Source organism: Muntiacus reevesi, chromosome X (genome assembly GCF_963930625.1).
Source record: "Muntiacus reevesi chromosome X, mMunRee1.1, whole genome shotgun sequence".
Taxonomy (NCBI): domain Eukaryota; kingdom Metazoa; phylum Chordata; class Mammalia; order Artiodactyla; family Cervidae; genus Muntiacus; species Muntiacus reevesi.
Window position 1 is genome coordinate 104,239,581 of NC_089271.1, and position 136,464 is coordinate 104,376,044.

Here is a 136,464-nt window from a genome sequence, read left to right on the forward strand (position 1 = left end):
AACCTTGCACAAAAATAGTACTATAGAGAGGATTCTGGAAGGTTGCACACAAACATACACACACACACACACACACACACACACACACAGAAACCACCCAAAGTATCCTCCACAAAAAGAGTACTATAGAGAGGCTTCTGGAAGTTGTTGGGAGGAAGGAACTGTCCTGAAGTCAGCCTCAGAGGCTTCAGGAGGACACAGGAAGAGAGGAGAGAGGGATCTGCTGTGAGCAGCAGTGTGGAGGGCTGGACACCAAGAGAGTCAGGCTGCGGGAGTGGAGGCGTGGTTGTGACCATCGAGGAAGCAGGGACAAGTGCTGCTGAGAGGAAGGGAGGAAGGCCCGTGGTGGGGGTCAGAGCCCCAAGAAGCATGGAGAACGACAGCTGAGCCTGGGCCCAGAACTGTTTTCATTGACCTCCTTTTGGCAGACGGGCAAGATAAGGCCAGAGAGCTGCAGGCACTTGAACACCAAGTTGTGGGAGTCAGGGGTTGCCTCAGGTAAAGCTGTGTTTTAGGATTTGTGCTTAAGCAACCAGGATGACCTGGGTGGCAGAGGCCAGAGAGCGATTAGTAATTTGCCTGTGTCATGTAAGCAAAGGCCCTGGGTTTAAGAGAGCTCAGGAAGCACTGGATGAGCAGGATATTCCTCCAGACACTTCTTAAGGATTCTATCTGAGACTCCTCTACTCCTAACTGCTGATTTTATGCCAGGGGGATAGAGTGGGAGAGGGGTGGCTGGGAAAAGAGACTCTCATGCTTCGTCGAAGGTGTGCAAAGAAGGCTCAGGCACAGGCCATCCACATGTACCTGTGGTGACCCAAACGCTCTGGGGAGGTGACGGGAAGGCAATGCACTCTGGATCGGTATCCCAGACACACTGAGCTCCATGGCCTCTGCGCCAACATCCCTATCATCCCTCCTCAGAGATTTCAGATTCTAGGAGCTGCGCCTTTCTTAAGGCCCCTTGTGCTGTCCGCCTGTCTGGGTCTTGTCAACAAGTTCCCCATCTTCTCCACCTTTGTAGTCCAAATGCTGGGCACCAAAGAGGTGCTCACACACCAGAGAGAGAGGGGATCACAAAAGGAAGAAAGGTGACTGGTGGCCATTGACAGAGCTTTGATGGTCCAGTCGCCAGATTGTCAGTGTCTGGAGGAAGGGGAGGTTGGGCACACTCCATCTGTGCTTCCCATGTGCCTGATACTAAAGAAGCCCATTGACAAGTCCTTGGAACAGACATCTACCAGACTGTTCTCCTCACCAAAGGAACACCTCTGTGTTTGGATCCAGCCTCCCTCATGTTCAGTCTCACCTCACTTCCTCAGATGGTGCACTTGCCACCTTCATCCCCATGGGAAAGTGGTCATCCTTCTTAATGAAGGGCTCGGGCAATGCCACAGAGCACACTGGTCTCCTGCCGTATTCCACAAAGGATACATGCCATTTCAACACACTGGCTACTCTAGCAACTGAACTTTTGTCTCCTTGCTAAAGTGGGTTCCCCACCTTAGCCATGTTGCTACTGAATTGATACCGACAAAGACTGACAAGCAAAGCCCTATGGTCTGTCAAAGCCGCTGGTCTTCTGCACGCACACCAGAGGAGTCCCAATAGAGTGCAGAAGACAGAACACTCTACAACACTGAACCTGGAGCACTCAACTCAGCAATGGACAGAAAGAGTGGAGGCCACTTACATGAAGGTTATCTTTCTAGATGCCATGTTATTAAGATTGTCAAAAAAGCACATGGATGCCAGACACACGAACAGCTGTCCACAATTCTGAACCATCACTTAGGCCTAGAGTGTGGAGACAGGCCTCAGCCAGAGTCTGAAAGCAGGTCACTTGTTTCCATCAGAAATTCCCTTAGAAATTGTCCATTAGCTTACCTTGAGGCTCAGATGGTAAAAACCTGCCTGCAATGCAGAAGACCCAGGTTCTATCCCTGGGTTGGGAAGATTCCCCTGGAGAAAGGAATGGCTACCCACTCCAGTATTCTTGCCTGGGAAATTCCATGGACAGAGAAGCCTGGCAGATTACACTCAATGGGGTAGCATAGAATTGGACACGACTCATTGACTAACACTTTCTATATGATCCAGACTACAACCAAACCAAAGTGCAACTCTTCTTAAAAAAGTGCAACAGCTTCTTAACAAAAATTGTATTCTTCAGAAAATATTTTACAGATGTTTCAGACACTCACAGTTGAGAAACAAATACTTTCTGTTTCCTTCATATCCCCGGTCAGTTTCCAGATCTGTATAGTTGAGGATGTTGCCCTTAATAGAAACATTCATTCAACAATTTTATGACACAATCAGAGTAACAGTAAGAAGTCTGAACCAAAGGATGTGAAACATCAAAGGCAGTCTGTGATCAGACCTTTGCTTTTCAAAATGCTATCCATGGACCAGATACTTAGGCATCAACTGGGATCTGTTCAGAAGCACAGAACCTCACATCCACCTCAGAACATCTGAATCAGAAACCACATTTGACAAGATCCCTGAGGGATCTGAATGCACACTGAAATCTGAGATCTATGTCACTGGTTTTCAAACTGTGTTCTGTGGCACAGTTTGGGGGACCTCTATGAGGAGTGGGCCAGGGACAGATTAGGAAGAAGCGGGATGGGGAGCAGACCTCACTTCAGCTGAGCAGCCTGCCTGTGGTTTGTTTGGGAGGCTGAACCCCACCCTACCTGCCAGCCAGATATCCCATGGGCACAAAGGTTGGAGAATCACTGTTCTGGACCAATTATCTCATTTTCTACATGCACAACTAAGAACTTCCAAATAGCATGAAGGAATTTTACAGAGATCACATTATAGTCCCTTGAACACTGTTAGAGAATTCTGAAATTTACAAAGCCTGGGAATCAAGAAAAATCTTCATGGGCAGTGTTGGTGGAATAACCTCCCAACTACAGAAGTAGAAGCAAAGACAGACCCTGAGCCCCAGTGGGAGACAACATGACGTCCAAGGCTGTGCCCTGGAAAAGCCCTGTGACATGAGTGCCATCTTGTGCTACCTGGTTTTCAACAGAGAAGAGAGACACCCAAAGATAGTAAGTGCCAAGGCTACATAGCAAGAGAAGAGCTGACATCCAAACCCAGATCCCTGAATCCCAAAGCCCAGGCTCTGGATCATGTCATTTGCATCACGAGCACAAATAGGCAGCCCCTCTGTGTGCCCCGTGCATTGGCCCAGCTTATGAGCTACATGGGCACACATCCACTCAATAAAGGAGCCATCTACTAACAAACACATGAAAAGATGCTCAACATCACTCATTAGCAGAGAAATGCAAATCAAAACCACAATGAGGTACCATTACACGCCAGTCAGGATGACTGCTATCCAAAAGTCTACAAGCAATAAATGCTGGAGAGGGTGTGGAGAAAAGGGAACCCTCTTACACTGTTGGTGGGAATGCAAACTAGTACAGCCACTATGGAAAACAGTGTGGAGATTTCTTAAAAAACTGGAAATAGAACTGCCATATGACCCAGCAATACCACTTCTGGGCATACACACTGAGGAAACCAGATCTGAAAGAGACACGTGCACCCCAATGTTCATCGCAGCACTGTTTATAATAGCCAGGACATGGAAGCAACCTAGATGCCCATCAGCAGATGAATGGATAAGGAAGCTGTGGTACATATACACCATGGAATATTACTCAGCCGTTAAAAAGAATTCATTTGAATCAGTTCTAATGAGATGGATGAAACTGGAGCCCATTATACAGAGTGAAGTAAGCCAGAAAGATAAAGAACATTACAGCATACTAACACATATATATGGAATTTAGAAAGATGGTAACGATAACCCTATATGCAAAACAGAAAAAGAGACACAGAAGTACAGACTTTTGAACTCTGTGGGAGAAGGTGAGGGTGGGATGTTTCAAAAGAACAGCATGTATATTATCTATGGTGAAACAGATCACCAGCCCAGGTGGGATGCATGAGACAAGTGCTCGGGCCTGGTGCACTTAGAAGACCCAGAGGAATCGGGTGGAGAGGGAGGTGGGAGGGGGGATCGGGATGGGGATTACATGTAACTCTATGGCTGATTCATGTCAATGTATGACAAAATCCACTGAAATGTTGTGAAGTAATTGGCCTCCAACTAATAAAAAAAATTAAAAAAAAAAAACCTACAAAGACTAAATGCTAGAGAGGGTGCATAGAAAAGAGAACCTTTGTACACTGTTGGTGGAAAAGTAAATTGGTACACTCAATATGAAGAACAGTATGGAGATTCCTTAAACAACTACAAACAGAACTGCCATATGATCCAGCAATCCCACTCCTGAATATACACCTGGAAAGGACAAAAACTCTAGTTTGAAAAGATACATGCATCCCAATGTTCATTGCAGCACTATTTACAATAGCCAGGACATGGAAGCAACCTAGATGCCCATCAACAGACGACTGGATAAGGAAGCTGTGGTACATATGCACAATGGAATATTACTCAGCCATTAAAAAGAATTCATTTGAATCAGTTCTAATGAGATGGATGAAACCGGAGCCCATTATACAGAATGAAGTAAGCCAGGAAGATAAAGACCAATACAGTATACTAATGCACATGTATGGAATTTAGAAAGATGGTAATGATAACCCTATATGCAAAACAGAAAAAGAGACACAGATGTACAGAACAGAATTTTGGACTCACTGGGAGAAGGTGAGGGTGGGATGTTTCGAGAGAACAGCATCAAAACATGTATATTATCTAGGGTGAAACAGATCACCAGCCCAGGCTGGATGCATGAGACCAGTGCTCGGGCCTGGTGCACTTAGAAGACCCAGAGGAATCGGGTGGAAAGGGAGGTGGGAGGGGGGATCGGGATGGGGAATATATGTAAATCCATGGCTGATTCATGTCAATGTATGACAAAAACCACTACAATATTGTAAAGTAATTAGCCTCCAACTAATAAAAATAAATGAAAAAAATAAATAAAATAAAAACAAATTTAAAGTATTAAAAAAAAACCTACAAAGACTAAATGCTAAAGAGGGTGCATAGAAAAGAGAACCATTGTACACTGTTGGTGGAAAAGTAAATTGGTACACTCAATATGAAGAACAGTATGGAGGTTCCTTAAACAACTACAAACGGAACTGCCATATGATCCAGCAATCCCACTCCTGAATATATACCTGGAAAGGACAAAAACTCTAGTTTGAAAAGATACATGCATCCCAATATTCATTGCAGCACTATTTACAATAGCCAAGATATGGAAGCAATGTAAATGTCCATCAACAGATAAATGGATAAAGAAGATGTGGTATACACACACACACACACACACACACACACACACACACACACACACACACAGAGAGAGGATTAGTACTCAGTCATGAAAAATAATGGAGTAATACCTTTTGCAGAAACATGGGTGGACCTAGAGATTATCATACTAAGTGGAGTGTGTCAGAAAGAGAAAGACAAATATTCTATGATATCTCTTATATGTGGAATCTAAAAAGATGATACAAATTAAATTATTTGAAAAGCAGAAACAAACTCAGAGAATTAACTTTTGGCTACCAAAGCAGAAAAACAGGAGAAGGGATTAATTAGGAGTTTGGAATTAACAGATACACACTACTATGTATAAGATAGTAGTACTGTGGTGCTGGAGAAGAGTCTTGAGAGTCCCTTGGACAGCAAGGAGACCAAGTCAGTCAATTCTAAAGAAATCAACCCTGAATATCCACTGGAAGGACTGATGCTAAAGCTGAAGCTCGAATATTTTGGCCACCGGATGTGAAGAGCCAACTTACTGGAAAAGACCCTGATGCTGGCAAAGACTGAAGACAGAAGGAGAAGAGGGTGCTAGAGGGTGAGATGATTGGATGGCATCACCGACTCAGTGGACATGAGTTTGAGCAAACTCTGGGAGAGAGTGAAAGACAAGGAAGCCTGGTGTGCTGCAGTCCATGCGGTCACAAAGTCGGACACAACTGAGAGACAGAACAACAAAGTATAAAATACATAAATAAGGTCCTACTCTATAGAACAGGGAACTATACTCAATATCTGTAATAACCTATAATGGAAAAGAATCTGGAAGTGTTTTATATATATATATATTTATATATATATAATAAATAATATATAATATATTATTTATATATTATTATATATAAATATATTATATATTATATTATAATATATATAATAATATATATATATATATAAATTACCTTGTTGTACACCAGAAACGGACACAACATTGTTAATCAACTATGTGAAAGTGAGTGAAAGTCACTCAGTCGTGTCCAACTCTTTGCGATCCCATGAACTATACAGCATACAGTTCAAGAAATTCTCCAGGCCAGAATACTGGAGTGGGTAGCCTTTCCCTTCTTCAGGGGATCTTTCCAACCCAGGAATCAAACTGGGGTCTCCTGTGTTGCAGGTGGAATCTTTACCAACTGAGCTATAAGGGAAGCCCTATGTATACTTCAATTAAAAAAAAAAAAAAAGGTGAAGTTGGAAGAGCCGGCCAGCAGATGGCACAACAAGCAAGCAGCGCATTACTGTCAAACTCTAGTTTCATTTCAGACACAAAGCTGGCCCCTTTCCTAAAGCCTCCTCCAAGTGTCATTTGGGAACACTAGGTGGGCAATACCACAGGCCAAGGCCACCCTCCCCATATCATCTTGTCTTCACTGCCTGCACTACTCCTTCAAAGGCAGTAAGTGAGGGACCCATAATGGTAAACTCTTACTGGCACTTGAAGTTGCCACAGCTCAGGCCACTGGGGAGTTGGTCTGGGCAATCCTGCACCACGTCTTCCTTCTCTGCACAGTGCATTAGCAGCAGTCACTCTGCTCAGCCTAGGGGACACTGGGCGCCATAGGGGCAAATCAACCTTCCGCTGGGGGCCAGGAGAATCTGGGCCCAATGCCCTCACCTCTGTGTGTGTTCAGTTGCTAAGTCGTGTCTGACTTTTTGTGGCCCCATGGACTGCAGCATGCCAGGATTTCCTGTCCTTCACCATCTCCCAGAGTTTGCTCAAATTCACGTCCATTGAGTTCGTGATGCTATCTAACCATCTCATCCAGTATACAGGCAATAACTCTCAGGACATAAAGACCTAGTATCTCTCTAAACCTCTTTCTGAAGTCAGGAACAAGGATTGGAAACCTCCACACAAGCCAGGAGAAGTCAGTCTGCAGAAGACAGTGCCCATGTCCAGTTCAGCAAGGACAGGCACCAGCTGCCAGAGCTGCTCATCCTGAAAAGAGCTATGCTGGTCGCCTGACTCACCTGTGCACCCCTCTTGTCTATCTGCTGCCTGACCCTGTGTACGGGAGCACACAAAGCTTTGTCAAATCACTGTCTAACCAAATGACTGAATCAATGAATTCTTCTTGGGCAGAGAGGCAATGGCTTGCCTTTAAAACTGCAAGTGAGGGCATCAATCAACTGTACGCAGGACACAGGTCAGATGCCTTAGAGTTGCCCCTGAGTTGGACCCAGGCTAGTATCCCAGTCCCTTTCCCATGACCTTGCTCCAGCTACACACCTGGACTCAGTTCCCTTCTTGGATCTGACCCTTATGGGGGCCCTTCTCCCATTTCCCATCCAAGGAGACCCTCTTCACTACAAGTCCCAGTCCAGACGACACCCCCATCTAAAAAACCCTCCACGGTCCCTTGATGTGAGTCAGGGGTTGGTTCCCCACTCTTCATGCTCCCCAACTTCTGCCTCGTTTCAGGCTCTGTGCTTTACAGGTCTGCCTGGAAGATGTGGTCCAGGCTCCCAACATCCCAGCCCTGAGTGATACAGGGGTGAGTGGAGACCTGACGCCCTGCACAGTGGAGGAGCCTCTTGCAGGACAGGTATCCTTGGACTTTAATGTACTTTGCCTTGTGAGGTCTAGCACCCAGACCTGCCCTCTCCCATCAGGCTGTGCTTACACAGCTGGTGTCTAGCTGGGTCTAGCTGATGGCCAGGTGGCCAGCACAGTGGAAGCAGTTCTCCTGCCCAACCCAGCAGTTGTCTGATGGAAAAGACGCCAAGAGCCCCTCCCACCAGGCTGAGTGCAGGGCAGAGCAAGGTGCCACCCAGGCAAAGGCACTTGGCGTCCTGTGTGTACATACAGCCACCACTCAGGCACCAGTTCCAGGTGTCAGTTCTCCTTCTTGGTCAACAGCAATCATGAGGCCTCAGGCCCTGTGAGGGCCCGACCTCTGGGGCCCACTGTGGACACCTCCAATGCCTGTCTGTGCTCTGCACCTCCTGACAGGCTGGCAGGAACTGTCAGGTCAACATTGCAGGTGCAGGTATGCCCTGCCTAACCCTGCCTGCTCCCTGTCCCCTTGGTGGTGAGTCCCCAGCCAGCCTCCGGCACCAACTCCCCCCCACCCCACCCCCAGGAATAGCTTCATGAAGGACCCATCCCGAGAAGGCTGGCCCTGGAGTGGTCCGAGGAGAGGTGGCGAGATGGGGCCTTGGTACGGGGTTGACATCCCCTGCCCCACTGGTTATGAGGAGCCATCCTCAGGGTAGTTGTTGTGCACTCAGTCCTGGGCTCAAGGTCACAACCCAGCTGCTAGAACTTTTGCTGGGCTGGCAGGGGGAGAGGAATTCCCTGGCAGGGAATTCCTCCAGGTGAGAAGATCCAGGCATGTGGATCATGGGAGGAATAGAGGGAAGTGACTTCTTTCCTTTGCTGTCTGTTGGGGGATGACCAGCCTAGGATTAGGGTAGTGAATACCAAGGCAGGGGTGAGGGGGATGCCAGGGTCTTACCAGTAGCTGACAAAGCTTCAGGACAAACATCAGCCCAGGATTCAACAGGAGTGGCTGAACCTAAGAGACATTGAACGTTCCACCAAGGCAGGCCTGACCCACTGGCATTTGAGGACCTCTTCGGAAAACCTGCATCCCTGACACAAGGGCCAGGGAGACCAGGAGGCAAGCCCCTGAAGACCAGGATTCCCCAGATGTCTCTGAACTTCTGAGCCTGCAGCAACAGCCCACGCCCTCCACATCCCATAAAGAGCTGGTGCCCCCCCCACCTCCAAGGGAGCAAACGGGACTGGATTCCTTCATCACAGGTGCCCTCCATCCCAGAAAGCAGGGGAGCTGGCCACTCCTGATCTGCTGCAAAACCCAAATCACTACCAGCACGACCCTCTAGAAACCACAGGAAGAGGTGGTCACCTACTGCCCTGCCGCCAAGGAGAGCGAAGTCATTGTGCAACACAGGCCGGGCTCACCAGGGTTGGTGATGGAGGAGACAGATGACACCCTCCTCCCCCTGTCCCCACTGCTCAGAGACTGCAGCAGAGGTCGTGGTGTTGCACTGAGTGGCCAGGAGCCAGGGGCCAAGACGAGGGCTGCCGCCACCCAGGAGGCTGAACCTACAGAGCAGGGCATGTGGTCAATACAACATGGCCTCCTGGGGGCTCAATGGATGGGCAACCAACCAAGGTACAATCCAAAATGACACTGAAGCCAAGGGCAGCTGCCCCATTAAAAGGTCAAGGTCCCTCATCCGGGTTTGGCCCCAAAGCCAGTTCTCAAATCCGAAACCAAGGAACGGGGATGGGCGGATCTGCGGGGGAAGGACCACAGCAAACAGACACTGGAACGACCCCAGCCCCTCCCAAAGGGACCTTGGGGTCTGCGATGGTGAACCCACGCAGGGAGGTGGGACCACCAGAGGGGTACAGGTTGCCAGATCTAGGGTCAACTTGACACCTACATGAGAGACCCAGTTTACTCTGTAGCGACTTCAGGAGGACCCCATGGGCTGGGGTTTCTGGGCACAGTGGGTCAAGGGGCAAGAGACATGGTGCCAGTCCTGAGGATTCATCAGTCGGTCTTGAGCTGGGAGAGCCTAGAATGCATGAGAGTCCACTCACTGAAGTCTTTCACCATGGGTATGGGATGGCAATGCGCACTCCACACTGCCTTCCCTGCTCCTCAGTCTCACAGACTAAATAGCTGGACCCGTTTAGTGGGCCACAGCTTGGTGTCTGGACATCCCCTCCAGCAGTGGGCTGCTGCAATACGCTCCAACCTGGGCCTGACCATACAGGCTCAGTTACTTGTCCGCAGTTCCCCTCCTGGTGGGGCCCAACCACGAGTCCATGGAGGGCAGCCCACTCACTGTGGCGGCCCCTGGATCCTTCCAGAGTGGCAGTGAGGGGAGGAGTCATTTTCTTTTGTTCTTTGCAGAGTTTCCTGGGCTGTAAATCACCATCATTCCTGGGGGATGGGTTTCTATGCTGCAGGCTGAGGCATTGTGGGTTCCCTGTCCCAGCCATGTGAGGATAGGCCAGCTGCTGTGATGAGCAGAACCCACCCTGAGGGAACCTGTACATGTTTTTCTTATCAGTTGGGCCCTCCTAGGTCCCCATGGTCTGAGGCCCCTGCCAAGGAGAAAACCATGGTGGCTTGGTGTCCAACACTGCTGTCTTGTCACAGGTGATTTTCTCCCTGTTCATCTGGTCCTCGTGCAGGTGAAGATACCCAGACAAGCAGGTGGAAGATGGTTTTCTTTTCTGACCACCAAGCAGGCACCCTCTGCTTCAAAAGGTAGGAGCTCTTGCAGCCCCTTCTTGCTCAGGGATTCCACCCACGCAGGTGAGATTTGGAGGCACCCAGGAGGAAGGGGTTGGGTTGGTTGAGACACTGAATGGTGGAAACTGGGCAAGCCTGGGATCCAGTCACATACCCCAGTAGAAGACATAGCAATGGCCATGCCCCAGGGGTCAACCAGGCTCTATGGTAATTAACCCAGACCCAATGAAGAGAGTGACCCTTTGTCACCCAGCAGGTAGGCAAAGGTTCAGCTGAATGATGATGCTCGGGGCCAGCCAGTGCGTGAGGACATGGCACCCTTTCCTGTGGTTGGGGGAGCGGACCCAGGGGAGCCTTTGCAGAAGGCCATTTGCTGCATGTGTCAGGACCTTGGGTGTGTGCCCTGTGTTCCGGGCCTCCTCCTGTATGGCTCTTCAGGCAGTGAGTGTGTGGTCATGTCGAGTGGCTGTATTGGCAGAATGAGTTTTCCCTTCCCTTCTATTAGGAGGGAAAAGTCAGTAACTTGTGGAACCCCCATCACTGGGACGTGTAAACAGAACCGTGTAATGGTGAGAACAGAGACATGAAGATGTGCAGATGTGGAGGAGTGTGCCTGATGTGCTGGTATTGGAGAAGTCATGACCCCACTCCCCCCTTTGCCCCTGAGGAGAGATGTCCGTACAGAGCTGACCCTCTATCTTCATTTGCCGGCAGTCATGTTAGGATCGAGCCAAGTGGCTCAAACTATGAACTATGTTGGTTCAGGAGGCTGGCAGCCGAGGTCGAGGTGTCGGCTAACGTTGGCTCTCTTGAGGGCTGTGGAGAGAGTCTGTCCCATCTCTCCCCCCTCACTTCTGGGGCGTTGTTGGCCATGGTGGGCGTGTCTGGGCTTGGAGAGCTCCGCCTTTCTCTTCACCCCAGTCCTCCTGTGTGCCTGTCTGTCTTTAAATCTGTCCTTTGTATGGGGACAGCTGTCCTGTTAGAGGAGGGTCCATCCTAATCAGCTCACTTGACCTCCATCAGCTCTGTGAAGGCCTTTCTGTAATGTCTGTAAGGTCACACTGAGGTACTTGAGATTGAGACTCCAGCACCTGGATTTAAGGGAACACGATGTGACTCTTCACACCCTACAAAGGCTCTGAGGTAGGAACACACTGGAATGTTCCAGGGTTGGAAGGACGGCCTTAATGGCTACTGGGGGTGAATCCAGGGGCAAGGAGAGCAGGCTGCCAGGGCAGGAACTAGATCACATGGGGCCTCATGGGCCTGTGAGAAGTGTGGCTCTTCTGTGTTTGGGGAAGAAAAGGCCCAGGAGGCCCTGGGGTGGGCTTGTCTGGGACCTTGTCCCCAACCTCAGATCGACATAGAAACAGAGCTCCTTTGCAGGTGCTAAGACCCTACTGAGGTTCAGACCCGGGACTCTGCTCTTCTGCTTTCACCCCGTTCAGTGAACAGGGACCCCCCCCCCTCCAGGTACAAGGAAAGAGGTGAAAATGGAGGTATGTGTGGTCAGCTCCCCTACTTCATGAGTTATCTCTCTATCTCTTAGCACCTCCTCAGTTGCAGAATGAGGTGACAGTAACCTAGCAGGTTATTTGAGGTTTGAATTCTGTGATCCCTGTGTGGTGCTGTCCCAGGCCCTGCTGAGGACACAGAGAGGGCCCGTCCCAGTAGTTCCTGCTCTCCTTTGTTCTTTCTCTAGGTTCTGGGCAGGGGCCGGGACATCTGCTGACAATGGAGGCTGTGCTGCAGGAAGGGCTGGGAGGAAGGTGGCTCCCAAAGGCATGGGGAAGACTCCTGGCAGGGCCGTCTGAGGTCCAGGGTGGCCCCAGGGCCGAGGCCAGACAGGTTAGCATGGGTCTGCCCTCAGCAGCCTTGGGCTAAGATGTGGGATCTTCAGAGCATGGGCAGGGATGGGGCTTGGGAGCTGAGGAGTGTTTGTCAGCTGTGGCTCGGGACATCGAGGGTACCTGGGCTGGGAGATGGTGGCCGAGGGCCAATCCATCCTGGGCTCACCTTAACGCTTGGCTTATGTGCCAGACCCTTGGCCGAGCGTGTGAAGTGCTGCTGCTTCAGGTGAAAAGTGACCCCAGGGGCTGGACTGAAGCCTGCCTGGGCTTCCAGCCTCATCTGTCTCACCCAGTGCAGTGTGTGAATAGCATGGGCAGACAGAAAGAACACAGACTTGCAGTTCTTGTTCGATTCTTTATTTAGTCCAGTGGACTTTTGCTTTACTTTATTAGAGCCAGAAATCAATCTTTAATTACAAGATAGTGCTCTTGAGTCTCCCTAGGAATCTGGGATATCAGGGATGGGGCTTGTCCTTGACCTGCTCACAGAGAACACACATAATCTGAGGACTCTCCCTGCTCCTTCTCCGCCTCAGGGGCCTTGTTTGGTGCCATGATGGAAAGGGCCACTGTCAGGATGGAGTAACAGGTGTTGTACAAAGCCATCACTGATTCATAATCTGGGTACTCTGGGGGGCTCTCAGGCAGTTCCCCTGGGCCGTCCCTTCCAGCAGTAGCTGGGTGTACAGACATGGCATTGCTGGATGTACCCTCTCCACTGGGGCTGCCCGATGGTTTCCCCTGGCCCACCCAGCTACACTGCCAATAGACCAAAGGCGAGAGAGCACAAATGAGTGCTGGCTGGGGTTCTATGAGCAGTTGGGGTTCCCTTCTTGACTTTCTTGCCCACCTCTTGGATGCACTGGTTGTGGTGGAGTCAAGGAGAGTGTCCGTTGCCACCGCTCACTTCTTTCTCTTTGGGGTCGCTGTTATACCAGTGGTGGGCTGAGCAGTTGTTCTGAGGTTATCTTTCCTTTGGATGTTCTGCAGGAGGAGAGGCTTGTCTCTCTGAAAATTGGAGTTGCGATAGATCTGAAAGGAAATGAATCACTTTTGCCATGGTGGGGGATAGGAGCCCTTCCTCCCCGCTCTCCTCCCCACCACTGTCCTGGCCTTGCCTAAGTATGGAGATAAGGTCTCTTCATTCCTGGCATGTTATGAGGCCCTAGCATGTCGCTCCTCGCTTGATGTGTTACTGGCCCTCCCTGACATCAAGTGGCCCCTCAGGGTCTGAAGTCACCCCTGCAGGTTCTGTCTAAGGGAGTTCATGGAACACAACAGGCCCTGCTTTCTCCTCTTTCATTAGCCACCCTCTCACAAGAAAAACGTTCTCCTGGTAAATGAAACCGGTCCGCACTTGGCTCGTCTAGCCTAGTCTCCCTGGAATGGCTTTCTACGTTGCCATCATCCTCTTCTTCCCTGCAGAGTGACCTGGAGGGTGTATTTTACTGAACCCATAGAGGTTCAGTTCACGGATGAAACTCTTCATGCTGTTTGTCTCGAAGATCCTGTCTTTGCCTCTGTGCTGGAGGACCTCCATCTAGAAGAGATCTGCCCTGATGACCACTGTGTCTCCCTCGTTGTTCCAGTACATAGAGGTAAATGCCACGTCCTCCACAATCCTCCAGAGCTTCCTGGGGAAGGACAGCCCTAGGACGGCATCATTTTCTTCCTCGTTGGCCATTTCTGGGTTTGGGCCCTGTGGGGGCAAATTGTCATGGAGGCCTGGATCGGGACTCTTGGGTTGGTCACCCTGCTTCTCCAGAGCCTCCCTTGAATCTACATTTGAATCTAGGGAAGAATCACAGGGATCCCCTGCTGTGGGATCCCCATCAGTTGATGGGGTCAGCAGGGCTGCACGTGCCTCATGGAAAATCTGACTAGCCATGGAACCAGTCAAACTCAGGAGCATTCTCTATCCAAGCAGTGAATGCTCAGGGCAGAAGGGCCTCAGACCACTGTTGGGGTGCCCCGTAAATAATCTCTGGAGATTCTAGAATCTGTGTCACAGGCCAGGCAGTCCATTAAGTGGTCAGGCCCCTTAATTGTTTCATGATGTCCCAGAGGTGATGTGGAGAGGCAACTCTGGCCCAGTGTGGGAGAGGGGGGATGGAGACAGAGATGGGGTCCCCAGCTTGTCTCTTGCCTGAAAGTACAGAAAAGTATCATTCAGGTTTCCTGCAAAGGCTCCCATCTGTGGCCAGGCCCCTTGTTTCAGGGAGCCAGGCCCTGGATGGGTTGACAAACGTGCCCCTGGCTCCACTCCCTCCCTACCAATGGGCAGGCCTGTGGCTGGCTTCTGCTGAAGGGCCAGGTCCTGGCAAGTCCTGACTCGGCTACCAACAAGAGAGACCCCAGGAGTCAGATGGGCCCCTGGCAAGTGTCCCTCCCAGAAGATGGGGTCCGTAACGGGCTGTTTTGGCCTAGACTGAGTTGGTGGCCCCACCCCTCCCCAGTCCCCAGCCTTGCCCCTCTTCTGGCTTTGTTGTCTTCTGGCTGGTGCTGCCGGTTGCTAGGTCCTGCTCAGATGGCCCCAAAGTCAGAGTCCTGTTGTCCTGCCACCACTGCCACCCAGGCTGAGCTCTCCCCAGAGTAGGGCTGCACTCGAGCACAGTGGAGGAACCTCATGTTCCACTTGACTGTTCCCCAAGCACCTGAGACACAGACTCCCCAGGATGCCCTGAGGAGGGCCCAACCAGGTGCTCTGCTGAGCTTGCAGCCTGCCGAGCTCTGCCCACCCCCAGATGCCATCCCACTGCAGATCACAGGCTGCTGTCTTCAGTTTCCATTTCTTCCCATGAAGACTGCTCTCGTGACCCTAGAGTCCTCACTTTGGCAACACCTGTGTGTGTGCTTTTCTTATCCCCCACCCAGAGCCTCGAATTCAGTCTCCCTGGAGGCTGCCTCAAAATTACTGTTTACTTTTGTCAATGGGTTGCCTGGGCTTCTGCTACCCCTGTTCCAGGCCTGCCACATCCAACTTGGGTCTCTGTGGGCACCTGCCCTTTTAAAGACTTGATTGGGGGCTCAAGGTACAGCCTGTCCTATTGAAAACAAGCATTTCACTGTTCCTCTCCAAGGCCAGCTCTGATCTCCACCACTGCCCCTGTCTCCACCACCTCTGTGGACCTGTTCTCCCTTACCCAGATGGCAGGTACATCGAATGATTTTGTTGGCACTGGTTAGGTGCCGTTCAAGGGGCGTCCTTTACAGACACTCACTCCCAGAGACATGTCTGAATTGTTGAGCTAGATGTGACCAGAGGACGCCCCCGTCTACCTGTATTTGAAAATGGATGAGAGCCCGGGTGTGGGAGTGGACAAAACTCCAGTGAGAGACACCTGTTTTCATTGCACATGGGCGACAGGGCAGTGGGTTTGGAGATGCGTGTCCTCTGACCTTGGTGGGCCATTTGTCTTCAAAATCACAGAACAGACTGGCACCTTGGAGAGGCCCGTGTGTGAGGACCCTATGGTACTGTCCCCCTAGAGACAGTGTTCTCCCAGTTCTGCTACTCAGCAGGGTCATTTGCCCAGTGTGAGAGCCATAGCCTGGTGTCTGAAAGGGGAGAGTGTATATAAGAAGAGGGTGTATAAGAAGCTCACCCAGGGGCCTTTCAGCCTGAGGACTGGAGACCAGAATGGAGCTTGCAGGCCTCGACCTGTGCTTGCTCCCTTGCCTTTACACTGCTAAACAGGTTGACAAAGCATTCCTTCAGGTCAGTTCATCTGACTGGGACACTACCCTAGAGGCTGTGATCATCAGTGGGGGACCCTGGTGGCCCCTCTGAAGAGGACCGAAGACTGTGGTATCTGTTGCAGCCAGGCTAGATGGCCTTTCTTGCCCCTGCTCACCCCCTGGGTCCAGAGGAAGCTGTCTTTTCTGGTACCCCTACTCCAGGCACCATTTGGGCCCTGGCAGTGGGTTTGTGTGGCACCAAGTAGTTTTGTCAGCTGTGGCTCAGGACACATGCATTGTGCACACACAAGCCCTCATGACGTCAAAGGCCTGCCCTTCTCAGCCTCGCTCTACTGCCCCTGCCCTTGGCGTCCCCACTCGGATGTCCCCAACCTAGAGGCCCTCCAGCTGCTCCCCACCCTCAGTGCAGCTGGTGTGAGGAGCCCCACGTGTTGGGCTGCAGGGTACGCCTGAGGGACGCGGTGCAGCTGGCAGGACCTGGCCTTTGTTGGCACTGTGATGGTGGGGCATGAATCTCTCACACTGTTACCTGCAGACACTTCTCCACTCTCCACTGTGGGAAGTGGTTGATTGCTTTGTGGTCTAGGCCATGTCAGAGAAAATGCACTTCAATAGGATGTGGAATAGCTTATCAGCAAAACATGATGATTCATAAATAAAACTAGTTAACTTTTCCAGGTGGACCATAGTGTTATTAGCTCAGTTGTGTTCAATTCTTTGAGACTCCATGGACTGTGTAGACCACCAGTGTCCTCTGTCCTTGCAATTCTCCAGGCTAGAATACTGGAGTGGGTTGCCATGCCCTTCTCCAGGTGATCTTCCTGACCCAGGGCTCGAACCCAGGTCTCCCGCATTGCAAGCAGGTTTTTATCCTTTTAGCTACCCCAGCAGCCCCTTTTCCAGTTAGAGGGCCTGTTACATTTGGTTGTTGAGGAGTGTTCCAGCAGGAAAAAGCTACTCCAGGAAAAGCAAGAACCACTCTTTGCCTCTGTCCCAGCCTGTCTTCCATCCAAACCATTAAATTCCTTCATTGCAGCCCCAACAAAGATTAAGTTGTTGATTAATGGCCAATTACAAAAAGAGATCATTTAAAGCTCAATAACACCTTAGGTTCTGGATCCTCGGTACCAGGAAAGAGAGGGCAGTTCCATGAATTTTTAGGGGCATCGCTTCAAGGGAGTGTGACCAAAGTTCTGCAGGATTCCTAGCAGATATGGGGTGGAAAACACTTCCTTTGCCCCTGTGGTCAACAGCAATGTGACAAGAGCCAGGGCTCCTCCCTTTCTGCCCCAGAAAGAGATCTCTCTGGGCTTTATCCAAGATGCAAAAGGACACCTCACAGCAATGATCCATTTCAGATGTTCCCATCACCTCCAAGACACAATGCAGTCCTGAGGGGTGCCACCACCCAACCTCATCACAATCACATCCCACAGAAGGAACCCAGCTTCCCAAAGCCCCAGACCACCCTGGCTCAAGCACAAACCCCAGGGTGTGCCTCCTGTAGCCCCACCGTCCTGCCCTGTGTTGCCTTGCTCTGTGGGACCTGGGGATGTCTCTCCAGCTTCCCCGTGTGACTCTGGCTCCTAGACCATTGCTGTAGGAGTGGGGGGTGTCCTGCTTCTCCTAGTCTTCCCACTGCTAACATGGCCTGTCAGGGAGCAGAGGCTCAGCAAAAGTCTTCGGAATAAATGAGCCAGTGGGCACGGGGCTCAGACTAATTGTCTGCTATGCCCTTAAATAACCCAGACAAATCCAAACAAACAGGGATAACTTAGTTTTTGAGACTGATACCCAAAAAGGACAGCAACGTAAATTCACTACGATCACCTTTATTATTATCTAAATCTCTCCCCATCAATATTGCTGCTAAGTAAGCTCATATTTCCAAAACAGTTCTAATTCCAATTCCAATGTATCCCTTTCAGGGTCACAAATCAAAATGGAAGAGTGCCCAATCTCTTTTACAAAAGAGCAAAACTCTTGTACTTGAACTGGGTAACCACAAACACATTTTGATCCTCATCATTCACAAACTAGGACATTAAAGGTTATTTAGCCTTCTGTTAAACTATCAAAGTTTGGAAATTTTCTAAAGAAAACAGAGATGAATCTCCATGTCATCGTAGAGAACAGGAACCCAAAGATGCTACACAGCGGTTCTGCCAACTGGCCCAGGCCCTCACTTCTGAGGAGGCTATCCATTCAGTTCAATCACAGAGGGAAGGATCGCCTGGCTGCTGCTCTGACTCAGGCCCCCTTTTCCTCCTCCCTTTCCACCACTGCAGACAGGGGTGTGAAGGCCCCCAAAGCACTTTGTTTGACTCTGAGCAGAAACACCATGACTTGCCACTTGCTGGTCTCTGCCTAAGCTTGTGAACCCCGCAGGAACTCACAGCAGGCAGAGTGGCTGCCCTCCCCAGGGGCAGAGGAGGCTGAGGGGGATGCAGCCTCCGCTGCCTCAGACCCCAAGAGCTACACCTCCACAGGGCCCTGTGCCTCACCTGGGTCCTGAATGTCTTCCTTGGCCTTGCTTGGCTTACTCGGGTCACTCATCTCGACCACAAGCATGATGCCTGGGATCAAACCACAGACAGGAGTGACACAGGGGAACAGATCGGGGCCATGGGCCTTGGCTGAGAAAGGTCAGACCCAGGATGGTCTGACACAGGCAACTTAAAAGTCTCCTCTTGAGGGGTCCCCTAAGTTCTCCCTCCGGGTTCTCACCTAAACTGCTTCAGAACCTAAGAATCTCCTCTCCAGTCTCTGAGGCCCTGCCCCTTACATCAAGTCTCCATTGTCCCTGAAACATTGTGCTCATGCAGCCACCAGAGTTGCCCTGGGATGACAGCAGGTTCTGTGACCCTGGGATGCCCTGTGTCCTCTCTCAAGGTCCTCATCTTGAGCCCTGGCACTTCCAGGGATGCCTGGAATGGCAGGGATGGGCACGAGCATGGGAGCTGAAGGATGGGGGGGGGCTGGGGGGGGGGCTGGGGGGGGGGGAAACCAAGCCCAGGACAGTGCCCATCTATACTGGGAGAGAACCAGAGCCCGGTCACTGCACTGTGAAGCCAGGGAACCCACTCTCCCTCCTCAGTGCTTCCAAGGTTTTGGTGCCCTGTGACTTGGAACTCACTACGTGCCTCTCTCCCGCTGTCCTGCCCTCCTCCTTGCTGACCTCCCCACAGATTGCGTGTGATGGATGGGTCCTCTGGGTCACCACCCCCTATCAGTAGACTGTGTGGAGACAGATGGAAAGAGCCAGACCTCTCTGACCCCCCCACATTCTGTGTCAGCAGGCTTGGAGGATGCTTGGCCATGTGGGGCTGAGGTCCGGCACAGGCTGTGAGCTTGGAGGCTGCTGTGTCAGTCTCCTGACCTTTGTGGTTCTGTGTATCCGCAGCCTCATGAGGCCCTGGGAGCCCTGGGAGGTGAAGTTCAGCTGTCTGTCCTTCTGACAGCCTTCTGCCGGTTTCATCTTAAACGGTGTCAAGCCCCTGGAGAGGCAGTGGCGCCCTGTGCTATGCGACCACTGGCACTGTACCCTGGCCGTCCACACTCACACTGGGACTGGGTGGATGTGGCCTGAAAGGAGCTGCTGGAGCAGAGGATGGGGATTAGCCCTGCCCAGATCCAGGCATTGCTGCAGGACAGGGACAAGTTCAGCCTTAGAGTGATCGCGGGCAAGTGAGGCCCTGCCCCACGCTGCCTGCATGACCCCCAGTGCTGCCCTGGATCTCACCTTGCTTTCCCAAATGATCGTTTGTTTGTGTTTGTTTGTTTTCTGTTGAACCAGTTGGTGGGGGAGGGGCTGAGATTTCTTCAGAGGGACAGTGAGTGTCCCTTGGCTGGGAGACAATGGCATGAGGTGCCTGACCACCTCCCTGGCCTCAGTCCCCATTTATGCTCTGAGCAGAGGCGGATCCAGGTCTGCACATGGCACTTTGTGTGTGTGTGTGTGTGTGTGTGTGTGTCCCCACGTGTGTCTGTGTGCCCGGCAGAGACCATGAGAGTCAATAAAGCACCCAGCCTGGGTTTAATACCAGGCAGCCAGGCCTGAGCAAGCCCCCTGACTCCCCAGGGGTAAGGCCCCAAAGCAGCACTTCTCTGCTGGTAAATCCCTTGGGGACCTGATATCTGCTGGTTCCCACCAGAGCCCTCCTTCTCTGTCCCTGTGGCCTGCAGTGGTCAGACTGAGAGCTACCCGTGGCCTGGTGGGTTTGTGGAGCACCAGGCCTCTCCCTTTCATTTCGCTCCCTCACTGGCTTGGCTTCGCACCGAATTCCCTTCACCAAGGTGAGCCCATGTGAAAATGCTCATCCAGAAGACCCAGTTCACCTCGGGTTTCCTCCGTGATATGGTCTTAGTCTCCAGCAGGCATGACTATGAATCACCTTGTTCTCCTTCTGTGTCCTGTCTTTGCACATAAGTCTTGTGGAAACTGGGGACACTTTGCTGTGCCCAGAAAACCTAGATCCCGATGCGGTAGAGGAGCTGGAGGAGCTGGATGATCAAGCCCTGCTATCCGACCTTCTCCAGAAGTACCTGACTGTGCTTGCCAAGCCCCACCGGCCGCTGCAGCCCGTCCCTGGGACGGGCGGGAAGGACATCTTCCAGGTGGACATCGCCGAGCACTTGATCCCCTTTGGGCAGAAGACCTGTTCAGGTTGGGCTCTTGAGAGGAAGGTGACCAAGAGACCTGCACATGGTGACACTGTCCAGTCACCGCTGTGCCCTGGACGTGCCCGTCTAGTTCCGTCTGAATTGGCCCCACCCTTGGGTGTGCTGTCAGCTTGGTGCAGGTTGGGGGTCTGGGACACTCCTCGTGCGGTGCTGCTCGGAACTCAGCGTGAGTCTCCAGGACTTTGACCTTCACGATAAGAGGGCATAGCCACTTGTTTTGGCCCTGCTGTGTCTAGCTGGTTGAGAGAAATGTGTTGTTAGGAAACCGCTTAGTGTTTTTCCCTTTCTTTTCTGGTCCAAACTCCCCGATGTTGGAACAGTGACCAGAGGGTGATGGGGAAGGCTGGGGGCTTGGCTGAGTGTCGGCAGGCAGAGATGCCCGCAGGCCCAGAAACAGGCTATGGTTTGTCCTTGCAGGTGACTCTTGCCCTTTTCTAGTGTGTCCCGTGGCTCACAAAGCATGTGTGTTGGATGCGGTGCCTGGCTGCCTCATGTCCAAAGACAGGCTCCTAAATATACCTGTGAGGGCAGAGGGACAAGGGCTGGTGTTCACCTTGTGGAAAGCTTGTACTTGTCTTTGGGTTTGGGGTCATGTGTTTGCAAGGCCCTTGGCGGGTGGGGTGACCCTGATTTCTGGTCAGCTTCTTGGGGGGAGGCCCCTGGATCAACAGCTGGAGATGCTCAGCTGCTGAGCAGAAACTTGTGGCATCTTTGGGGACCCAGGAAGAGTCCCTTCTGCTTCAGGGTGCATGACTCATGGAAGGTGACACCCCCAAGGTCAGGAGCCCAGCTGAGCCATCTGCTGAGCAGCAGGCAAGGCCCAGTGACGAGCCCATCCTGGACTGGCCTCAGCACTAGGCTAGTGAGCCAAACCCTTGGCCGAGCATGTGAAATGCTGCTGCTTCTGTTGAAAAGGGACCACGTGGACCAGACTGAAACCTGCCTGGGGCGTGGGCTTCCAGCCTCATCTGGCTCACCCTGTGCCATTTGAATAGCGTGAACAGACAGAAAGAACACAGGCTGGTCATTCTCATTCGATTCTTTATTTACTCATTTGTAGTTTTGCACCTCTTTATTAGAGCCAAAAACCGATTTCTGATTACAAGAGAGTACTTTGGAGTGTCCCCAGGAACCTGAGAGGTCAGGGATGGGGCTTGTCCTTGACCTGCTCACAGGGGAACTCTGAGAGCTCTCCCTGCTCCTACTCTGCCTCAGAGGCCTCGTTTGGGGCTCTGTCGGAAAGGGCTGCCGTCAGCATGGAGTAACAAGTGTTGTACAGAGCCATCACTGAATCATAATCTGGGTACTCTGGGGGGCTCTCAGGCATTTGCCCAGTACTCTCCCTCCCAGAAGTAGCTGGGGGTACAGACATGGCACTGTTGGACGTGCCCTTTCCACTGGGGCCACCCTGATTGCTGCAGAGATGCTTTACCCCAGCCTGCCCGGCTACACTGCACATAGAGCAAATGCGAGAGCGCCCAGATGATCGTCGCCTGGGGGTTCTGCGAGCAGGTGGGGTTCCCTTCTGGACTGTCTTGCCCACCTCTTGGGTGCACTGGTTGTGATGGAGTTGAGGAGAGTGTCTGGTCGCCATCACTCGCTTCTTTCTCTTTGGGATGTCCTGCAGGAGGAGAGGTTTGTCCCTCTGAAAATTGGAGTTGCGATAGATCTGAAAGAAAATGAATCACTTTAGACAGCAAGGGGGAGAAGAAGCCTTCCTCGCCGCCCTCTTCCCCATGACCATCCTGGCTATGCCTATGTATAGAGACAAAGTCTCTTCATTCTGGCAGGTTATGAGGACTTAGCATGTTTCTACCTAGAGCTGCCCCAGGGCCATCCTCACTTGAGGTGTTCCTGGCGGTCCCTGACATTCAGTGGCCCCTCAGGGTCTGGAGTCACCCCTGTGGATCCTGTCTAAGGAGGGTGCTGGAACAAGACAGACCTAGTGTTCTCCTCTTTCCTTAACCACCCTCTCATGAGAACAGCATTCACCTGGGAAATGAAACCCGTCCAGCACTCAGCTTTTCTAGGCTAGCCTCCCCAGAAGGACTCTCTACATTACCATCGTCTTCTTCCCTGCAGAGTGACACGAAGGGCGGATTTTACTGAAACCGTACAGGTTCAGTTCACGGATGAAGCCCTTGATGCTTTCTGTCTCGAAGATCTGGTCCGCACCTCTGCGCTGGAGGACCTCTGTCTGGAAGAGATCTGCCTCAATGACCACCATGTCTCCCTCATCATTCCAGTGCACAGAGGTGAAGGCCGCATCCTCCACGATCCTCCAGAGCTTCCTGGGGAAGGACAGCCCGAGGACGGCGTTGTTCTCTTCCTTGTTGGCCATTTCTGGCTTTGGGCCCTGTGGGGGCAGATTGTCATGGAGGCCTGGATCGAGGCTCTCAGGTTGGTCACCCTGTTTCTCCAAAGCCTCCCCTGAATCAACATTTGGATCTGAGGCGGAATCACAGGGGTCCCCTGTTGTGGGCTCCCCATGAGTTAATGGGGCCAACAGGGCTATGTGTGACTCGTGGGAACTCTGACTAGCCATGGAGCTCATCTAGCTCAGGAGCATTCTCTACCCCAGCAGTGAATGCGCAGGGCAGAAGGGGCTCAGGCCAGGGTTCGGGTGCCCCATAAATACTCTCTGGACATTCTAGAATCTGGGTCGTGGGCCAGGCAGCCAATTAAGTGGCCAGCTTCCTTAACTGTTTCATGATGTCACAGAGGTGATGTGGAGAGGCAGCCCTGGCCCCGTGTGTGGGGGGGGGGGTCTGGGGACAGAGATGGGATCCCCAGCTGCTCTCTTGTCTGAAAGTACAGAAAAGTTTGTTTCAGGGTGCTTGCAAAGGTTCCCATCTGCTGCCAGGCACTTTGTTTCAGGGGGCGGCTGGACCCTGGATGGGTTGATAAATGTGCCCCTGGCCCCACCCCCCTCCCTACCAATGGGCAGGCCTGTGGCTGGCTTCTGCTGAAGGGCCAGGCCTTGGCAAGTCCTGGCTTGGCTACCACTGAGAGAGATCCCAGGGGTCAGATGGGCCCCTGGCAACTGTCCCTCCCAGAAGATGGGATCCACAGCAGGCTGGTTAGCCTAGACTGTGTTGGTGGTCCCACTTCCCCACCCCACCACCCGTGGCCTTGCCCCTCTTCTGGCTTTGTTGTCTTCTGGCTGGTGCTGCCGGTTGCTAGGTCCTGCTCAGATGGCCCCAAAGCCAGAGTCCTGTTGTCCTGCCACCACTGCCACCCAGGCTGAGCTCTCCCCAGAGTAGGGCTGCGCTCGAGCACAGTGGAGGGACCTCGTGTTCCACTTGGCTGTTCCCTAAGCACCTGAGACACAGACTCCCCAGGATGCCCTGTAGGAGGGCCCAGCCAGGTGCTCTGCTGAGCTTGCAGCCTGCCGAGCTCTGCCCACCCCCAGATGCCATCCCACTGCAGATCACAGGCTGCTGTCTTCAGTTTCCATTTCTTCCCATGAAGACTGCTCTCGTGACCCTAGAGTCCTCACTTTGGCAACACCTGTGTGTGTGCTTTTCTTATCCCCCACCCAGAGCCTCGAATTCAGTCTCCCTGGAGGCTGCCTCAAAATTACTGTTTACTTTTGTCAATGGGTTGCCTGGGCTTCTGCTACCCCTGTTCCAGGCCTGCCACATCCAACTTGGGTCTCTGTGGGCACCTGCCCTTTTAAAGACTTGATTGGGGGTTCAAGGTACAGCCTGTTCTGTTGAAAATAAGCACTTCACTGGTCTTCTGTGAGGCAAGCTCTGATCTTCTTTGCCCCTGCCCCTGTCCCCACCACCACTGTGGACCTGATCTCCCTTCCCCAGATGGCAGGTACATAGAACGTTTTGTCGGCTCACAGGTTAGGCGCTTTTCAAGGGGCCTCCTTTACACACACTGCCAGGGACATGTCTAAATTGTTGAGCTAGATGTGACCAAAGGAAGTCCCCATCTGCCTGTATTTGCAAATGGATGAGAGTCTGGGTGTGGGACTGGACGAAACCCCAGTGAAAGTCACCTGTCTTCACCACACATGGGTAATAGGGCAGTGGGTTTGGAGATGCATGTTCTCTGACCTTTGTGGGCCACTGTTTTTCAAAATCACCATGTAGGGGACAGACCGGCACCTTGGAAGGGCCCGTGTGTAAGGACCCTAGAGCAGTGTACCTAGGGACAGAGTCCCCCTAATTCTGCCACTCAGCAGGGTCTTTGCCCTGTGTGAGGGCCACAGCCTAGTGTCTGAAAGGGGAGAGCTAAGAGGGTGTGGAAGAAGCTCGCCCAGGGGCCTTTCAGTCTGAGGTCTGGCAGCTAGAATGGAGCTCGCAGGCCTTGACCTCTGCTTGCTCCCTTGCCTTTGAGCTCCTAAACAGGTTGACAAAGCATTCCTTCAGGTTGGTTCATCTGACTGGGACATGACCCTGGAGGCTATGATTGTTGGTGGGGGCCCCTGGTGGCTCCTCTAAAGGGGACCAAAGACTGTGATACCTGTGGCAGCCTGACTAGGTGGCCTTTCCTGCCCCCACCCCCACCCTACTCGGGGCCCCTCCTCATCCCTGGGTCCTGAGGGAGCTGCCTTTTCTGGTCCCCCTCCTCCAGGCACCACATGGGCCCTGGCAGTGGGTTTGCATGGCACTGAGGAGTTTTCTCAGCTCTGGCTCAGGACACCCGTGTTGTGCACACACAAGCCCTCATGACATCCAAGGCCTGCCTTTCTAAGCCTCATCTCCTGCCCCTGTGCTTGGCGTCCCTGCCCCGGTGTCCCCAGCCCAGAGGCCCTCCAGCTGCTCCCCACCCTCGCTGGGGCTGGGGAGACCTGGAGCTTCGGGTGTTGTGTTATCTTCCCTCCTGTATCAGAGGAGGCTCCTGTAGGGGCCTTATCCCAGTGGGCATTGGGGCCATAAGGTCAGACCCTCCCTCCCTTCTCCTCAGTGAGGAGCTGGTCAGCCTGGCAGGTGCAGTTGGGCAGGGGGCCTCTTGGCAGCAGCAGGGACAGGGCTCCGCCCTTAGGCAGGAGGCTCTGGGATTGGACAGAGACGCCGGCCCCCGGCAGAGTCAGTTCTCAGCAAACCCCAGAGCAGCCCCACAGTGCTTCTGATTCTCCTCATCCCCTTCCTTCCACGGGCCTGCTTTTTGTCACCTCAGAGGCATTGTGTAGCACTGAGAAGAGGAAGGTGTGAGAAGTCAGAAGGTCAGCCTGTGGCCTAGGGTGGGCAGGAAGGGCGGGGGCTCCAGAGGAATTGAGACCGGGCTCTGAGCCCACCTCATCCCTCACTAGCACGTGGGCCTGGGAAGATCCCAAATCCCGTGGCCTCAGTTCTCCTGTGAAGCCAGCCGGTTTGAGGAGCCCATGTGTTGGGCTGCAGAATGCGCCCGAGAGACGGGATGCAGCTGCCAGTGCCTGGTAGCTGTTTGCACTGTGATGGCAAGGCAGGAATCTCTCACACTGTTGCCCCCAGACACTCCTCCACTCTCCACTGTGGGATGGGGTTGGCTGCTTTGTGGTCCAGGCATGTCAGAGAATATGACCCTCAATAGGATGTGGAATAGCTAATCAGCCAAACAGGATGTTTCATAAATAAAACTAAGAAACTTTTCTACTTAGATCATAGTGTTTGTTGCTCAGTTGTGTCCGACTCTTTGCAACTCCATGGACTGTAGCCTGCCAATCTCCTCTGTCCATGGAATTCTCCAGGCAAGAATACTGGAGTGGGTTGTCATGCCCTTCTCCAGGCAATCTTCCTGACCCAGGAATCGAACCCAGGTCTCCCACAATGTAAGCAGATTCTTCACCATTTGAGCTACCCGGTAAGCCCCATTTCCAGTAAGAGAACCTGTTAAATTTGGGTGTGGAGGACTGTTCCAGCAGGATCCAAGCTGCTCTAGGAAATAGAAGCAAGAACCACTCTTTGCCTCTGCCTCAGCTGGTCTTCCATCCAAACCATTATTTTCCTTCATTGCAACCCCAACGAAGGTTGAGTCCTTGATTATGATGGCCAGTTACAATCAAGATAATTTAAAGCTAATTAACACCTTGGGTTCCACATCCCATGGACCAGGAAAAAGAGGGTACTTCCATGTATTTCTTTGGCACCACTTCAGGGAGTGCGAAGGAGTTCTACAGGATTCCTAGCAGATATGGGGTATGAAATCACCTCCTTCTCCCCTGTGATCAACAGCAATGTGACAAGAGCCAGGACCCCTTCCTTCCTGCCCAGAAAGAGATCTTTCTGGGCTTTATCCAAGATGCAAAAGGATACCTCACAGCAGTGATCCATTTCAGAATTTCCCATCACCCCAAAGACACACTGTCTGCAAGTCTGAGGGCTGCCACCACCCAGCCTCATCACAATCACGTCCCAGAGAAGGAATCCAGTTTCTCAAAGCCCCAAACTGCCCTGGCTCAGCCACTGACACTCCAGTGCTCCTCCTGAAGCCCCATCGCCCTGCCCTGTGTTGCCTTGTTTAGTGCGACTAGGGGACATCTTTCCACCTTCCTCGTGTGACTGTGGCTCCTAGACCATCGCTCTATGTATGAGGGTGTCCTGCTTCTCTAGTGTCCCCACTGCAAACATGGCCTTTCACAAAGCAGAGGTTCTGTAAAGGTCTTCGGAATACATGAGCCAGTGAGCAGGGGGCTCAATTAATTATCTGCTACTTCCTTAAAAAACCCAAGCAAACCCAAATAAACAGAGACAATTTAGTTTTTGAAAATGATGCACAAGAAGGAGAGAAGCATGAATTCACTATGATTACTTTTATCATCTAATTCTTCCCCATCAATATTACTGCTAAGTAAGCTCATGTTTCCAAAACAGTTCTAATTCCAATTCTATTGCATCCTGTTCAGGACCACAAAACACAATGGAAGAGTTTCCAATCTCTTTTACAAAACAACAAAACTCTTGTTCTTGAACTGGATAAGTACAAACACACTGTGATCAACATCACTCACAAAGCTAAGACACTGAAGTTTATTTAGCCTTCTGTGAAAACAATGAAAGCTTTAAAATTTTCTAAAGGAAACAGATGAATCTCCATGTCATCGTTGAGAACAGGAGCCCAAAGATGCTACACACCAGTTTCCCCAACTGGCCCGGGCTCTCATTTCTGAGAAGGCTGACCACTCCCTCTTTAATGACAGAGGGAAGGATCAGACTGGCTGCTGTTCTGGCTCAGGCTGCCGAGTCCTCCTCCCTCACAGCCTCTGCAGACAACTATGGGTAGGCCCTCAAAACTCTTTGTTTGACTCTGAGCAGAAACGCCATGACTTGCCACTTGCTGGTCTCCACATAAGCCCGGGGACCCCACAGAAATTCACAGTGGGCAGGGTGACTTTCAGGCACCTGCAGGTACTCCAGGTACCCCTCCCGCACCCACACTTGGGTCAGCAGCTCCCTGGGCTCCCCAAAGACACAATGCTCATTCCCAAAACACAGCCCTATCTTGCTGAGTGCTCCCCAGACTGCCTCCTCAGGGGCCCAGTCTCCATTCCACATGATTAGGATGAGGAACCCAGCCTTGGGCAGGCCCTGCCCACCTCTCTACATTGCATTGCAGGTGAGGCCCAGGGTGGGGACCGTGATGTAGATGTGCTCCATGGGGTCTACCTCCTTCACCTCCACACCAAAGACCTGCTGCAGGCACTCTGAGGCTTGGCTGAAAACCACCGGGAAGTGCTCCTGGTTATCCTTGATGACCTTCTTCAGCATTTCTGCCTGGGAGGTCAAATCCTTGGCTCAATACTTGAGGAACAGGAGCTTTACCAGGTTCCTGCCCCCATCGCATTAAGAGCTTTCTGGGGCAAGGCCTCCACAAGGGTGAAGCAGGAGACTGTGGGGACAAGGCTGAGGGGGATAAAGCCTCTCCTACCTCAGCCCCCAAGAGCTGTGCCTCTACCAGGCCCTGGGCCTCACCTGGGTCCTGAAGGTCTTCCCTGGGCTTGCTCAGCTCACTCATCTCGACCACGAGTGCGATGCCTGGGATGAAACCACAGTCAGAAGTAAGACAGGGGAACAGATGGGGACCACAGGCCTGGCTGAGGGAGAGAGGGGCTGTGAATGGCCTTGATTGAGAACTGCACCCTGGGTGGTCTGACACAGGCCACTTACAGGTCTCCTTTTAAGGGGTACTCTCAGACCTCACAGGGGTGTGCCTCCAGGGCGGTCAGTCCCCTGGCTACCTGAAGGAAGAAGTGAGGTGGCTCCTTGGGGTGCAGTAAGCACAGCCTGAGGTTTCCGGGGCTGACTAGGTGGGGGTATTAGGCCCTCGTGGCGTCCCCTCTGTTCTGGGATGGGGAGCCCCTGGTGTACACTTAGGGCACACTCCTCACCTTGACTCCTGATACTGCCTGAACCTCCTCTGCTCTCTGACTTTAGGACGTGGGCCTCAGACCTCTGCCTTCGCCTCCTGGTTCCTGGAGCTCCTGTGAGAGAAATGGAGGGGGCACTTTAGGGGTATTTCATGAATTTCTCAGCCGAGGTTGCTCATAGCCCCTCTCACCCTAAGGCCGGTGGTCCCCATCTGTACCCCTGCCTCGCTTCTGTGTCTTGTTCAACCCCAGGAATCATGCTTGTTGTCAAGAAGAGTAAGTTGAGCAAGCCCGAGGAAGACCTTCAGGACCCAGGCGAGGCTCAGGACTGGGTGGAGGCACAGCTCTTGGGGGCTGAGCAGGGGTAGACCCCATCTGACTTGGCCTCCTACCCCCCAGCATCCTCCTCCTCCCCTGGGGAGGAGCTTGCCCTAGATAGCTCTGAATGAGATGATTGCTAACCTGATGAAGTTCCTGCTCCTCAAGTATTGAGCCAAGAAGCTGACCTCCCAGGCAGAAATGCTGAAGAAGGTCATCAGGGATAACAAGGAGCACTTCCCAGTGGTCTTCAGCCAAGTCTCAGAGTGCTTGCAGCTGGTCTTTGACGTGGAGGTGAAGGAGGTAGACCCCAGGGAGCACATTTACTTCATGGTCTCCACCCTGGGCCTCAGCTGCGATGCGATGCTGAGTGGTGGGTAGGGCCTGCCCAAGGCCGGCCTCCTGGTGCTGGTCCTCAGCCTGAATATGCAGAATGGAGACTGGGCCCCTGAGGAAGCATTCTGGGGAGCATTCAGCAGGATAGGGCTGTGTGTTGGGATTGAGCACTGCGTCTTTGGGGAGCCCAGGGAGCTGCTGACCCAAGTGTGGGTGCAGGAGGGGTACCTGGAGCACCAGCAGGTGCCTGACAGCCACCCTTCCCACTATGAGTTCCTGTGGGGTCCCTGGGCCCTATGCAGAGGCCAGCAAGTGGCAAGTCATGGCGTTTCTGCTCAGGGTCAACCAAAGGGCTTTTAGGTCCTTCCAACTCCCTTCTACAGAGGCTGCAAGGGAGGAGGACTCGGCAGCCTAAGCCAGAGCAGCAGCCAGTCTGATCCTTCCCTCTGTGATTGAAGAGGTATCACTCAGCTTCTCCGAAATGAGGGCCTGGCCAGTTTGGGGAACAGGTAGGTGTGTAGCAGTTTTGGGTTTCTGTTCTCTACAATGACATGGAGATTCATCTCTGTTTACTTTAGAAAATTTTCAAACTTTAATTTCATAGACGGGTAAATACACTTCAGTGTCTTAGCTTTGTGAAAGATGTTGATCCCAGTGTGTTTATGGTTACCCAGTTCACGAACAAGAGTTTTGCTGTTTTTTAAAAGTGATTGGGAACACTTCCATTGTGTTTTGCGGTTCTGAACAGGATGCAATGGAGTAGAAATTAGAATTGTTTTGAAAATGCGAATTTATTTAGAAATAATATTGAATGGAGAAGAATTATATAATAAAAGTAATCATAGTGAATTCATGCTTCTGTCCTTCTTGTCTGTCATTTGCAGTAACTAAATTATCTCTGTTTATTGAATTTTACTGGGTTATTAAAGAAAATATCAGACAATCTGAGTCCCCTGCTCACTAGCTCATTTATTCCAAAGACCTTTATGGAGCCTCTGCTCCATGAAAGGCTGTGTTAGCAGTGGGGACACTAGGAGAAACAGGACACCCCCCATACTTAGAGTGATGATCTAGAAGCCGCAGTCACAAGAGGTTTGTCTTGGGGGTGAGGAGAATCTCTGAAACGGATAATTGCTGTGAGGTGTCCTTTTGCTTCTTGGATAAAACCCAGGGAGTTCTCTTTCTGCGGCAGGCATGCAGGGGTCCTGGCTCTTGTTGCATAGCTGTTGACCATAGGGATGAAATAGGTGTTTTCTACCCACCATCTGCTAGGAATCCTAGAGAAATGTGAATCCTGCTCTTTTATATATGGCCCAGTATTCCCTGTGCTAGCCCTCCTCTCTCTGCCCTGGGAAGCTGATTACTAAGTACATTGAAATGACAGTTTATTTGGTCATATAGACTTTATTATTTTCACTTGTGAGCATGGTCTAGATTTCATTTGGATGAAATTAGTTGAAGAGAAGCTGCAAAAGTGGAAAGGACCTGCTGTGTGACCAGAATCCTGGAATCTTTGAGTGAACTGTGCCCAGCTGGGAAAGACACTGCTTCCCACCCCCAAACCCTCACAAACACCCAAATTGAATAATATATCCCCCGGGAGGGAAACACACAGAACAGCAATTTTGAGTGGTTTTCTATTGTTTCCAATTGAGCTGCCAATTCTCTGAGGTGTCTTAAAAAGAAAACAATTTCCAGAGGAGAGAGGGACAGAGTCTGAGATGCAAATAACACAAGAAATAAGTAGTAGCCAGTAAAGATGCAACATCCACCAGTATCCCTGGGTTCAGGCAGGTTCAGAAGTGTGGAAGCAGCAGAGACACAGGTTAAGGCTGTGCCTGGCATTAAAAGGCAGGAGCGACTTCCAGGCCTAAGGAGGTGGTGAGGTCACAGAAGTTGGGGTGTGGATGGGTGCAGGGGGCTGAAGGGGCAGCTCTCCATGCTGAGTGCCAGAGAACAACGGGAATAGGAGATGTGATTCTGGCCACATATATGGTAGCAGTCACATAGTCAGTGGACACTTGGAAAAGATGGAGAATTTCAAGACCCATGTGAACTGCTCAGACTCTCCTCCCCAAAACAAAGGAGAGTTTTAACTGCTTCTCTTTGTGGAGCATCTGCTAGGCAGTGTGGAATTAGAGAGGTGTCAGGTGTTCAGTAACCTCTTGTCTTCCTCTCTCCCTGCACACATGGGGACACAACCCTGCCAGGCATTTTCACTTAGGAAGGGTCATATGATGACCCAGGGTCTGAATTTTGAGCAGAAGCATTTTTGTCAACGACCATTTGTTCTGAAGGGACACGGGCACCTGGGGGTTAATCCTCAAGTCAGGACAACACACAGACACAGACCACTCCGAGTGTGGTTTCTCTTCCAGAGACTAAAATCCCTCACCTCTGACCCTTGAGAGAGGCTGCCCCACAGGGAACTGGCTGCAGGAAATCCACCCACCCCCACCAAAGACCCACAGCCCGCCCCTGCCCCCCACAAGCTGCACTGTCGGCCCCCTCTGGGATGTGTTCAGTCTCCATCAGGAGGGCAGCAGCCAGCTGCCAAGGGCCCCTGTTGGGGTTGGGGGCATCCTCCTTGTGGGGCCCAGCCCTGAGGCCCCCCACCCCTGCTGCCCACAGCGCCCCCTCTCCCCCAGAACCTGGCCTTGGGTTTTGTCCTGCCTGCCTTCTGATTGAGAGTGGCTTAGGCTCTGGTCCTGATGACCTCATGTGTGTATCTTTATCTGGAAGTCCCAGAGCAGCATCCCCTTCCACGGTGCCTCAGGTGGAGCTGGCAGGACTTGATGCAGCCTGTGGGTGAGTCTCCTGGTGGTGGGTCAGTAGTAATCATTCCCATGGAAGTGTGGGGCACATCTCTATGATCCCAAGGTGTATCAAACCATTTCCTGTGGAATCCCACATGTTGGAGTAAACTCAGGGTCTTGTGAATGTGACTGTGAGGTCCTGGCTTTTGAGCCTGAGTGTAAGAGGCAGAGGGATGTCTGGTCAGCCACCTGCACAGCCAGCTAGGACTTCGGTGTCCCCATTCTGGCTGTTTGAGCAGAGGACAGGCTCTAGCAGTTGGCAGGGTTGGTCCCCAGGACACTCTCACAGGTACCAGAGGCCCCAGACTCCAATGAGGGTTAGGAAAGGAGCCAGGCAGGAGAGGACTCTGGGATCCCAGGGGTGCAGGCTGCAAAGAGGGTCGGCCGCCCCAGAGACATGGAAGCAGCAAGCCCCTGGAGATGCCATCAGACTTGCCCGGGGCTGGCCGGGAGAGGGAGGGGGGAGCAGATGCCACTGCAGGTGAACTGCCGCCCCGGCCTCCATGAGGATGTCTGTGCTCTGGGGCCAAGGCCGGGAACACAGCCCCGGGGGCCACTCCAGGAAGGATACATGACAGCTCTCATAACAGGTACTCCTCATGCCCCTCAATGGATATGACTGTTAGGTGTGGTTGGGTTCTTGCTCTGGGTACATAAGAACCTCAGGCCTTTGGCTGCTAGGAGGTCCAAACTGCCCCCCGTCCCCACTGACTTATCTGGAGGTCATTTCCAGGATCCAGCATCTTCTGCAACAGCCTCTGTGTGGACACACACCACCCTGTTCCCAAGCTGATCTCGCCCAGGGCATCACCAATTGGACAGGCGACTCCCCTGGCTTAAGGATTCTTGGTGAATGTTCTGCTCCTCTGAGAAGTCCCTGAGTTTCCTCATGGCTTCTTTGGAGGCTCAGTGTTAAAGAATCCGCCTGCAATGTGGGAGATGTAAGTTCGATCCTTGGGTGGGGAGATACCCTGGAGGAAGAAATGGCAGCTCACTCCAGTATTCTTGCCTGGGAAATCCTGTGGACAGAGGAGCCCTGGGGGGCTACATTCACGGGGTCGCAAAGAGATGGACATGACTGAGAGACTGAACACTCACACGTACACACAGCTAAAGGTTTGCTCTGGACCCTTGTATCCTTCACAACAATCTGAGTCCTGCCTGGATCTTGACAGACTTCTTCTGTGGCAAATAACACTGGCAGATGTCTTAAAGCAGTTTTTGAGCAAGTACAGGGTTCCAGGTCTATACCTGGCCTTGATTGGGGGCTCTTGCTGTAGACCACAGCCCCAGGGGGCTCTCCCAGGAAAAGCAGGTATTCTTTGTGTCTATTCATGAAATGAACTGACTGATAGGTGACATTACTAGCCCAGGGGAAGTCCAGTAAGCATGACAATAGCAGCCACGACATATCAAGAGCAACCCAGGGCATTCTGGGGTGGGGCATTTCCCAGGGGCACCATCCTCCCCAGTAGACTCTGCATAAGCACAAACCACCCAGGCACCCAGGTCATCCTCACCAAGGCGGGGCCAAGCACAAGGAGCTCCCTGCCCATCAGAGGGGTGCTCTCGCATTCTCTAAGTGCCCTGAGCCTGCCCCTTTAAGTGCTGGTGGGAGCTGTCTTAGCCGCAGTTCTTTTCCAGAGAAGCCTCCATCCCCCAGCCACAGCTGATGCCTGCTCTGACCTCTAGCCTCCATGGCAAAGGACTGACCTCCTTTCTGGCTCTCACCTACCCTCCTCTGTGGCAAATATCACTGGCTGCTGCTTTAGGGACCTTCGTGAGCAAGGAAGGAATCCCAGGTCTTTGCTTGTCCTGGGTCCCTGAGCTAGGCCTGGGTACAGGGATAGGGCTGGGATGGTGATGGGATGCAGGATGTGAAGCCAAGGGATACTCATAGGATCACAGCTGGGTGGAAAGCCACGTGTGCTCAAGCATCCAGAAGGAGGGGCATCCAAAAGACCCACATTCTCAGACACTCACTCTGCTTTGGATGAGAGTCCACCAGCCCTGCAATCACTGTCCTTTAAAGGACAGGCTTCCCTTTGCCTGACATTCAGTCTGCCCAGGGCAGTGAGCCTGTAGGAGAATGTGGAACCCTGCAGCAGCTGGGAGAGAAGGGAGGAGAGTGGGCATGGAATGAGAGAACAGGACTGTAGCCTGAACATAAGAGCAACCTTCAGTGGGCTGTGCCTCTAACCCTCCTTGTCCAGGGGCCTTCTCCATCCTCACACTCTCTGTGCTAGATCCCACCCCTCATCCAGTGTCTCATCTTCATTCCAGGGGAGATGGTGTCTTGAGGGATTTAGGAGAGTCGCTGTGGGCAGGGTCCAATATCAGGCTCTCTATAGAATGGAGACTGTAACAGTACAACTTCTGAGCCTTGATATGAGATTATATTAGGTTCCTAGAGCTGCCCAATAAGGTACCACAAATTGGTGGGTGGGGGCGGGGGAGTGTTGTGACTTCTCTCTCTTTCCTCAAGGTTCAGGTGATTTTCTGAAAATCACAGTGCTGGTAGGGCCATGCTCCCTCTGATGGCTCTGGAGGAGGATTTTTCTTGTTTCTTCCATCTTGTGATGTCTCCAAGTGTTCCCTGATTTATGGCTGGATTACTCCAGGCTCTGCTTTCATCCTCTCATGGCTGTCTCCCCTTTGGACATGCCTACGTTCAATTTGCCCTCTTCCTATAAAGATAACAATCCTATGGGATAGAGTTCAGTTCAGTTCAGTTCAGTCGCTCAGTCATGTCTGACTCTTTGTGACCCCATGGATTGCAGCACGCCAGGCCTCCCTGTCCATCACCAACTTCCAGAGTTTACTCAACTCATGTCCATTGAGTCGGTGATGCCATCCAGCCATCTCATCCTCTATTGTCCCCTTCTCCTCCCGCCTTCAATCTTTCCCAGAACCAGGGTCTTTTCAAATGAGTTAGTTCTCTGCATCAGGTGACCAAAATATTGGAGTTTCAGCTTCAACATCAGTCCTTCCAATAAATATTTGGAACTGATTTCCTTTAGGATTGACTGGTTGGATCTCCTTGTGGTCCAAGTCTTCTCCAACACCACAGTTCAAAAGCATCAGTTCTTCAGTGCTCAGCTTTCTTTATAGTCCAACTCTCACATCCATACATGACTGCTGGAAAAACCATAGTCTTGACTAGATGGACCTTTGTTGGCAAAGTAATGTCTCTGCTTTTTAATACGCTGTCTTAGTTGCTCATAACTTTTATTTCCAAGGAGTAAGTGTCTTTTAATTTCATGGCTGCAGTCACCATTTGCAGTGATATTGGAGCCCCCCAAAATAAAGTCTGCCACTGTTTCCATTGTTTCCCCATCTATTTGCCATGAAGTGATGGGACCAGATGACATGATCTTAGTTTTCTGAATGTTGAGCTTTAAGCCAACTTTTTCACTTTCATCAAGAGGCTCTTTTCTTCTTCACTTTCTGCCATAAGGGTGGTGTCATCTGCATATCTGAGGTTATTGATATTTCTCCTGGCAATCTTGATTCCAGCTTGTGCTTCATCCAGCCCAGCATTTCTCATGATGTACTCTGCATAGAAGTTAAATAAGCAGGGTGACAATATACAGCCTTGACATACTCCTTTCCCTATTTGGAACCAGTCTGTTGTTCCATGTCCATTTCTAACTGTTGCTTCCTGAGTTGCATACAGATTTCTTAAGAGACATTTCAGGTGGTCTAGTATTCCTATCTCTTTCAGAATTTTCCACAGTTTGTTGTGATCCATATAGTCAAAGGCTTTGGTATAGTCAATAAAGCAGAAATAGATGTTTCTTTGGAACTTTCTTGCTTTTTTTGATGATCCAGCAGATGTTGGCAATTTGATCTCTGGTTCCTCTGCCTTTTCCAAATCCAGCTTGAACATCTGGAAGTTCACAGTTCACATACTGTTTTAGCCTGGCTTGGAGAATTTTGAGCGTTACCTTACTAGTGTGTGAGATGAGTGCAATTGTGCAGTAGTTTCAGCATTCTTTGGCATTGCCTTTCTTTGGGATTGGAATGAAAACTATGGGATTATACCCAGTCTAACGACCTCATCTTAATGTGACTATATCTGCAGGCCCTATTTTCCCCTTCAGTTCCCCTGTCAGCTATGGGGATGAAGATTTCAGTATACCTTTTGGGGATATAATTCAAACCCTAACAAATATGATACAAGTTGTTACCTGCATATGAAGTGGCTGACCCAGAGTAGCTGCTCAGTGACAAGGGGCTATTGTTACTGAGTATCTGAGATATACCTTCCCCCCATTTAATATTCCCACATCCATGTATGTCTTAGGATCCACTTGTACATTGCTTGATGCATATTTTTCTCTTTCCAGTTAAAATGTTATCAAACGGATGGCCTATCTCATGTCTGTGCAAACATGGTGTAACTTGTTCTATAACAAGACTCAAAAAGCCTCAGCATGTCCATGCCCTGGGAGAATGAGAGGGCAGCTGCCCACAGATAATGCCTGTAACTACTGGAAACTTAGGAAGCAGAGATCATGGTTCTGACAGAGGTGGGGGACCCAGGGTGAGATCTAGGGTGCGGGGGAACTGCTTGCTAGTATGGCTCTTGTGTAGGTTGGACTCCCAAATTCATTTCCTGAGCACCTATGATCTAAGGGGCTGCAGGGAGGCTGAGCTGTCAGGACACAGAGTTTGGGGATAGCACCACCCCCTTATAATGCAGAGAGGTCAGGGCAGGGTGGAGTGCTGTGCCTGGGGCTGGAGAAAACATTTTAGGAGGTAGCAAGATCCCACTGTAGATGGGAGACTGTGACAGAGCAATCTATCCAACTGACAAATGTCTACAGCTGCTTGACTGTTCTGAGTGGTGCTTCTCAGAGGCCCAGAAGCCTCCTTCCCTACCTGGGACGTTTTCCTGCAGCCTCTGGTGGCAAGAGAGGTCCACAGCAGAAGCCACAGGGACATCCTGGTGGCTCTAGAGGCCCAGACACAGCCTCCCTACTTGACCTTCCAACAGGAAAGGCCCCTGCTTGCTTTAGTGGGTAGCTTGCTCCAGGAGAGGTGTTCATCCACTGGCTCCCAGGGACAAGTGACAAGACAGCCAGAGGGGCCTGGACACACCCCTCCCTCTTGTCCCAGCAGTGGTCGTATGCTAATCCTAAGGGTCTCCTCCCAGCAAGGGGTGGCCCTTCTGAGCTCTGAAGGAAGATGTAGTGGGGGGGGCAAAGTTCAAGCAGAATGGAAGCCCCTCCCTGAGCTCCTCAAGCCCCCAAACCCAGCCTCTACCAAGGAGCTCTCAGCGCACAAAAGACTAGGCACTTAGGGAGTCTAGCTAAAGGAGCCAGAAGCAAAGGGCCCTCTCCAGAAGTGGGCGTGGGCGTGGGGGGGGGTGCATCATATAAGTGAAATCTTGGGGACTCCAGGGATTGTCTCATTGGTGGCATTCAGGATGTGCCCTTTCAGGAACTCAAGAGTGCAGAATTTCAGGACGAGAGGGCCAGCACAGTGGTGCAATTCACGCCCCAACCACTCAAGCCAAAGAAGCTGAAGTCAACAGTTCTATGAAGACTTACAAGACCTTCCAGAACTAACACCAAAAAAAGATGTCCTTTTCATCATAGGGAATTGGAATGCAAAAGTAGGAAGTCAAGAGATGCCTGGAGTAACAGGCAAGTTTGGCCTTGGAGTACAAAATTAAGCAGGACAAAGGTGAACAGAGCTTTGTCAGGAGAAAGCACTTGTTATAGCGGACACCCTCTTTCAACAACACAAGAGATGATTCTACACCTGAACATAACCAGATGATCAATATCTAAATCAGATTGATTATATTATTTGCAGCTGAAGATGGAGCAGCTCTATATAGTCAGCAAAAGCAAAACATGGAGCCGACTGTGACTTAGATCATGAACTCCTTATTGCAAACTTCAGACTTAAATTGAAGAAAGTAGGCAAAACCAATAGGCCATTCAGGTATGACCTAAATCAAATCCCTTATGATCATACAGTTAAGGTGACAAATAGATTAAAGTGACTAGGTCTGGTAGACAGAATGCCTGAAGAACTATTGACAAAGGTTTGCATCATTGTACAGGAGGTGATGACTAAAATAATCCCAAAGAAAGAGAAAGGTAAGAAGGCAGAATGGTTATTTGAGGAGGCTTTACAAATAGCTGAGAAAAGAAGACAAGTGAAAGGCAGAGGAGAAAGGGAAAGATGTACCCAACTGAATGCAGAGTTCTCAAGAGTAGCAAGAAGAGATAAGAAAGCCTTCTAAGTGAACAGTGCAAAGAAATAGAGGGAAAGAGTAGAATGGGAAAGACTAAAGTTCTCTTCAAGAAAATTGGAGCTATCAAGGGACAGTTTCATGCAAAGATGGGCACAACACAGGACAGAAACAGTATGGACCTAACAGAAACAAAAGAGATTAAGAAGAAGTGGCAAGAATACACAGAAGACCTGCACAAAAAATGTCTTAATGACCTGGATAACCATGATGGTGTGACCCGCTCAGCTGGAGAAAGACATCTGGGATGTGAAGTCAAGTGGACCTTAGGAAGCATTACCATGGACAAAGCTAGTAAGGGTGATGGAATTCCAGTTGTTGTTCAGTTGATCAGTCATATCCGACTCTTTGCCACCCCATGGACTGCAGCATGACAGGCTTCCCTGTCCTTCACTATCACCTGGAGCTTGCTCAGACTCATGTCCATTGAGTCAGTGATGCCAACCAATCATCTCCTCTGTCATCCCCTTCTCTTCCTGCCTTCAATCTTGCCAAGCATCAGGGTCTTTTCCAATGAGTCAGCTCTTCGCATCAGGTGGCCAAAGTATTGGAGCTTCAGACTCAATATCAGTCTTTACAATGAAAATTCAGGACTGATTTCCTTTAGGATTGACTGGTTTGATCTCCTTACAGTCCCAGGGACTTTCAAGAGTCTTATCCAACCCACAGTTCAAAAGCATCATTTTTTTGCCATTCAGCCTTCTTTATGGTTCAACTCTCACATCCATACATGACTACTGGAAAAATCATAGATTTGACTATACGGATCTTCGTTGGCAAAGCAATGTCTCTGCTTTTTTAATATGCTATCTAGATTTGTCATAGCTTTTCTTCAAAGGAACAAGTGTCTTTTAATTGCATGGCTGCAGTCACCGTCTGCCCCCCAAAATAAAGTATGTCACTGTTTCCATTGTTTTCCCATCTATTTGCCATGAAGTTATGGGACCGGATGTCATAATCTTAGTTTTCTGTTGAGTTCTAAACCAGCTTTTTCACTCTCCTCTTTCACCTTCATCAAGAGGCTCTTTAGTTCCTCTTCACCTTCTGCCATAAGCATGGTGTCATCTGCATATCTGAGGTTATTGATATTTCTCCCAGCAATATTGATTCCAGCTTGTAATTCATCCAGCCTGGCATTTCCCATGATGTACTCTGCACATAAGTTAAAAAAGCAGGATGACAATATACAGCCTTGAATCACTCCTTTCCCAATTTGGAACCAGTTCATTGTTCCAAATTCAGATCTAGCTGTTCTTGACCTGCCTACAGGTTTCTCAGGAGGTCTAATCTAAGGTGGTCTGGTATTCCCATCTCTTTAAGAATTTTACACAGTTTGTTGTGATCCACACAGTCAAAGTCTTTAGCATAGTCAATGGAGCAGAAGTACATATTTTTCTGGAATTCTCTTGCTTTTCCAATGATCCAACAGATGTTGGTAATTTGATCTCTGGTTCCTCTGCCTTTTCTAAATCCAGCTTGTACATCTGGAATTTCTCAGTTCACGTACTGTTGAAGCCTAGCTTAGAGAATTAGAGAATTTTGAACATTACTTTGCTGGTAGGTGAAATGAGTGCAATTGTGTGGTAGAGTAAACATGCTTTGCCATTGCCCTTCTTTGGGATTGGAATAAAAACTGATCTTTTCCAATCCCGTGGCCACTGATGAGTTTTACAAATTTACTGGCATATTGAGTGCAGCACTTTTAGAGCATCATCTTTTAGGATTTAAAGTAGCTCAGCTGGAATCCCATCACATCCACTAGCTTTGTCTGTAGTGATTCTCCCTAAAGCCCACTTGACTTTGTACTTCAGGATATCTGGCTATAAGTGAGTGATCACACCATAGTGATTATCTGGGTCATTAAGATCTTTTTTGTATAGATCTTCTGTGTATTCTTGCCATCTCTTCTTGATTTCTTCTGCTTCTGTTAGGTCCATACTGTTTCTGTCCTTTATTGTGCCTGTATTTGCATGAAAAATCTCTAATTTTCTTGAAGAGATCTCTTATTTTTCCCATTCCAGCTGAGTTATTTCAACTCCAAAAAGATGATGCTGTGAATGTGCTGGACTCAATATGGCAGCCAATTGGGAAAACTCAGCAGTAACCACAAGACTGGAAAAGATCAGTTTTCATTCCAATCCCAAAGAAGGGTAATGTCAAAGCATGTTCAAACTACTGCACAATTGCACTCATTTCACATGCTAGTAAAGTAATGCTCAAAATCCTTCAAGCTAGGTTTCAACAGTACGTGAAGCAAGAACTTCCAGATGTTCAAGATGGACTGAGGAAAGAAATGAGAGATCAAATTGCCAACATCTGTTGGATTATGGAGAAAGCAAGAGAATTCCAGAAAAATATGTACTTCTGCTTCATTGACTACACTAAAGACTTTGACTGTGTGGATCACAACAAACTGTGGAAAATTCTTAAAGAGATGGGAATACCAGACCACCTTACCTGCCTCCTGAGAAACCTGTAGGCAGGTCAAGAAGCAATAGTCAGAACCGAACATGAAACAATGGACTGGTTCTAAATTGGGAAAGGAGTACGTGAAGGCTGTGCATTGTCACCCTACTACTTATTTAACTTATATGCAGAGTACATCATGGGAAATGTCAGGCTGGATGAAGCACAAACTGGAATCAAGATTTCTGGGAGAAATAACAACCTCAGATAAGCAGATGATACCACTCAAATAGCAGAAAATGAAGAGGAATTAAAGAGCCTCTTGATGAAGGTAAAGAGGAGAGTGAAAAAGCTGGCTTAAAACTCAACAGAAAACTAAGATCATAGCATCTTTTCCTATCACTTCATGGCAAATAGATGGGGAAACCATGAAAACAGTGACAGACTTTATTTTTTTGGGTTCCAAAATCACTGCAAATGGTGACCTCAGGCATGAAATTAAGACACTTGCTCCTTTGAAGAAAAGTTGTGACAAACCTAGACAGCATAATTAAAAAGCAGAGCCCTCACTTTGCCTAAAAAGGTCTGTCTAGTCAAATCTGTGATTTTTCCAGTACTCATATACAGATGTGAGAGTTGGACGATATAGAAGGCTGAATGCCAAAAAATTGATGCTTTTGAACTGTGATGCTGGAGAAGACTCTTGAGAGTTGCCTGGACAGCAAGGAGATCAAACCAGTCAATCCTAAAAGAAATCAATCCTGAATATTCCTTGGAAGGACTGATGCTGAAGCTCCAATACTTTGGCCACCTTATGCAAAGGGCCAACTCATTGGAAAAGACCCTGATGCTGGGAAAGATTGAGGGCAGGAGGAGAAGAGGGTGGTAGAGGATGAGATGGTTTGATGGCATCACCAACTCAATGACTATTAATTTGAGCACACTCCGGGACATAATGAAGGACAGGAAAGTCTGGCGTGCTGCAGTCCATGGATCACAAAGAGTCAGACACAACTGGAGGACTGAACAACAACAACAAGGGCCAGCCTGGCTGAAGAAGCTGTCAAGCAGGTCTCCCAGGAACCCTGGGGCAGGCCCTGTCCCCCAGCCAGCCTGGCATTGGCTCCTAGCTGTCCCTCTCTCCACTGGAGGGACAATGACACTGGTCTGAGTCCTCTGTGTCCCCTTCATTCTGTTGCTGTGGTGGCCTGCGGGAGCAGCCCTGGTGGCACGGACAGCTGGACCACAACTATTTTGTTTCTTGACCCAGGTGTTCCACGACCAGAGTGTCTGAAGGCAGCATTGGCTCCTTTTAGGGCCCTGCTCTTCAGAAGCTCACCTTCTACCCATCACATTGGCGTCAATGTGAATGTTGAATTGGAAAAGTCACCTACTTGTCCGAAGAGTAGCATAAATCCAAGGTGGTCCTAAAAAGCATGGTTCAGATATACACTGAAGTTTCTTGAAGCCAGTAACACGTGTCCACTCCAAAGCCACATGGATATGCTTTCTGGTTTACTTGGGGTTCATGCCTTTTCAATCCAGAACCATTTCAGGCCTTTGTACGAAGATTATCCAGAGCCTTTAAGTAAGGTGGCCCTAAAATGTGGTAGCCAGTCCAGGTTGGCTAGAGGAGATAATGAAAGTGTCATCCTTTGCATGGCTCAGGGGCTTTCCTCAATGCTCGGGTCACTCATGGATTTGTCCACACAGGTCATTGAAGCTTTGGGTTGCTGCACAGGGTCAGACACTGAGTGATGGGTATGAAGTGGGCAGCAGATTGGCAGCAGGGTCTTTTGTACTTGTTGGAAAGAGGACAAGAGGGTCATCTGGATGCTCTGAATCTTATTTCCATAGGAGCCCCAGGAAAATACATGGCAGGGCCACCAGTGAAGTTGAGGCAGTCCAGGTACCTCCACTTCTCAAAGGTTCAGGATGGGAGGCTTGGGTAGTCCAATTTTTCCTATATGTCCTCATGGACAGGCCTCTATGCTCCCTTCGCAATTTGGCTTGTCAGGGCAAAAGAATACAGTGACAGTTGTTTGTGCATTGGCATCCTGTTCCCCCAGGCTAGGCAGCCCCCAGAGGCTGATCATCTTGGAGGTGGGGGCTACTGCAGACCTACAGAGCAGTGGCTCAGCTCTAAGATCCTCTGGGACCTCACCAAAGTAGTGCCTGCTCTCAAGGCTCTGGAGTCTGAGCAGCCCGTTTGGTTTCTGTCCACGAATCTCTTGAAAGGGCAACAGTACCTGGTACTCAAGTGTCTTAACTGACCAACAATCTCACTCTTAATGCCTGTTTGGAGTGAGGCCACTAGTAAGGAAGTGGTACTGACCAATCTGGTCACTGACAAGTATCTCTTTTTTTTTGCAGAGTGTGGGCTGCAGGTTTGTCAGGAACCCTAAATCCTACATCCTTAGTTGTTGGGTAGTTCAAGGCACATTATACAAGCTTTTCTGTGCCTCAGCTTTCCCTTCTGTATTTCTATGTTCATTGAGAATCTTCTCAGGGGTAGACAAAGGACTCTACTGGAAGGATGGGCTGGGGAGATAGACTCAAACTCTAGGACAGTCCTCTGGTGCTTCAAAAGCTAACAAACTTGATTCAGGTCACTCATCCTTAAAAAACAGCTCATATAATAATACCCACTCCCTAGTGGGTTTGGGAAGCCTAATTACCACTTGTGAAATGTTTTGCAAGTTCTCAGAAGAAAGGTAATACATCATGGCAAAATATGACTCTCATAATTGTGATATTCTCAAGCTGCCTCCAGGGCTAAGTCCTATAAAAATGCCATTTGAGAAACTGCAATTGTAACAAAGTATAACTATTACCCATAATGATATGAGACTAATGTCTAAGGTATTCCTGTGCCCATGGAAAACTCATATCAGCCCGGAAGTGAAGAAGGTAGACCAGGCCACCTGCTCCAGCTTATTCTGCTCTTTAATTCCAAAAGTAAACAAACTCCCTGAAGAGAGGCCCCTGCAGAAGCACCAGATAGCAACAGTGTTCTCTGAGTACCAAGTGTGCACCAGGCAGTGTGTTATGCACGCTATCTCACCAAATCTTGCCAAGTTTAGGAAGTAAGTTTTATTATCTCCGTTTTGCAGAGGAGAAAAAAATGAGGCTCAAAGATGTTGACTTGCCCAAGGAAAATGAACCCGGTAGTTATAAATAGGATGGCTCAGAGCGGAGGAAGAGTTGGGCCAGGTGGGAGGCGACCACAGAATCTAGGCAGGAGCCAAGGAGATTTTGAACTAGGTTAGCAAAGCCAGGATGACTTCCAGATTTCCAGTTTGGGCACCCCACCTTGCAACCAAGCAGGTGACTAGGTCTGCTCCCAACGCAGAGGCAACCGAGGATGGGAAGGCCGCAGGGAGGGCAGATGACTTTGGAGCAGGGTAGCCTGAGTTTGGGACGGCCAGCATATCTCCACGCGCTGCCGTGGGCCTTGGGAGGGAAGTTGAGAAGCAGTCATTGACACGTTTGACAGGTGAAGCCTGGGAGGAGATCGCCAAAATGAAACGTGTTTCCCGGGGTCACTACCCTCAAGGCTCAGTTCTCGCAGAGGGAAACCTCCAGAGGGCAGCGCGGGCCAAGGTGTCAGGGGTCAGCGAAGACCTCCCCGTGGGACTCCCGGGCGAACCGCTCCCTCCCCGTGGGCCTGCGCAGAGTCAGCAGCCCTGTTTGGTTCTCCACGCCCTCCCCCCCGGGTCCCCTGTCCCTCCGGCCTCCGTCGTCCCCGCCGTCTCCTTGGCCCGGCGCGGGGCCGAGGGCCGGGACCTTCGCTTGCCGGTAGCCAGAAGACAGGCGTCGCGCATGGCCCACCGCGCTCCTCGGGCCGGCGGGGCGGGGCTCAGGGCGCATGCGCAACAGCCTTACGGAAGCCCGGAAGGAGGGGAGGGAGGTGCGGCTCAGGTTTCTCCGGGAGGCGGCGGCGGCGACGACGACGGTTACGCGGCTAGCGCTGGCACCATGTACCCGCTGTAACGCGCAGAACGCGCTGCGCGGGGGGGCGGGGGGAGGAGGACGCCGCGGTGAGATCTCCGCCATGAACCTGAGGGGCCTCTTCCAGGACTTCAACCCGAGGTGAGGCGCCGCCCGCACGGCTTGGGGAGGCGCGGCGGCCGTGCTGCCGCGGTGGGCGACGGGGCCTGCCCGAGCCTCCTCGGAAAACCGATGGGCCTCGGCGCCGCCCCGCTGCTCCTCCCGCGTCCGCTACGTTCAACCTCCGGCCCACCGTCCCTTCTAGAACCTCTCGGCCGCGGCCCCAGCCCTGCCGGAACCCCACGCCCCTCTGCTCGCCTTCCTTTGTCGATGTCCCAACTTCCCTCTCACCACTCCATCTTCTGGCACCCACTGCCTGCCTCCGTTGCCCGGGCCAGGGCCGCTTCACTTGACCCGACACCCCTACCCCTCACCCCAGCTGTTTCCTCTAGTTCCTCCCAGCCCTTGAGGTTTGCCATGGACGTTTGCCCATACCTCGCTTGTTTGCTTCTTTGTGGAACTGATATCTGAAATACTGTTGAATCCTTGGAGTCCGTGTCAGGGTATGGTGGGACCTTATGTAATGCTTTCTGGGGGGTAAACCTGACAGTTTTCCGTGTGTGTTGTCTCAGCAGTCTTGATTATATGTTTATTTGCAGGAAGTAGATATTGCCGTTCTGTTTCCCAGATGGGGACTAGTGAGTGGACAGGATGGAAGGCACTCAGGCTAAGGAATCGAGCGTCTCTCCTTGCACTTGCCCAAGTGTTCTGTAACTCTCTTACCTCCTCAGACTGTAAACTCCCTAAAACAGAGACGGTCTCCTGCTCAGTTCTCTTCCCAACAGGCCCGGTTGTGTCTGACACACATAGGAGCCACTTGTAAAATGTGGAACTAAACTGAGCCCAAAGACCTGGATTGGAGACCAGGCCATATGTAACTGGGGGCTTCTCTGCTTATGTGAAAAATAAGGAGTTGGTCTAGCTGATCTCTGAAGTCCACTGCCCTGTGAAGGGAGTGCCGTGTCTCATATTTGCTGATTGGAAGCCACGCACTCGATGAACCTTTCCTATGCTGGGTTCTGGGCTTGGGGTTTCAGATGCTGGGAGGGCCCATGGGAATGGAGAAGGGCAGGGAAATAGACGACTTACGGCAGTGTGCAGTGTTGTACTGTGGCAGCCCAGGAGAGACCACTGTCCAGGCTGCTTGTGGGGGATGCAGGGAAGTCTTGGGGGAGAGATAGAGGATGAGTGTGTGTGTGTGTGTGTGTGTGTGTGTGTGTGTGTTGGGAGTGCCATCTCCTTAGGGATGTGTGTGTGTGTGTTGGGAGTGCCATCTCTTTAGGGATGGTGGCATTTTAAGCTGCGAGCCATTGTGACTTCCTGAGCGCTCTTACTCCTCTTTGAGCACTGTCCTGTTCATCTTCTGTCTAGTCTGACGTGCCAGTGTGCCCATCCCAGTGCAGTCATTATCACTGTTGGCCTTCAAGATGCTCTGCATAGAGGAGCTTGTTGAGAGCAAGTAGCAGAGAACTGACTACATGCACCGCCTTCCTCTGCTGCTCCTAGGTAGGGATTAGGGTTGATCTCCGGGATAGCAGAGTTGGATAGGCCTTGTGTATTTGGCGATGGTGATGAAAATGATAAGATCTGAATTGTTTTGTGTCCTTGGGCCACTTACTTATCTATTTTATCCATAGCAGAATAGGGAGGCCAATTAATGATAGAGTGCAAAGCACTTTACAAATAGAAAGCTCCAGGACAATTTTGCAAGGTGACAAGAGCTTTCTAAAGCTACAAAGAGTTGCCTGGAGTGATCAAACTAACAGTTGCTGAAACAAAACCGTGCTGCACAGATAATGTCCTTAACCACTTTTTTCGGTAGCTTCTCCCCTCGTCCCCCAGAATTTACACATGAAAATTATAATCAAATACCAGCTATCTAAGGGCTTCCCAGGTGGCACTAGTGGTAAAAACATGCCTGCCATTGCAGGAGACCTAAGAGACGTAGGTTCGAGCCCTGGGTTTGAAAGATCTGCTGGAGGAGGAAATGGCCACCTAGTCTAGTATTCTTGCCTGGACAATCCCCATGGACAGAGGAGCCTGGTGGGCTACAGTCCATGGGGTCACTAAAAGGGTCAGACACAACTGAAGCAACTTAGCACACATACATGCACCAGCTATCTAAACAGCTTTATGGTAAACATCACCATATTTGTCAGCCCTTTAGTTCTCCCGGGATTGAGATGCACAACTCCCTGGGAAGTGTAAAGGTGTGGTGGGTCAGAGGAAGTGAGCAGTGTTTCCTCACGGCGGAGACTGCTGTGACGGTGGCCAACTCATGTTGGCAGCTGCCAGTTTTCAGCTGGTGGTGTGTTATGTCTCACGGGCACACCTTGCTTTTGACACTGTTCTGTCATTTTTAGTCTTGCTTCATGCCGAGGAGGACCTGCCAGAGAGCTCGCGAGCGAACTGAGGGCTTGTGCCAGGGCCTCCAGCTTTGCCCCCTGCCTGGGATTCAGAGCCCATTCCACACCTGCCTCCTAGCCCAGCACCTTGGCACACACTGTTCTCTTTGCAGGGAATGTTCCCCTCTCCTCCTGACCTAGTGAACCCCTGTTTCTCCTTGAGATCTCAGCTCACTTGTTGCTTGCTGAGAGCAGCTTTTTTGCCTTCTCGGACCAGCCCACTGAGCCCTGTTTGTACCCCTGTGCAGAGGGTGCTATGCTCCTCCTCCATGCTCTCGCCTGGACCCTTGTGTTTGTCTGTGTACTTGTTTGATTAATGCCTGTCTGCCCTGTGAAAAGGTAACTGTAGCTCTGTTGGGGCAGGGACTTGACTCTGTGCTTTATAGTCACCTGCCTACCTGGCTCAGAAAGTGTTTGTGGGAGGGATGGATGAATGAATGAACGACTCACTCTGCAGAGTCACTGTCTTCCTCATGGTTTGCGGCCTGGTTCTCTTTCCTGTCACCCCCTTCCTCCTTCAGAATGCAGCCCTTCCATCGGAGAGCTGGGAACACCGTGACACCAAGCTGACTGTGGCTGCCTTGACTTTGCAGATTGTGTATGTCACAGGAATAGTCACTGTCAATAGTCAAGGCAGGGGCCATGACTCCAAATCTCCTTTCCAGCCTTTTGATCTTGGTGAGTCTGAATCTGCTGCTGTATTGCCAACGCTCTGGGAAATGGCACGGACAGAATGATTTACAGCTGTCAACTCTCAGATGTGCAGGAGTGCCAGCTGACCTTCTGCCTCGTTGCATCTGGCTCAGAACTGGTTGATCATGAGCTTCTTTTTAGTTATAGAGGTTAAAGCTTGCTGGTAATTAACAAAAGGGAGCTGCCTGGCCTTTAAGAGGTGTTTGTAAAGTATAGTAAAGCATTTCTTTATCAAATGTGGAGATGCAAGCCAGAGATGTGCTGGGTGCTCAGAGTACAATTGTGAATGGGACATGGTCCCTCGCCACGCTCCTCAAGCCCAGCAGAAGATGCAGAAATGGAAATAGATTAAAATTCACACAGGATGAGGTGTTCCAGGGACAGGAACCTAAGAACTATATGCTGTGGGAACACGAGGGGCAGAGCCACGAATTCTGTCTAGTTCAACAGGGAGGGTTCCACAGCCTGGTCCTGAAGGATAGACTTATAGGCTTTTGTCAGACCAGAGGGCAGGGAGGGTATCTTAGGAGGGATGAAGTATGCAGAGGTCCAGGGTCATGGGAAGGCCTGGTGTGTTAAGACAGTGGTGAAAGGTCAATGTGGTAGGGGCATTGCAGACAACACCCATCATGTTATTTTAAAATACTCTATCTACATAGTGCTCACAATTCCTGTAAATATTTTTGGCACATTACTGTTTTTTTTTTTAATGATGCTTCAGATGCATCAGTGGTGAGTGTATGTTGGTACTGTTAATGAACTCTTAACCTCCCAAATGTCTATTTATTTGTTGTTCTGTCATCTCAGATTACCTATAGTAAGAAAACCCTGTTGATTATAGTGAGGTTATTGTTAATAATAGCTATGACTTATGTGACGCCTACCATGTGCCAGGCACAAGGTCAGGACTCTGTACCCATTATCTTGAATCTTTCCAGCAGCCCTGTGAGTTTGATATCAGCCTTGTTTTGTAGAGTCTTAGCTTGTGACTTCCCTAAAGCCACACAGGCAGCAAGGGCCCAAGTCAGGATTCTAAGAGGTTGGTCTCCTTCTGAAGCCTTTGCTCTTTTGGGTAGACCATGCATGCACCCCCTCTAATTTAGTGACACGCCCCCCACCCCAATCATGGCACAGTAGGTCCAATATACTAAGAAGCCTTCTATTTATGAGTGGTAATTAAACAAAGCAAACCTTGTGTTTGAGCTGACACATCCAAATGAGTGTTATCTTTCAAAGAAGTTACTTAGGGAAAAGGTAAATATATACCTGTTGCATTGGTCATACCCCTTGTTACTCATCTGAAATTTTCCTTTGAAGCAAATCATCTAAGAAAATCTATCTCACTGCTTTATAATCATATACAATTGTTTAACCAAAATAGTGCCAATTAGTTTGATCACACTTCCTATTCACTAGACTTAGCTCTGACTGACTTTTGGCCATTTCTAAAAATCCACTGTCAGTGAAGATTTGGCACCACTGAGGGTATTCAAAAGAACAGACTGTGGGTTCTCAAGGCGAGTCCAGGAGGAAAGGTCCAAAGATGACTTGAGCCCTGAAGTGGGATTAATGCCCTGCCTCCCAGGGGAACTGTTTAAATGAGACCAGTCTCACTTGAATGCAGAATTTCTGGTTTTGAAAATATCATTCCCATTACTTGCTAATTACACACACATTTTTGTTGGGTACGAGTTCTTTGAAGAGCAGGGTGGTGAGGGGTTCGATAAATGTGTAGAGTGTTGGGTACAGAGAGATATGAGCCATTGGAAACTCTGTTATAGGAGAGAGACAGTGGATTAGAGGCATTTTAGATAGTTTCCTAGGACTTTAGAAGCGAAGCTTCCCAATATTGAGCTTGGGGTTTCCAATTGCGTCGCCTGATCATAGGCCATACCTGTACAAGGAGACTAGAATTTAAGATGAAATCCCTGAACTCTGGAGATAGGCTCTATTTAACTGACGATTTGTACTTTGTCACCTATGACCTAATAGTGAGTAAAATGATTGCTAAATGAGCTTGTTACAACTGGTTTCTTTGGTCATACTAGAGGTAAAATTCATCATTTACAGGGACTTTCTTATCCCCTTATCTTAATGAGTGGATATATGAGCAATCTAGTGTGGAGAGAGTGACCCCTACCCCACAACCACAAAGCTGGAAAACAGTTCCCACAGGCCTGGGCTCTATCTAGTCCTCCTCAAGAGTCATTTGCTTTTATTTGGCTTTTGTGTGTTCTTGCCAGTAAATGACTAAATTTTGTAAGATTCTGCTCAGTGTAAGAGGCGCAGTTCCTTTAAATGTTGGGAGAGTGTCAGCAGCTTGTCAATTGGAGCCATTCTCTGAAGTTATAGACAGGTGCTCACAGGGATGTGTCACCCAGAGCATGTATATGTGTGTGTGTGTGTGTGTGCGCCTGCTCCAGGTAAAGCCAGTGGCTTTCACTGGAAGAAAAGTATGAGTCCAGTTGCATTCTTTTGACTTGTAGGAAAAAAAATAATAAACCTTTATACTGACAGTGTCATCTCTTTACTTGGTATATTTCCTCCATCCCTAAATCCTTTTCCCCTCACCCCAAGGTGGAGAGAGGGGATTTGAGCCTTAAGCAGAGAGCTCCTTGTACATTTCAGAGAGGATACTAGCTTTGTAGTTTGACTCATGTGACTGTACTTAGTGATCTTGTATTGGCATTACAGATTCAGATGAGAGTGTAGTAAAACCATTTTTAAGGTGTAATTGGAAGAGTGAAATTGAGGAAGTGGTGGTTCGGTGCCAGAATATCCACTGGAACCTCGATTTGCTGATTGGTGGAGAATTGAGCAGTCTGTTTTTATACTTGGATTCTGGTCTGAAAGTTTCTTGAAAAGTAACATACTAGTTTAGGCTCTTAATTTTTTTTTAATGATTTTTTATTGTGGTAAGAGTCACAGGATATAAAACATAGTGTTTTAACCATATTTATCTGTACAAGTCAGTGGCATTAAGTATGTTCACATTGTTGTGCAACTGTCACCATCATGTGTCTCCTGAATCTTTCACCTTCCAAAGTTTAGATTTTTTTAAAAAGTAAACTTTCCTATCACTGTGTTACTGCTATGTCATAATCTCTTCCTGCCAATAAGCTTTGAAATTTCCTATTTAATAGGCAGTCATCTTTTTCTCTTGGATTTAAATGTATTGGTATTGTTGAGATATTATTATTTTTCTTGCCAATTAGAAGCATGTGTAAATTCAATATTCTATAATTTCTGATGGCATTAATTTGTTTTATTTGATTGACTCTGGAGTTGTTTGTTTTTTCAAAGAGCCAGCTATTCATGTTACTTATTGATTTCATTTTGGTTCCACATTTCTATTTCTACTTTTATTATTTCCATATTTTGGCTTCTTTGGTTTTTTCCCTTAAAATTCTTGGAGAGGAACTCAATTCTCTGGTTTTCCTTTTGTCTCTTTTATTTTTTGCTTTGATTTACACTTTTCGAGTGGATACATGTTCTCTGAGCTTTGCTTTGGCAGCTATCTGGGCATATTGATATTTCAGTTGTTTAGTTGTATTTTAAATATTCTGTATTAATTCTGTTTCAACCTTGGTTTAGTCATTATCTAAGAAAGGAAACTAACATTTATTGTGTATTACCTGCTTGGTGCCAAGCCCGGCAATGGTGCTTTCTATATATTTTTAAAAGAAATATTGTCAGATTAGTTCCATACCTTATGGTCATGCTGTTAGGTTTTCATTATTTAGATTTTCCTTATTCGTCTTTTGAATGCTTTTTGCTTTGAAATCTAGTTTATCAAATTACTAGTAAATTGCTTCTCTTTTTCTTACTCAATAATGATAAACCTGTGTTGTCTCCTTTCTTGTAGTTGGTTTGACTTTTGACATTGGTTGCAAGTGTGACTGTTGACTGCAATAGATTTAGATTTTATTTTTTAATCCAGTAAGTGATCTTTCTTATTTTAGGCCTGTGATAGCAGAATAATGACACCTATCCCCCAAATATGCCCACATCCTAATCCTTGGAACTTCGAAATACATTCCATTACACAGTAAAGGGAAATTAAGGTAACAGCTGGAATTATGATTGCCAATCAGTTAACCTGAAAATAGGGGAGATTATTCTGGATTTTCTGGCTGGGCCCATTATCCGAGGTCTTAAATGTAGAAGAGGGAGGCAAAAGAGGAAGTCAGAGTGAGTCAATGTGGGGGGGAGGTGTGCTGGAGCTTTGAAACTGGAGGGGGGGGGTGGGGGGGTGGGTTACTAGCCAGCTCTGAAACAGCTTCTGTGTGTGCATGCTAAGTCGCTTCAGTCGTGTCTGACTCTTTGCAACCCTAGGGGCTGTAGCCCATCAGGCTCCTCTGTCCATGGGATTCTCCAGGCAAAATACTGGAGAGGGTTGCCATGCCCTTCTCCAGGGGATCTTCCTGACCCAGGGATCGAACCTGCATCTTTTATGTCTTCCACATTGGCGGGCAGGTTGTTTCCACTAGAGCCACCTGGGAAGCAGCTTCTTAAAGCTAGTAAGACAGGGAAACATTCTCTCATAGAGCCTCCAGGAGACTCAGAACCCTGGTGACACCTTGATTTTCACCCAGTGAGACAATTTCAGACTTTTGACATTCAAAACTGTAAAGATACTATTTGTGCTTTTTAAGCCACTAAGTTGGTGCTAATTTTGTATGGCTGCAATAGAAAACCAATACCACAACTCTTTATCCTCTTTAGATTTCTCCAACAACAATATTTGAAGAAGTTATATTTTGTTATTATTTGTTATTATACGTTATTATTTGTCCTCTTGTAAGGTCACCTTGTTTTCTTTATATTTTTAATTTTTCATGTAATAGACCCAGAACTCTTAATATCCCTTTGAAAAGTTAAAGTCAAGTTGCTCAGTCGTGTCTGACTCTTTGGAACCCCATGGACTGTTGCTCACCAGGCTTCTCCATCCATGCGATTTTCCAGGCAAGAGCACTGGAGTGGGTTGCCATCTCCTTCTCCAGAGGATCTTCCCAACCCAGGGATCGAACCCAGGTCTCCTGCATTATAGGCAAACGCTTTACCATCTGAGCCACCAGGGAAGTCTAATATCCCTTTCAGTTCAGTTCAGTCGCTCAGTCGTGTCCGACTCTTTGCGACCCCATGAATCATGGCACGCCAGACCTCCCTGTCCATCACCAACTCCCGGTGTTTACTCAAACTCGTGTCCATCGAGTTGGTGATGCCATCCAGCCATCTCATCCTCTGTTGTCCCCTTCTCCTCCTGCCCCTGATCCCTCCTAGCATCAGGGTCTTTTCCCGTGAGTCAACTCTTCTCATGAGGTGGCCAAAATATTGGAGTTTCAGCTTCAGCAATTCTGACAAAAATTATTAAATACTTTTCCAACATTTTAATTTTCATTATTTCCACTGCTTTTTCTTCTATTAAGTAATAGAACTCTTTTAGGGAAAATAATGTATTTATCTTACAGGGTTTACTCTCCCCCACCTCATTTATTTATTGTTTTATAGTCTGAAACTCTTGGAAAATTTTTGCCTCTGCATATTACCTAATTTACCTAAGAACCTTGTGTTTGTCATTGTCCTTGCATTTGTTAATGTTCTAATCCACTTTTTTCTTTTAAAAATCCTTTCTGTTTTCCAGTCCATTGTTTCTGGTAATGATATATGTAGCTGAGGGCTTTGGTTAACAAATTGGTTCTGATTTTCTAGATTGTGTGATATCCCCCTGTGCTATCAGAGAGAAAAAGTTCTCTCACCTGGTAACTTTCTGTTTCTGGTGATCACTCCATTTCTACTAGCTCTTGAATCTCCCTCAAACCCTTTTCTTTGAAGTCTAGGAACATCATTCTTCTCTTGGAATCTTTCAGTTGTTGTGCTTTCCCTCTGTGTGGCAGCTTATAAAGGCCTCCCCTTGTTTCTGAGCATGAATAATCATAACTAACATATATTTAGTGCAGGAGTTATCAAACTGTTTTTCACAGACCCCCTTGGGGCCTTGAGAAACTTTCCAGGGATCTGCGAGGTCAGAACTATTTTCATAATAATACTAAGACATCCTTGTCCTCTTTTGCTGGGTTGCCATTTCACTCTGGTGAGTAAACTGCTGGCACCTGAGCACAAATCAAGCTGGTGCCAGGAAATGTGAAAGTGAAAGTTGCTCAGTTGTGCCCAACTCTTTGTGACCCCATGGACTATGGTCCATGGAATTCTTTAGGCAAAAATACTGGAGTGGGTTGCCATTTCCTTCTCCAGGGGATCTTCCCAACCCTGGGATTGAACCCTGGTCTCCTGCATTGCAGGCAGATTCTTTACCATCTGAGCCACCAGGGAAACCCTTCTGATAAAATGGGTTGTGATAACAACTAATGTGCTTTTTTTGTTGCTGTAATATAGTGAAATGTGTCAGCATTTAAAGATCTTCATTACTCAGTGTGCTAATATTTTCTGGTTGACCTATATGGAGTTAAAATCATGCAAGGATAAAAGATTCATCCAAAGTGCAAGACAGACCAGTGTATTTTAATGTAGCAGACTATAAAAAATTCACTGAAGGAATTCCCTGGCGGTTAGGACTTGGTGTTTCATTGCCAAGGGCCTGGGTTCAGATCCTAGTCTGGGAACTAAGATCCTGTAAGCCTTGCAGCATGGTCAAGAAAAAAAGTTCATTGATAGTGTTTTGGAGTCCACATCAAGGAACCACTACTTATTGGGTTTTGGTGTCCTATTGAAGAAAAATATCCAACATTATCTAAAAGACCAATTAAAATACTGAGTTTTTTTCTGATGACATATCTCTGTGACATCAGCTCTTCTTCACATGCTTGAACTCAGACAGTGTCAACAGAATGAATGCAGACATAAATATTATAATCTAGGTATCTGCTATGAAGCCAAACATTTTATTTTTTTCTGATTTAAAAAAAAATTTAATTGAAGGATAATTGCTTTACAGTATTGCATTGGTTTTTACCAAAGAGGAACATGAACCAGCCATAGGCTTACCCATGTCCACTCCCACTTGAACATCCTTCCCACCTCCCTCCCCATCCCACTGCTCTAGGTTGTTATCCAGCCCTGGTTGGAGTTCCCTGAGTCATACAGCAGATTTCCATTGGCTATCTATTTTACATATGATAATATATGTTTCCATGTTACTCTCTTCTTACCTCCCACTCTCTCCTTCCTCCACCCAGCTGTGTCCATAAGTCTGTTCTCAATGTCTGTGTCTCCATAGCTGAACTGCAAATGGGTTCATCAATACCATCTTTCTAGATTCCATATGTATGCATTAGTATATGGTATTTGTTTTTCTCTTTCTGACTTATTTCACTCTGTATGATAGGCTCTAGATTCATCCACCTCATTAGGACTGACTCAAATGTGGTCTTTTTTATGACTGACTAAATATTCCATTCTATATATGTACAATAACTTCTTTATCCTTTGATCTGTTGATGGATATCTAGGTTGCTTCTATGTCTTAGCTATTGTAACTAAAGCTGCAGTGAACTTTGGGTTACAGGTGTCTTTTTCAGTTTTGGTTTCCTCAGGGTATATGCCCAGTAGTGGGATTGCTGGGTCATGGTGGTTTTATTCCTAGTTTTTTTAAGGAATCTCCATACTATTCTCCATAGTGGTTGTATCAATTTGCATTTCCACCAATAGTGCAAGAGGGTTCCCTTTTCTCCACACCCTCTCCAGCATTTATTGTATGTAGATTTTTTTGATGATGGTCATTCTGACCTGTGTGAGGTAATGTCTCATTGTAGTTTTTACTTGAATTGCTCTGATAATGTGCGATGTTGAGCAGCATTTCATGTGTTTATTAGCCATCTGTATGTCTTCTTTGGAGAAATGTCTGTTTAGGTTTTTTTGCCCAGTTTTTTTTTTTTTTTTTTAATATTATTTTATTAGTTGGAGGCCAATCACTTTACAACATTTCAGTGGGTTTTGTCATACATTGACATGAATCAGCCATATAGTTACACGTATTCCCCATCCCGATCCCCCCTCCCACCTCCCTCCCCACCTGACTCCTCAGGGTCCTCCCAGTGCACCAGGCCCGAGCACCTGACTCATGTATCCCACCTGGGCTGGTGGTCCGTTTCACCATAGATAATATACATGCTGTTCTTTCAAAACATCCCACCCTCACGTTCTCCCCCAGAGTTCAAAAGTCTGTTCTGTACTTCTGTGTCTCTTTTTCTGTTTTGCATATAGGGTTATCACCACCATCTATCTAAATTCCGTATATATGTGTTAGTATACTGTAATGTTCTTTATCTTTCTGGCTTACTTCACTTTTTTGCCCAGTTTTTGATTGGTTTTCTTTTTCTTGATGTTGACTTGTATGAGCTGCTTGTATATTTTGATATTAATCCTTTGTTTGTTGTTTCATTTGCTCTTATTTTTTCCCATTCTGAGGGTTGACTTTTCACCTTGTTTATAGTTTCCTTTGCAGTGCAAAAGCTTTTAATTTTAGTTAGGTCCCACTTGTTTATTTTTGTTTTATTTCCATTATTCTAGGAGGTGGATCATAGAGGATCTTGTTGTGATTTATGTCATAGAGTGTTCTGCCTGTGTTTCCTTTAGGAGTTTTATAGTTTCTGGTCTTACATTTAGGTCTTTAATTCATTTTGAGGTTATCTTTGTGTATGGTGTTAGGAAGGGTTCTAATTTCATTTTTTTTTACATGTGGCTGTCCAGTTTTCCCAGCACTACTTATTGAAGAGACTGTCTTTGCCCCATTGTATATTCTTACCTTCTTTGTCAAAACTAAGGTACCCATAGATGTGTGGGTTTATCTCTGAGCTGTTTATCTTGTTCCCTTGGTCTTGTTGTTCAGTTGCTCAGTCGTAGCTGACTCTTTGCCACCCCACAGACTGCAACATGCCAGGCTTCCCTGTCCTTCACCATTTTCCTGAGCTTGCTCAAACTCATGTCCATTGAGTCAGTGATGCGATCCAATCATCTCCTCTGTCATTCCCTTCTTCTCCTGCCTTCAGTCTTTCCCAGCATCAGGATCTTTTCCAATGAGTCAGCTCTTTGCATCAGGTGGCCAAAGTATTGGAGCTTCAGCATCAGTAATTCCAGTGAATATTCAGGATTGATTTCCTTTGGATTGACTGATTTGATCTCTTTGCAGTCCAAGGGACTCTCAAGAATCTTCGCCAGCACCACAGTTCAAAAGCATCAGTTCAACACTCAGCCTTCTTTATGGTCCAACTCTTACATCCATACATAACTACTGGAAAAACCATAGATTTGACTATATGGATTATTGTTGGCAAAGTAATATCTCTGCTTTTTATTATGCTGTCTAGGTTTGTCATAGCTTTTCTTCCAAGGAGCAAGCGTCTTTTAATTTCATGACTGCAGTCACTGTCTGCAGTGATTCTGGAGCGCAAGAAAATAAAGTCTGTCACTGTTTCCATTGTTTCCCCATCTATTTGCCATGAAGTGATGGGACTGGATGCCATGATCGTATTTTTTTGAATGTTGAATTTTAAGTCAACTTTTTCACTCTCTTCTTTCACTTTCATCAGGAGGCTCTTTTGTTCCTCTTTACCTTCTGCCATAAGGGTGGTGTCATCTGCATATCTGAGGTTATTGATATTTCTCCCAGCAGTCTTGATTCCAGCTTGTGCTTCACCCAGGCCGGCATTTCTCTTGATGTACTCTGCATTTAAGTTAAATAAGCAGGGTGACAGTATACAGCCTTGACACACTCCTTTCCCAATTTGGAACCAGTCCATTGTTCCATGTTCAAATCTAACTGTTGTTTCTTGACCTGCATACAGGTTTCTCAGGAGGCAAGTAAGGTGGTCTGGTATTCCCATCTCTTTGAGAATTTTCCACAGTTTGTCATGATCCACACACAGGCTTTAGTGTAGTCAATGAAGCAGATTTTTTTTTTTAATTCTCTTGCTTTTTCTATGATCCAACGGATGTTGGCAATTTGATCTCTACTTCCTCTGCCTTTTCTAAATCCAGCTTGTATGTCTAGAAGTTCTCAGTTCATATACTGTTGAAGCCTAGGTTGGAGAATTTTGAGCATTACCTTGTGAGCGTGTGAGGTGAGTGCAATTGTGCAGTAGTTTGAACATTATTTGGCATTGCCTTTCTTTGGGATTGCAATGAAACTGATTTTTTTCAGTCCTGTGGCCACTGCTGCATTTTCCAAATTTGCTGGCATATTGAGTGCAGCACTTTCACAGCATCATCTTTTAGGATTTGAAATAGCTCAGCTGGAATTCCATCACCTGCACTAGCTTTGTTTGTAGTGATGTTTCCTAAGGCCCACTTGACTGTTGAAAGTTCTTGCGTTTAATGTTGTCCCAGAGAACTCTGAGGCTATCCTCAATTCTTTTCATTCTTTTTCCATTATTCTGCTCTTCAGCAGTTATTTCCACCATTCTATGTTCCAGCTCACTTATCCATTCTTCTGCTTCCATTGATCTACTATTGGTTCCTTCCAGAGTATTTTTAATTTCAGTAATTGAGTTATTCATCACTGTTTGCTTAATCTTTATTTCTTCTATGTCCTTGACAATTGTTTTAATCATGTTGATCACTTCTTGCATTTTCTCCATTCTGTTTTCAAGGTTTTGGAATATCTTTGTTATCATTATTCTGAATTCGTTTTCAGGTAGTTTGCCTATTTCCTCTTTGTTTAGTTGGTCTTATCTGTTTTTAGTTTGTTCCTTCATTTGCACCATACTTCTCTGCCTTTTCTTTTCTTCTTTATTTTTTTTTAAATTTATTGTGTTTGAGATCTCCTTTTGCCAGATTTTGAGGTCAAATTCCTTCTTCCTCTTGGTTTCTGCCCTTGATGGGCAAGGTTGATTCACTGGTTTGTGTAGGCTTCTGTTGGGTGCGACTTGTGCTTGTGATCTGGTGGGAGAAGGTAAGTTTTTTTTTTTTTTCCACTGGTGGTCAGGACTGTATGAGGTGGTAATCCTGTTTGCTGGTGATTGGGTTTGTGTCTTTGTCTTGTTTGTTGTTTGGGTGAGTCTTCCTGCATTGCATTCTGCCGGTAGTTGAGTACTGCCAGGTCTTATATACAGGAGGAGGCCTTTGTGTGAGTTCTTACTAATTAATAATCCCTGGGTTAGAAGTTTTCAGGTAGTCTAGTATCTTGTCAGTGCTCCCACTCCAAAGGCTCAGGGCCTGATCCTGGCCAGAGAACAGAGATTCCACAGGTGGTTTGTTATGACATTAAAGGGGATTAAAACAAGAAACAAAATGCAAACCCCAGACAATTGGCAAATACAAAATCAGACTAATACTAACAAAAATAATGGAATATATATACACACACATATACAAACAAAACCAAAACAGTCCAAAAAAAAAAAAAAAGAATGAAAGAAAGTAGAAGAGATTGACCCTGCGAGCAAAGGAAGGCAAAAATGATATCCACCAGGTAAAAACAAAACTAATTAAAGCATAAGCTGGAAAACAAAGCCAAAGCAATATGCCAACTGGGGAATAAAGCAATGAAAGCAAAACAGACTGATAAACATGGTGAGAAAAAGAAAAGAAAGTAAGAATAGAAAATCAAAGTTAGAGGTAGATAAAGGAGATTTTTGTATATATTAAAGAATAAATATGACAGGAAAAGAATAAGAAAAGCAACAAAATAATTATGTAGAAAAATAATAAATTTTTAAAAATTAAAAGTCTGTTCTGTACTTCTGCGTCTCTTCTTCTGCCCTGATTCACATCAATGTATGACAAAACCCACTGAAAAATAAAAAAGAAAAAAAAGAAAAAAAATAAAAATAAAAAAATAAAAATTAAAAAAGAAAAAAGAAAGAAAAAACCCTCAAAATCATGAGAGGCCACCATAGATGCAGATGTATTTAAAGGAAATAAAAGGTGTGATTAGCAAAAAAAATTCTCAGAAGTGTAAATAGATTTAATAGTACTGTTAAAATCAACAACTACAGCAACAGAGGGAAAAAAAAGGAAAAAAGAAAAAATCCAGAAGCAAGTACAGAACAAGTAAAAATATAAGAATAATAAATGTTTTTCTTTGATCTCAGTTGTCAATGTCTTTTCCCTTGCTGTGAGTCACAGTCCACCTCGCCTCCCTAGGATGCCCTCCAATACTGGGCTGGTCTCTTCACCTGTTGCTGGGGAAGCTCAGACTCTAATCTAGTCCTACTCCTGTGTGTTCTTGACTCTAATGTCCACATGTGCCCGTGCTAGTGTGTTTCTTTTGAGGGACTTCTCATTATGCTTTTATATATTCCATAGACACACAGTCAAGCCAGACATTTTAAAAAATTGCAAAACTCTAAAAACAATTTTGAAAAAGTTTTTTCATTAAAATTATGTTGTTTATGTTACTATAATGTTTATTATTTTTATTTTTATGAAGTAACAAATATTTTGAATAATGGTTTTAAAATCTATATAGTAGATAGCAATAGCAAACATATAATCTATATAAACAAAGCTCTTTAGAGTCCTCAGTCACTTTTAAGAATGTAAAAGAATTTTGATACTAAAAATTTTGAGAACCACCAATTTAATGCTTTACACAAAGCACTTTTCATATTAATTATATTATATTCACAGTCACCTTATGAGGTACATATTACTCTGGTTTTGTAGCAGAGAATGCTATGAAAGTATTAGTAATATTCTAAGAAAAGGCTGTATAGATACACTAGTTAGAAACCTCTCCAAGTTTGATGGTCCTCCCACTGTTGTTTATACTCTTGGAGGTTAGCTTCTGAGCTAAATTTTGTGGGTCCTTGTTGTTGTTATTTAGTCACTAAGTCATGTCTGACTCTTTGCCACCCCATGGACTGCAGCATGCCAGGCTTCCCTGTCCTTCACCATCTCCTGGAGCTTGCTCAAAGTCATGTCCACTGAGTCGGTGTTGCCATCCAACCATCTTGTCCTCTGTCATCCCCTTCTCCTCCTGCTTTCAATCGTTCCCAGCATCAGGGTCTTTTCCAAGGAGTCAGTTCTTCACATCAGGTGGCCAAAGTATTGGAGCTTAAGCTTCAGTATCAATCCTTCCATGGAATATTCAGGGTTGATTTCCTTTGGGATTGACTGGTTTGATCTCCTTGCAGTCTAGGGGACTCTCAAGAGTCTTCTCAGACACCACAGTTCAAAAGTATGAATTCTTCAGTGTTCAGCCTTCTTTATGGTCTGTCACATCCATACATGACTGCTGGAAAAACCATAGCTTTGATTATATAGACCTTTATCAATAATGTTTCTGCTGTTTAATACACTGTTGAGTTTGGTCATAGCTTTCTTTCAGGGAGCAAGCGTCTTTTAATTTCATGTCTGTAGTCACTGTCTGCAGTGATTTTGCCCTGAAGTGATGGGACCAGATGCTATGATACTAGTTTTTTGAATGTTGAGTTTTAAGCCAGTTTTTCCACTCTCCTTTTTCACCTTCATCAAGAGGCTCTTTTGTTCCTCTTTGCTTTCTGCCATTAGGGTGGTGTCATTTGCATATCTGAGGTTATTGATATTTCTCCTGGCCATCTTGAATCCATCTTGAGCTTCATCCAGCCCCCATGATGTACTCTGCATATAAGTTAAATAACCAGAGTGGCAATATACAGCCTTGACGTACTCCTTTCCCAGTTTGGAACCAGTCCATTGATCCATGTCCAGATCTAACTGTTGCTTCTTGACCTGCATACAGGTTTCTCAGGAGGCAGGTAGGGTGGTTTGGTATTCCCGTCTCTTGAAGAATTTTCCACAGTTTGTTGTGATCCACACAGTCAAAGGCTTTATTATAGTCAATGGAGCAGAAGTAGTTGTTTTTCTGGAATTCTCTTGCTTTTTCTGTGATCCAGCGAATATTGGCAATTTGATCTCTGGTTCCTCTGCCTTTGCTAAATGCAGCTTGTACGTCTGGAAATTCTCAGTTCACATACTATTGAAGCCGAGGTTGGAGGATTTTGAGCATGACCTTGCTAGTGTGTGAAATGAGTGCAATTGTGCGGCATTTTGAATATTCTTTGGCATTCCCTTCTTTGGGGTTGAAATGAAAACTGACCTTTTACAGTCCTGTGACCATTGCTGAGTTTTCCAAATTTGCTGGCATGTTGGGTGCAGCCCTTTCACAGCATCATCTTTTGGGATTTGAAATAGCTCAACTGGAATTCCATCACTTCCACTAGCTTTGTTCGTAGTGATGCTTCCTAAGGCCCTCTTGACTTTGCACTCCAGGATGTCTGGCTCTAGGTGAGTGATCACACCATTGTGGTTATCCAGGTCATGAAGATCTTTTTTGTATAGTTCTTCTGTGTATTCTTGCCACCTCTTCTTAATCTCTTATGTTTCTGTTAGGTCCATACTGTTTCTGTGCTTTGTTGTGCCCATCTTTGCATGAAATGTTCCCTTGGTATCTCTAATTTTCTTGAAGAGCTCTCTAGTCTTTCCCATTCTATTGTTTTCCTCTAGTTGTGGGTCATATCACCTTGAAATCCCCCCCTTTTTTCCAATTGAAATTTCTTATGTTGTTTCTCATAATACAAGGGTAGGGCATGTATGTATCAATCAATTCAGTTCAGTTGCTCAGTCGTGTCCAACTCTGTGAGACCCCATGGACTGTATGTAGCACACCAGGCTTCCCTGTCCATCACCAACTGCCAGAGCCTACTCAAACTCATGTCCATCGCGTCAGTGATCCTGTGCAACTATCTCATCCTCTGTCGTCCCCTTCTCCTCCTGCCTTCAATCGTTCCCAGCGTCAGGGTCTTTTCCAGTGAGTCAGTTCTTCACATCAGATGGCCAAAGTATTGGAGTTTCAGCTTCAGCATCAGTCCTTCCAATGAATATTCAGGAATGATTTCCTTTAGGATTGACTGGTTGGATCTCCTTGCAGTCCAGGGGAATCTCAAGTCTTCTCCAACACCACAGTTCGAAAGCATCAATTGTTTGGTGCTCAGCTTTCTTTATCGTCCAACTTTTACATCCACATATGACTACTGGAAAAACTATAGCTTTGACTAGACAGACGTTTGTTGGTAAAGTAATGTCTCTACTTTTTAATACACTGTCTAGGTTGGTCATAGCTTTTCTTCCAAGGAGGATGTGCCTTTTAATTTCATGACTGCAGTCACCATCTGCAGTAATCACAGTATGAAAAGGCAAAAAGTTATGTATCAATACCTTGCCGAAAAATCTGCAGTCATAGCAAGAGTGAAAAGACTGTCCTTAATTCTCTCTACTGGAGATCTTGGTTAATCACTAGCATGTATTTACCTAGATGCTTTTCCAAGAATTTTGAATGATTAAAGTGAGTATTGAATAGTACTCAATTAGAAGGACTTTGGAGTCAAATGGATCTTAATTTGAATCTCAGCCCTGTGAGCTACTATCTGCTTGGACAGGTTATTTAACACCTAAGCCTTCATTTCCCATCTGTACAAAGGGAATAGTGAAAGTGCTTCCTTCATAGTGTTGCTGTGAGACTTAAGTGACACTGCCTGACTTTCTGTAAATAGGCATTGATGTGTAGATAGATCAATAGATAGGCCAACATTATTGAAGTATGTGTTACATGCAGTAAGTTTTATCATTTTTAGTGCTCAATCCTATGAGTTTTAATAATCCCATTCACTTGTGGAAGCACCACCTAAAGACAGAAATATGGAAAAGTTCCATTACTGCAGAAACTTCCCTTGTGTTCTTTTGTAGTCATCCTTTCCCCCAGCACAGCCATAGGTAACTACACTGATCTATTTTCTGTCCCTACACTTTTGCTTTTTCCACAATGTCAAATAAATGAAGTCATACAGTGTGTTGTGTTTTCAGTCTGAGTTATTTTACTTAGCATAGTGCATTTGAGGTTATCCATGTTGTTACATGCATCCCTAGTTTGTTCTTTTTTACTGCTGACTAGTAGTATTCCGTTTGAATAACCATATCACAGTTGGTTTAGTTATTCACCAGTTTTTGGACATTTCGATTGTTTCCAGTGGCTATGATAAATAAAGCTGCTTTGAGCATTTGCATACGAGTCTTTTTGTGGACATAATGTTTTCCTTTTTCTTAAGTAAATACCTAGGTATGGGATTGCTGGGCTGTAGAGGAACTGTATACTTAACTTTAGGAGAAACTACCAAAGTGTTTTCTAAAGTGGCTGCACTGTTTTGCATTCCTACTAGCAATATATGAGGGTTCTATTTGCTCCATGTCCTTAGCAACAGTTGTCATATGCTATGAGGTTAAGAGTCTAGGTTCATTATTCCTATCTATCCAGTTGTTTCAGCACCATTTATGGAAGCCCAGTTCTTTCTCTGCTGAATTGCCTTGGCATCTTTGACCATGTATGTATGGGTATGTTTTTGGACTCTATTCTATTCTCTGGGTTTCTCCTGATGTTAATACTGCATTTTCTTGATTACTGTAGCTCTATAGTTAAGTCATGAAAGCATGCCGAATAAGCACATAGTATAGTTTCTCCAACTTTGTTCTCTATCATAATTGTTCTGCCCATTTGAAGTCTTTTGCATTTTCATATAATTTTTAGAATTAGTATGTTAATTTCTCCAGGAGAGGCTGCCTGGATTTTCATTGGGATTGCATTGAATCTTTTTTCCTGTATATTTATAGCAGCTTTAATCATAATTGGCAAAACTTGGAAGCAACCAAGATGTCCCTTGATGGATATATGTGTAAATAAACTGGTGCATCTAATGGAATATTGTTTAGCACTAAAAGGAAATGAGCTATCAAGCCTTGAAAAGACTTGGTGGAACCTTAAACGCATACAGGCATACTTTGTTTTATTGTGCTTTGCTTTATTGCCCTTTTCAGATATTGCATGTATTTTTTTCTTGCAGTTTTATTGAAACATAGGCGACATACAGCACTGTCTTAGTTTAGGGTGTACGGCATAATTATTTGACTTACATACCTCATGAAATTATTACCACAATAAGTTTAGTGAACATTAATCATCTCATATACAAAAATAAAAGATAAAAATATTTTTCATTGTGATGAGAACTCTTAGGGTTTACTCTCAACAACTTTCATATATAACATACCACAGTGTTAATTACATTTAACATGTTGTAAAATTCCTCTCTAATACTTATAAAGGAATTTTCTATGTTTTGACTACCTTCATCCAACTCCCCCTTGCCCCACCCCAACCTCCAGTAACCACACATCTAATATCTTTTTTTATAGGTTTGTTTGTTTTTGAAGTATAATTCACCTACAGCATTATGTTATTAAATAGTTCCTGTTGTACAGCATAGTGATTTGATATTTCTATATATTTTTAAATGGTCACCACAATGTCTAGTTACCATCTGTCACTATTCAGAGATACTATATTACTTTTGTTTAGCACTAAAAGGAGACTATATTCCCCACAATGTATATTTCATACCCATAGCTTCTTTATTTTGTGGCTGGAGGTTCTACTTCTGAATCTCTTTTACCTAGTTCTCTCCTCCCTTCCTCCCACCTCCTCTGGCAACCACCTGTTTATTCTCTGTACGCATGACTCTGTTTCTGTTTTGTTTATTTCTTTTTCTAGAGTCTACATATAAATGCAGTTACATTATATTTGTCTTTCTCTAACTTATTTCACTAGTATAATGCCCTGTAGTTTCATCCAAGTTGTCACAAATGACAAGATTTCATTATTTTTTGTGGCTGAGTAATATTCCATCACACACACACACACACACATACACACACACACACACACACACACACACACACAGAGTTCCCACATGTTCTTTAAACAGTCATCTCTTCATGGGCACTTAGGTTGCCTGTATATTTTAGCTATTGTAAATAAGGTTGCAGTAAACATAGGGATACATATATCTTTTCGAATTAGTGTTTTTTTTCTCCAGATAAATCAATCCCCAAGAGTTGAATTGCTAGAGCACATGATAGTTCTGTTTTTAAGTTTTTAAGGAACCTCCATACCATTTTTCATAGCGGCTGCAGCAGTTTACATTCTTGCCAACATTGCATGTGGATTCCTTTTTCTTCACATCTTCACCAACACTTGTTATCTGTTGTCCTTTTGATAATAGTCATTCTGACAGATGTCAGATATTATCAAACTAGACTACTTCCTCATACCATATACAGAAATGAACTCAATTTTGATTAACAACTTAAATGTAAGACCCAAAACCATAAAACTTCTCAAAGAAAACATAGGCAGTATGGTCTTTGACATCAGTCTTAGCAATATTTTTTTAATATGTCTCCTCAGGCAGAAGAAACAAAAACATAAATAAGCAAATGGGACTACTTGCATTGACTCTTCAGAATAATGTGATGAGTATGGTAGGCTAAATAATGTCCTTCAAAGATATCTACTTACTAATTCATGGAACCTGTGTATATTACCTTCTCTGGCAAAAAGGTGAATATTACCTTATGTGGCAAAAGATATGATTAAGTTACAGATCTTGAGATGGGAGAATATCCTGCTTTAACAAGGTGGGCTCTAAATACATTCATGGGTTTCCATATAAGAAGGAGGCAGAGGAGACACTATAAAGAGAAGACAATGTGATTGAAGCAGAGAAAGATATTTGAAGATGCTACCCTTCTGATATTAATAATGGAGGAAGGAGCTCAAAGGAATGCAGGGAATGCAGCTCTAGAAACTTGAAAAGGCAAGGAATGGATTCTTTCCTAGTCTCTGGAGAGAGCATGACTCTGCTGATACCTTAGTTTTAACCTGCTACTGCTACTGCTAAGTCACTTCAGTCGTGTCCGACTCTGTGCGAACCCATCCCTGGGATTCTCCAGGCTAGAATACTGGAGTGGGTTGCCATTTCCTTCTCCAATGCATAAAAGTGAAAAGTGAAAGTGAAGTCGCTCAGTGATGTCTGACTCTTCGCGACCCCATGGACTGCAGTCTACCAGGCTCCTCCATCCATGGGATTTTCCAGGCAAGAGTACTGGAGTGGGGTGCCATTGTCTTCTCTAGTTTTAACCTAGTGAACCCCATTTTGGACCTTTAGCCTGCAGAACTATAAGAGAATAAATGTGTGTTGTTTTAAACCATCATGTTCATGGTAATTTGTTATAGCAACCATAGGAAATGAATAGAGGATATAAATTTTAACAGTATTGAATTTTTTAATCTGTAAAAATTGTGGATCTCTCCATTTGTTTAGATCTTTAATTTTAAGACTTCTCAGGTAGTGCTAGTGGTAAAGAACTCTCCTGCCAGTGCAGGAGACGTGAGAGACACAGGTTCAATCCCTGGGTGGGGAAGATCCCCTGGAGAAGGAAATGGCAACTCACTCCAGTATTCTTGCCTGGGAAATCCCATGGACAGAGGAGCCTGACAGGCTGCAGTCCATGGGGTCACAAAGAGTCAGATATGACTGAAGCAACTTAGCAAAGCTACAAAATTTTTTCGGCAGTGTTTGTTAGGTTTCTGAATCTAAGTCTTGCAGATATTTTGTTAAATTTGTCTCTAGGTATTTCATACTTTGATACTGTTGTAAATGGTGGTTTTTTCATAATCTTTTGATTTTAAATATTGTTTATAGGAAATTTGCAGTAAATTACAGTTTTTAAAAATCTGTGTCCATTTTCTCATTGCTAGCATATAGAAATGCAGTAAATGTTTTCATTTATTTACCTTGTATCCTGCAACTTTACTAAATTCACTAATTAGGTTTAGTAGCTTTTTTGGTCGAGTACTTAGGATTTTCTACATAGTCACATTGTCTGCAAATATTAGATTTACTTCTTCTTTATCCTTTTTATTTCTTTTCTTGTATTATATTTGTGGCTAGGGCTTCCAGTGCAGTGTTGAATAGTTGTATTGAAGTGGACCTACTTCTTGTTTACTGTCTTAGGGGCAAAGTATTTTTAGTCTTTCACCATTAAGCATTTTAACTAGGTTTTTTATAAATGTGAAAGTCGCTCAGGCATGTCCTACTCTTTGCACCCCATGGACTATAGTCCATGGAATTCTCCAGGTCAGAATACTAGAGTGGGTAGCCGTTCCTTTCTCCAGGGGATCTTCCCAACCCAGGAATTGAACCTAGGTCTTCTTCATTGCAGGCAGATTCTGTACCAGCTGAGCCACCAGGGAAGTCCAAGTCCAAAGGCCCAGAGCCCTTGGCAGCAGACACTGAAGGAGACTGTGTCAGGTTTTTTCTAGATACTCCTCTATTCCTAATTTGCTTAGAGCTTTTATCTTGGATGAGTAGTGAGTTATGTCAAATGTTTCCCCTGGAACTATTGAAATAATCATATGACTTTTCTCTTTCATTCTATTGATACAGTGAATTACATTGATTTCGAATGTTAAGCCAAACTTGAAGTCCTGGCTAAAGTACACTTAGTCATAATGCAGTATTCTTTCTATATAATGTTGGATTCAATTTCATGTTTTTTAGGGGTTTTGCATCTGTCTTTCATGAAGGATGCTGGTTTGTAGTTTTATTTCTTGGTCAGGTTTGAGTATCAGGGTAATGCTACTAGCTTCATAAAATAAATTGGGAAATGTTCCTCTCTCATCTATTTCTGCAAGAATTTGTGAAAAATTGGTACTATTTCTTCCATATGTGTTTGGTAAATTTTGTCTGGGCCTGACATTTTTTTGTGAGACTGGTTCTAACTACAGTTTCTGTTGTATTTTAAATAGATAAAAGAATTTGAAAGTATTTCTTCTTTTGTGAATTTTAATAATTAATTATTTCAAGAAATTTGCTTGCTTGAAGCTGTTCATAATATCCACTTTTAATGCCTGTAGGATTTGTCATGATGTCCCTGCTTTAATTCCTGATATTAGTAATTCATGTCTACTGTTTTTTTCCTGATCACTCTAGCTATTGAAAGGTTGTTGCTGGCCCACGAAAAGACACCAGGATTCTTGGCCTCTGGAGGAGAAGAATTCAATCCAGGGCCAGAGATGAGGCTTGATCGCTCAGAACTTTTGTGTGATAAAGTTTTATTAAAGTATAAAGAAGATAGAGAAAGCTTCTGACATATGCATCAGAAGGGGGCAGAAAGAGTACCCTCCTGCTAGTCTTCAGCTGGATGTTATATAGTCACTCAGTTGTGTCCAACTCTTTGTGACCCCATGAATCACAGCACGCCAGGCCTCCCTGTCCATCACCAACTCCCGGAGTGTACTCAAACTCATGTCCATCGAGTCAGTGATACCATCCAGCCATCTCATCCTCTGTCGTCCCCTTCTCCTCCTGCCCCCAATCCCTCCCAGCATCAGGGTCTTTTCCAGTGAGTCAACTCTTCACATGAGGTGGCCAAAGTATTGGAGTTTCAGCTTCAGCATCAGTCCTTCCAGTGAACACCCAGGATTGATCTCCTTTAGGATGGACTGGTTTGATCTCCTTGCAGTCCAAGGGTCTCTCAAGAGTCTTCTCCAGCACCATAGTTCAAAAGCATCAATTTTTCAGCGCTCAGCTTTCTTCACAGTCCAACTTTCACATCCATACATGACCACTGGAAAAACCAGAGCCTTGACTAGATGGACCTTTGTTGGCAAAGTAATGTCTCTGCTTTTTAATATGCTATCTAGGTTGGTGATAACTTTCCTTGCAAGGAGTAAGCGTCTTTTAATTTCATGGCTGCAATCACCATCTGCAATGATTTTGGAGCCCAAAGTCACTAGCAGTCTGTTAATAAGAGAAAGGAATGTCTTAAAACTCAAAATGGCACTAGGCCCCTCATCCATAAGATGTATTTTGGGATAATCTTGGCACCAGACAATTCATCCTGGGCCATTAAATGATTGACTTGAATCTTGTAGAAGGGCAGATTACCATACAAATAGTTTCCTTTACATAGATTAGGGGAACAATATCTGAGTATAACATAATGGTTTGTCAAGTAAGTTCTGAGCCATTAGGCAGAACTTGAAGATGGAGTCTGGGGTAAATGCATAGTACATTAACATAGCTTAAGCCAAACATTTCCATAAGAAAAATGCATTGGTTAACTCAAGGCTTGAAAATAGTTAACTTCAGGTGAAACCAAGTGTCATTATGGCAACACAGTATTTTAAGAGAAACCTTTTAAATTTGTATAGAGAAGAAAAAAAATAAATATCACTAGTTTGTTTCCTCCTGCTGCTTAAGAGAGATAAAAATGTCTGACACTTGCAGCCTATTTCCTCCATTTGGAGACCCCTGGCCTTCCTGCCTGTTACCCTGTCACTATCAGCTCAGTTCAGTCATTCAGTCGTGTCCAACTCTTTGCAACCCCATGGACTGCAGCACACTAGGCTTCCCTGTCCATCACCAACTCCAGGAGCCTTCACAAATTCATGTCCATTGAGTTGGTGGTGCCATTCAACCACCTCATCCTCTGTCGTCCCCTTCTCCTCCTGCCTTCAATCGTTCCCAGCATCAGGGTCTTTTCCAGTGAGTCAGTTCTTCATATCAGGTGGCCAAAGTATTGGAGTTTCAGCTTCAGCATCAGTCCTTCCAAAGAATACTCAGGACTGATTTCCTATAGGATGGACTGGTTGGATCTCCTTGCAGTCCAAGGAACTCTCAAGAGTCTTCTCCAATACCACAGTTCAAAAGCATAAATTCTTTGGTGCTCAACTTTCTTTATAGTCCAACTCTCACATCCATACATGACTACTAGACAAACCATAGCTTTGACTAGATGGACCTTTGTCAGCAAAGTAATGTCTCTGCTTTTTTTTTTTTTTTTATCTTTTCAAAGAACCAGCTTTTAATTTCATTGATTTTTCTCCAACATCTTTCTTATGTAGTTCATTGATATTTGTGTATATATTTATTATTGAGTTCCATTCATTTTTTAAAAATTTCCTTCTCTTTCTAGTTTCTTAAGGTGGATCATAGATTGTTGATTTGAGATCTTTTCTACTAAGCATTGGGTCAGGAAGATCTCCTGAAGTAGGAAATGGCAACCTGCTCCAGTATTCTTGCCTGGAGAATTCCATGGATGGAGGAGCCTGGTGGACTACAGTTCATGGGGTCGCAAAGAGTTGGACATGACTCTGCAACTTTCACACACACACAGAATATTTACATTTGATGTAATTGACAATAGGGTTAGATTTTAACTGCCTTCTTACTGCATTCTGGAATTTGCCTCCAGGCAGTAAGCTGGGGCATTGATAGAGTTTATTTCCTTTTTTTAAAAATTTCTTTCTGCCATCATGATCCTTCACTGCCTGTTGCCCAGTGTTTAAAAACTGTTGTTTCATATATTTCATCCAGTTTCTTTTTAAGGTGGGATGTTTAACTCCATTCCTCTTATTCTATCAAAGTTGTAAGTAGAAGTCCTTAACAATGTAATTTCTAATTAATGTTTTAAAACATCCTCTTCATGAAGTCTGTTTTATGTAAAATATGAGTGTATCTATGTGTATAATTCAGTCACCAAAAGACTAACGCATGGATTAAAATATTACTGTATATGAATATGGCAGGTGGCTACTTTTTAAAAAATAGAATCAAATAATTAGTGACAGAACTTGACCATATCTTGAACTGTCAGCTTTTTTCAGTCTCCATGTCTTGATGGCTAGTTCTTTCTGCTTGGAATGCTTCCTCATCTCATATCCTTTCCTGCCTGGTAGCTTTCCATGTGTCCTCCAGACCAGCTTCAGGCTTATCACTTCTGTGCTTCCCAGTCCCCCCAGGCAGAATCCATGTTTCCTCTGTGGGCTGCCATCACATTCTACCCATAGAATCATTCTGACATATGCATGTTATATATGTTTCTGTATGGACTTCTCTTACCAGGAAGCCCTGGAAAGCAGGGAACTTGTTTTAGTCTTCTTTATATTTCTCCTATTCTCTAACAACAGTATGTTTTCTACATAGAATTTTCAATATATGATTATTGAATTGGTGATTCTTTTCACATGCTAAAAAGTAATGCTGTTATCATGCCTCATTTTAATATCACCTATTTGTAATGTGAATCTTCTTTAATTGTTTTGTTTTTCTTCTAGTAAATTCCTCATCTATGCCTGTCTACTGCTGTTCTCTGTGTTGCTGGCCCTTCGTCTAGATGGCATCATTCAGTGGAGTTACTGGGCTGTTTTTGCTCCAATATGGCTGTGGAAGTTAATGGTCATTGTTGGAGCCTCAGTTGGAACTGGAGTCTGGGCACGAAATCCCCAGTATCGGTAATACTGCTTTATAAAACCTGTTGGTCTCTACACTGGGCAGGTGCAGGGGGGATTATCTTGTTTTTCACTTCTCATAAAGTAAGGAGTATTTTCTTTTCTACCTGTCAGAGGTTTTAGAAGAGTTATAAGCAAGCTCATTTCTGTTCTAAGTTTATTAAAAATTAAGTGTTTGATAGCCATTGTTAAACAAAAGCACTGTTATTTTAGGTACTTAAGTTCCTAGCCAGCCCACAAAAGCTTATGTAATCTAAAATTCATCCAAAATATAGAACTGTTACACCATGCTAGACAAGGAAGTATGGAACCATCATGTTTGTAGGAGCAGTTCTACAAATCAAAGTTCTAGTTTTGGCCATCAGGGGTATATCCTTCTCCATTAATTCCTGGAACTGGGTCTGCCCTTACCCAATCTCCTAGTCCTGGGATTTTAGGCCTATTAGTGGTGTGGGAGAAGCAGCTTGGCCAGGACACAGTGAGGCCCTGAGACTGGAAAAGATGAGACCCAGATGCTGTGAAGGAGAATAGCTTCTGGCTATTTCTGACTCCTGGGGGCCAGGAAGAGGTGCACTCTTATACTTCACCCCTTCCCCTCACACCTTCTTGGATGCCTCAGTGGGTCCAAGTTCCTGTCATGGGCTTAACTCCAGTGCACACCCTGCTGCTGCTGCTGGGGCCCACAAGAGTCTCTCTGCTCTCCCTTGCAAAGTCTGCCACTTTGGAAAGGAAAAGGGGAGACTTGGGAGGGCTATTCTAAACCATCACCAGGCAGATAAGGAGTGACAGTGCCCAGTAGGCAGGTGGGGAGAGAAGAGGGGGACACATGCAGCTGCTCATATGAGGAGAGTGTATAAGTTGGGACCATCTCAACTTGTTTAAATCTTCATTATGAACTTTAAAAATAAGATTTAGATCATCTAAAATATCTTACCATATATGTACCTAAGAACTTGAAAATAGCCACACAGAGAGCCTTAGCAGATGGGGGACTTAGATTTTTTAAAATTCTTAGATTCTTAGATTTTTTTTTAAGATTACATGTGTGGCCACAGATCTTTTTTTTTATGAGATATTTTCAGATATCTAATGTTTGCTCATTCTCTGCTGCCCCCTTCTCCTTTTGCCTTTAATCTTTCCCAGCATCAGGGTCTTTTCTAATGAGTCAGTTAAATAGCATCACCAACTCAATGGACATAAGTTAGAGCAAACTCCAGTATATAGTAAGGGATAGAGGAGCCTGGCATGCTGCAGTCCATAGGGTCACAAAGAGTCAGACATGACTTAGTGACTTAACAACAACCTTTGCTACTCAAAAAATGAAAAGTGAAATTGCTAAACAGTTTAAGTTCCACTAGTTGTTTAGAAACTATTTGACCTGGTTTAAGATACCTTTCAAGATTCCCTTAAGAAAAGGAATTGTATGTGTGTAGTTGAATGTCCTGAATGTATAGACATGGTCATTCTAGCATCAACATTGTCCAGTGGAACATTGTTGGGTCTTACAGAATATAACTTCTGATCTCATTTTCTCTGTGTCCTAAAGCCACACCAACGTGATGCATCACAAATGTTCACCTGTATGTTGAATTAGGTGCATTGTTTGCCTTGCAGATGCATTTTTAACCATTTTCCTGATTAGTGGCCTTATTATTTTTTAATTGTTACCCTATTAAGTCCATGCATGATCCATAAGCAGCTTAAACTGATTTAAAGAATAGCTTTAATGGTTCTTCTTTAGCATCTGCAGGTGTTAGTTTATCCTAATGGAATAGGAAGGAAAATAACATTCATAATTTTATTTGCATTTTAAAATAGCACCTAACAACAGTTGCTATATTTTCTTGAAATATAACAGACACTTATGCAATAAAACTATAGAGTTTTTTATTGTATTGCATGAAATGTAATTTACATAGTTTTTAATTCTTTGAGAGACGGGATCATGAGATTTAAGGGATATGTGTCAGCTGTTAGCAGTAGAAGCAGTAGCTTAAATAATCTTGGAAGTAGTTGAATTTAAATTTATGAACAAAAGTGTTAATGTACACTGTCAGGAAATAACAACTGTGGTATTGCTTCTGAGAATATTCAGTTAAAACTCCTAAGTCTGGTTTGGTTGTAAGTGTTCATTTCTTGTTATGTAGTAGTTCTTTGATGTATGAAAGATTGCCCCTTAAAGAGGAATGTTAATTTAGCTTTCTACCTGATCTTCCTTTGCCTTTTGTCAGATTTACAAATACAATCCAGAGTATCCATGTAAGTTTGTGTGCTGGGCTGCTTGCTCGCTGTGGAGATTCTGAACTGAGGATGTTTTTTTCTTCTTCTTCTGTCCCTCTTTAGAGCAGAAGGGGAAACGTGTGTGGAGTTCAAAGCCATGCTAATTGCAGTGGGCATCCACTTGCTGCTGCTGATGTTTGAAGTGCTGGTGTGCGACAGGATTGAGAGAGGCAGCCACTTCTGGCTCCTGGTCTTCATGCCGCTCTTCTTCGTTTCCCCCGTGTCTGTGGCAGCTTGTGTTTGGGGCTTTCGCCATGACAGGTCGCTGGAGGTGAGATTTCATACATTTAGGAAGGTTTTAAAAATCAGAATCTTTTGATCAGTTACCGTGATAGAAGAGGTTGATCACTAATGCTAGGTCGTGGTATATAAGGAAATGAAAGACAATGGAAATAGTCGTGTTTCTCTTTCTTGACTTAAACATTGGTTTTTCACTCAGGCCATCAGGCTTCTTCCTGCTTCATGTCTTTCCCTGTCCACCTGGATCAGCCAGCTTCTCCTGAGAAACAGGCCCAATAGGATAGATGCAGATGGAGATGTAGATGCAGATATGTAGATAGGTGTTCACATAGGAGGCTTATTGGAAGGTGCTGGCTCACGTGCTTATGGGGGCTGGAGATTCAGCAGGATTGCTCCCTCTCCAGGAAACCATGGTCTTTGCTCCTAAGGCCCTTTAGCTGATTGGATGAGATCTAGCCATACCATCGAGGGGAATCTCCTTTAGTTAAAGTCAGTACCCTCACAGCAATACCTAGACTATTTTTTGATTAAATGACCAAGTACTACAGCCACACTACCTGCTTTGGCACTGCACCACCACCACCCCACCCCCGTGTCCTGCAGCCTCATCTGGAGGCCTTTGGAACCCTCATCTAGCTGACCACTGTGCAGCTCCTGACACTCTGGGTCCCTACACCAATCTAGCTACCTCAGCCTGTATTCAGCTTCTTCACTGAATTCTTCTTCCATCTATTCCTCACAAGTCGCTGTTTCTTAGGATCCTCAGTTCAGGCACTCAGTTGTGTCTGACTCTTTGCAACCCCATAAACTGCAGCATGCCAGGCTTCCCTGTCCATCACCAACTCCCAGAGCTTGCTCAAACTCATGTCCATCGAGTCAGTGATGCCATTCAACCATCTCATCCTCTGTCATCCCCTCCTGCCTTCAATCTTTCCCAACATCAGGACCCTAACCTTGGGCATTTTCTGTCCTCCCTGTGCACACTTCCTCTGAATGATCTTGTTCACACTTCCTGCCTCCACTGCCACTTCTGTATTTTCACTTCCTGAATCTGCATTTCTCAACTCTGATTTCCATACGAGCTCCAGGCTCCTACCTCACTTCCCCCAAATTGTATTCCCCGTATTTGTTGAAGGTACCATTTCCAGCCAGTCACACTTACCTTTCCACCTTATGCCTCTCTTGCTTCACATTCTTTTCTATTATCTGAGCAAATGAAGTAACAATACCACGGTTTAAAAATCATTTGTATATTAAACAAAATCACTGACATTAAACTTTCTAGATTTTGCCTATTTGGGGCAGTGTTTCTCAGTGGGGGCTGGATATGCTGTTGGCCTTTGGGATAGGAAATGTCTTCTTGAGCAGGACTGTCCCCTGCATTTCAGGTCACTTACTGCTGATGTCTGCCTAGTAAGCACTAGTGGATGTGCTCCCGCAGGTTACTGTCACATCCAGTAGGTTCTGTGCACATTTCCTAACTCCTCCCCAGGCAAGCAGCATTATCCAGGTTGAAAAGCACTGAGAAAGTTATGTAAATACTGTTGGATGGGAGCTGAGGAAGAGGTTAAAGAAAACTAAAAATTTGGAACTTTGTTTCTTAGAAAATGAAAGCATATACCAGGGCTACAACTATACTAGGCATAAAACCATATTTTCCTAATGCAGAGTTCTAGAAAATATGTCGCTCATAGGGTCACACTCTTGGCAATCTACCTGCAAGAAGAAACCCATGTGCCAAGACTTGAGCCCCCTCTTGGTTCTTGTGTCCCAGGAAGAGGAGTACTCATTGGCTAGGGGTTAGTGGGCCTAGGCTCCCCCAGGGTCATGCAGGAGGAGTCAGGGTGTGGCAGGGTGCCCTGTGCAGGTAGGAAAGGGGATGGTATTTTTCAGGCAGAGGAAGTAACACATAAGAAGCCATAGACGTAGAAGAAAGTGTGTTATGTTGAGTGAACCAGTGGCTCAGATTTGACTGGAACACAGTTTTGCAAGATGCAGAGAGTCCTGGAGATGGAAAGTGGTGATGGTTTCATAGCCATAGTCATACAGTAGTAATATGAATATACTTAATACTGTTAAACTGTACCCTTAAAGAGAATTAAGATGGTAAGTTTTACATTATTTGTATTTTTCCACAAAAAATGCCTGGAGCATAAAGTGTAAATGAAGGAACTAGGGAGAAGTGGGGAGGCTGTAGAGAGGGATTGGGCTGGCTAAGGGCCAGTCCTTAGTCTTCAAGGCGGTGCCCAGCTGCCCAGGGCATCACAGGGCACCATGGGATATTGGGCATTTTTGAGGGAGAAGCAGTGATCCCTGACATCTGTGGGGACACATGGTGAACTACTAGCTCCACATAGTTTGGATTTGTTAGGTCACACTACATTCATTTCAGTGGTGTCATAGAAGAGTCTAGGATGTTGACTTTCTCTGTGATGAAGGCAGTGCTGTGCAAAAATCTACAGGGGGCTACGTAGGATCTAATGACTTTAGTCATTACTGCATGTAATGTAGGATCTAATGACTTTAGATCTAATGACTTAAGTCAGTGGAACCATTCAATGCTTCTTTTGGCCCATAGGCCTTGGAAGGAATGGCTGAATCACTAACTGCCCAGGGAACTGGGAGCTTTGGGGCAGCCCTGGGCCAGGTTGGGTAGTGTCCTGTGATTTTCGTTCTGTGGGTGGTGGTGAGCTGTTGAAGAGCAGCAAGTGCTGGAGCCAGCAGGAGGGCCACCTGTGGGGCACTGGGACAGAGACTGGACTAGGGACCCTAGAGAAGTCTGCATGGTGGAGGACACAGGCAGTGACTGAGCCTAGAGCATGGGGAAGGGAATGCAGCTGTGCGCCCGTGTCCTGACTTGGGGAATCCAGGCTGTGGTGGCTCCGGTGAGACAGGAGGCTGTGGGAAGCTATGGCACAGGGTGAAGGAGGCCAGGTGTGGGGAATGATCGACTCCCTAGGGGATGGCCTTCAACTGAAGTGCCTCAGGGAGAGCCAACTCTGGGCCCTGGCAGGAAGGCTGCAGTGGAGACGGAGGTTGCAGAAGTGAGCAGGAGGAGGGTGTGCCTGCCAGGGGTGTGGAGGCTGGCTCTGCTTGCCACCCAGAACGGAGCAACGGAGTCAAGAAAGCATGCATGTTTGTGTCTGTGTCTCTTTAGTAGGTAGAGAAGGCAGACTTCAGGGGCCATCACCATTTAAAGACAGGAAAAGGCACCTGACAGGGAAGTTTCAGAGACCAGTAGATTGGCGAGATGACACACTGGGTTCCTCAACGAGGGAAGAGTGGTGGACAGTGTCACTTGGTGTGGCAGCACCCAGTTGGGTGCCAGTGTCCTCAAGGCTGCAGAAGTGACTGGGGACCTGGAGGAAAGCAATTTCCAGATGGTTGCGGGGACCGAGGCCAGTGCACAGTGGACCCTGGAGCTTGGAGTGGCAGGGGAGGCCATGGAGACTCGAGTGTCCATGGTGTCTCACAAAGCTCTGTGGTGATGGAAAGAAAGAACTAGGGCTGGTAGGGTTACTGGATCAAGAGAAGTGTGGGTTCATTTGGTCTTGGGGTTATTTTGTGTCTAATGGAGATGAGTTGAACATGTGCTTGCAGGAAGGATCCATGGTATGGTGGGGTTCAAGATGCAGTAAAGCATCCACAAGTGGCATCTTGATGTGACAAGGTCCCCCAGGATCCAGAAAGGAAAGTGTGGGGTGCAGGCAGAGTCCCAACACAAGAAGAAGGCAGGACAGTGATGGTTAGGAACCATCCTAACATAGATGCATGTGGTCAGGGGCAGGAAGGGAGCTGGGGGTTCCAGCAAAGACTGCCTCTAGATTGCAAGCCTGGAAACAGGTGACCGCATGGATGAGCTTAAAGGGCCAAGCAGCCACCGAGAGCAGAGAGGACAGGACACAAGGCTAGGGCCAGGCTTCTCCTTGGCACAGCACTGCTTTACTCCTCTCTGCTGAAAATCAGGAGGTTCCAAGTGTGATGTAATAAAACTTGTGCTGCATTATAATTTGCATTGCCTTTTTAAAATGTTAACCAAACAGCTGTTGTATTGAATACAACTGTTACTTTGTTTAATTGATTCTTCTCTTCATTTTTAGTTAGAAATCCTGTGTTCTGTCAACATTCTCCAGTTTATATTCATTGCCTTAAGACTGGACAAGATCATTCACTGGCCCTGGCTTGTATGTAACTTTTTAAATCTTTAAACTTTTTTTTATTATAAAACTCATGTTCATCTTAGAAATCTTGGAAAAGACAGATAAACATAGGTAATAGGATAATAATCACCCATAATCCACTGGCAGATAACATGGTTAGTGGTTTTTGTTTCCTTGTTTGGGGGTTTATTGTTTCATAAGGATAATTGAGATCATACTGCATTTATAATTTGGTATCCTGCTTTGTTGTCCTAATGTTGTGTCATAAACATTTTTCCATGTCAATAAATGCTCTTTATATGCATAACTTTGAAAGTTTAATTGATAACAAAATATTCTTCAAATACATTTACCAGACTGTCCTCTCATTTCTGAATATTGAACTTGTTACCAGTGTTTTTACAATTATAAATCATGCTATAGCATATAATTTTGTGTAGGTAAATCCTTGCCTGTTTTTTTATTGCTTTTTTTTTTTTAGGAAGGACTCCAAAAACAGTATTACTGGCCCAGAGAGTAAGAGCTTTTTGGGATTTTGAAATACAAACTGCATTGCCAACTTCTTTTTCAAAAAAACTGTGCCTCTTTATACTTCTGCCAGGGATGAAGTCTAAGTCACGTTAATGGCCTCTGACTTCCATGAATGGGTGTTTGGTTAAAACTGATTGTGCTTACATAGGTAGGAGAATGGGTGGAGCTATACACACACACACACACACACACACACACACACACACGCGCGCGCGCGTAAATGGCTCCATCCATTCTCGGCAAGCTGCAAATTAGAGACTACAGCACACTTTCAACTAGTAACACATAGTAAGAAGATGAGAGAAAAGGTAGAAGACTTATGTTGCCTCTGTGAGATGAGGTCTTGCCAGGGTATGGGATCCCGTCCCCCACTGCTTGTTGGGTACTTTTGTACACAGGACATTTTCTGTGATGAACATGATTTACCTTTAAAAAAAAAAATAACAAAGGTAAAAAATATACTGAAAAAAAGAAAATACTCATTTGGAGACAAGAAAATAAGGGAATAAAAGATGCCTTTATAGTGAATAAAGATAAGCTCTATCACTTCCTCCTAAAGTCTTTCATAAAACATTCATAATAAAAACTATTGTACAGTCATCCATCTTACAGCTTCAGGGTTCTGTATCTATAGAATGGTAGTTGGGCTCAGAGCTTTCTCTTATGCCATGGCGGACACAAATCCGAGTAAGACCACAATTTGAGTGTAAGATACAATCAGAAAAAAAAAGATTAGGAAAAACTGTGCATGTTTTCTATAAATAAAGGAATTTTTCCTGCCCCAGTGCTGTGCAAGTTATAGCAGATGAAACAGCCTGACTGCAGGTTTCCCAGTGTTCAAGAGAAGCCCAGTGAGGCTGCTCACTGACATTCTACCCATCAGGGCCAGGCCGCTGTGTCTGACCCCAGATGTGCTTTAGGAGGAAGACCACAGCAAACCTCCAGGCAGGAAGTCCAGCCTCTTCAGGAGATGAGCTTAAGTCCTACGTCTAAAAATAAAATGTGAAAACCAAAGAACTGTTAGGAGGAGACAGTCTTTGGGATCTGGAGTTAGGTGAAGAGTTCCCAGAAATGATACCAACAACATGGTCCATAAAAGAAGCTCAAGATTAAAGTAATATTAATGAAAAGACATGTTGCAGACAGGAGGAAATACTCATAAAACACATGTGTAACCAAGGACATATATCCAAAGCATCTAAAGAACTCTCAAAACTAAAAACCTCAGCAACCAAATTTTAAAATTGACAGAAGACTTGAACTAACTATTCACAAAGAAGATAGACATATGGTGAATATGCATATGTAAAGGACATCATTACCCACTCATTTCAGTTCAGTTTAGTCATTCAGTCGTGTCCAACTCTTTGTGACCCCATGAATCGCAGCACGCCAGGCCTCCCTATCCATCACCAACTCCTGGAGTCCACTCAAACACTAGGGAAAAGCAAATAAAAACCAGAATGAGGTGCCACAATACCTTCATCAAAATGGCAAAGATAGCCACAGTACCAGGTGTGCTAGGGCAGACCCAAGGGACGAGGACAGTTGCCCATTGCTGGTAGAAAGGCCAAACTGGATAGACGCTCTGGAAAATGTCTTGGCAGTTTCTTATAAAGTTAAACATAGAGTTGCCATGTGACCTAGCAGTGCCAATCCTGGGTGTTTCCCTTGGAGAAATGAAAATGTACAACCACACAAAAACCTGGGCACAATTTTTACAGCAACTTCATTTGCAACAACCCAAAGCAGGATAGCACCCACATTTCCTTCCCAGGGTGAGCAGATAAACAGGCTGGGGTGCATCCATCCAGTGGAACACCGCTCAGCAGTGACCGATAGATACACACAACAGCCTGGAGGCGTCTCAGAGATATCCTGCTGGGTGGGAGAAGGCAGCCTCAGAAGGTGATGTGCTGTATGAGTCCATGTCTCTTGAAGAGACAAAAGTGTTGTGTCAGAGGACAGAGCAGTGGCTCCTGGGGGCTGGGGGAGGGTAAGGTGGTGACACAGCAGAGACAGAACATGAGGGAGTGTGGCATGGTGAGGGAGCTCTCCCCTGTCTCGCCCAAGGCCCCACAGATCTACACATATGTGTATGAACCATCATGGGACTGGCCACCAATGGAAAACAGTCAATTTTACTGTTTCACAACGAAAACAAAGGGGCGACAGAGATACCCAAGGGGCCATTGAGAAGGGGGAAAAGGTCAAACGGAGGGAGCTTGGTGAGGCCCCCGGGACTCATCTTCTGGGCTTATATGGGGGGTGAAATGAAGTCTTTCTCGTATGACAGCAACAGACACAGAACCCGTCTGGGCGAGGCAGCAGGGAAGCCTCCTGGCCTCAATGTGCAAGTTCACGGAGGGCCTGGGTCCCCTGGGCAGCCTGAGTTGCCAGGGAGCATGATCCCCAGCCTCTGGCTACATAACCCCTAGCAGGATGGGCAGTGCCTGGGAAGAGGGGACATGCTCATGAGCTGGGGCGGCCTCACTACCCTTGGCAGGTGGAGGGGAGGTGGGCAGAGTGCAGGCCAGCTGAGTGAGCTCAGGATTCAGGGAAATGGCTGCTCTCCACCCTGAGGGCAGCCCCGGCTGTAGGGATCCCACCAGGAGCAGCGGGTCCTTTTTACACGCTGGCCACATCCAGGTCTGGCACCCACTTACATGCAGAGATCCAGGGTGAAGTCAGCCATGCCTCCCCTAAAGACCTTTCTTCTCTCCTCTTGCCCTCAGGTCGTGTGTGTCCCCCTGTGGATTCTCATGTCCTTTCTGTGTCTGGTGGTCCTCTACTACATCGTGTGGTCCGTCCTATTCCTGCGTTCCATGGATGTGATCGCAGAGCAGAGGAGGACACACATCACCATGGCGCTAAGCTGGATGACCATCGTCGTGCCACTCCTTACTTTCGAGGTAAGCTCTCTGGCAAACTGTGTCTCCCCCAGATGACACCCCATGGGGCTAGGAAGGAGCACAGGACAGTAGAGCTGCCTTTCTTTGGAGGCCTGGAGGCTGGCAGTGGGAAGTGGACCTTTCCAGCTACCAAGCATCTGAATATATTGATTTGTCTTCTAGAAAAAGAAAGTTGGATGTGGTGTTTTGGTATTTGAGCCCTGTGGAGAATTAGAGAGTGGGCACTGTTGACTCCTCCAAAAAAAACACCAGGAAGAGTTTCCCATAACAAGCCAGATGTTGGAAATTTTCTAGGTGGATGGATTCTGCTTCGTCCTGAAGAGCCATGTGAAAGCTCTTCTCATCCTTTCCCCCAGAATGGAGGGTTTCCGTTATTTCCTGTGGTGTGACCTATCCCCCTTAGGAGGCCTGATGAGGGAGGGTAACCTGGCTTCAGACAGGGTCTGTTTTCAGACGCTCCGTCGACAGAACGTTGACTGTTTCTTTTTCCTTAGATCCTGCTTGTTCATAAGCTGGATGGCCACAACGCGTTCTCCTGTATCCCCATATTTGTCCCCCTTTGGCTTTCCTTGATCACTCTGATGGCAACCACCTTTGGACAGAAAGGCGGAAACCACTGTATGTACTTAGTGTTTCAGAAGTTCTTGAATGGTGTTTGTGCACATCTCTGTCTGGTGTGTGGCTATATGGGTGTGTGTGGCCCTGCTCTATGAAAAAACGAACCTGAGGACCCCAATCAAGGAGTTTCCCTGGGAAAGCTGAGACTGGGGAAGACCTGGAGTCTTCCAGGAAAGGGAGCACTGTTAACCCTGTGACTGGATAACTGAGCATGGCGGGCGGCCTCTCTGAGTCCATTCACTGTGACATGGGAAACATTATCCCTTCTAGCCAGGGGCTCCTGAAGATTCAGTGAAAATCCACATCATCTCCCAAACCCTGGACTTCTTCTGGGATCTGTTTCCTCACTCTTGGCAGCATCATTCTTGATATCACTGACTCTCACCAGTGGTGCCTGGCTCGCTCACTCTCACTATCCACTGTGATGATACCTGTTTAGAAGTGCTCTTTGATAAGAGCCTCGCCTCACTAGTCCTTGAGCTCCTTTGCATGTAACCCTAGAGCACACCCTTCTGGAAGCTAATGTGACAAGATGTTGTACCCGAGGAAAGCCAGCTCTGACCTGACAGTTTAGTGGTACCCAGTCAGGAAGAGCAGGCCTTGTAGAAGGAGCTTTGAGGTGGCCCTGTGAGCTCAGGCCACCTCCTGGCCTGAACCAACACATGCCTATTATCTTCCCAGACTCCAAGGGTGACAGAAACCCTTTTCTTGGATGACATTCCTTGTTGCACATGCTTTTCTCCTGGGCCAGGAAGATTGAGTGGTTGACATTATCTAGGTGCCATAGGCATTTGAGATTCACTAGGGCAGTAGGTCTCAAACTGGAGGACCCATCAGAGTCCCAAGACCCCACCCCCACCCCACACACAGAGTTTCTAGTTCAGGAGGTTTGGACCAGGGCCCAAGATCACATCCCTGACAGGCCCCAGGGAGACATCCTGGGGGCTGCCAGTCCAGGACCCCCAGCTACAGAGCCACAGAGCTACAGGGCATCCTTCTGGTCCTTGTTGGTATTGAGGCCTTGCTCAGGCTTCATTCTAAGACATCAGGATAAAGCAGTACATTATACAAGAAAAAACTTATCTTCAGGAAAGAAAAGCAACCTGAGATTCAGGGGAGGCTAGTGTTTGAGAGAGTACATTTCTTCTATTTCAGGGTGGTTTGGGATTCGCAAGGATTTCTGTCAATTTCTGCTTGAAATCTGCCCGTTTTTGAGAGAATATGGAAACATCTCCTATGACCTCCACCATGAAGGTAGCGAGGAAACTGAAGAAACGCCAGTTCCAGAACCTCCTAAGATCGCTCCTATGTTTCGAAAGAAGACCCGGGTGGTTATCACCCAGAGCCCTGGGAAGTACGTCCTCCCACCTCCCAAATTAAATATCGAAATGCCAGATTAGACCATGCTCCCAGGGCAGATCAAGAGTGCACCTGACCCGCCCTCTTTTCCACCTTCTTCTGCCTCTCCGTTCACCCCCTCCCTCCCACCCTGAACTGGAGCTGGAACTGGGTCTCCAGGGACTTCCATCTCATGCCTTGTTTGCACTCAATGCCTACCCAGTGACTCACCACCACGGGACATGTGGCTGGCAGGTGCCTGGAACATGCAGCGTGGTGTGGGGTGCACATCAGCAGCTTTGGACCTGATGGAGGGAGCATATGGAGACAGAGGAAGCGACTCCCTGTGGGCAGGTGCCTTCAGAGCTGGCTTGGGCCTGAGAAGGAGTGGCCACACAGCTGATTTTCTAAGTGTGAAAATTCCCATCAAAAGTGTTATTGAAAAATGTATTATTGAACGAAGCCAGCCTGGCCACCTAGCTCAGAAACTCCAGTTGTGATGTGGTCAGGGGCCCTGACTAGGCCTCAGGCCTCACATGCACCCACACCGCTGTGATTGGCTGTGCTCCTGCCATGCACATCATTTCTCTCTGGGTTTTTACTGACCCCGTTGGTGAGCCCTTTCTAATGGAGTGACTCTGTGCCTGTATAGTATTTATACAAATATTTTAGCGTTGTAATATACCGTGTTAAATCCTAGTTCTGTACAGTATATTCTGTTAAAGTATTTTTTTACAAGCTTGTACTGGAGACATACATGTTCTGTTGCAGAAGTAGAAGCCAGTAGCACCACACCCCTGTCCTGACCACCGGAGTGCTGTCCCCTTCATGGGACAGTGCCATCTCCTCTTCAGTTTCTCCATATACATAGTAGCTCCTGCTGCCAGAACCACCACAGTAAGCAAGAAACAGTTCATACTTTTTCTACCATAACTGGGAACACTGACTTGCAGAGAACCGTAAAGCACGCCTGGAAACTGGAATGCTGGACAAGGGTGCCAAGACTAGGAATGTCCAGCAGGATGTACAGGTTGAGATGTGGGGCTTGTTGTCCATCACATGGTGGGCCTGTGCTTTTAGCTAGGAGCTTGGGGTATAACCAAGAGTCAGAAGGAAAAAAGCAAATGTGATACAAACAAGATGGCCATGAGTAGAAGAGGGTAAAAGGAGCCCTGGCTTTGTCACCCAGGAGCAGGGGAGAGGGGGAGAGAGGGCAGCTGCTACCTTGTGTAAACCGGGCTCCACTGATGTACACTGCACCCACCACTCCATCCTGGCACCAGCCTGGAGCAAGCCTGTGCTATCTGCAGGGGGACACTTGGAATGGTGTTGCCTTTCCTGCTTGGTATGTAACAAATGTAGCCCAGTCCACTCTTTTCCTCCCCTTTAGCTGTTCAATAAACTAGTTCTTCATTTTCCATGTGCACTGTGCAGGTCTTGCTTTAGATGAGGACCAAGATGCTGGGAGTCCTCTCAGCCAGCACAAAAGGGAATCTCGAGCTGCCACGGCCAGCTGATGGGAGCAGGGGTGGGTGAGCATCTCTCAGGAGTATGCAAGGGCAGCCAGGACATACAAAGAGGAAAGGGCGGGCCCAGGGATTCAACCATTGGCAGGGAGTGCCCTGCCACAGTCCTGACAGCTGAGGACACAACCAAGAGTGTTTGCAGGGTCCCAGACAGTCTAAAATGGAACTTGGCTTTTCAGGGGTCCGAGGCATCCCCAGGTCATGTGGGAGGGCACTGAGTCTGTGGGAAAACTGGACAATTCTATCTAGCTCACCCGAGCTGTGTCTAGAGACATTTAACTCAGGTGGTGTTTCAGCCCCCAGTTTGCAAGAATCGACAAGGAAGCCCACCCCTCAGTGGTGATGGGAAGCTTCCATCATGGAACCTAGGTCCACCGGGAGATCAGTGCTTACGCGCCTTAGATGCAGACTTGCTGTGAGACACAGCATGCTTCGCCGTAACCACATGGCAGACTTAAGTGTCAGGAACCTCACCACCTCCTGTACCTCCCCTGAGTCTGCAGGATCCCGTGAAGCAGGTGCCCCTAGGATTATCTGTGTGGGGAAGCAAAGGCTCAGAGTGGGTAAGCCAGGCAGCTGGGGATCAGCAGGGCAACCGTGCCCACCTTGGCATCTCCTCACCCGAGCCTCTCTCTCACCCACTGAGCCAGGCTCCTGGGCCGGATGGCTGAGACCTGAAGGTCAGAGGCATTTCTGATTCTTGAAATCTCGAGAAGATCTTCAACCCCAGGAGTAGAGTTGAGGGGGGCGGGTATTAGTGGGGTGGGCTGCCCTGCATGGACGCTTCTTTGATGCTAGAGCACCAGGCCGTAGAGCAGGATGGCAGCTCTCACAGCCTGGACACAGAGCCGGACGGAGTTCCCATGGACGGCAGTCACAGGAAAGAGAGCCACACTGTTTGCGAAGGCCCAGGGTAACCACCCCCTCCCATGTGCCTGGGACCATGGTATGCAGAGCAAGGGCGGTCTGGGGTAGACATGGACAGGCTGCAGAGCCCAGAGAACGGCAACCTGTCCTCCTTCTGTGTCCCTGGGACCTCGTCCATAACCTCTACATCCCCCACTCTGGGGCTCCTGCAGACTGACAGCAGGGCCCAGAGAGGGTCTGTGTGGGGGACTGGCTGCCCAGCCAGTGACAGTGCACAGAGGGCCAGGTGGCTGTACCCTTGACTGTGGACCCCCACCCTGGACATGGCTGTGCTTGAGCACAAGGGTGCCATGCCGAACCCTCAAGGCATGTATGAACACAGAGGAGGGGCTGACTTTGAGGGTCACACGTCTGTCAGTGCACATCTGCCCAGCCCTGGGGCTCCAGGACCAGAAGGCCATGCCCGGTTTGCATGAGTGCTCAGCCTGGGACTTCACGCCCATGCACAAGTGTCATGGGGCCCACTGCCATGACGAGTGTGGACCGGGAGACCGATATGCTGACCAGCATGGGTGCAGCCAGCCATTTATTAAGTCACTTAATAACTGCCTTGTGATGTCAGCCCTGAGGAAGCAGAGGCCTTTGATGAGGGGCCAAGCACCCTTGTGAGTCTGGACTGCTCCTGGCCATTACACTGTCCCATTTCCAGGAAGGAGGGACATACCACCCTCCATGTTGCTGTGGACAAGGAAGGTGCCATGATGGACGGGGTGCCCAGCTTCTGGGGGGCTCCCTTTCTTCCAAACACAGGGCCTCCAGCCCTCGGCTCAGGGAGCTGCAACCCTCCCCGCGGACCTTTCGGTTGTCCTGGCTCAGCCTGTGCCCATGGACCACCGCAGCTTCAGGCTGATGCTGGAAGACAGCACTTTCCAGGCTTTGAGGGAAGAGCCTTTGTTCAAGAGGCTGCACACCAAGTGTGCTGCCCTGCCTGGGGGAGAGGGCAGCCTCCTCTCCCTCCCCTTTCCCAGGAAGAGGTGGACCATCGTCAACAGTCACCGCTTTATGTCCTTCTGGTGGGAGGAAGATGGCACTTGTGTAGGCATCAATGAGGAGCTCTTCGAGAACACGGAGAGGGTGGACTCAAATAAGTTATTTGAGACAGACTGCATGAAGACCTTCATCTGCCAGCTTAGCCTGTATGGATTCAGCAAAGCGCACCAGGATGTGCTCACCTCCCTCTGCCTGACCACCCTGCTCATGGAGGAGCTGCCTGTCTGTGTCCTGAGCAAGGTAAGGGTGGGGGAGTACCTGCTGGGCCCTGGGGGCGGGGTGGGTGCCAACCTCAGGGCCGCCGGGGACCGTGGCCGGCCCGCAGGGAAAGCTGTGTGTAAAGACAGAACTGGGGACCAGCATGACTGCCGGAACTGCCAGTGCTGTGTGCTGTTTTGGGGAGTTGTGAGGGGGAGATCCTAAGCGTTCTCAGCACAAAGAAGTCACTGCCCCTCCTCTCTTTCTCTGGTGGGGATGTCTGTGTGAGATGACGGAGGTGAGCTGAATGCACAGTAGGGATCAGGTCAGGATACCCGGGGGCCAGGTATCACGGTACCGCTGACCCATGGGCCCTTAGATCGCAGTCACATCGGGGAAAGAGATGACACTGCTCAAATGCTGGACCTGCCTGTCCTCCAGCCAGGGCACAAATGGGCCCAAGGCAGAGGCAGGTGGGGGGAGGGGTTTGTGTGCCCCCATGACTCCCTCACAGCTCAGACCTGAAAGAACCCACCTGTAAGGCGGGAGACCTGGAGTCGATCCCTGGGTTGGGAAGATCTCCTGGAGGAGGGCATAGCAACCCACTCCAGTATTCTTTCTGAGAGAATCCCCATGGACAGAGAAGCCTGGTAGGCTATTGTCCATGGGGTCACAAAGAGTCAGACACGACTGAGTGACTAAGCACATGACTCCCGTAGCTGTGGAGAAGAAGTTTAGTGCAGGGAAGCACAGGTCCTTTGCTGGGAAGTGTCTTGGTCAGCCGAGGAAGTGCAGGCCAGGGGTCAACACCTGCATAGAAAACAGAGAAGCTTCTGCAGTCTGCCTGCTGCAAATGCCAAGTCCCCTCTCAGTACCTTGTATGGATACTCTTGGGCCACTCTGAGTCATTTTCCAAGGGCAAGAGGCGATGGTGAGTTAGTGAGTCTTGAGGATGGGCAAGCTGGGGCACTGCCTCCTGTGGGACAGGTTCCCGCTTTCACCATGAGGCCTGGGGATGGCTGGGTGAGGGCACCCAGGGGCCTAGCTGGGAGAGTACTGGTTTCAGTAAGCCTTTTGAGACTTGGATTTTGCTATTTTCTCTTTTGGTGAACCCCAGTTACAGTTCTGCTGCAGTTTCCTGTTTAAGAGAGAGAGCCCACACCTCCTGCGGAAGATGAAGAGGAGAGTGGGCGTTTAGTCTGCTTCTCGGCAGGTGAGGGGCAGTCGGCAGCCCTGGGCATCCCTCCTGCGCCCAGCACCGTGCAGCCACAGGACGGCCTGTCACCTTGCCCTGAGGTTGCCCAGGGGACCGCGAGCCACCTGAAACTTGTCCCTGCCACTGGCCTGACCAGGACCCATGTCACCCCTGCTGCTGGTCTGGGGACAGCAGCCCCACTCCCCTTGATGGGTCCTGACACCTGGCAACCCAAGGGCCTGCAGGTTCCAGTCTCTCTAGTCCCTGTCCTGACAGGTGGCCCTGCCCATTGAGAGCCCAAGGCTCTGCTTCACCTGGTCTCCTGCCCAGATGGCTCCTCCCGTGATGGTGGTGGGCCCCACCACTGTGCCCACCCAGATCTTCAGCCTGCCCCCTGGGCAGCTCCCAGTGGCCATGCTGGTGCCTCTGTGCACCACCTGGATGTCTGTCGTGGCTGCCGGACCAGACCCCAAGCTGACCTTGACTGCTCAGGCCCAGAACCCCTTCTACTACTGCTCAGGCAGCCCCTCTTTCCCATAATCTCCAGCCATTCTTTCCTGTAATCCCCACCCCCCTCAGGTGTGCCCCCAGAGGACCCCAAATATGTGCCCTATTCAGACAGATAAGAGGCTGCCCTGTGGTCAGAACACTGCAGGGCAATAAAGAGCCTAAAAACAAGAGGGATTTCCCACCCAGCACACGTCTTCAGCGCCTCCATGCTGGGCCTGGCTGAGCATTTGAGTCCCCTCAGGCAGTTGCTTGCTCGGGAAGGCAAGACAGATGACCGCTCACCCCTGGCACAATGCAGGCACCTCATACACACCCAGGGAAACTGCTCAGATGCCCTACACCTGATCATTGAAAAGACCCATCAAGGGCTGGACAAGAGTCTGACTAAGTGGCTTCATGGGCACAGGGACACTGTCCAGCAGGCTCCTCACTTGACAGATGAGAAGTTAGGCCTCCCCTTATCGGGAATCCCAAAAGGGCCCTTACTGTCCTAATATGCACAGGGCTGGAGCCTGTGGTCCCTGTCCTGGGCCTGCGGGTATTCAGTTTGGGGACTCGCTGGTGTCTGGACAGCAGGCCTGAGGATTTGCTTCATAGCAAGTTCTGTATCAGGTGACATTTTCTTGTTTCTCTTCTTTTCCTTTTTCAGCTGAGCACTCCGAGGGTGTCACACCTCAGCACCCTCTGATCACTGGGGTGTCCAGTTTATAACACACTTTCTCTTAAAAGAGTGTTTGTCCTGAGGAGCATAGCAAAGAGCCCTCCAGGGTCGTGCTGCAGAGACAAGGGCTCCGAGGTCAGGAGAGGGGAGAGCGCGCACACCAGTCCACCAGAAACGAAAGGCTGGGTCTCCCTTGTTGGCAGTCTGGTGCAGGCAGAGGAGGCCCCTGAGAAAGGACATGGGGCGGTGCAGGCCAGGCCTCTGTCAGCCCCAGCACTGAGCTGCCATGACGCCCGACCAAGCTGCTCAATTCCAAGCCAAAATGCAGCCCCTTATGAAGGTTTGCTGCCTGGGGAACGCCTTAACTTTTCAGAAGATTTCATTTGTTTTTTTGTTTTGACTTCCGTATGCCTCTTGACCTGGAATCACACACAGATGCTGCTATTTAAAAACCACGTTCCCAGAAACCTCAGCATGTGTGGCACCTGCTTACCTGTAAATCTATGGAGAAAGTGGAGATGGGCAGATTGCAATCTCAAGTCATCTGCTTGTCACAAAAGGCACCTTTTATTTACAAAGTCAAGGCTTCCTGACATCAAAAGACCCATGTGGTACTTCACTCCCACTGCTCAGTCCTTGGTAGCTTTTGACTGATGTCTGCAGAGTGAAGTGGCTAAGCACGTGTCCTGGTTCAGGCTGAGGCAGCAGCCTAAGGTCACACAGGAGTGTAGGGAGGGAGCGTGGACTTGATGGGCTGGCCCTGGACAGTCAAATTGTCTCGAGCCCCAGGCGTGCCTAGGTCACCAGAGGAGAGTCCAGGCGGCTCCAGCAGCACAGGGTTAGTTCTGTCCCCAGGGCTGCACAGGCAACAGTGTCTAGGACAGTGGAAATTTAATTCAGCCAGACAGGGTGTCTCAGAGAGGGGGCCTGCCTCACAAGTGCTCTAACTAAGTAAGGGTGATCCTGGAGGCCCAAACGGGCAGACCCCGGGGAGCCGGTGATCCATGGCCAACTCACTTCCCACCAGCACTGCCAGAGCCTCCCTCGGCCCAGTGCTCATCTTGGGTCCTCAGTGACTCTTTCGTCCCCTGGGCTCCCTTGCTCTGTCGTTTCACAAAGGGAGATGCCATGGCCAAACAGGAATGAGGTGGGGAGGCTGGAAGAGTCTGATTACTGGATGACAGAAACAAGGCTTAGCCTGTGAGGAGCAAAGCTGGCGCTGGTCTGGAGTACCAGCTGTCTGCAGGAGGAACTGCCTGGGACTCTGTAGCAACTGTCATGAGGAAAGGCCCTGGGATGAATCGAGCTACAAACCAGCAGGGGAGGCTGATGAGATACCATGGCCTGGGTCTTGTCCACACCCAACCCACAAGCAAGGCCTGTGACCGGGCAGCAAAGTGCTTGGCCATCCACTGACCTGTGGAAAGGGAGAGAAGGTCCCCATCTCCAAGGTCTGAGGTCTTGGCCAGGGGGCCCCTTAAGGCCCCGTGAAAACCCCCAGATGACGAGCTCTGTACATTCCCATCCTCAGGAAATCTGGGGACTCCCAAGCCTCGCTCAGGCAGCACCTCTGGCCTCCGAGGGGGGCTGGGGCAGCCAGGCCATCATGGAGGCTGGGCTGGACTGCAGTGAGGCTGAGTTCCTGGCCCTGAGGGGCCCCAGGAGCAAGGCAGGCCAGTCACCCACCCTCCTCCCAAATGTCTCTCCTTTCTGGGGAAAAAGGCCAGTGGGGACTTAGAACCCATGACTCACAAGTTCTTGGCCCCCGAGAGCCCCTCTGGCCACTCTGCATAAGAAGGGCCCGTGGTGGGGGGTGGGCATCAGTGCAGACCAGTGGGGAGAGAGCCACCAGGAGACGACCCTGGGGATACTCCAGAGAGGAGGAGTGTGAAGTCTCTATGAGCGGCCAAAGGCCATCTCCAGGTTGTTGAGTTCTTGCTAACTCACCTGCCACTCCTCACCCTCTTCAGCTAAAACATCATTTATACAAAAGTTTCCAAAGTCTGGTGATGCTGAGGGGCCCCCACGGGAAGATGAGTGGTTCCCTGTGCTCCCCCAAGGTCATGGGTGCAGCAGGCCACCATCTAGCATCTGTGCTAGGACTGCGGCCTTCTCTCAAGGGTTAAGGAGGCCCCCACCTGAGTGAGGATGTGGGTGTGCAGTCACCCTGGAACAGAGGGTCCCATAGAACACAACTCCACACCTACTGGGACTCCTGGGAGCCTGGTCTGGGCTGTCAGGCTGAGACACCACCCCCCCTCACTTCCTCAGTGAACTTGGGGATTCAGGGGCTTGGTCTTTGGGGTGCAGTCTCAGGTGGGCAGAGGGAGGTGCCCACAACCTGTGAAGACTCAAGGTGAGGACCAGAGGAGACTGAGGGTCCCCAGGGCATGCATGTGCAGCCCTCCCAACAGCCCTGGGGGACCATGCGTCGTGGCGTCCAGATGTGACGTCACTGATCCTGACGGGAGGGGAGAAGTGAGGGCCTGGGTCAGGTGCCTGTGTTCAGATCAGCAGAGTGAAGGGGCCCGGCTGTGCTAGGAGTCAAGGTAGAACCCTGAGGGGGGCTCTGGGACCCCAGGACATCCAGGTTGTCACTGCTCTCAGCCCTGGGAGACCCCGGCAGTGTTGGGGTAATGAGCCCCCTACTCCTGCTTGCCTCTCAGGGGTCCTGGCTGGGGGCCTGGTTCTAAAGGGAGCAATGTCGGGATGAGAGGGTGGTACCCAGACCTGCTGAGAGTCAAAGTGAAGAGCAGGAGGAGGGTTGAGGAATGCAGGGGGCATCATCTCAGCTCTGGGAAGCCCTGGGTTTGGAGTCCTGATATCGTGTCCGCAGATTCCCCCTGGGGGTCTCAGGGCAGTGATGGCCTGGTGTGAGGGCCCTGTCTCCGGTCAACAGAAGGGGCATCCCCAGACCTGCCAGGGCTCAAGATGAGGACCTTGAGGGAGAACACAAGGAACCCCACAGGTCCTGGCACCTGTAGTCATCCCTGGGTGACTCTGGTGGGGGCATGAACTCAGGGTCTCAGGGACATTGGAGACTTGATACAAGGGGCAAGGACTGAGAGTTTGGAGGGGAGATTCTTAGGTTCTGAAGGAGTTTAGGTGAGGTCCCTGAGTAAGGTCTGAGGGTACCCAAACCCCAATCAGAGGAGACTTAAGTTGGTGCCTGCTGTTGGTCCTTGGCATCCCTGGGGTAGGATGAATGCAACAGACATGGTCAGACTTCATGACATAAGGGTCTCAGACTAGGAAAATGATATGGAGGAGGACTTCCTGATATCTGGGTCTCGCATAGACTGAGACCTCACACATCGGGTGGGGACTCAGGAGGGCAACTTCCCAGGTCCTGTGGGGTGTCAAGTTGAGGACCGTGAGGAGGGACTAGGGGACCATGGACCCCAATCGGAGGAGACATCAGAGAAGCCCATCTCTGTTGTCAGTCCAGGACGACAGTGGAGTAGAATGAATGAAACAGGCGTGGTCTGACTTCCTGACATCCACGTCCTGGAGAGACTGGGGCCCTGGTATAGAGGGCGAGGCTTCAGTTGGGGAGAACGAGAATCCAGGTCCTGCCCGAAGGCAAGTTGAGGTGCCTGAAGGAGGACTGAGTGGACCCTGAGGGAGGATTGACGGAACCCTACAGATCCCTGCCCCTGAAGTTGGCCATGGGAGCCCTTGGGGTAAGAAGAGGACACTAGGCCTGTCTGCCTTCCTCACATGTGGGTCTCAGAGAGACTGGGGACCTCGTGAAAGAAGCGGGGTCTCAAAATGGTGGACGGGACAATGCCCGGTCCTGCCTGGAGTCCAGGCTCCATGCAAAGAAGAACTGAGGTGGTTAAACCCCAACAGGGAGGGATCTTGGCCCTTGTGGGGACTCTTGGAGTGCCCAGAGCAGAGTGAGCAGTTTCTTGACCTCTGGCTTAGGGACCTCAGGACCTGAGGTGATCAGGAGGAAGGCTGAGGTTTCAGGTCCACAGAGGGTGGACTCCCCAGACTCCGAGGGAGGACTGAGCAGATGCCCACCCCTGTGGTCAGTGCTGGGAGGCCAGGCAGGACATGAGGAGGAGCTGGGAACTGAGCATCTCCCTAGCCTAGGACCTGCAGGAGGCCCTGGGCAGGTGTGGCGGCATGTGGGGCCCCTCAGCGCTTTCTGTTCAGACTCACGTCTTGTTCTGAGTTTCCATGAAGGCCACCAGAGGGAAGCGACCAGGTCATGCCAGGGGAAAGGTGAACACTAAAAGTGAGCCCTGAGGGGACCACCCACCACACAACTGGGGGACTTCAAAGAGTCCACCCCTTGTACTGTCATGGAAGGCTCAGGGATGTGCTACAGGATACCCCTGAGGTGTACCCTCCATGTCTCTCACAGGGGATCCAGGAACCAGGAGGTGAAAGCAGAGGTCTAAGGACCGTGTCCAGAGGACAGAGAACAGAGGAGGTCCAGGCAGTGCCAGGAGTCAAGGTGAGGAGGGTGCCCTGAGTGTGCACCAGGGGCTCCCCATCCCAGAACAGAGGGGATCCCACAAGGGTCTAATCTCCACACCTTGTCAGCCCTGGAAATCTTGGGCTGTGCTGACTGCACCTTGGGGAGCCACCTCACTTCCTCCTTCAAGTAGCCAGGGAACTGGCCACCCCAGAGGCATGATCCTGTGAGGTCTGAGAGCACCCATCAAGAGGAGACCTGTACATGGCCTGTGTCAGACTACCCAGGATGTGGTTCTCAGCAGAGGCCCCTCTCATTCTCTCTCTCCCCCAGGCCCATGGTCCCCATCTGTCCTCCTGCCTTATTCCTGTCTGTGCTTCAGTCCCAGGCCTTGCACTTGGGATTGACATGCGTGAGCTGAGCAAGCCTAAGGAAGACCTTCAGGAGCCAGGCGAGGCCCACGACCTGGAGGAGGAGCAACTCTTGGGGGCTGAGGCGGGGGAGGCTGCATCCGCCTCGGCCTCCTCCCTGCCAGTCTCCTGCTCCACCCTTGCAGAGGCCTTGTCCCAGGAAGCTCTGAATGAGATGCCAGTTAACCTGATGAAGTTCCTGCTCTTCAAGTATCAGGCCAAGGAGCTGACCTCTGAGGCAGAAATGCTGAAGAAGGACCTCAGGGATAACCAGAAGCACTTCCCGGTGGTCTTCAGCCAAGCCTCAGAGTGCCTTCAGCTGGTCTGTGGTTTTGAGGTGAAGGAGGTGGACCCCATGGAGCACATCTACATCATGGTCTCCACCCTGGGATTCACCTGCGATGCAATGCTGAGCAGTGGGCAGGGCTTGCCTAAGGCCAGTCTCCTGGTGCTTGTCCTCAGCCTGATTATGCGGAATGGAGACCGCACCCCTATGGAGGAGGTCTGGGGAACACTCAGCAGATTGGATGTGTGTCGGGAGTGAGCACTGTGTCTTTGGGGAGCACAGGACACTGCTGACCCATGTGTGGGTGCAGGAGGGGTACCTGGAGTACCGGCAGATGCCTGACAGTGACCCTCATCGATATGAGTTCCTGTGGGGGTCCCTGGGCCTATGCAGAGACCAACAAGTAGGAAGTCACAGAGTATCTGCTCAGAGTCAGCCAAAGGTTTTCCAGGGCCGTCCCACCCCTGTCTGCAAAGGCTGTGAGCGAGGAGAAGAGGAACCCTGACCCAGAGAAGCCGCCAAACTGATCCTTCCCTCTGTGATTGAAGAGAGAGTGGTCAGCCTTCTCAGTAGTGATGGCCTGGGCCACTTGGGGGAACCCGGTGTATAACATCTTTGTGTTCCTTTTCTCTATGATGATGTGGAAATTTATCTCTTTTTTTATGAGTTTTTCAAATGTGTTTTTTCAGCTTAAGCCTTAATAAACTTCAGTATCTAACTTGGTGAATGACATTGATCACACATGTATTTGTACTTAACCAGTTTAAGGACCAGAGTTTTGCTGTTTTGTAAAAGAGATTGTGAACTCTCCCGTTTTATTTTCTGACCCTGAGCAAGATAACATGGAATTGGAATTAACAACTATTTTGGATATGTGAACTTACTAGCAGTATATAGTTGGTGGAAGAATTGGAAAAAAAAAAAAATGATTGTTTGAATTCTTGATTCTTACAGGTTTTGTCTGTCCTTCTCTACAGCTAATCCATATCTGTTTACTTGGATTTTGCCAGGTTATTAAGAGAGCAGGAGAAAATAGAAAGATTAATAAGCCCCCTTCTCACTGGCTCATTTATTCCACAGAACTTCATGGAGCCTCTGCTCTGTGGAAGGCCCTGTGTTAGCAGTGAGGACACTAGGAGAAGCAGGACACCCCCACACCCAGAGCGATGGTCTAGGAGCCACAGTCACACAAGGAAGGTGGAGAGACATCCCCTAGTTCCACAGAACAAGGCAATATGGGGCAGGGAAGTGGGACTCAAGGAGGAGCACTCTAGTGTTGGTGCCTGAGCCAGGGTAGTTTGGGGCCTTGGGAAGCTGGGTTCCTTCTGTGGGAGATGATGGTAATGAACCTGAGTGGTGGCAGCAGTCAGACTGTAGATGGGGTCTTATGAATGAGAGGAAAGTCTGGAATTGGACATGCACATTAGAAGTTCATCTTCTCTCCAATAAATCTCCTGGGTCTGAAAAAGAAAATGCACTTTGGTCAGAACAGGTAGACACCTGGTTTTTCTGCCTGAGTCTAAATACACTTGAAAGTTTCCAAATGGGAAATGAGTGAATTTTGTTTGGTGCACAGTCTATTCAATTTCAGGGCATATAGTTGAAGACATTTCGATTACCACAATCAGTCTTCTGGTAAGATATTAATGGGGTTCTTCTTTGAAACTGGCAGTTGGACACTTCAACTGTTGGGTCAGCTTTCCTAGGTAGTCAGACCCCAAAGCCATAAAAACTGCACTGAACTTGAATTCACATACCTCAGAATCCTCCTTGGAGGTGAAGGCTGGTGCATTGTGCTTATCCTTGCTGGATTTTGTAAAGAAAACTCCCACTGTCCTTTTTCTCCCACTGTCACTTATCTGATACCTGCCCCCCATGAAGGTCATGGCTGTTGGGGAGCCTATGGGCACCTGTGCAGGTGCTCAGGCAAGTTCTATCCTGTGAAGGTAGCCAAGTCTCTCAGGCTACACTCCCTGTCATCAGGAGGGAGGGCCACATATTCACTCTGCTGAGACTGTGGGTGGGTATCACTGCAGAGGGAAGGGCAGAAAGAGAACTGGAGGGAGTGGAGGTGGAGACCCCCTCCCTGACATTTACAAGAGCCTTGGAAACTAAATCAGATCTTGCATTTGAAAGTGCTGATACAGAGTAGTGATACAGAAACAGCTGAAGATTCAAGGCATCTTTGGCTTTCTCAGAAACTCAACACAAGAAGGGAATTGTCTTTATCATAAGCTATATCTACCGGCTCCTATCAGTTGAGCACCGAGTACACTGCAGGGCAGGGGAGAAGCTCCAGGTCCTTGTTCACATCTCTTCTCCCTCTGCTTTCTGGAAGTTGCCTGCAGGGAACATGTGATTCTTATGTAAACCTACAACAATTTGGAAATAAATACATGATTAATTCACTGATTTTAATACAAAGATAGAAAAAATGGTCCATCTAAATAACAATAGCATGTTGTTTGGGGCAAAAGCAACCCATTGGTGTTGATGTCTGGGGTGGGATGGAAAGGTATTTTGGATGCAGGTGGTGCCACATCCATGGGGCTGAGCTCCCAAGAAGCAGGAAAGGCTCCTGCCTGACTGATGGAAGATCTGTCCAGGTGCAATCCATTCAGAGTCAAAGGTGAGGACCTGGGCTCCTCCCAGTGGCACAGTCAGAAGGTGGGTGTTTTTAGGAGAACTACTCTCTTCCTAGAGCCCTCCAGGACAGTTGTGATGTAGACAGGGTGAAAGAGGAAGGATCATTTTGGATTCTTGGCACTGCAGATGATATCTTGGGGGTGTACAGCCAGATGGACTGAGGAGGGTGGAGAGCCCTGGGAGCGAGGGGCAAGGATGCAGCCTAGGATTCTGGAGCTGAGGTTCAAGCCAGAACCACATGAGGACCACACAGTCTTCACCCTCTGCCCTCCTTCTGGGGTCCATCCTTCTCTCCATTTCCCTTCATCATGTGGCAGGTCCGGGTCAGGAAAAGAGGAGACACGTGGATGGGGAACTGGTGCCTGAACCTCTATGGAGAGGAACACAAAGTGCCAGGTGGGAACCATGGCTCATAGGTCACTAGGACTGTTATGATATCTCCTGGGGGAAGATATCTCCTTTTGAGAAGAAGAGCATGTCCTGTCACCACATGAGGCTGGGTATTGTGAACTCACATGTGCTTAGAGTGCCCCAGGCCTGCTACCTTAATATAATGCGAAGTCAAATGTAAATAGTTAGAAGTGGCTAATGGCTAGATAGTTGTGCTTCACAGGGGCCCAGAAGCACAACTTCCCCTGTGGGTCACTGGGAGTGGTGGTAGGTGGGATCACTGTTCCCTCTGGTTCCAGGGCCATGTATCTTACTTAGTGGGGGAACTAATGATGACAGATGTGGAGTTTGTCCAGTCCCTGGAGGGTGAAACCCCAGCACCACGGGCTCTCATATCCCAGTGTGCACCTCACATGTGCTTCGTAGAGGCCATTCCTCTGCTCCAGGAGACAAGCAGCTCTAGAAGCTGTGGTCTCAGAGCAATGAGGGATTTGGTGTGAGGGTCCAGCCTTGGGTCAAGTCAGGGACATCCTGTACCTTGCAGAGCTCAAGATGAGGATCCTGAGGAGGACACAAGGACCCCATGGATCCCACCCCTGCTGTCATCCCTAGGCATCCCTTATGGTGGCATGAGCACTTGGCAGCATGTCCCTAACTTTGGCATTACTGTCTCTGACAGGTTGGGGACCTGATATAAGGGGCAGGCCTTAGAAGGAGAAGGGGAGGATAGTAGGTTCTGAAGAAGTCTGGGTGAGGACCCTGAGGAAGGACTGAGGGGATCCTGGACCCCATCACAGAGTGGGCTCAGGGAGCACATAGGGTGGGATGAGCACATGCCGCATTTCCTGACATCCAGGTCTCAGAGAGACTGGGGAACTCCTATAGGTGGCGGGGCTTCAGGTGGGCAGAGAGGAGAATTCCAGGTCCTGTGGGGTAACAAGTTGAGGTCCCTGAGGGGGGACTAGGGGGCCCTTGACCTCAGAGAAAGCTGTCTCTGTTGTCGGTCCTTGGCGGCCGTGACGTAGGACGAGAACAACAGGCATGGTCTGACTTCCTGACATCCGGGTCTCAGAGAGCGGTATAAGGGGCGGGGCCTCAGCTGGGGAGAGGAGAGACTCTGAAGCTCTACTCGGAGACAAGGTAAGACCCTGAGGGAGGACTGAGGGGACCCCCAGGGAGGACTGCTGGAGCCCCACAGATCCCTGCCCCTGTCATCAGCCCTGGGAGACCCTGGGGTGAGAAGAGCACACTGCGCCTGTCCTGACTTTCTGAGTTCCGGGTCTCAGCGAGACGGGGGACCTGGTGTGAGGAGCCGGGCCTCAAACTGGGGGAGGACAGAGCCCCGGTCCTACCGGGAGTCAAGGTGAGGACCCTGAGGGAGGAGTGAGGGGAGCCAGACCCCAGAACAGAGGGGACCCAGGTAGTCCCCAGGCAGGACGACCTCGTGCCACATGACTGGGAACCGGGTGAGAGCGGTGGGGCCTCAAAATGGAGGACGAGCCAGTTCCGGGTCTTGCTTGGAATCCAGACTCCAGGCAAGGAACGACTGAGGCAGAGGGTGGAGGCTTCAGGTCCACAAATGGTGGACTACCCGGACAGAGCTGAACCCACTCTTGTGGTCAGTGCTGGAAGTCCAGGCTGCACGTGAGGTGAGGACCGAGCATCTCTCCAGCCTAGAACCCGCGGGAATGCCTGGTCAGGTGCAGCCTTATGTGGAGCCCCTTTGTGCTTTCCCTTCAGACTCGGGTCTTGTTCTGGGTAACTCTGCAGGCCCCCAAAGGGCAGGGTACAGGCTGCGGCTGGGGAAAGGTGGGCACTACAAGGGAGCTACAAGAGAATCATTTCCCCCACAACTGGGGGGACCTCAGAGCCCAGGCCTGTGCCACAATCTACCCCTGAGTTGCCCCCTCCATTTTTTTTACAGGGGCTCCAGGAACCAGGAGGCAAAGGCAAAGGTCTTAGGCCTGTGTCCAGAGTTCAAGAGCAGAGAAAATCCAGACAGTACCAGAAGTCAAGGTGAGGAGGGTGCCCTGAATGAGCACCAGGGGCTCCCCATCCCAGAACAGAGGGGACCCCACAAAGCCCTAATCCCCCCACTGTGTCAGCCCCAGCACCTTAGGCTGTGCTGGCTGCCCTTCCCTCTTCAGGCAGGGGTCAGGCCACCCAGGACGAGGGCCCTTGTGAGGCCCTAGAGCACCCCTCCAGAGGAGACCTGTAAGTGGCCTATGTTGACCACCCAGGGTATATCTCTCATCTGAGGCCCATGGTCCCCAATGTCCCCTGCCTCACTCCTGTCTGTGGTTTGATCCCAGGTATCGTGCTCGTGGTCGAGATGAGTGAGCTGAGCAAGCCCAAGGAAGATCTTCAGGAGCCAGACGAGGCCCAGGGCCCGGAGGAGGCGCAGCTCTTGGGGGCTGAGGGGGGGGAGGCCACATCCCTCTCAGCCTCCTCCCCCCCAGTCTCCTTGTCAGCCCCTGTGGAGGCCTTGCCCCAGGAAGCTCTGAATAAAATGGTGGCTGACATGGTGAAGTTCCTGCTCCGCAAGTATCGAGCCAAGGAGCCAACCTCCTACACCGAATTGCTGAATACGGTCCTCAGGGATAATCATGACCACTACCCGGTGGTCTTCTGCCAAGCGATTGAGTGCATTCTGCTGGTGTTTGGTGTGGATGTGAAGGAGGTAGACCCCAGGAAGCACATCTACATCACGGTCCCCAACCTGGGCCTCACCTGTGATGCAGGGCAGAGAGGTGGGCAGGGTCTGCCCAAGGCTGGCCTCCTGGTCGTGGTCCTCAGCCTGATCCTCCAGAATAGCGATCACATCCCTGAGGAGGAGATCTGGGAAGCACTCAACAAGATGGGGCTGTATGTTGGGAGGGAGCACTCCCTCTTTGGCGAGCCCAGGGAGCTGCTAACCAAAGTGTGGGTGCGAGAGGGTTACCTGAAGTACCGGCAGGTATCTGACAGTGACCCTGCTCGCTACGAGTACCTGTGGGGTCCCCGGGCCTTTCTGGAGACCAGCAAGGAGAAATTCATGGAGTATCTACTCAGGGTCAGCCGAAGGGCTTTTATTTCCTTCCCACTCCCTTCTGCAGAGGCTGTGAAGGAGGAGGAAGAGGGGGCCCTGAGCCAGAGCAGCAGCCAGGCTGATCTTTCCCTCTGATTGAAGAGGGGGTGGTGAGCCTTCTCAGTAGTGAGGGCCTGGACCACTTGGGGGAACCCAGTGTGTAGCATCTTTGTGTTCCTTTTCTCTCTGATGACATGGAGATTCATCTCTGTTTTCTTTAGGAATTTTTCAAATGTCTATTTCAGCTTAAGGCTTAGTAAACTTCAGTATCTAACTTTGTGAATGCCATTGATCACACATGTATTTGTACTTAACTAGTTTAAGGACAAGAGTTTTGCTGGTTTTTAAGAGATTTGGAACTCTCCCATTTTATTTTGTGACCCTGAACATGGTAACATGATACTGGATTTATAACTATTGGAAATGTGAACTTGCTTAGCAGTAATGTACTTGGTGAAAGAATTAGAAAATAAAATGCTATTATAGCGAAATATTGTTTATTGTACTTTTTCTGTCATTTTATACAGCTAAGTTATCTCAGTTTATTTGGATTTTCCCAGGTTATTATTTAAGAAACTAGGAGAAAATTAATCCGACTAAATAAGGCCCTGCTCCCTGGGTCATTTATTCCACAGAACTTCACAGAGCCTGTGCTCTGTGACTGGCCTTGTTAGCAGTAGGGACACTAGGAGAAGCAGGACACTCCCACACCTGGAGTGATGATCTCAGAACTGCAGTCACATGAGGAAAGTGGAGAGACATCCCCTAGTCCCACAGAACAAGGCAACATGTGGCGGGGCGGTGGGGTTCCAGGAGGATCCCTTGAGTGTCGGTGCCTGAGCCAGGGTGGTCTGGGGCTTTGGGAAGCTGGGTTCCTTCTGTGGGAGGTGATCGTGATGAGGCTGGGTGGTGGCAGCAACCAGACCTCTCGACGGTGTCTTAAGGGTGAGAAGAAAATTTGAAATGGGACATGTCCATTAGAAGTTCCTCTTTACTTGGAGATGAATCTTCTGGGTCCAAAAGAGAAAGTGCAGTTTGATCAAGTAGACACCTGGTTTTTCTGCCTTAGAGTAAATACACTCGAAAGGTTCCAAATGAGACATGAGTGAATTTGGGTTGGCACACAGTCTTCTCAGTCTTGGGGTACATAGTTGAAGACATTTCAGTTACCACTCTCAGTTTCCCTGTAGGATTTTAATGGGGATCTTCAATTTTTTGTCTAGGTTTATCTAAGTAGATCGTAACCTTTAATGTGGCTATTGGTCATTTCACATGCGTTTTTGTTTTTTTTCAACATATGGTCCAGAGCAATTTCATTGTCTAAACATACAACAATTACAACAAAAGATCTTTAAAAATAAGATTGTTATCACCTGCTGCTGGCAGATTTTGCTTTTAAAATGGCTGATGGCATTCTAAGTCTGGCACAGCTCAGAAAACTCACGTTCTTAACAATACAAGGACTTGTCTGAAATCACACCATAGCATCACCTAGTTATTTCCATAGTTACTTTATTTTGTTTGTGCCAGAAGTCTTCTTGGAGGAGGTCGCCATTAACCCCACGATAGGGCTGCCAGGTGTGCGATTTTTAAACTGGAGAGCAATTACACCAAAGAAGTTCTGGCACTGTTGAGAAAACTCTAAGCCCCACAACAAACTTCCCAACCTGGGAATCTGACAAAGGGATTGAGAATCTCCAGGGAAACTGACTTTGAAGATCAGTGGGATTTGATTATAGAACTTCCTCCCACAGGACTGGGGAAACAGAGACTCTCAGGGGGCAGAAACAAAACCTTGTGTGCACCAGGACCTAGGGAAAAGGAGCAGTGAACCCACAAGAGACTGACCAGACTTCCCTGTGAGTGATCGGGAGCCTCCGGTGGAGGCCTGGGTCAACAGTGACCCGCCGTGGGGTTAGGGCCACTGACAGCAGCAGCCCTGGGAGGCGCAGCATGCTGGCATAAGTCCTCTTGAAGGAGGTTGCCATTATCCCAATCATAGTTCTGTCCCAGGTCAAACTGCAGGGAGGGAACATAGCCCCACTTATTAGCAGAAAATTGGATTAAAGATTTACTGAGCATGGCGAGCATTGCCCACCAAAACAAGACCCAGTTTTCCCCACAGCCAGTCCCATACATCAGGAAGCTTGCACAAGCCTCTTAACCTCATCCATCAGAGGGCAGAGAGAATGAAAACCACAATCACGGAAAACTAACCAAACTGATCACATGCTTTGTGTAACTTAATGAAACTATGTGCCATGCCACATAGGATCACCCAAGATGAATGGGTCATGGTGGAGAGTTCTGACAAAATATGGTCCACTGGAGAAGGGAATGCAAAATCACTTCAGCATCCATGCCCTGAGAACTCCATGAACAGTATGAAAAGGCAAAAAGATATGACACTGAAAGATGAACTCCCCGGGTTGGTAAGTGCCCAATATGCTTCTGGAAAATAGTGGAGAAATAGCTCCAGAAAGAATGAAGGGGCTGAGCCAAAGCAGAAACACCAGGCAGAGTGGAAGTGTCTGGTGGTGAAAATAAAGTTTGATGCTGTAAAGAACAATATTGTACAGGAACCTGGAATGTTAGGTCCATTCCATAATTGTGAGAAGTGTTATTCCTTGGTTGAAATTTTGTTTGTTGCTCTGATTGAACTTGAGTAATAGAGGAAAATTTATATTTAAGGCCAAGGTGAGAGCTGGCATTATTAACTGATAAGGTGAGGGGATCTTATAATATTAATAGTGGCCTGAACATGGCTATAATTTTTTTTTCATTTGAGATAGATTTCCCAAGAGTCTCCAAAGCCTTGGAGAGGAGAAACCCACCAAAGTAACCCAGAAGTGCTAGACACAAATAACTGATACAAACTCAATAATTGGATTGATTTTTAAAACTAGCATATGGTCATGCCTATGATAAAAAAACATTCGATTCACTTGCAAAGGTCCAAGAAGTCAAAAAAACAGTATGAAGACTCATACAAAGCAGGTCGAGGATCTTGGGTAAGTTGTCTACTTCTGGATGTCATCATTTTTTTTCTCATGTGAGTGTAGTTTTTCCTCTGAGCATTGTTTTAAGGTGATTTTGAGATCAGCAGTCCTCTCTACAGGCCAATCCATACCAGGGAACCTTTGTGAGTGGAAATTAATTGAAGAGTTAATTCCCTTTGGTTATACTGTGCATGAGCTTGTTAACAGCATCTTAAGTTAAGAGGAACCTGATAAGGCTCCATCTGTCCAGGTCGGTGATAGTCTTTTGTGTTTTTTTGTTTGTTTGTTTGTTTGTTATTTATTTTTAGTCTTTTGAATTATGCCTTTTTCAGAATCCTCTGGTTACAGGTCATGGGGCATCTGATCTTTAACCAAAAATAGATTAATGTGTTAAGTTTTAGGAACAAATTTAGAGTGTCCTTAAAAGCTCAATTACACTTTTTAGCAATGTAACACAACAGCAAGGAACTAACTGGGAAGTGAGTCTTGATAAACACAGACCTTAATTAGCAAAGCTAGAATTTAATATCTAGTGAAACAAAAAATTTTTCTTCATTGTGAGGGCACTAACCTCAAAATCAGGGAATACTTTACACCATCAAATAAAAATGAGTTTTCTCAGGTGGCTAGGAAAAGCCAAGCGGCTGTCTTGGATTTCCCATAGACCTGACTGGCTGATTTAAACAATAGTTATTCACTTAGCCACAATAACAATGGAAGATTTCAAAGGCAGTTCAATATCTTAAGAAAACTTGTTGCTGCTGTTGTTGTTGTTCCATCGCCAAGTCGTGTCTGACTCTTTGTGACACCATGGGCTGTAGCACGCCAGGCCTCCCTGTCCCTCACCATCTCCTGGAGTTTGCCCAAATGCATGTCCATTGAATTAGTGATGCCATCCAACCATCTCATCCTTTGTTGCCCTCTTATCCTTCTGCCTTCTATCTTTCCCAGCATTAAGGTCTTTTCCAAGAAGTCAGCTCTTCGCATCAGGTGGACAAAATATTGGAGCTTCAGCTTCAGCATCAGTCCTTCCAAAGAGTATTCAGAGTTGATTTCTTCTAGGATTGACTGGTTTGATCTCCTTGCAGTCCAAGACACTCTCAAGAATCTTCTCCATCACCACAGTTTGAAAGCATCAATTCCTTGTTGCTCTGTCTTCTTTATGGTCCAACTCTCACATTCACACCTGACTATCGGAAAGACCATAGCTTTGATTATATGGGCCATTGTCAGTCAATTGATGTCTTTGCTTTTTAATACACTGTCTAGGTTTGTCATAACTTTCCTTCCAAGAAGCAGTCATCTTCTAATTTCATTGCTGCAGTCACCATCCCAGTGATTTTAGAGCCCAAGAAGAGGAAATTTGTCACTGCTTCCACCTTTTTGCCTTTTATTTGCTTGAAGTGATGGGACTGGTCGCCATGATATTAGTTTTTTTTTTTCTAATTTTGAGTTTTAAGCCCACTTTTTCACTGTCCTCTTTCACCTTCATCAAGAGACTCTTTAGTTCCTCTTCACATTCTGGCATTAGAGTGGTATCATCTGCAAAACTGAGGTTGTTGGTATTTCTCCCAGCAATCTTGAATCCAGCTTGTAACTCATCCAGCCTGGAATTTCCTATGATGTTCTCTGCATATAATTTAAATGAACAGGCTGAAAATACACAACCTTGTGGGACTCATTTCTCAATTTTGAATCAGTCAGTTGATCATTATAAGGTTCTAATTGTTGCTTCTTGACGTGCATACAGGTTTCTCAGGAGACACGTAAGATGGTCTGATATTCCTATCTTCTTAAGAGTTTTCCACAGTTTGTTATGATCCACGTATTTGGGATTCTCTGATAGCTTAGCTGGTAAAGAATCCACCTGCAATGGAGGAAACCCCAGTTCGATTCCTGGGTTGGGAAGATCCGTGGAGAAGGGAAAGACTACCCACTCCAGTATTCTGGCCTGGAGAATTCCATGGACTGTATAGTCCATGGGATTGTAAAGAGTCAGACACGACTTGGTGACTTTCACTTCACACAGTCAAAGGCTTTAGTGTATTCAGTAAAACAGAGGTAGATGTCCTTCGGGACTGCCCTTACTTTCTCTATGATTGAAGGAATGTTAGCAATTTGATCTCTGGTTCCTCTGCACAGATGCTCCAGCATGTTTGGCTCTAAGGAGCTCCCTTGGGAGGTCCAAGAGCAGCCCTCAGGAGGGGATCTGTAAGTGGCCTGAGTCAGAGCAGGCCAGGGTATGTCTCTCAATTTATCATTTACCACCCACACCCCTACCAGGCCCGTGGTCCCCATCTGTTCCCCTGCATCACTCCTGTCTACAGTTCAATCCATCATCATGCTCATGGTCGAAACGAGTGAACTCAGCAAGCCCAAGGAAGACCTTAAGGGCCAAAATCAGGCCCAGGGCCCAGTGGAGGCACAGCTTATGGGGGCTGAGGCAGAGGAGGCCTCAACCCCTCTGGCCTCTTCCTGCCCAATCTCCTCTTCCTCCACCACCACCCATGCGGAGTCCTTGCTCAAGAAAGCTCTGAATGTGATGACAGCTGAACTACTGGGGTTCTTGTTGCTCAAGGATGGCGCCAAGGAGCCAATCTCCCAGGCCAAAATGCTGAATACGGTCCTCAGGGATAACCAGGCCCACTTCCCGGTGGTCTTATGTGAAGCCACACAGTGCCTGCTGCTGGTCTTTGGCGTGTATATGAAGGAGGTAGACCCTGGGGAGCAAATCTACTTCCTGGTCCCCACCCTGGGCCTCACCCTCAATGAGATGCAGAGGGATGGGCAGAGCATGCCCAAGGCTGGCCTCCTGGTGATGGACCTGAGCCTGATCCTTCTAGCAGGGGACCTGACCCTGAGGAGGAGGTCTAGGGAGCACTCAACAGGATGGGGGTATGTGTCTGGAGTGAGCACTACATCTTTGGGGGCTCAGGGAGCTGCTGACCCAAGTGTGGGAGCGGGAGGGGTACCTGGAGTGCCAACAGGTGCCTGACAGTGACCCAGCTCACTACAAGTTCCTGTGGGGTCCTCAGGCCTATGTGGAGACCAGCAAGTGGCAAGTCAGGGCGTTTCTGCTCAGGGTCAACAAAAAGGCTTTGAGGGCCTTCCCACCCCTGTCTGCAGAGGCTGAGGGGGTGGAGGAAGAGGGGGCCTGAGCCAGAGCAGCAGTCAGATGATCCTTCCGTCTGTGATTGAAGAGGAAGCAGTCGGCCTTCTCAGAAGTGAGGGCCCGGGCCAGTTGGGGGAACCAGTGTGAAGCATCTTTGTGTTCCTGTTCTCTGTGAAGACTCACAGATTCATCTCTGTTTTCTTTTGAAATTTTTCTAACTTTGTCTGTCTGAAAGGCTAAATAGAAGCTAATATAGAAGCTAATATGAAAGGTTAATATAGAAGGCTAAATAAACTTCAGTGTCTTAGCTTTGTGAATGATGCTGATCACAGGATGTTTGTGCTTACACAGTTCAAGGAAAAGAGTTTTGCTCTTTTTTAAAAGTGACTGGAAACTCATCTATTTTGCTTTGTGACCCTGAACAAAATGGAATGGAATTGGAATAGAACTATTTTGGAAATGTGAAAATACTTAACAGTAATATCATTGGGGAAGAATTAAGAGATAAAACATAATTGAGGTGAGTTCTCACTTCTTATATTTCTTGTCTGTCATTTTATACAGCTAAGCTATCCATGTTCAGTTGGACCTTTTTAGGTTATTATTTAAGAAAGTACAAAAAATCTGATCCAACTAATAAGTCCCCTGCTCACTGGCTCATTTATTCCACATTTATTACTTCATGGAGCCTTTACTCTGTGGAAGGCCCTGTGTTAGCAATGGGGACACCAAGAGAAGCAGGACAACCCCACACCTAGAGTGATGATCTAAGAGCTGCAGTCTTCTAAGAGCTGCAGATGATCTAAGAACTGAGGAAGGTGGAGAGACATCCCCTAGTTCCACAGGACAAGGCAATATGTGAGGTTGGGGGGCAGTGGGACTCCAAGAAGAGTACTTGAATGTCGGTGCCTGTGTCAGGGCAGTTTGGGGCTTTGGGAAGCTGGGTTCTTCCTGTGGGAGATGATTGTGATGAGGGTAGGTGGTGACGACAGCCAGAGTTATACACAGTGTCTTATGAGTGAGAAGAAAATCTGAAATTGGACATGTACTTAGAAGATCCTCTTCTGTTCTAGATAAATTCCTGGGGCAGGAAGGGAAGGTACACTTTAGCCAGGAACAGTTAGACACTTACTTATGCTGCCTGATCTAAGTACACCAAAAATTTTCAAAATGGGGAGGGGTGAGTGGACTTTGGTTTGCTGCACAATCTACTCAGTCTTGGGGAATATAGCTGAAAAAGTCTTGATAAACACCCCCAAACTTTTGTATGATTTTAATAGAATGCCTTCTTTACAACTGGAGGTTGGGCACTTCAACTGATGGATCAGCTTTTTTAGGTGGTCAAACCCTAAAGCGATAAATGAAGAGGGGTTATGGAAACCACAGTGGCAAAATCTGCACTGAACTTGAATTCACACACTTCAGAATCCTCCTTGGAGCTGAAGAGTGCTGCATTGTGCATATCCTAGCTGGATTTTATAAAGAAAACTCCCACTGTCCTTGTCCTCCCATTGTCTCTCATCTGATACCTGCCCCTCATGAAGGTCAAGGCTGTCAGGGAGCCTACGGGCACCTATGCAGGTGCTCAGGCAAGTTCCATCATGTGGAGGCAGCTGGGACTCCCGGAGGGAGACTGTGTCCTGGCATCAGGAGTCAGGGGCACATCCTCAGCCCGCTGAAATTGTGGGCAGCATCGTTGCAGAGGGAAGGGCAGAAAGAGCACTGGAGGGAGTCAGGGGGACCCCTCCCTGCCATTCACAAGAGCCTTGGAAGCTAAACCAGATCTTGCATTTGAGAGAGCCAACACAGAGTAGTGACTAGAAATAGTTGGGGATTCAAGGCATCTTTGGCTTTCTCAGGAACTCCTCAATGCATGATGGGAATTGTCTTCATCACATGTTATACCTGCTGACTGCTGTCTGTTGAGCACTGAGTACACTGCAGGACAGGGGAGAAACTCCAGGTACTTGTTCACATCTCTTTTCCCTCTGCTTCCTGGAAGCTGCCTGCAGGGAACTTTATGTAAACCTACAATATCCTTATGTAAATCTACAATAATTTAGAAATAAATATGTGACTAATGCAATGTTTTTTATTTAATTCATTGGAAGGACTGTTGCTGAAGCTCCAATATGTTTTCCATCCAATGTGAAGAGCTGACTCATTGGAAAAGACCCTTATGCTGGGAAAGATTAAGGGCAGGAGAAGAAGGGTGACAAAGGAAGGGATGGTTGGATGGCATCATGAACTCAGTGGACATGAATTTGGGCAAACTCTGGGAGATAGTGAAGGACAGGGAAGCCTGGCATGCTGCAGTCCATAGGGTGGCAAAGAATGGGATGTGACTGAACAACAAATTCACAGTTTTTAATACAGACAAAGGTTTTATCTTAATAACGATAGCATGTTGTTTTGGGGGCAAAAATATACCATTTGCACTTTGCCTGGAGTGGGGTGGAAAGATACTTTGGCTGCAGGTGGTGCCACATCCATGGGGCTGAGCTCCCAAGAAGCAGGAAAGGCTCCTGCCTAACTGACTGATAGAAGCTCTATCCAGGCACCATCCATTCAGGGCCAAGGGTGAGGACCTGGGCTCCTCCCAGTGGCATAGTCAGAAGGTGGGTGTTTTTCCAAGGACTACTGTCCTCCTAGAGCCCTCTAGGACAGTTGTGATGTAGACAGGGTGGAAGAGCAAGGAGGATTTTGGATTCTGGGCACTGCAGATCATATCCTGGGGGTGGTACAGCCAGAGGGACTGAGGATGGTGGAGAGCCCTGAGAGCAAGAGGCAGGGATTGAGAGAGTCAATGCCTAGGCAGGTTGATAACAAGTCTGGGTTCCCCGAGAAGGAGAAAGGGGTCTGGGACTCCAAGGAGGAGATAGGGGTCTGAAATTCTCAAGGAGGAGGAAAGGACAAATGTGATTTTTTCCCCTCTACATTTCTTAGTTTTAGTCACATAAAACGTGTTTTTTCCTTTAAGCCTAAACCTGATGATTACACAGCAAACAACTCAGTTTAAACTCTGTACTAGGGATTATATAGCAGCAATGTATCCTGCTTGAGAAGAGCTTCTCCTTCCTGAAAACCTTCTGACTAATCCTGATATTTTACAATGTATACTATGGGAGTGGGTCTGGTAGGATCTATTGTTAAATTCTAGTCCTGTTATCCTAAAATGTAAATTGTGAGAGTGGGTCTGGTAAAATTTTTACAACCTTGAGACATTCTTTTGATTAACTATAATAACCAATTATTAAAAAGTATATAACTCCCTTGCTAACACCAGCAAGGGTGGACTCTCCGTCCCCCTTCTGATGTCTATATCAGAAGCTTTCTCTGTCCCTTTTCTTACTTTAATAAAACTCCGCTACACAAAAGCTCTTGAGTGATCAAACCTGGTCCCTGGTCCCGAAGCTAAATCTGCTTCGGAGATATGAATCCAACATCATTCACCGTAAGCTATCAGGATGCAGCCTAGGAGTCTGGAGCTGAGCTTCAAGCCAGAACCACATGAGGACCACACAGTCCTCACCCTCTGCCCTCCTTCTGGGGTCCATTTTTCTCTCCCCTTCCCTTCCCCACGTGGCAGGGTCAGGCCAGGAGAAGAGGAGACACGTAGATGGGGAACTGGCTCAAGAGTCTCTGGGGATGGTGAGAAAGAAGCTGGGGGACACGAGACTATGAAGGCCATTTATACTGAAGCAGCCTCCGGAATCTCAGTTTCCTTCTCTAACCAGCACAGTCATGAAACAAACCACTCTGTTTGCACACCAGGAGGAGCAGGTGTATTTGTTCCTTTTTCATGAAATGTCACACTCTGCACCTCCCCTGATGTGAGCAGGGGTGGTGGACTTCATACAAGGGGCCACCCTTCAGGAAACAAAGTCCAGGAATTCCTTCCTGCCATCTTATCACGTTAGCTCTCAGAGCAGCACCCTTCGATTGTCTCAGAGCTCTTCGGTCCTCCTGACTGTGCGCTGAAGGCAGCAACCCAAGTGGACCTGTAGGATGGTGGCACCCTGTCCCTGGCTTCCAGCCCAGAGCTCCCATCACCCCTACTGTGGACCCCTTGCCCCTACTGTCTCCAACCTGGCCTCACTCTCTGCATCTCGGGGCTCTACTCTTCCTGTCCCTGTCCAGACAACCTCCCAGCCCAAGATGGGCGCAGTGTTGGCATTCCCCTACAAGTCTTACATGAAGGTCCCCAGATAATAGTCCCCTGTCACAATTGTTGTGATTCAGAGAAATGGACAGTTGAGGTCACTTTTGGTGAGTGTCATGACAGGTAGTAAATAATAACCCTGTGCGATGTGAATAGTGACAAAAACTATGATTATGAATGACTATTCAAATGATTCCCTAATCCCCAACTTTGATGAAAGTGATCAGTGAGGCTGGGTGGTAGAAGACTGTCTTTTCTGAGGTTTGGCCAGAAAAGGGTTGCGGGGATGGCATGTCAGCCACCCACAGAGCCAGAGAGGACCTCAGTGTCCACAAACAGGCTGTTAGAGCAGATGAAAGACTGTAGCAGATGACAGGTGCAGTCACCAGCCTGCTCCCCAGACCCCATCATCCCCAGACTCAAATGAGGATGGGAAATAGCTGGCTTCATCACACAGTGTTGTTTGTCCACAAGTGGGTCACGGGCATTTCCTCACTGGAGCGGTAAGGGAACCCTGGCATTGAAATACAGAGTGTAGTGCTTGTTCATACTCCTCTGCATTACTGTGTGATACACAAATATTCTAATCATAATAGCAGTGGTAAATGCTTACTAGTTCTGTTCCGTTTATTCACTGGGTCAAGAAAGTGATCTGACTTGCCAAAATAACCATCAGGGCACAGAAGCCTTGAGATATAGCTTTGTGACTGAGTCCAACACAAATACTTGGGGATTATACTCTGGAACTTCGGACAGGGCACAGGGATCCCCCCTGCCCATGACTTCAACCTCCAAAGGCTAAGTCTCTGTGTCTAACTTGCATTTCATTCTGTTGTTCACTTCTGGTGCCATTTCAGAGCACAATGGTCATAGTAATTTTCAGAAGGCAGACATCAAAAGGGAAGACGCTGCAGAGATCAACCTAATCAAGGTAAGGTGGTCAGGGTGCTGTATTCTCCCCACATTGGTCCCGTGAGTAGTCTCTCACAGAGAGCTGCCCCCAGGGAGGCAGCCCATTCAGTGGAGGGTAATTCCTGAGAAGACTTTTGGTCTGAGTCCTCATCCACCAACACCGGTGGCCCTGGGCAAATGAGTGGGCTAGTGACAAAGAGGAGATCTGGGTGGCACCACAGCTTCCACTATAATCCACCCCTCCCAGCACTGACATACACTCCCTTCATCTGGAGAGTTTGCCTCATCTGAGGACAACTCCTTGACGATTCTGGTTGGTCTCCTCTCCTCCTGAAGAAGCTCAGAGAGAAAGACTGGACCAATGCTGGGCCCTCACAGTTGCAGAAGCTGTTGCACCACAATTGATTGTCACTCTCTCTTGCCCGAGATCCGTTATAAATCCCCTGTACTCTCAGTCAGAACCTCGGCCATTTCCAGGGGCTTCCCTGGTAAGGTAATACAGACTTTGGCCCTCAGGGTTCTGAAGCCCTGGGCCTGATGCCCTTCTCAGACCCTTGCTCTTGGACTTGTCAATTCATCACTGAAATGGAGCAGGAACCCAAAACACATCACCTGGCTGTTAGAGATGTTTCCTTGCTGTTCCCACTGTACCAGAGTAACCGGCACACTCCTTAGGATCAAGGTCAGCTCCGCCTGCCAGGATGGGGACAGCTCTGTGTGTGCTGGTCCCCTAGCAGGCGAAACCCATAGTGCCCAAGTGGGAGCCACGGCTCATGGGTCAGTAGAACTGTTATCGTGTCTCCTGGGGGAACCTTCTGGCTTTGGGAATAGCCTGTTGTGTGTCACCACCGGCAAAAGGGTAACCAGTAGCCACATGAGGCTGGGTATTGTGAACTCAAATGGGCTTAGTGTGTCCCAGGGCCTGGCCTTCTACCTTAACATAATGTGAAGTCAAATGTAAATAGCTAGATGTGGCTAATGTGGACAGCCCTGATGTGGAACTACAGAACTTACTCTTAGAACTGGAAGCACGACTTCTCTTGTGGGTCACTGGGAGTGGTGGCAGGTGGGGTCATGAGTCACTGGGAGCGGTCATATGGGGTGACATAGATCTCTGGGAGTGGATGCAGGTGGGGTCATGGGTCAGTGGGAGTGGTGATCAGTGGGGTCACTCTACCCTCTAGTTCAAGGACCATGTATCTTACCTTGTGGGGGAACTAAGGATAACAGATGTGGAGCATGTCCAGTCCCTGGAAGGTGACACCCCAGCACCACAGGCTCTCATATCCCAGTGTGTACCCCACGTGTGCTTTGTAGAGGCCGTTCCCCTGCTCCAGAAGACCAGCAGCTACTGGAAGGTGGAGGCTGAGACAGCAACTTTGGATCCCATGGCCACTTGCCCTCTGAGTCCCTGACGGGTTGTTAGAGGGTCTCTTGGTCTTGGATGGCTTTGTGAAATATCTTGTGTCAGTCAGTTCTGCTTCCTGTGAGCCCTCAAATAGTGGCACCAGATAAGGTACTGCAAGAAGGAAAGTGAAACCCACATCTAGAATGTGTGCCCATCAATTTCAGGAAAGATGAACCTCTCCTCCTTCAAGGATGGAAGTGAGATGTTGCAATCAACTTGCCATTAGTGGCTCAATGATCTTCTGGAGGGATGATGCCACTGAGGGGTCAGCATGACTCTGTCCCTGGTAGGGCAAACACCTGGTAGGTGCCATAGTTCATCTGGCCTGCTGGTGGCGCCTGTGCTGCTGAGCCCAGATGCAGCATCATCCTTGGCCCCATGGTTCCTCCATGCATGAGAGCATTATGCAGCCCTGAGGGACCACTGACAGAGGCCGGGTGCTCTCAATTCTTCAGGCATTGTGTTTTCGTCAATGTTTCTTGCCTCTTGTTTGATGCATGCTTTTGTGAGTAGTAAGAGGCAATGAAAATAACTTCCTTTTTGGTGTCTCTTCCTATAGGTTCGTTGATGTATCCCTTCTCCAAACCTACTTGTGGCAATCTATCAAAATTTCTCATTCTAAGTACCTGACCGGCTGGCCAATCTATTTTCCATCATCTTTAAGCCCATGTCTATTCTTGCCTCGGGCCACTTCCTTTATCCATATATAGTGGATCCCTAGAGGCACCATCTAAAGTTGCATCCACTGGGAGGGGATTTCTGCTCACCACTGTCTCTATGGCCACGTGTGGTGGAGGTGGTATTGCAGCAGGAGTTCATTTCCACCTGCAGTTGCAATTCAGCCAACCCACCCCTCGTCTATGCTCAGCATTTCTACACCCCCAGCAGCTGGTCTGGAAAGAACTTCCTGGTCCATTAATCTCCAGGAATACACTGCAGCAGAGGTGCTTGTGACACATTTGCAGGTCATATTGGGGTTTAGCTCACCTTCTTGTAATCTATGGCCCTGCTTCGGTGTGATCTCCTCAGAGATGCCACTTCTGTTTTGTGGAGGATTACTGTTGCAGTTGCCTCCCTCTGTGGGTCTGACAGTACCTAGCTCATGAGGCCCAATGGGTGCATGCTGTATACTGAGGAGGTGGCCACGTGTTCCAGCAAAGATAACAGACCTGGCAAAGCAATGGTTATCGAATGGGTGGTGGGCCACTGTCCTCCTTGGGAGCCTATAGGTTTGAGTAGGGTCCAGACCGCTGAGGAGGTATGGTGGGGACCACCTCCCTGCATCCTTTTGGTGTTAAGGGTGTCATTCATGTTCCTCATCTCCCAAACCAGAGGGAATCTTGGTTTGTATTTACTCTCACGGTCAAGGTGCAGGGAGTGCACTTGGTCTTCCCCGCTCTGATAGCTTCTCTACTAATGGCCTTGCATGCATTCAGGGCTTGTATCCATCATCAAGCCTGTCTGTTCTAATCACACATCTGGAGGTGGCAGGCAGGAGATCTCTGGGTCAGATCTAGGCCAGAACTCCATATATTCCTGGTGCACACATCCTCCCACTCCACTGGGGACATTGACGGAGTGAAGGCCTGAGTATCACTTTCCACAGCATCCCATTTCTAGATGTCCTTACAATGTTTGCGTCTTTCCTCTCTTGCCTGCGTCCAGTCACCAAGGTGAATGAATGTGGGTCTCTTTGTGAGACAGACTTGGGGAACGATGGCTGCATACATCTGCCAGGGTGTTGCAGAGTCTTTACTCATAAGGATCCCTCTTTCCCTTTGGTCAATGGATTCTGTGTCTGACAATTGACTTAGGTCTGGGAACTGGGGAAGATATCATGACTCTTTTGGAGCACTCTCCTGCATCCTCCTGCTCACTCATCTTTGTTGTCTATAAGACAGTAAGGAATCTGCCTGCAATGCAGGAGACCTGGGTTTGATCCCTGGGTGGGGAAGATCCCCTGGAGAAGGGAATGGCAGCCCACTCCAGTATTCTTGCCTACATTCCATGGACAGAGGAGCCTGATGGGCTACATTTCATGGGATTGCAGAGTCAGATATGATTGAGAGATGAACATCTTCACTTATACTAATTAAGGCACACATTTGTGGACGGCCCATCTCTCTTGACCCTAAGAACACCGTGTCCTGTTAGCAATTTCTATACCTCTCTGCAGATCAGAGCCTCTGGCTGCCACATTCGTTTGCAGCTTTTGCAATAATAGAAATCACATTCCTTTTGAAGTTTAAGTGCCACCTGCTGATTTGAAGGGGATGTGATAAAAAACTTCTAGGTATTTTTTGTTGTTGTTGAATTACAAGAAGCAGTGCCTCTGGAGTCAACACCTGCACATGAATAATGCCAGAATTTTCTGCCCACAGGGGTTGCTGTGGGCACTGCCCTCCTATGGCTTCCACAGGAGCAAAGCCAAATGTTTCTCGGGCAGTAGTCATGAACACACATGAGGAAGCTTGGGGATTTCTACCAATCAACCCTGTCATGACTTTAAGAGAAGTGGTGTCTCTGAGGAGATCACACCCAAGCAGGGTCATAGATTACAAGAAGGTGATCTAAACCCCAATATGATCTGCAAATGTGTTACAAGCACCTCTGCTGCAGTTTATTCCTGGAGATTTACAGACCACCAAGTTCTCTCCTGACCAGCTGCTAGGGGTGTAGAAATGTGACCCCTTATCAGGGAGGAGGGAGAGCAATTGGTGAAATTTAAGTTTTTACTCTTTACACTATTCTGAAGGAAACAGGAAAACTGGTATTACTGAGAGATAATATGAACTTGCATAGCAAAAATTCTAGTGAACCCACCAAAAATAAATAAATAAATAAAATGTATAAGAACCAGTTAATGAGTTCAACCAGTATGCAGGATATGAGATCAATGTTTTAAAAAACCAGTTAGGAGGTGGTGCTAAGATGGTGGAGGAATAGGATGGGGAGACCACTTTCTCCCCCACAAATTCATCGAAAGATCCTTTGAACACTGAGCAAATTCCACAGAACAACTTCTGAATGTTGGCAGAGGACATCAGGCACGCAGAAAGGTAGACCATTGTCTTCGAAAGGAGGTAGGACAAAATATAAAAGATAAAAAGAGAGACAAAAGAGGTAGGGACAGAGATCCATCCCAGGAAGGGAGTCTTATAAAAGAGAGAAGTTTCCAGACACCAGGAAACACTCTCTCTGGTGGGTCTGTGGCAAGCCTTGGAATCTCAGAGGGCAAAATAACCAGGAGGAAAAATAAATAAATAATTAAAACCCACAGATTGCGTGCCTAACAGCAACTCCCAGTGGAGCAGCAGCCCAGAAGCTCACATGCCCCACTAGCAAGTGAGGGAGGGACAGGGAGGAGCAGTGGGCTGCATTGCTTAGGGTAAGGACTGGGCCTGAATGCCCTGAGGGCAATCTGAGGGAACTAGCTTGAGATAGCAACCTAGACTGTGGGATAGGTTTCCCGCGATCTCGCGAAAAGCCCTAACCTAAAACACTGCCAGGCCCGCTCACAAAACCAACGACTGAGCAGAGCTAGCCAGCTGCGGACCGGCCCACCCCGCGCAGGAGACAGGCAGGCGAGGGCAGCCAGAGCCGGGAGGGGGCAATTGCGGCCCCAGAGAGGCATCTGATACCAAACTGCAAGCAGACTTCCCTGCTAACCAAGACTTCTTGGGATTCGGGACGGTCGATATCCACCGGGAGGGTCGCAGCCAGAGATCAGCTCCCCAGAAGAGACACACGGCACACCTGAGAAGGCGCGCCTGTTGTACACCCAGAAAACTGAGCGGCTGGGACGGGGGAGGGGATAAGCCGCAACCTTCAACTGGGGGTGACTACGCGTGCAAAGTGCCTGGTCACCTGAGCTGCTCGAACCTGGGACAGGTGCAAAACGCAGGCCCAACCAAGTCTGCGCCTTTGTGGAGTATCCAAGAACCTGAACTTGAGCGGCTTAGACCTGGGGACTGCATGCAAACCAGGGCCCACATCAGACAGTTCCAGGCAGAGCAACCTAGAGTCTGAGCAGTGTAGACTGGGAAAGCACACACACCGTGAGCGGGGGCAAACCCAGTGTGGCTAAATCACTGCGAGCACTCCCCACACACGCCAGTGAGATTTGTTTGCAGTGTCCTCACTCCCCAAAGCACGACTGAACAAGCGAGCCTATAAAAAGTGACCACCACCACGCCCCTTGTGTGAGCAGAAATTAGACACTGAAGAGACCAGCAAACGGAAGAAGCTAAAATAGAGGGAACCACTTTGGAAGTGATAGGTGCAATAGATTAAAACCCTGTAGTTAGCACCGACTACGTAGGAAGGGGCCTATAGACCTTGAGAAGTACAAGCCGGACCAAGGAACTATCTGAAAATGAACTGACCCCACACTGTCTGCAACAGTTCCAGAGAAAGTCTTAGATATATTTTTATTATTATCATTTTTTTAATTAAAAAAACTTTTTTATTTTATTTTATTTTTAATTTCTAAGTCCCCAGTACGCCTTCAATTTTCCTTTTTTTCCTTTGTTTTCTTTTATTTAAAAAAAAAACTTTTAAAATTTATTTATATTAGTTGGAGGCTAATTACTTTACAATATTGTAGTGGGTTTTGGCATACATTGATATGAATCAGCCATGGATTTACATGTGTTCCCCATCCTGAAGCCCCCTCCCACCTCCCTGCCCATCCCATCCCTCTGGGTCATCCTAGTGCACCAGCCCTGAGCACTTGTCTCATGCATCAAACCTGGACTGGCGATCTCTTTCACAATTGATAATATACATGTTTCAATGGTATTCTCTCAGATCATCCCACCCTCACCTTCTCCCACAGAGTCCGAAAGTCTGTTCTATACATCTGTGACTCTTTTTCTGTCTTGCATATAGGGTCATTGTTACCATCTTCCTAAATTCCATATATATGCATTAGTATACTGTATTAGTGTTTTTCTTTCTAGTTCACTTCACTCTGTATAATGGGCTCCAGTTTCATCCACCTCATTAGAACTGATTCAAATGTGTTTTTTTCATGGCTGAGTAATATTCCATTGTGTGTATGTACCACAGCTTCCTTATCCATTCGTCTGCTGATGGGCATCTAGGTTGCTTCCATGTCCTGGCTAGTATAAACAGTGCTGTGATGAATATTGGGGTACACATGTCTCTTTCAGTTCTGGTTTCCTCGGTGTGTATGCCCAGGAGTGGGATTGCTGGGTCATATGGCAGTTTTGTTTCCAGGTTTTTAAGAAATCTCCACACTGTTCTCCATAGTGGCTGTACTAGTTTGCATTCCCACCAACAGTGTAAGAGGGTTCCCTTTTCTCCACACCCTCTCCAGCATTTATTAATTGTGGACTTTTGGATAGCAGCCATCCTGACTGGCGTGAAATGGTACCTCATTGTGGTTTTGATTCGTATTTCTCTGATAATGAGTGATGTTGAGCATCTTTTCATGTGTTTGTTAGCCATCTGTATGTCTTCTTTAGAGAAATGTCTGTTTAGTTCTTTGGCCCATTTTTTGATTGGGTCTCTTATTTTTCTGGAGTTGAGCTGCAGGAGTTGCTTGTATATTTTTGAGATTAATTCTTTGTCAGTTGCTTCATTTGCTATTATTTTCTCCCATTCTGAAGGCTGTCTTTTCACCTTGTTTATGGTTTCCTTTGTTGTGCAAAAACTTTTAAGTTTAATTAGGTCCCGTTCGTTTATTTTTGCTTTTATTTCCAATATTCTGGGAGGTGGGTCATAGAGGATCTTGCTGTGATTTATGTCAGAGAGCGTTTTGCCTATGTTCTCCTCTAGGAATTTTATAGTTTCTGGTCTTACATTTAGATCTTTAATCCATTTTGAGTTTATTTTTGTGTATGGTGTTAGAAAGTGTCCTAGTTTCATTCTTTTACAAGTGGTTGACCAGTTTTCCCAGCACCACTTGTTAAGGAGGTTGTCTTTTCTCCATTGCATATTCTTGCCTCCTTTGTTGAAGATAAGGTGTCCATAGGTTCGTGGATTAATCTCTGGGCTTTCTATTTTGTTCCATTGATCTATATTTCTGTCTTTGTGCCAGTACCATACTGTCTTGATGACTGTGGCTTTGTAGTAGAGCCTGAAGTCAGGCAGGTTGATTGCTCCAGTTCCATTCTTCTTTCTCAAGATTGTTTTGGTTATTCGAGGTTTTTTGTATTCTCAGCAGATGCCCTGGCCCCTGCCCAGAGCCTAGAGAAAGAATGAAGGTGAGCAGGAACTAATGGGACAGGTGTGCTCCATGTCCTTGCCAGGGCCTGGGACAGTGCCACACAGGGATCACAGAATTCAAACCTCAAATAACCTGCTAGGTTACAGTCACCTTGTTCAATGGCTGAGGAGGCCCAAGGGATAAAGAGATAGTCCATGAATGCAGGGAATCTGACCACATGCACCTCCATCCTCACTTCTATCCCTGTACTTAGAGGGGAAGTCACTGTTTACTGGACGGGGGATGCGGGGGAGGCAGAGGAGCAGAGCTGTGGGTCTGAATCTCAGCAGAGTTTCAGCACCTTGCACGTAGCCTCCATTTCCATGTGGCTGCGAGGACAAGAAAAGGTCCCAGAGGCACCCAGCCCAGAGCCTCTTGGGCCTTCCCTTCCCTGAGCCCAGGAGAGCCACAGTTCTCACAGGCCCATGAGGCCCCATGTGATCTGGCTCCTGCCCTGGCGGCCTGCTGTCCTTGCCCCTGGATTCACCCCTGGTTGCCATGAAGGCCATCCTTTCATCCTTAGAACATTCCAGTGTGTTCCTACCTTAGAGCCTTTGTAGGGTGTGAGGAAAACATTGTGTCCCCTCAGATTCAGGTGCTGGGTTCTCAATCCCAAGTACCTCAGTGTGACCTTACAGACAAAGGAAAGGTCTTCACAGAGCTGATGGAGGTCAAGTGATCTCATTAGGATGGACCCTCCTCTAACAGGATGGCTGTCCCTACACAAAGGACAGATTTAGAGGCAGACAGGCACACAGGAGAACTCGGGTGAAGAGGAAGGCAGAGTTCTTCAAACCCAGACACACCCACCATGGCCAGCAATGTCCCCAGAAGCGATGGGGAGAGATGGGACAGACTCTCTCCACAGCCCTCACGATAGCCAATTTCAGTTGATACCTCGACCTCGGCTGCCAGCCTCCTGAACCAACATGGTTCATAGTTTGAGCCACCCGGCCTGTGTGATCCTGACACAACTGCCAGAAAATGAAGACAGAGGGTCAGCTCTGTCCAGACATCTCTCTGCAGAGGCAAGGGGGGAGTGGGAGGATGACTTCTATACTCCCAGCACCTCAGGCACACTCCTCCACGTCTGCACATCTTCATGTCTCTGTTTTCACCCTTACATGGTGTCTGTTTATACCTCCCAGTGTCGGGGGGTCCCACAGGTTACTGACACTTCCCTCCTGATAGAAGGGAAGGGAAAAATTCTGCCAATACAACTACTCGACATGACCACACACTCACTGACTGAAGAGCCATGCAGGAGGAGGCCCAGGGCACAGGGCACACACCCGAGGTGCTGACACACGCCAGCAAACAGCCTTCTGCAAAGGCTCCCCCATGTCCACTCCCCCAACCACAGGCAAGGGTGCCATGTCCTCATGCACTGGCTGGCCCCAAACATCATCATCCTGCTGAACCTTTCTCCACCTGCTGGGTGACAAAGGGTCACCTTCTTCCCTGAATCTGGGTTAGTTACCAGGGAGACTGGTCGATCCCTGGGGCTTGGCCACTACTACGTATTCCACTGGAGTATGTGACTGGATCCCAGTTTCCACCATTCAGTTTCTCAGCCAACCCAACCCCTTCCTCCTGGGTGCCACTGAATCTCAGCTGTGTGGTTGGGATCCCTGAGCAAGAAGGGGTTGCAAGCACTCCTACCTCTCAAAGCAGAGAGTGCCTGCTTGGTGGCCAGAGGAGAAAACACTCTTCTACCTGCTTGTCTGGGTGTCTTCACCTGCACGAGGAGGAGAGGAACAGGGAGAAAATCACCTGTGACAAGACAGCAGTGTTGGACACCAAGCCACCACAGTCTTCTCCTCGGCGGGCACCTGAGATCCCAGGGACCCAGGAGGGCCCAAATGATGAGAAACACAAGTGTAGATTCCTTCAGGGTGAGTTCTGCTCATCACAGCAGCTGGCGTATTCTCACAAGGCTGGGACAGGGACTCCATGATGCCTCAGCACGCAGCACAGAAACCCATCCCTCAAGAGTGATGGTGATTTACAGCCCAGGAGACCACACAGAGAACAATAGAAAATGACTCCTCCCCTCACACTGCCACTCTGGAAGGGTCCGGGGGCTGCCACAGTTAGTCAGCCACCCTCCATGAACTTGTGGTTGGGCCCCACCAGGAGGGGAACCGTGGACAAGCAGCTGATCCCTGCAGGGTCAGGGCCTGGTGGGGGTGGCTTGCAGGGGGCAGGTGGGGCTCACGTGAGGTCACAGCCCAGGGGCAGAGCAATCCTGCCTCTGGACCACTGGCTCCTCTTTCCCTGACAACCTACTGTCCTCCTACCAGGCACGACTGTAACATCCCTTTCTCCATCCGCCCGAGTGTCAGGTGCTCTCATCTGGGAACTCTGGGGCGCCCTGCATCTTCCTGCTGCCTCCTTCTCCCCCTTTTCCTCCCAGGTTGTGGCTGCTGTGCACGAGTCTGGACCCCCGAGTGTCGCCGAGTATCAGGAAGGCAAGTTTGGTGTCTCACTGGTTCCCATTATCCGGGTACCCACACAACTGTTGCTGTGGGAATGTTGAGTCAGAGCAGTGCTTTCTTTTCCGGCGTGCAACTGGCTCTCTCCTTGAAGAAACCTCCCAGACACAAGTTGAGGGGAAGAGGCTGCCTCCTGGATTTGAGGCCTCAGCACTGCAGGGACCCAAGCGATCACCAGACCCAACTCCCTCATGCTGGTACCCTACTCCTTGCCTGAAGAGTGGTTACTAGCTGCCTCCAAACATCCCAGAACCTCCTGGTATTGGTTTCAGATCATGAGGGAGGGTCCTGTGAATGGTGAGTGGGCTGCTGCTATTCCTCCCGAATCCTAGTTTTGAAGTAGACCTTGCCCAGTAAACTGGACACCTATGACGTGTGGCTGCTGATGGGGGCAGCTGTGAGGACCTGCTCCGTGGCATTTCTCTGCACCCATCCCTTACCTGCTGCTGGCCCCAGCTCTCCTCACGTGCCCACATGTGTGGACCGAGCCACAGGGAGTGCTACCTCACATCCCACCTGGGTCTCTGAGGCTTTGTGAGGGTTCCACTTTGCTCCTGTTGTGTGTTTGCAGGCAGCACTGACCTGGGGTGGGCTCGACCCAGATTTTCGAGTTCTTTCGTGTCCTCCTTGGTTGATGTGGTTTCCTCTCTGAAATGCATGTTGCGCATCTCTCCACTGAGCTGTGTGTCTTTTAGTTGTGGGCACTTCTTTTGGGGTCTGGGCGCTCATCCTGTCCTGGTTGTTTGTGTTTCAGATTCGTCCTCTTCTGTTTGCAGGCTATTGACGGACTCAGTATTCACCTGGTCTCTTGGAGCCTTAAGTGTCCCAGAGGTCAGCACGTGTCCCTCAGGCCCTCCCTCTGGGGATTGCAGTCCACTCCCAGGCTTGGCACCTGGGGGGAGCAGTCCTCGAGGAGACACTGCCTTGATGTCCAGCACTCTGCCCATGAGAGAGGGCTCCTTCACGTCCGTGTCAGTCCCTCAATCTCTGCCTAGCTTTAGTTCTGGGTCTTGGACTCCTGCACGCTGGACAAGCCCAGGGGCGGCCGTGTAGCTCTGGGACGTCAGCCAGACTTACTTCCCCTCTGTCCCCAGGGCAGCTCCTGTTGACTGCATCCCTCTCCATATGGCCCAGATGGAGGTGCCAGCCTGAGAACTGGATGTGTTTCTAATTTCATCTCAGTTCCGCTGCAGTTCATTGAGAGGATACGGCACACATGGGACCTGCGGACACGGGTGGCCACTTGCTGCCGCTGCTCGGGTGCTGCCTGCCCAGGGGATGGGGTCCCACCCAGAGGGACCTCGGGAGCTTCTGTGAGCCTCTGGTGCTGCCCCACTCACATTCATATCACAGGCCTTTATATCGCATCTGACCCGGGAGTGGGGGATGCTGGTTTGCACATCTCCATCACTCCCGAGCTCTGGAGTCTATGTGCTCTTCACTGACTTCCATTTGTGCAGGTTAGCCACAACTCGGGCACCAGGCTCCCCAGCACTGGAGGGGGCTTCCAGACACCAGGCTGTGGCCCACTGAACGGGTCCAGCTGTAAATTTGCGAGGTTGAGGAGCAAGGAGGGCGGCCTGGAGTGTGCATTGCCATCCCATACCCATGGCGAGAGGACTTCAGTGAGTGGACTCTCATGCGCTGGGCAGGAGCCCCATCTGGCTACCCTGTGAGAACTTGCGTGCCCACCGTGGTGACTTGGCGAAGCACAGAGAGGGTGTGAGGAGTCAAGAGCAGAGGCCACCCATGAGGTGCCACCAGAGGTGAGAAGGTTCTCCAGTTCATGATGGGGCGAGTATCCCTCCCTCTTTTTCTATGCATTTCTCTTTTACTCACTGGAGTTCATACAGGGTTTCTGTTTGGCCTTACCATCTATCCCTCACATCACATGTTTCCCCAGGTTCTGAAGGAGTTCTGACAGGTTCTGACAGACATCTCACTAAGCCCTGTACCTGGCTCTGGAGGATACTGCATTCCAGGCTCTCCCAGCTCAAGATCGACTCATAAATCCTCAGGACTTGCCCTGTGTCCCTTGCCCCTTGACCCCTTCTGGTCAGAAACCCCAGTTCAGGGAGTCCTTCTGAAGTGGCTACAGAATCAGATTTAACTGGGTCTCTCACATCAGTGTCAAGTTGACCCTGTGTCTGGCAACCTCCACCCCTCTGGTGGTCCCACCTCCCCATGTGGGGTCACCAACACACAGCCCGAGGTCCCTTTGGGAGGGACTGGAGTCGTTCATGTGTCTGTCTGCTGTGGTGTGGCAGTGTCCTTCTCCCAGGGATCCAACCCACTCCTGTTCCTCAGTTCCAGGTCTGAGAACTGGCTTGGGGGCCGAACCTGGGTGAGGTACCTTGACCCGTTTACTGGGGTGGCTGCCCTTGGTCTCATTGTCATTTTGGAACTGTACCTTAGTCAGTTGCCCATCCATCGAGCCCCCAGGAGGCCATGTTGTACTGACCACCTGCCCCATTCTGTGGGTTTGGCCTCCTGGGCGGTGGCAGCACTCATCATGGCCCCTGGCTCCTGGCCACTCAGTGCAACCCTGTGACCTGTGCTGCAGTCCCTGGGCAGTGGGGATGAGGGGTGGGGTGTTGTCCATCTCCTCTATCACCAGGCATGGTGAGCCTGACCTGTGTTGTGAGGTGACTTTGCTCTGCTTGGTGGCTGGGCAGTAGGTGACCAGCTCTCCCCATGGTTCCTGGGCTCTCCTGATGGTAGTGCTGTGTGTTCCACAGCAGATCAGGGGTGGCCAGCTCCCCTGCTTCCTGGGACAGAGGGCACCTGTGAGGGAGGGCTCCAGTGCCATTTGCTCCCTTGGGGGTGGGGGTGGGGGGCACCAGCTCTTTATGGAGTGGGTGGTTGGGCTGCTGCCGCAGGCTTAGAAGTTCAGAGACATCTGGGGAGTCCCAGTATTCAGGGGCCTGCCTCCTGGTCTCTCTGGCCCTTGTGTCAGGGATGCAAATTTTCCCAAGAGGACCTCTGATGCTAGCGGGTCAGGTCAGCCTTGGCGGAACGTTCAGTGTCTTTGAGGTTCAGGCACTCCTGTCGAATCCTGGGCCAATGTTTGTCCACTGCCTGAGGTTTTGTCAGCTACCAGGGAGACCCTGGGCGCCCCCTTGGTTCTCACTGTTCTTCACCCTGAGCTGCTCATCCTCCTGCGGGCAGTAAAGCAAAAAACTCACTTCCCTCTATTGTCCCCACGTTCCACACACCTGGATCTTCTCACCTGCCAGGGAATTCCTCTCCCCCTGCCAGCCCAGCAAAAGTTCTAGCAGCTGGGCTGTGGCCTTGAGCCCAGGACTGAGTGCACAGGATGGGTTCTCATAATCAGGGAGTCAGGAGATGTCAACTCCGTACCAAGGCCCCATCTCACCACCTCTCTTCAGACCACTCCAAGGCCAGCCTTCTCAGGATGGGTCCTTTGTGAGGCTGTTCCCGTGAAGCAGGGGATGGGGGTGGGGGTTGGTGCCAGAGTCTGGCTGGGGACTCACCACCAACGGGACAGGGAGAAGGCAGGAGTGGGCAGGGCATCCCTTCACCTGTGATGTTGACCTGACAGTTCCTGCCAGCCTGTCGGGAGGTGCAGAGCACAGACAGGCATTGGAGGTGTCCACAGTGGGCCCCGGTGGTCAGGCCCTCACAGTGTCTGAGGCCTCGTGATTGCTATTGACCAAGCAGGAGAATTGACACCTGGAATTGGTGCCTCAGCGGTGGCTGTGTGTACACACAGGACGCCAAGTGCCTTTGCCTTTGTGGCACCATGCTCTGCCCTGCTCACAGCCTGGTGGGAGAGGCTCTTGGCATCTTTTGCATTAGACAACTGCTGGGTTGGGCAGGAGAACTACATCCAGTGCTCTGGCCACCTGGTCATTTGCTAGCCCTGGTGTAAGCACAGCCTGATGGGAGAGGGCAGGTCTGGGTGCCAGACCTCAGGTGGCAAAGCACATTCAAGTCCAAGGACACCCAACCTACAAGAGGTTCCTCCACCATGCAGGACATCAGGTGTCCACTCACCCCTGCATCATTTAGGGCTGGGGGGTGGGGAGGCTGGACCGCATCTTCCAGGCAGAACTGTGAAGGGCAGAGCCTGAAACGAGGCAGAGGTTAGGGAGCATGAAGAGTGGGGAACCAACCAATGACTCACATCAAAGGACCACGGAGGGCTTTTTAGATGGGTGGGCCATCTGGGCTGGGTCTTGTAATGAAGAGGGTCTCCTAGGCTGTGAAACGGGGAAAGGGCCCCCAGAAGGGTCAGACATATCGAGGGAACTGAGCCCAGGTGTGTAGCTGGAGCAGGCGAGTTTGTGGAGGGCCCCCAGCCTGACACCATCAGTTCAGGTCCCCAGAGGGAGCTTTGGCAAAGGATTTCTGGAAACTTTGATGTACTGTGAAGTTTCATCCATTGCCTGCAGAGGCAAGGCTGCATGCAGGTATGTGCAGCGCTACCCAGGTAGGCTGGGCAGCCTCTGGTCCTCCACAGAGGCAGTGGGGGAGGAAGCAGACACTCTGCTTTGCCATCTCAAACCTGGATTGGTCCCCAGTACCACCACTGCTGGAGTGTGAGTCTCAGCAAATCACTCCCTCTCTGAGTCTCCATTTCTTTATCTGAAGGATGAGCACAGTGTGAAATTTCCCCATTCGGAGTAATCCTATTTATCAGTGTATCTGATGGGAGTGAGGAGGTCATGGGATGATTCACACGAAAGCAATCTGTAAACCAGAAAGCACCTACTACGAATAGTGGTTGAAAAGGCATCTATTTTCCCAAGAGAGCTTTCCCCAGAATGAGTGGGAATGAAGGCTTGTACCTTGAAGCCTGCAGCTGAGAGACAGGCAGACAATGAAGAGCCTCCAACTTGGAAAGGAGGAGAATATGGACACCATCAGCCCCCAGTCCCAAAGGTCCTATAGGATGTGGCCTGGGTTGGGACTTGAGGGCCATTGGTGGATTTTGAGCAAAGATGTATATAGTGACACCTGGGGACAGAAGGCAGTGTGACCTGAGTCAAACTGACTTTGTGAACTAGGGGCTGTAGGAGGACCAGGAATCCATAAAACTGGGAGCCTCTTCCATGAACTGTGCAGGTGTCAACATCTGCCTGCCTCCTCAGGTCCATGGTCTGCTGTCCACCATTCCATCACTTAGAACACTTCAGCAGCCAAGTGTTTTCACCAGATTGACCTAAACCCATTTTGTAGTAAAACCAAAGAGGGATGATACCAAGAAGCTATTTATAGTATCCTGAATTTTCTCTACGTATCCCACTTGGTATGAACAGTCACATGGTTCACTGCAGCCATGTCAGTGTGTTTGCTAGCCCCTGCCTGGGTGTTGATGATCTCTGTGACCCCATTAATGATTTCTAAATCCGTAAACCCTGTGGCCCCCAGGGCTTTTGGACAAAGCATTAGGCACAAGTGATCCTTGCCGCAATAAGAGCCAACACTTTCAGAGGACTGACAGAGGCCCAGGGGTACTGGATGTGTTACCTTCCCCAAGCTTTTGGCCTGCAAGGATGCCTTTCCTGGGACAGGCAGGACTGAGGGCCAGCCCCAGGTCAACCTGGGTGACTACACACCTCACCATCTGCCAAATTGCATCAGGATGTGAAATCTTTTGGTGCCAACTCTGGCCTTCTATGGTAGAAATGGGAGGAACCTAGAGCTAAAAGAGGAAGGACCCTTGGCAAGCACATGTATTCACTAATTTGCAATTCTGGAAACTGTCCACTGTCTTGTTTCAGGACATCTGGAGCCCTGTGCAGTCTCCCACTACAGCCCCACAAAACCTGGGTTCACCCACACAATTCTGGGGTGTTAACGTGATTCAGGAGTCTCTGGTTTTGAGATACAGGCCATGACACCAGAAGCGCATCAGCATTAGGCTCAGCTAGTTTACTTGCTTTCATAACACACTTCTCAAGCACCGATAGGAAGTGCAGGTAGAGGAGATGGCAGAAAGGGCATTGTGCTGCTGCTGGTGCTGCTTGCCCTGCTGGGCGGCCCCCTCTATCTCAGAGGAGCCTGTGTGTTAACTTTGGACAGGATGGAAAGCTACCTTCAGGGAGTGGCACCCGGGTCTCACTTGCAACATGCTTGGTAGCTAATCATATTCTTAGGATTAACCTGGACCCTAAATTGCAAAGTCCATGTTTTCCCTGAGTAAAATTGTGGTTTTCTGTCAGCCCATGATCTGGAAGCTGTCTCTTGCTCGCCCACCCCGGCTTCTGTGCCCCGGTGACCCTCCAGGTACCCCGGTTACCCATGAGGGTGTATGGCCATCAGCCTCACAGTGCAGGGCTGAGCAGCCCAGATCAGTGTCCTTGCCTGGGTTTGTCCTTGGCATTGTGGCGTCGTGGCTCAGAGGCCAGGGTTTAAGATCTTGTGCCAGTGATGACCCTTTTCCAGCCTCAGTTTTCACATCTGTATTCTGGGTGCAGTAAGAGTACACAGTTGCTAGGACAGCAGGAAGGGTTCTATGAGTTGAAAGCCTGGGATAAATTTGGTGCACAAAGATATTATGGGGAAGAGAAACAGAAAAAATATGCCAGGGTCTTTCATCTGCTTTTGGGACCTACTACTGACTGACAAGGGCAGAAAAAAAGTGTTCCATGCCACCTTGCCTCCAGCCTGCTATATTGTCCCTCTGGAGTTCTGGGAACTGGTTTTAAACAGCTTGCTGTTTACATAGCAACATTGCCAGGAGAAATATCAATAACCTCAGATATGCAGATGACACCATCCTTCTAGCAGAAAGTGAAGAGGAACTGTGGAGCTTCTTGATGAAAGTGAAAGAAAAGAGTGAAAAAGCTGGCTTAAAACTCAACATTCAAAAAACTGAGATCATGGCATCTGGTCCCATCATTTCATGGCAAATAGATGGGGAAACAATGGAAACAGTGACAGATTTTATCTTAGGGGGCTCCAAAATCACTGCAGATGGTGACTGCAGCCATGAAATTAAAAGACACTTGCTCATTGGAAGAAAAGCTATGACCAATCTAGACAGCATATTAAAAAGCAGAGACATTACTTTGCTAACAAAGGTCCGTCTAGTCAAAGCTATGGTTTTTCCAGTCATCATGTATGGATTGAGAGTCAGACCATAAAGAAAGCTGAGCACCAAAGAATTGATGCTTTCGAACTGATGTGTTGGAGAAGATTCTTTAGAGTCCCCTGGACTGCAAGGAGATCAAACCAGTCAATCCTAAAGGAAATCAGTCCTGAATATTCACTGGAAGGACTGATGCAGAAGTTGAAACCCCAATACTTTGGCCACCTGATGCAAAGAACTGAGTCATTGGAGAAGCTCCTGATGCTGTGAAAGATTGAAGGCAAGAGAAGGGGTGACAGAAGATGAGATGGTTGGGTGGCATCACTGACTCGATGGACATGAGTTTGAGCAAGCTCCAGGAGTTGGTGATTGACAGGGAAGCCTGGTGTGCTGGAGTCCATGGGGTCGCAAAGAGTCAGACACAACTGAGCTGCTGAACTGACTGACTCTTGGCATAGAAGACAAGTGAGACTGGAAATGGGAAACCAGAGTTCCTCTGCTCATAGTCAGAAGCACCCTGTGCTACAGGCTGTGGTTTCAGAACCAGAAACATTTCACTGGCCCAGCTGGCACCATCGCTGCAGCTGTGCCCCAGGGATGTGGGAGTTCAGGTAGGCCAGTGTCTGGAACTCCACTGGCTGGAGCAGAGCCTGCTTCCCACAGTCCCTGCTTATTGAGTACCTGCTGGATGCTGGGAGCAGACCTTAGGTCATCTTTTTGTAGGAATTCACATTTCCTGATGAGGTGAGGGAAGTTTAGCAGTGGGTCAGGACCACCCGGGGAGCTAAGGTTTGAAATTACATCTGTTTGAAGGCAGAGCCCCCATCAGAGCCCACCCCATGTGCCATCACTCAGAGAGGTGGGGTACAGGCGGCCAGCTGGAGGCAAACAGGCAATCAGGGACAGTCACATTTGGCAGTGGGTGGTTTCTGCCCAGGGTACACGGTTAAGGCTAGGACTGGGAGTTTCAAATTTTTGCTCCTGTCTGGGGTTCAAAGGCAACACTTGGCCTCCAAAATTCAACAGAAAGAAATGCCAGCTTTGAGAACTTTTGCAAGCTGCATTTTGCCTGTGAACACACATGCTCTTTAGTGAGAATCCTCTCTGGTATGCATTCCACCCAAGTGCCTTTTTGTGTCTTTGTTTTTTGTTCCCTTAGAGATTCTTAGAGAAGTTTCCAATATTGATAGACTTTTAAATGATGTTGCAGAAATGTCATGTTGCACCACTTACACAAGGGATAATGTTGGCTGCTTCTCCAGTGCCACATTTCTTCAAGTAAAAGGCAAATAACAGCATGCAGTGTATAAGGAAATCATGTCCTGATGAAGACAATTTAAATTCTTGATATTTTTAGTATTGTTACTGCCATAGAAAATGAGGGCATTCTTTTTCTCACCAACTCAGTTGTTCCCCTTGCTACCTTTCTGGCATAAACTACTAACCACAGGAAGACACCTGGCTGATGAGGCACATAGTAATTCGCTGTATGACTGAAGAGTTCTTGCACACTTCAGTTTTTCCCCCGAAAAGTGCCCCATTTCAAGCTGTCTTTAGCTGTTCCTTCTGTGGATGGACCCATTTGCACCTGAGGTGTGTTGCATGACACACCTATGAGAGGGGCCGCATAGGAATGTCAGCCCAGGCCTCACGCTGCTTCCCAGTTCCGCTTTTCTTGGAGAAGTGCAGAGGGAGCGGAGGTTGCCCTGGCCATCCAACTGTGGGCTCCCCTTTGCAAGAAACACCCAGCTGTCAGCGGCTGAGAGCGCAGGTGTGCAATTTCCCTAGACTGTCCTGGGGCTGCCCTGCAACCCTTCCCTTCACGCAGGAAGCCCCCAACTGTGAGAATCCTCCCTCCTTGAGGGCTTCTTATTTCCCTTCCCTGAGGCCCTTTGTAAAGCTCGATCTGAGGGAATAAGTAGAAATCCTCCCTAGATGGAAGTGGAACTAGGAAAACCAGGAGGAAGGGGGTGACCAAATAGGACCTCATTCCCATGCATGCAGGGCAAATGGGGAGAAAAGCAGTCATACCTCACTCCGTGCAATACGTGATTAAGCTTTTTTGTTTTGTCTGAAGTGTGTGCCTTCGTCTGTAATCAGTAGTCCCCAAATGTTTTGGCACCAGGGGCCGGTTTTGTTGGAGACAAATTTTCCACCAATGGTGGGGGGTGGAGTGGAAGGTGGGGGGAGTGATGATTTCAGGATGATTCAAGCACGTTACATGTACTGTGCACTTTATTTCTATTATTATTATTGCATCAGCTTCACCTCAGATCATCAGGTATTAGATCCCAAGGTTGGGGACCCCTGGTCTTTATGTTGTTGTAAGGAAGTGAATCACCAATGAAGCCAGCGCTTGGGCGGCGCCTGCTGGAGGCTTTTAGAAATTCTCCACTTCCTGACAGCAAGCCTGTCTGCGCATCCAGAACTGAGCTGGCCAAATCAATGAATGGCAGGATTAAAAGGTCTGGGCTTGAGCAGAAAGGAAGGAAGAAGAAAGGAGAGGAAGGGGAGAGAACGGAAGGGAAGGGAAAATTCGTTCAGGATGCTGCAAGGTGTCCAGAGACAAACAGGACTGGGACCAACCTGCTCTGTGATGAGCCGATCATTTCCCCTTATACAGGCCTTGGTGGAGCATGTAACTTAGGGCAGTGAAAGTTGCTCAGCCATGTCCAACTCTTTGCGACCCCATGAACTATACAGTATACAGGCCATGGAATTTTCCAGGCCAGAATACTGGAGTGGGTAGCCATTCCCTTCTCCAGGGGATCTTCCCAATCCAGGGATCGAACCCATATCTCCCTCATTGCAGGCAGATTCTTTACTGACTGAGTCACAAGGGGATATTTTGGCTTATTCTGCCTTTGGCTATTGGATGTGCTGCATGAACATGTGTGTGTTAAGTTGCTTCAGTCGTGTCTGACTCTTTGTGACCCCATGGACTGTAGCCTGCCAGGCTCCTCTGCCCGTGGGGTTCTCCAGGCAAGGATATTGGTGTGGGTTGCCATGCTTCCCTCCAGGGGATCTTCCTAACCCAGGGATGGAACCCACATCTCCTGCATCTCCATTAAAGATGGATTCTTTATCCACTGAGCCACCTGGGAAGCCCAAATCCAACCCATAAAAGACAATAAATGCATGTGTCTGGTTAGTTAATTTGAGCTTGAAATTTAGTTAATTTAATTTGATAGTGTACCAATAATTATTTCTTTCTTTTTTTAAAATTATTTCTTTTTTTTTTTTTTTTTTTTTTTTAATTTTATTAGTTGGAGGCCAATTACTTCACAACATTTCAGTGGGTTTTGTCATACATTGACATGAATCAGCCATTGAGTTACACGTATTCCCCATCCCGATCCCCCCTCCCACCTCCCTCTCCACCCGACTCCTCTGGGTCCTCCCAGTGCACCAGGCCCGAGCACTCGTCTCCTGCATCCCACCTGGGCTAGTGATCTGATTCACCATAGATAATATACATGCTGTTCTTTTGAAACATCCCACCCTCACCTTCTCCCACAGAGTCCAAAAGTCTGTTCTGTACTTCTGTGTTTCTTTTTCTGTTTTGCATATAGGGTCATCGTTACCATCTTTCTAAATTCCGTATATATGTGTTAGTATGCTGTAATGTTCTTTCTCTTTCTGGCTTATTTCTTTAATATTCCAGAAATGTATTTAAGATGTGCTTGTATAAACTATTTTAGATAGAAAGATTTGGGGCTGTGTGCTTTGGATGCCCTTATGAAATCTCATGAGCTACAAAGTAGTGCCAATCTCGAGACAGCCAAGCTCTAATTTTATGTTTCCACCTAAATATTTTAGTTTATAGTGAAACTAAGTTCAGTTCAGTTGCTCAGTCGTGTCCAACTCTTTGTGAAACTAAGTCACTTCCTTAAAAACTGCTCAATGAATTGGAGGCACTGTATGAGTGCAGCTGATGTGGAGGAGGGCATTTCACATTCTGGTCTGTTGGGGTGTTTAAGTACTTAAAAAATTAGTTTTGAAATTTAAGTCATGAGAATTATTAAAATCTAGGGAGTCTACAGCAATGAAGGCTGCTTTGTGTTCCTGAAATTGGATTATGTGTTTAACAGGGTCAGTCTTCAGCATTTGCTTTCACTTCTCCTCCACTATCATCTCCCTTTACTTCTGCATTTCATTTTTCAAAGCTCTTCCACATCTGCTTGAGTTTTGTTAGGGTCTCCCTAGGAAGGAATCTGACCTTGCAGTCAAAGGCTTATTCATTATATAAATGAACAATGTTGTATTCATCTTGTATTGTTTCACAAGTTACCACAAATTTAGTGACTTAAAACGACACACATTGACTTCCCTGGCAGGTCAGGAGACATCAGTTTGATCCTAGATCTGGGAGGATCCCACATTCTACAGAGCAACTAAGCTCATACACCACAACTACTGAGCCTGTGCTTCAGAGCCTTGGAGCCACACTACTGAGCCCATACATCCTAGAGCCTGTGCTTCACAACATGAGAAGCCAAGACAATAGGAAGCCCACATACCACAACTAGAAAGTAGCTGCCAATTTCTACAACTAGGGAAAGCCCACGCAGCAACAAAGACCCAGCAGAGCCATACATAAAATTTAAAATAAACAAATAAATTTAAAAAATTTTAAGAACACCCCACATTTATTAGTTCACAGTTTCAACGGATCAGGAGTCCAGGCACAGCTTAGCTGGATCCTCTGCTCAGAGTCTCACAAGGCTGCATTCCCTTGTGGAGTGCAGAGTCCTTTGTCAGGTTCACGTGGTTGTTGGCCAAATCTATTTCCCTGTGATCCTATGACTGAGTTCTTTTGACTTCTTAATGAACGTTGCCTGGAGGCAGCCCTCAGGTGGCAATTTTCTAAATAGATACTGGGGTCCTCCGGTCGGCTCAGAGCTTCCTGAAACATTAGGGGCCAGACTTTGGGGAGGGAAAAGGCAGCCACCAATGCAAGGAATACAAGGAGATCAAACCAGTCAATCCTAAAGGAAATCAGTCCTGTATTCATTGGAAGGATTGATGCTGAAGCTGAAACTCCAATACTTTGACCACCTGATGTGAAGAACTGACTCATTGGAAATGACCCTGATGCTGGGAAAGATTGAAGGCAGGAGGAGAAGGGGACAACAGAGGATGAGATAGTTGGATGGCATCACCAACTCTATGGACATGAGTTTGAGTAAGATCCGGGATTTGGTGATAGTCAGGGAAGCCTGGCATGCTGCAGTCCATGGCGTTGCAAAGAGTTGGACACAACTGTGCAACTGAACTGAATGCAAGTGTAATCTCAGCAGGTGGAGAGACAGCTGAGTTGCCACCTCAAGCCCCTGGCAGCTTCAGCACTTGGCTGAACTGGCCCATCCCAAAGGATTCAGCATGGTCTGGTGTGGTGAGTGCAGGTGGAAGCTGGCCCTTCCTGGGTAGGGCAGGCAGGGGAATGCCAGCCAGGCTGCAGTGTGAACAGCCACCCTGCGGGGACCTGAGGAAACAGCAAAGCAGGTGCTGCAGCAATGGTAGCAGGTATCCTGCGATGACTGCACTGTGGCTACCAATAGATTAGGTTCGTTATCATGGAAGTTCACCCTGGGCCTCCACTTTCTGGCTGTGTGATAGCATGAGTGATTTAGCCCCTCGGAATTGCAATTTCTGGATCTGTGAAATGGGAATGATAGTAGCATCTAGCTCACAGTATTCACGTGAGGAGAAAATTAGCACATGGTCTAGGTATATGAAACCCTCAATAACAATACTAACATGTATGGATTATCATAGGCAAGAAAATATCTCCAATCTGCCTGGCATTCTGCTAGGTTCTTATACTTGGAGAGGTGAGTCAGAGACAGAGAGGATTGTGACATCCTTCTCAACCCTAAGCCCCAGGCAGACACTGAATGATTTTTGCCGTCAAAGAGTTGTGACGGTCACTTCTCCCACCTCCTACCTGATCCCCATCTCCTGTTTCCCCTCCAGCCACACCAACCACTGTGCCATTGGCTCACACTGTCAGCATGCTCTCCACAATGAATGGTCCCTCACTTCCTTCAGGTTTTTGTTCAAATGAGACTTTACTATTGAGGCTTTGACTGGTCACCCCATAGAAAATACCGTGAAACTCCCCATGCCCCACCCCCCACACTATTTGGTCATTTATTGTCCACAAGCTCCACCAGGGTAGGGACTTAGAACACACAAGCCGCCAGCAGTGCTCGGGATACATATCTGGTGTACTTAATAAGTGTTGAACAAAT

General features: G+C 48.2%; 4 protein-coding genes, 1 non-coding gene and 3 pseudogenes across 6 annotated transcripts; 5 read left to right on the forward strand and 3 right to left on the reverse strand.

Moving 5' to 3' along the window:
• Positions 1 to 12,908: 12,908 nt before the first annotated feature.
• On the reverse strand, positions 12,909 to 18,680 carry LOC136154657 (heat shock transcription factor, X-linked member 3-like; annotated as a pseudogene).
• Positions 18,681 to 19,432: 752 nt separating this feature from the next.
• On the forward strand, positions 19,433 to 21,015 carry LOC136154658 (protein EOLA1-like; annotated as a pseudogene).
• A 993-nt stretch (positions 21,016 to 22,008) lies between these two features.
• LOC136153560 (heat shock transcription factor, X-linked member 3-like) lies at positions 22,009 to 23,352 on the reverse strand. The gene is made up of 2 exons (XM_065915501.1): positions 22,870 to 23,352; positions 22,009 to 22,476 (listed from the first exon to the last, which is right to left on the reverse strand). Exons 1-2 carry the CDS (start codon positions 23,350 to 23,352, stop codon positions 22,009 to 22,011), a joined length of 951 nt encoding a protein of 316 aa, XP_065771573.1.
• Positions 23,353 to 45,158: 21,806 nt separating this feature from the next.
• TMEM185A (transmembrane protein 185A) lies at positions 45,159 to 86,021 on the forward strand. The gene is made up of 7 exons (XM_065915468.1): positions 45,159 to 45,342; positions 72,349 to 72,525; positions 74,866 to 75,073; positions 79,143 to 79,226; positions 82,469 to 82,645; positions 83,140 to 83,263; positions 84,419 to 86,021. The coding sequence occupies exons 1-7, from the start codon at positions 45,305 to 45,307 to the stop codon at positions 84,661 to 84,663; spliced, it is 1,053 nt and encodes a 350-aa protein (XP_065771540.1). The 5' UTR covers positions 45,159 to 45,304; the 3' UTR covers positions 84,664 to 86,021.
• On the reverse strand, positions 53,408 to 53,479 carry TRNAY-AUA (transfer RNA tyrosine (anticodon AUA)). The gene has a single exon. It is a non-coding gene; the product is annotated as a tRNA-Tyr (tRNA).
• A 124-nt stretch (positions 86,022 to 86,145) lies between the features above and the next one.
• LOC136153537 (melanoma-associated antigen 8-like) lies at positions 86,146 to 96,627 on the forward strand. Of its 2 annotated transcripts, XM_065915469.1 has the most exons (4): positions 86,146 to 88,284; positions 89,360 to 89,455; positions 94,981 to 95,073; positions 95,417 to 96,627. In XM_065915469.1, exon 4 carries the CDS (start codon positions 95,443 to 95,445, stop codon positions 95,986 to 95,988), a length of 546 nt encoding a protein of 181 aa, XP_065771541.1. In that variant the 5' UTR covers positions 86,146 to 88,284; positions 89,360 to 89,455; positions 94,981 to 95,073; positions 95,417 to 95,442; the 3' UTR covers positions 95,989 to 96,627. The 2 variants fall into 2 exon arrangements, with proteins under 2 accessions (XP_065771541.1, XP_065771542.1); XM_065915470.1 differs by lacking the exon at positions 89,360 to 89,455.
• Positions 96,628 to 100,217: 3,590 nt separating this feature from the next.
• On the forward strand, positions 100,218 to 101,929 carry LOC136154659 (melanoma-associated antigen 8-like). The gene is made up of 5 exons (XM_065916853.1): positions 100,218 to 100,232; positions 100,507 to 100,575; positions 100,691 to 100,782; positions 100,918 to 100,946; positions 101,079 to 101,929. The coding sequence occupies exons 1-5, from the start codon at positions 100,218 to 100,220 to the stop codon at positions 101,927 to 101,929; spliced, it is 1,056 nt and encodes a 351-aa protein (XP_065772925.1).
• Positions 101,930 to 107,173: 5,244 nt separating this feature from the next.
• Positions 107,174 to 107,990, forward strand: LOC136154660 (melanoma-associated antigen 10-like; annotated as a pseudogene).
• The last annotated feature ends 28,474 nt before the right edge of the window (positions 107,991 to 136,464 follow it).

Bases quoted from the DNA above. Each gene is read 5' to 3' on its own strand.
- LOC136153560 (XM_065915501.1), bottom strand. From the start codon at position 23,352: ATGGCTAGTCAGAGTTCCCACGAGTCACACATAGCCCTGTTGGCCCCA. The intron at 22,477-22,869 runs GTAATGTAGAGA...ATTTTCTTTCAG, and splicing joins CTGCAGGGAAGAAGACGATG to ATCTATCGCAACTCCAATTT.
- TMEM185A (XM_065915468.1), top strand. From the start codon at position 45,305: ATGAACCTGAGGGGCCTCTTCCAGGACTTCAACCCGAG. The intron at 72,526-74,865 runs GTAATACTGCTT...GTCCCTCTTTAG, and splicing joins GCACGAAATCCCCAGTATCG to AGCAGAAGGGGAAACGTGTG. The intron at 75,074-79,142 runs GTGAGATTTCAT...CTTCATTTTTAG, and splicing joins GCCATGACAGGTCGCTGGAG to TTAGAAATCCTGTGTTCTGT.
- LOC136153537 (XM_065915469.1), top strand. From the start codon at position 95,443: ATGCGTGAGCTGAGCAAGCCTAAGGAAGACCTTCAGGAGCCAGGCGAG.
- LOC136154659 (XM_065916853.1), top strand. The intron at 100,576-100,690 runs GTGGGCACTACA...TTTTTTTTACAG, and splicing joins CAGGCTGCGGCTGGGGAAAG to GGGCTCCAGGAACCAGGAGG. The intron at 100,947-101,078 runs GTGAGGCCCTAG...GTTTGATCCCAG, and splicing joins CACCCAGGACGAGGGCCCTT to GTATCGTGCTCGTGGTCGAG.